At 39.2% G+C, this 112,579-nt stretch overlaps 5 protein-coding genes and 2 pseudogenes across 9 annotated transcripts; 5 read left to right on the plus strand and 2 right to left on the minus strand.

The window, feature by feature from the left end:
- The first annotated feature begins 34,506 nt into the window (after positions 1 to 34,506).
- Positions 34,507 to 36,569, plus strand: LOC130709395 (eIF5-mimic protein 2-like; annotated as a pseudogene).
- LOC103012757 (RNA/RNP complex-1-interacting phosphatase-like) lies at positions 36,052 to 86,235 on the plus strand (the record flags this gene model as incomplete). Its single annotated transcript, XM_057558688.1, has 8 exons — positions 36,052 to 36,091; positions 61,692 to 61,781; positions 73,053 to 73,190; positions 76,303 to 76,363; positions 82,759 to 82,805; positions 83,425 to 83,500; positions 83,729 to 83,911; positions 85,742 to 86,235. Coding segments are annotated over 8 exons (831 nt in total), but the record flags the coding sequence as incomplete, so codon positions are not given.
- LOC130709399 (mitochondrial import inner membrane translocase subunit Tim8 A-like) lies at positions 45,622 to 46,171 on the plus strand. Its single transcript, XM_057558375.1, has one exon. It carries the CDS (start codon positions 45,722 to 45,724, stop codon positions 46,013 to 46,015), a length of 294 nt encoding a protein of 97 aa, XP_057414358.1. The 5' UTR covers positions 45,622 to 45,721; the 3' UTR covers positions 46,016 to 46,171.
- LOC130709396 (protein MIX23-like) lies at positions 52,675 to 59,424 on the minus strand. The gene is made up of 2 exons (XM_057558368.1): positions 59,171 to 59,424; positions 52,675 to 53,379 (listed from the first exon to the last, which is right to left on the minus strand). The coding sequence occupies exons 1-2, from the start codon at positions 59,313 to 59,315 to the stop codon at positions 52,883 to 52,885; spliced, it is 642 nt and encodes a 213-aa protein (XP_057414351.1). The 5' UTR covers positions 59,316 to 59,424; the 3' UTR covers positions 52,675 to 52,882.
- On the plus strand, positions 63,711 to 64,968 carry LOC130709426 (heterogeneous nuclear ribonucleoprotein A3-like). Its single transcript, XM_057558647.1, has one exon. It carries the CDS (start codon positions 63,949 to 63,951, stop codon positions 64,966 to 64,968), a length of 1,020 nt encoding a protein of 339 aa, XP_057414630.1. The 5' UTR covers positions 63,711 to 63,948.
- Positions 79,117 to 79,786, minus strand: LOC130709398 (RING finger protein 11-like; annotated as a pseudogene).
- Positions 86,236 to 94,157: 7,922 nt separating the features above from the next.
- LOC130709397 (EKC/KEOPS complex subunit TPRKB) lies at positions 94,158 to 104,449 on the plus strand. Of its 5 annotated transcripts, none has more exons than XM_057558370.1 (5): positions 94,158 to 94,349; positions 97,198 to 97,354; positions 101,798 to 101,920; positions 103,263 to 103,439; positions 104,334 to 104,449. In XM_057558370.1, exons 2-5 carry the CDS (start codon positions 97,214 to 97,216, stop codon positions 104,418 to 104,420), a joined length of 528 nt encoding a protein of 175 aa, XP_057414353.1. In that variant the 5' UTR covers positions 94,158 to 94,349; positions 97,198 to 97,213; the 3' UTR covers positions 104,421 to 104,449. The 5 variants fall into 5 exon arrangements, with proteins under 5 accessions (XP_057414353.1, XP_057414352.1, XP_057414356.1 ...); XM_057558369.1 differs by lacking the exon at positions 94,158 to 94,349 and adding an exon at positions 94,356 to 94,620; XM_057558373.1 differs by lacking the exon at positions 94,158 to 94,349 and adding an exon at positions 94,356 to 94,620 and having other exon boundaries at positions 101,798 to 101,867; positions 103,261 to 103,439.
- Positions 104,450 to 112,579: the final 8,130 nt, after the last annotated feature.

Raw genomic sequence — 112,579 nt, forward strand, 5'->3', positions numbered from 1 at the left:
CATTACAGGGAAAGTGCATAGGTAAATTGGTAGATGCGCTCCATGGAGTACTATGCAGTGATCAGAAACCTGAATTAGATGTATGTATAGCAATGTGATGAATCTTAAAAATACAAGCTTAGTGAAAATAACAAAAATAATGACATACCTTTTATATAAATTGAAAATACATGACAACACAGAATACATATCTTGTAAGAACTCTTGTAAGCCAAAAGATATTTACATAACAAGGCCAGTTCCGACGGGAGGACAGGAACGAGGATGGGATATGGGAATGAAATTTTAAAAAGAGAGGCCATGAACCTAGGAGTATACTTAACTCAACTCTTGGCAGCTGAAGTTAAAAAAATTTTTTTATGTAATGTCTGAAACATTTATATGATCAGTCTGGCTGATCAGTCTGGCTGAGGTCACTTTTTAATTAATGTCACAAAGAAATTTTTATGGTTTCATAGTAGAAAAGATGTGCTTCTTGTTTTAAAAAAACATGAAAAATTAAAAAAGTATAATCCCATAATCTTAAAATAATCTGCTAATATTTAATTTTGATCCAGTCATATAAATACATGTAAATATTATATCTTGCTTTTTACCTCTTAGCATATAATGAAATTTATCCTTGGGTTCCAAGATACTGCTTTGGACTGTTGTTTCTCTCCATATATGTGTGATTGTGAAGAGTGATACGAAATTAGCCTGTTGTATAAAAATGTAAGAAACACTGGTAAACATTTAATTAAATATTACTAAAGCTCTCATTTTATTCTCTCATGGAGGTCTCTTTGTTTGGTAGGTAGTTTGTGTTGTTCATTTGCCCCACTGCTGAAAACGTGGGCAACTGGAAATAATGAGAGGTCAAAAATACAGAGAAAGTATTCATCTTCAGCTTTTTCTCTGTAAACAAAAACTGATAAATATGGCTTCTTTTGTACTGACAGTAGTAAACTATCCCTTTTCTTTGATCCCAGTATACACCCAGACATTGAGAGAAAAAGATGGGAAAGGGAGGGGGAAAGAAAGAAAAAACAGGGAGAGAGAGAAAGAGCACAGAGACAAACAGCAGGAACATGAGAGAAGGAGAGGAGAAAAGGAGTAACCAGAAGAACAAGAGAGATACACAGCAGAGACAGTGAGACAAGAGACAGCATGGGGTAGGGTGGAGGAGAGCACAAGTGCACAGAATGCGGGTGCACAGAGGCAGAGAGAAAGAACACAGAAGCAGACAGGGTGCAAAGACACTGTAATAAGAGAAAAGCATGAACTATAGAGCCTGGGGACAGCCTGCATAGACACAGCAGAGAGAGGCACAGAAAGAATGAGTCAAAGAAAGAGTAGGTGTAATCAAAGGAAGAAGGGAAGAACAAGCAGGCAGTTGCACTTATTCCCTTATATTCACTCTTAACCCCTCAAATGTACATGTCCTGGGTACACATGTTCAGGGAAAAAAAGCATTAGCATATCTAAGGAAACCTGGGTTAAAGATAAGATAGGCAGTTCAAAAAAGAAGAAATACGGTCGATCAACACACAAAAGAAACTAAAAACTCCATGTGATTAAAGAAACGTGGATCAGGATAGATACCATATTTCTGGCCTATGTGGCAAGTATTAACAGGAATGCTGTTGGCAGGTATTGACCAAAATATTATTGCACATTACTGGTGAACAAATAATTGAATCAACATTTCAGAAGGACAATTTAGTAGTGTGGCTTAAACATTTTTAATGTGCCTACTTGGTAACCCAGAAATTCCACGTTTAGAAATGTTTCTCAAGGAAATTGAAAAATTCAGAAAGATGTAACAAGACTACCCATCGAAGTGCAGATTATGATAAAGAAAATTCCAAAAAAAACTTAAATATCTGTCATTAGGAACTAACTAAATATTATATTTATACAATGGAACCCATAAAGCTATTAACGATGACTACATAAATCTTTATTTACTGCATAGAAAGATGTCTATGATATACTAAGTGCAGAGCTTCAAAACAATATACATAGTATGATTTCATTTTTTTGGACTGTTGTTTCTCTCCGTATATGAACATGATTGTGAAGACTGGTATGAAATTGGCCTGTTTTATAAAAGTGTAAGAAACACTGGTAACATTTAATTAAACATTAATAAAGCTCTCATTTTATGCTCTCATGGAGTTCTTCATTTGATATTTAGCTTCATTAGATTGCAGACCTAATAAAATAGATCCAAGATAGGCAGTAGGTATGTGAATCATAAAATATAAACCTGGAAGCTTATCTGTAATGTTAATCACGACTATTTCAGGATGGTGAGAATTATGGGTGATTTCCAAGGTCTTTATATTTTATATATTATCTAAACTCTTTATATTTAGCTATCTTTTTACTTTTATACTCAAAAGTAATAAAATATCTTTTTTGACAAAAGTATTTAGTAATAAAGAGAAGAGAGAGATGTAAAGTGGTAGAAGCATCAACCACAGGCAAGCCCTCCACTCCCCAGTCTATGATAAGGAGAGACATAAGCATGGTTCTAGCTGAGAGAAAGGAGCCTACAGAAAAGGAAGAAATCGAATATAAAAGAGAGAGAGAAAACAAAACTGAGAAAACAGATCATGGATTTTAGAAAATATGACAGCACAGAGACCTTAATGAACCTTTTCTTTCATAACTGAAAGACACAAACAAAAAACATCAAAAAGTAAAAAACTAGGGCTTCTCTGGTGGCACAGTGGTTGAGAATCCGCCTGCCAAGGCAGGGGACATGGGTTCGAACCCTGGTCAGGGAAGATCCCACATGCTGTGGAGCAACTAAGCCCGTGTGCCACAGCTACTGAGCCTGCGCTCTAGAGCCCACGAGCCACAACTACTGAAGCCCACATGCCTAGAGCCCGTGCTCCACAACAAGAGAAGCCACCACAATGAGAAGCCTGCACACCACAACGAAGAGTAACCCCCACTCGCCACAACCAGAGAAAGCCCGTGCACAAAGACCCAACGCAGCCAAAATAACTAACTACATAAATAAACAAATTTATCAAAAAAGTAAAAAAATATTCAGAATCTAGGGAACAGACTCAAGTCACACAACAAAATCCCAGAGATAATGTCTAAAGAAACAACTGGGAATAAATATAAGGAGCCACCACAAAGCTCTTCCTACACAAAGGACCATACAGCAGAAGGGTAAAAGGTGAGTCAACAATTCAAAATATCCCACTGGTATCTCAGAAAAGGGACTGAGGTAGTAAGTGGCCCAGGAGAAAGATAAATGTCCCAATTGGAGACACGTTCCCTGTGAAAAAATAGCTCCTTAGGTCCTTGCCAGAATGGTTTACTGTATGCCTGCTCTGGCCAGGAAGAAGTCAGAAAAAGGGATGGGAAATAACCTTTTAAGTCTAAATGTCTTAGTTTTCTTACTAAGATTTGCTAGAAAAAAATAAGGCCTCAGCCATATCACTGCCCACACAACAATGCTATGAAAGCAGCTGCCAGGTGACTTCTTTACAGTAGTGTAATAGCAAAACCCCAAGGGCATGTCCTATAGAACAAGATACTTTCCTCACCTCCACACTTGATAAGGTGGCCATCAATTTATGAGTTTCAAAACAATGGCAGAGAAAAATGTCACCTACTGTAGCTGTCCAGAGTCCTAAAATCAATTACTATCTTTCTGCCTTTCCCAAACTCTGAGGGGCAAAAGAAATACAAGCCATACACAATGAGCCTTCAAGTTCATGTCCTAGGAAGGGGACTCAAGCAGTATCTTGTAAATAGGTAATAAGGTCATCAAATGTGATCAAATAAATGGTTGTGATCAAATAAATGGCTTCCACAGAACTGTTTTGAGACAAAGGTCATCTGAAAACAAAAGAGAAGGATTTATGAAAATATTCTATAACATTAAAGTGGAAGAAAGGGGGCTTCCCTGGTGGCGCAGTGGTTAAGAATCCGCCTACCAATGCAGGGGACACGGGTTTGAGCCCTGGTCTGGGAAGGTCCCATATGCCGCGGAGCAAAAATGCCAGGGTGCCACAATTACTGAGCCTGTGCTCTAGAGCCTGCGAGCCACAACTACTGAGCTCACGCGCCACAACTACTGAAGCCTGCGTGCCTAGAGCCCGTGCGCCACAACAAGAGGAGCCACGGCAATGAGAAGCTCCCACACCACAATGAAGAGTAGCCCTCGCTCACCACAACTAGAGAAAGCCTGGGCGCAGCAATGAAGGCCCAATGCAGCCAAAAATAAATAAATAAAATAAATAAATTTATAAAGAAACAAGTGGAAGAAAGGAAGGAAAAAAAGAAGGGAAAGAGAAAGAATTTATTTTGCCAGACGGTTTACCCATTTTAGTCAATAAAGAATTTGTACTCTCACTCTAGAGAAAATTTTAAAAGAACATGGACTTAATGAAATGGATCCAAGATAAGCTAGGACAATACAGGGAGACTAAAAGGTAGTTGACAAATTAACACACTTCATCCAAAAATTAATGAATGTCTGCCATGTGTTGGAAAACCAAGGACAGGTACCAAAGGAAAAAAACTGACAGAAATGAAGGGAGACATAGACAATTCAATAGTAATAGCTGGAGACTGCAATAGTACACTTTCAAAATGGATAGAAAAACTCGACAGACCAATAAGGAAATAGAAGGCTTGAACAACACTATAATCCAACTAGACCTAAAGACATATACATAATACTCCAACCAACAGAAGCAGAATACACATTCTTCTGAGGGCGCATATAATGTTCTCCAGGAGAGACCATGTGCTAGGCCATAAAACAAGTCACAATACATTTACAAATTATACAAAGTATGTTTTCTGACCACAATGGAATGAAACTAGAAATCAATAAGGAAATTTGGGAAATTCAAAAATATAGAGAAATTAAATGGCACACTCTTAACTACCAATGTTCAAAGAAGAAATCACAAGGGCAATTAGAAAATACTTTGAGATGAATGAAAATGAAAGCAAAACATACCAAAACCTTTGGGATGCAGTGAAGACAGAGCTTACAGATATTTGTATCTGTAAATGTCCATATTAAAAGAAGAAAGATTTCGAAACTATAACCTCACCTTCAACCTTAAGAAACCAGAAAAAAGAAGACCAAATAAAACCCAAAGCAGGCAAAATGAAGGAAATTATATAGATTAGAATGAAAATAAATGAATCAGAGAATCAAAAAAAGAGAAAAATCAAAGAAATCAAAAGTTGGTTCTTGGAAAAGGTCAACAAAAATGGACAAATCTTTAGCTAGAATTCACCAAAGGAAAAAAGGGGAAAACTCAAATCATTTACATTAAGAATGAACCCGGGGATGTTACTACCAATCACACAGAAATTAAAAAGGATCATAAGGGAATATTATGAACAATCACATGTCAACAAATTAGGTAACCTAGATGAAATAGACAAATTCCTAGAAAAACAACCTAGCAAAACTGACTCAAGCAAAAATAGAAAACCTGAACAAACCTATAATAAGGACAGAGGCTGAGTCAGTAATCAGAAAACACCCCCCAAAGAAAAGCCCAGGCCCAAACTGGTGAATCCTAAAAAACATTTAAAGTAGAATTAACAACAACCATTCACAAACCCAAAAAACAACATCATCATCAAAACAAAACGAGAAGAAGGATTACTTCCCAATTCTTTCTATAAGGAGATTATTACCCTGATAAAAAAGGCAAAGATACAGTAAAACCACAGACCAATACCCCTTATGAATATAGAAGGAAAATCCTCAACAAAATACTAGCAAACTGAATCCAGCAACACAGAAGAGGGATTATACATTAAAACCAAGAGGAATTTATCCCAGGAAGGCAAAGTTGGTTCAATATATGATTATCAATCAACGTAACACACCATCTTCATAAAGAAAACATAGGATCATTTCATTATACATAGAAAAAACATATGGCAAAACCCAAAACCCTTCCATAATAAAAACACTCAACAAAACAGGAATAGAAGTTCCTCAACCTGATAAAAGGCATTTATAAAAAAAACTCACAGCTAACATCATGCTTAATGACCAGAAAGATTTCTCCTTAAAATCAGGAACAAGACAAGGATACTCATTCTTAACACTTCTATTCAACAGAGTACTGGAGGTTCTAGCAAGGGCAACTAGGCAAGAAAAAGAGATAAATGACATGATATCGCAAAGAAGAAGGAAAACTCTATTTGCAAATGACACAATATTTTATATAGAAAACACTAAGGAACACACAAACACAAATTACTCAAACTTATAACAAGTTCAGCAAAGTTGCAGGAACCAAAATACATACAAAAATCAGTAATATTCCTGTACCACAAGGAAAATTCCCAAAATGAACTTAAGAAACCAATACTAGTTACACTGGTATCAAAAAAAATAAAATACTCAGGGATACTTTTAACAACAGAAGTGCCAAACTACAAAGAAGTGGAACCCACAAACATCGTTGAAGAAATTAAAGATGACCTAAATAAATGGAAAAACACCCCAGTTCATGGATTAGAAGATTTAATATCGTTATGACAGCAGTACTCCCTAAATTTTTCTACAGTTTCAATGCAATCCCTACCCAAGATTCAAGTTGTCTTTTTTTTTTTTCTTTTTGGCAGAAATTGACAAGCTGATCTGAATATTCCTATGACCTAAGAATAGATAAAACAATCTTGAAAAAGAAAAAACAAGTTGGAGGAGTCACACTAATTAGACAGTGTGGTAGTGGCATAAAGAGTGACATATAGATCAATAAAATAGGGTTTATAGTCTAGAATAAACCCTTACATTTATAATCAATCGCTTTTTTTTCATTTTTTAAGTTTATTTTTATTTTTCTGATTTTTTTTTCTTATGATCAATTGATTTTTGCCAAGGGTGCCCAGACAATTCAATGGAAGAAAGAATAGTCTTTGCAACAAATGGTACTAAGACACTGGATATCCACAGGCAAAAGAATAAAACTGTACTACCTCAATGCCACATACGAAAGTTAACTAAAAAATGATCATAGAACTAAAAGTAAGAACTAAATTTATAAAACTTTTAGAAGAAAAAAAAGAGTCAATATTTTGTAACCTTGGGTTAGACAATAGTTTTAGATATGACATGAAAAGCACAAGTGACAAAAGAAGAAACAGACAAATTGTACTTTGTCAAAATTAAAACTTTTGTACCACAAGTAAAATCATCAAGAAAGTGAAAAGGACGGCACAGAATGAAAGAACATGTTTGCAAAACATATCCTAATAAGGGACTTGTATTCAGAATAGACAAAGAAACAGAACTCAGTAATAAAATGACAAATAAGCCAATTTTAAAATGGGCAAAGGATTGGAATAGACATTTCTCTAAAGGTAAACAAATGGCCAATAAGCATATGAAAAGATGCTCAACATCTTAGTCATTAGCGAAATGCAAATTAAAATCATTAAAAAGTGAGATACCTCTTCACACCCATTAAGATAGCTATTATCAAAAGACAGACAACAAGTGTTGATGAGGATGTAGACAAACTGAAATATGATCCAGGTGGGAATATAAAATGGTGCAGCCACTTTGGAAGACACTTTGGCAGTTACTCAGAAGCTTAAACAGAGTCACCATATGATCCAGCAATTCTACTCCTAGATATATACGTAAGAAAATTGAAGGAACATGTCCACACAAAAACCTGTACATTAATGTTTACAGCAGCATTTTTCATAATGGCCAAAAAAGCAGAAACAATCCACATGTCCAACAACTCATGAATAAACATGTTGTATATGTATTTGAAATACTGTTTGTTACTGTTCATAACAAACAACAAGTACTGATTCCTGCTACAAAATGGATGAACCTTGAAAATATTAAGTAAAAGAAGCCAGACACAAAAGGCCACATATTGCATGATTTGCTTATATAAAATGTGCCCAATGGGCAAAACCATAGATACAGAAAGTAGATTAATGGTTGAAGGCTAGGAAATGACTGTGAAGGGGCACAGGGTTTCTTTTTGGTATGACAAAAAGTTCTGGAATTAGTGGTGACAGTTGTATAACCTCCTCTGAATCTACTGAAAACCACGGAATTGTATACTTTACAAGAATGAATTGTAAGGTATGTAAACTTTGTTTTTAAAAAATCAATAGAGATTGACCAACGCTGAGACATAGCCTGGGAAAGTAAGAAAACTTACATTTTAAAAACCCAACAACAATCCAGGATCCAATAGGGAAAAAATATTAGGGTTGCCTCTGGCACAGAAATATTAATTGTATGTGCCCAGAAAGGGGGAGCAAATCTGACTGAGTTTTGAATTAAAGATTATTATTCAAAAGTTTTGTACCCAAACAAGTTGTTATTCTTATACAAAGGTTACAGAATGATAATCTCAAATTTATAAGAACTGAGGAGATGCTCACTCCTGAACAACTGTTGAAAAATCTAGCTAAATAATCAAATTATTTAAATTAATAAACTCACAAACAGTTACACTGAAAAGACTGATGATATTGACCCCCTTTAAAAAACACATAAAATGGTGATTTTGCTTATAACATGGAAGAAAAATGCTATACTTCTTAAAAATAAAGCTAATCAATACAGTAGTAATACTACCATAATGAACTGAGACAACATTCACAAAATTAACGAATATCGTTATGTTGGGGGAAGTGTGTGTAGGTGGAGAGTGGGGAGAAGTAGAGCAAGTGCAACCAGTTTCTTAATTTTTCATATAATGGAGTCAATAGATACTATTTCATATCTGAGTGGTACATTGAGACAGTGGCTTAAGCATATTTGTTAATTACATGGCTGCTAAGTTAGCCAAAAAACAACTCAAAGAAAATCATATAGCAATAAAAAAAATTGAAAACAATAAGAAATCATTAAAAATGATAAGAAACCCTGAAGAACCAAAACAATTTTGAAAGAGAACAACAAAGTTGGAGGATTCACACTTCCTGATTTCAAAACAGTAATACAATAACAGTGTGGTACTGGCATAAAGATATATAGATCAAGGGACTAGAATAGAGAGCCCAGAAATAAACCTTTGTGCCACATGGTCAAATGATCTCTGACCCTTGACAAGGGGCCAAGACCATTCAACAGGAAAAGAGCAGTCTCCTTAACAAATGGTGCTGGGAAAACTGGATATGCACATGCTCTTAAAAAGAATGACATGGGGGAAAAAAAAAAAAAGACTGAAGTTGGAGCCTTATCTGACATCGTATACAAAAATTACCTCAAAATGGATTAAAGACCTAAAACCATAACATTCTTGGAAGAACACACAGGGGAAAAGCTTCATGGCATTGGACTTGGTAATGACTTCTTAGATATGACACCAAAAGCACAGGCAGCAAAAGTAAAACTCGACAATTGGGGCTACATCAATATTAAAAATTTCTGGGCATCAAAGGACACAATCAACAAAGGTGAGAAGGCAACCCACTGATTGGGAGAAAAATTTATAAATCATATATCTGATAAGAGGTTAACACTCAGAATATGTAAAGAACTTCTACAACTCAATGACCAAAAAATAACATGATTCAAGAATGGGCAAAGTACTTGAATAGACATTGCTCCAAAGATGATATACAAATGGCCAAGAAGTATATAAAAAGATGCTCAATATAATCATGAAAGAAATGCAAATCAAAAACATATCACTTGGGCTTCCCTGGTGGCGCAGTGGTTGGGAGTCTGCCTGCCAATGCGGGGGACGTGGGTTTGACCCCTGGTCCGGGAGGATCCCACATGCCGCGGAGCGGCTGGACCCGTGGGCCACAGCTGCTGAGCCTGCGCGTCTGGAGCCTGTGCTCCGCAACGGGAGAGGCTGCGATGGTGAGAGGCCCGCGCACCGCGATGGAGAGTGGCCCCCGATTGCCGTGACTGGAGGATGCCCTCGCACAGAAACGAAGACCCAGCACAGCCATAGATAAAAATAAATAAATAAATAATTTAAAAAAAAATCACTTCATACACACTAGGATGCCACTATAAAAAAAAAACAGAAAATAACAAGTGTTGACAAAGATGTGGAAAAAGTGGAACCATTGTGTGCTGTTGGTGGGACTGTAAAATGGGCAGCTGCTGTGGAAAACAGTAGGGTGGTTCCTCAAATAATTAAAAATAGAACTACCATATAATCCAGCCATTCCACTTCTGGATATGTAACCCCCAAAATTGAAAGTAGGATCTTGAATGGATATTTGTACACTCATGTTCATAGCAGCATTATTCACAATGGTCTAAAGGTGGAAGCAACACAAGTATCTATTAACGGATGGATGAATGAATGAACAAACAAAATGTGGTATATACATACAACGCAGTATCATTCAGTCTTAAAAAAAGACAATCCTGTCAGATAGTACAACACTGATGATCCTTGAGGACATTATGCTAAGTGAAGTAAACTTGTTACTTAAAGACAAATACTGTATTCCAATTACGTGAGGTACCTAGAGTAGTCAAATTCTTAGAATGGTGGTTGCCAGGGGCTTGAGCATAAGGTGGAATGGGGAGTTGCTATTTGAGTCAGTGTAGAAATTCAGTTTTGCAAGATGAAAAGAGTTCTAGAGATGGGTGACGGTGATGTCTGCACAACAATATGAATGTATTTAATACCATTAAACTACACCATGCCCAAAAACAAATTCCAAATGGATTAAAGACTTAAATGTAAGAACTGAAACCACAACCAAAAAAAGAGACAAAACTTCTTGAAGAAAACATAGGCACTAAGCTCTTTGACACTGATCTTAATAATTTTTTTTTGCATATGTCTCCTCAGGCAAGGGAAACAAAACCAAAAATAAACAAATGGGACTACATCAAACTAAAGAGCTTTTCCACAGTGAAGGGAACTATCATCTACTGAATGGGAGAAGATATCTGCAAGCAATCTATCTGATAAGGGGTTAATACCCAGAATATACAAAGAACTCATACAACTCAACATCAAAACCCCAAACAACCTGATTTTTAAAAATGGGCAAAGGATCTGAATAGACATTTTTGCAAAGAAGACATACAGATGGCCAAGAGGCACATGAGAAGATGCTCAACATCATTAATCATCAGGGAAATGAAAATCAAAACCACAATGAGATATCACCTCCCACTTGTCAGAATGGCTATTAGCAAAATACAACAAGTACTGGCAAGGATGAAGAGAAAAGGGAACACTCGTGCACTGTTGGTGGGAATGTAAATTGGTGCAGCCACTATGGAAAACAGTTTGGAGGCTCCTCACAAAATTAAAAACAGAACTATCACATGATCCAACAATTAACATATGGGTATTTTTCTGAAGAAAACAAAAACACTCATTCGAAAAGGTATATACACCTCTATGGTCACTGCAGCATTATTTACAATAGCCAAGATATGGAAGCAACCTAAATGCCCATGGATAAAGAAAATGTGGTGTATATATTTATGAAATGGAATATTGCTCAGCCATAAAAAGAATGAAATCTTGCCATTTGCAACAACATGGATGGACCTAGAGGGTATTATGCTAAGTGAAATCTAAAAACCAAAACAAACAAACATAACAAAACAGAAACAGAGTTATAGATAGAAAACAAACAGGTGGTTGTCAGAGGGGAGGTGGTGAAGGGAGGAAAGAAATAAGTGAGGGAGATTAAGAAGTCCAAACTTCCATTTGTAAAACAAATGAGTCACGGGTATTAAGTGTACAGTGTGGGGAATACAGTCAATAACTATGTAATATCTTTGCATAGTGACATATCGTAACTAGACTTACCGTGGTGTTTGAAATGTATAGAAATATCAAATCACTATTTTGTGCACAGGAACTAACAGAATGTTGTAGATTAATTATACTTCAGAAACAAGATAACAAACTCATAGAAAGAGATCAGATTTGTGGTTAACAGAGGCAATGGGTGGGGGGAGGGAGTGGGAATTGGTTGAGGGCAGTCAAACTTCCAGTTATAAGGTAAACAACTCTTAGGGATGTAATGTACAACATGATAAATAAAACTAACACTACTGTATATTATAGATGAAAGTGGTTAAGAGAGTAAATCCTAAGAGTTCCCATCACAAGGAAAATATTTTTTTCTATGTCTTTAATTTTGTATCTGTATGAGATGATAGATGTTCACTAAACGTACTGTGATAATCATTTCATGATGTATGTAAGTCAAATCATTATGCTGTACTCAAACAAACAGTGCTGTATGTCAATTAAATCAATAAAACTGGAAGAAAAATAAATAAACTAGAATTACAAAGAAAAAATGGTTAAGATGATAAATTTTGTTAGGCATATATTATCACAATTAAAAATAATAAAGAAAAAGAAAGAAAACACGAGAATCAAATACTTAGGAATGAATTTAGACAAGAAGGTATAACACTTGTACATTGGCAACTACAAGACCTTACTGGAAGAAATTAAAGACCTAAATAAATTGAAAAACATCCTGTGTTCATCGGCTGGAAGACAATGTTGTTAAGATGGCAATAACCCCCAAAGCAAGCTACATATTAAAGGCAATTAACATAAAATTCCCAACAACCTTTTCAGCAGAAATGAAAAAAAGCTGATCCTAAAATTCATATGGAGACACAAGGGCCCTGATTGGCCAAAACAGTCTTTCAAAAGAACAAAGTTGGAAGACTCATACTTCTCAATTTCAAAACTTACAACAAAGCTCCAGTAACCAGATCAGTGCAGTAATGGCATACAGATCGGCATATACTTCAGTGGAACAGAACTGAGAGCCTAGAAATAAACCCTCACATCTATGGTCAACTGATTTTTGACAAGGGTGCCAAGACCATTCAATGGAGAAAGAACAGTCTCAACAGCTGAATTTGGGACAATTCCATGTGGAAAGAATGTTTGACCCCTACCTCATACCATATAAATAAATTAACTCAATATACATCCAAGATGCAAATGAAAGAACTAAAAGTATAAAATTCTTGAAAGAAAATATACGGACAAATCTTCATGACTTTGGATTTGGCAATGGTTTCTTAAATATGACACCAAAAGCACAAGCAACAAAAGAAAAAATAGGTACACTGGGGCTTCATTGAAAGTAAACTGCTGTGCTTCAAAACTCAGTAGTAAGTGAGTGAAAACACAACCCAGAGAGTGGAAGCAAATATTTGCAAATTACACATCTGATAAGATTCCACAATCCAGAATATATAAAGAACTCTTACAACTCAAAAACAAAAAGGCCAAGCAACTTAATTAAAAAGTGGGCAGGGACTTCCCTGGTGGCTCAGTGGTTAGGAATCCACCTGACAACGCAGGGTTCAAGCCCTGGTCCAGGAAGATCCCACATGCCACGGAGCAACTAAGCCCAGGCGCCACACTACTGAGCCTGCGCTCTAGAGCCCACGAGCCACAACTACTGAGCCAGCAAGCCACAACTACTGAAGCCCACGCACCTAGGGCCCGTGCTCTGCAACGAGAGACGCCACCGCAATGAGAAGCCCACACGCCACAACGAAGAGTAGCCCCCGCTCGCCACAACTAGAGAAAGCCTATGCACAGCAACGAAGACCAGATGCAGCCAAAAATTAATTAATTAATTAATTAATTAAATTTTAAAAATGGCCAACAAGCACATAAAAAGATACTTAACATCATTAGTCATTATGCAAAGGGAAAGGCAAAACAAACCACAATCAAAATGACAATGAGTGTGAGATACCACTTTGTACCTACTGGGATGGCAAAAAAAAAAAAAAAAGTAAACAAAAGAGTGTTGGTGAATGTGGAGAAATTGGAACCCTTAGAAATTGCTGCTGGGAATGTAAAATGGTGTGGCCACTGTGAAAAACAGTTTGATGGTTCCTAAATAAGCTTAAAATAAAACTACCAAATGACCCAGCATTTTCAACTCTTACGTGCATACCCAAAAGAACTGTATGTAGCTGTTCAAATAAAAACTTGTACACAAATGTTCATATCAGGTCTATTCACAATAGCCAAAAGGTAGAAACAACCTAAATGTTCATGAATGGATGAACACATAAATAAAATGTGTCTAAACATATAATGAAATATTATTCAGCCATAAAAAGCAATGAAGTACTGACAGATGCTGGGACATGGATAAATCTCAGAAAGATTATTCTAGAGTCAAAGAAGCCTGACACAAAGGCCACATATGATATGATGCCAATTAAATGAAATAACCAGAATAGGCAAGGTCACAGAGACAAAAAGTAGATTAGTGATTGACAGGGGCTGGTAGGAAGGGGGAATAGAGAGTAACTGCTTAATGGGTATGAGGTTTCCACTAGGGTGATGAAAAAGCTCTGGAACTAGATAGTGGTGATAGTTGTAAGACACTGTGAATATACTCAGCGCCACTGAACTGCATACTTTAAAATGATAAAACTGTAAACTTTGTTATGTATATGTATTTTAGTACACACACCAAAGAACCCTCTATCTGCATCCTTTTCCCCTACCTCCTCTATGGAACAAAAAGCCTCAATCTGTGTCTGTCCCAATTTTTGGCTTACTTTAAAAAAGAGTCTTATTGTACTATTTATATGTGTAATTACTGTCATTTAATACCTACCAAAAACTCAATTGAGAAATAATATTTATGGTTAAATGTCTGAATGTTTTGTGCCTTCTTTCAGCTAAACTAGTGGTCTCCAAATTGTTTTGATCATGGGGTCCCACTGATAAAATATTTTTGAGTACAAACTACTAAAGTAGGTATTTATTTATAAATTATATATTATTGCTGTACTCATACACTGTAAAACATATACAAAAATATAAATTTTAAAAGGTTCATACTCCAATGAACCATTTTGCAAGTATCCCTATTTGGAGAGCACCTCTCCAAATCAGTTTTATCTTGGGTTAAAGTAATGGTCTGCATTTACTGACCCCTTGAAATCTGCCTTTATGGAATTCCCTAAACTAAGGCCCTATTAGCCTTACATGATTGTTGTTACTGAGAATGTACTGTAAGGACGCCGTTGAGGATTTTGTTACACCACAACGCCTTCTTTATGAGGACAGACGAGAGAAATTTAAGAAGTCTCAGTACCAGAAATATCTGTAATGCTTTTGAAAATTTCGCTTGCTTTTATATTCGAGTTATGTAAGTGATCACAAAATTCTAGCAACAGTAATTGCTAGAAAACATAAAGCAAAATTTGTGGCTCATTTTTAGCAACCACATCCACAAGGTATCAACTTGCCTTCCCGTCACTCTTAATTCTTCATGTATTTAGTTTTCAAATCATGTTGTAGCTCACCCCTCCCTGGCTTCAGTCTAATTTTCCATCATTCCAATTCTTCATTTACTTAAAAAACAATCATATCATATTACTTACATATGTATGTGTCTGTGTGTGTGTGCGCGCGCTTAAAAGCACCTCAAAATTTCTTAAAAGACAGGAAGGAATGAATAAACAAAAACCAACAGGCAAAAAAACCAGGCAATATTGTTCAGAATGGAGGTCATTCTAAACTTGAAGCTCCCCTGTACCAAAGGTATAGACTTTGCAGATTTTGAAGCATTTAGCAGCAAAGCCTTTCATCCAAAGGGTAATTCGTAAAGGAGTGTTGATGAAAAGAATGACGACTCAAACAGCACTGTACTACACTTTCTCACTCTTTTCCAGCTGGTAAGAAATGTTATAGTGAGGAAAGGGCAATTGGCTATTTTTCACCTGTGTGCAAAGCTTAACTAACAAGTCCATGAAAAATGCAGTCACATTGCCAGATGGAATTTGTAGCCATGTACCTGGATGTGTTTCCTTCTGGTGTGCTCTGAAGTAATTTGGGGGTAACCTGTATTCAATGGTTTCTTGTTTTTCTCGCTCCGCTTCTCAAGGTATCTCCTCTGATGGTCGGTGATGCTGCTGTCTAGTTTAATTCGCCTGGGTGACAAACAAACTCTTTCATGGCCAAAAGCATGGATCAGTCAGTCGGGCAGTATCAATGGTGGAAATAGAGCTGCCCCTCTCATGCAGAGTCACTTCCTTATCTGTTTGGGTCAATATATCTGATTCCACAGAAGTGGTGGTGGAAAGGATGTTGGCGGCAGTATCTGTGAGCAGCTCACTCTCCTCTGAGTGTCTAGAATCTGAAGAAGTGTTATTTATATAATGAAAACCTGGCTGTTTTCTCAGAATATATTTATCAAATTTAATCTGTTCAATTGTAATGTGATTGGCCCTCCCAGCTTGATGAGTAGAAAGAACCTTGTTTTTTTTTTAAGATCGCCTGTGTTTTTACGGCATTTCTCCAGGCTTTCATACCGTTTCTTTTTCTGAAGCTTGTTGTTCTGCTGTTGCTGTCTACCACTCCATTCCTTAACATCTTGTTCCCCCTTGCTATCATCCTGTGTCCTTTCTGAGGGCTGGAGAGAATGTGTGATGGGACGCTGAAGAAGTTTAGCCAAACGATCAAGTCGCTCCACCAAGGAAAGTTCCTTCTTGGCACTGAACTCAGGAGGTTTCTGTTGCCTCTGTCGCTCCTGATACCTGTTCCAGAGTTCATTTAAACTCACAGTGTGCTGAGTTGTTAACTCTGGGGTGGCCTTATGATCCCTTTTTAGGTCATTAACTTGTTTGTCATATTTTGGAAAATCTCTAGCCTGACTTTTAGTAGTATGCTGTACTTCTTTGTTTTCCAAGCTTACATTGATACTGAGGCTCTCTATTCTGGTATAATCTGACTTTGTCTTTGCCACATTTTGATAAGAGGAAGGAAGGCAAGTGTGTTCTCTTTGTTTGTCTGGATGATGCTGAAAGGAATCTTTCCAAGAATGCCTCAGGAAAACTCTTCTTCCTAAGGATTCATGGCAAAAATCTTGATCACTTGGTAGGTGCACTGGATGATGAAAGTAAAACTTAGCTGACCTGAAGACAGAATGGGTGGTATTTTCAAATTCTGAATGACATCTGGACTCTGAAAAGGCGAAAAAAAAAAAAAAAAGATTTTGAAGGACTTTCAAAATATTTGCATTCCCTTTAGAAATAGTATTCACATTTAATTCTTTAGATACAAAACGAAGACTGAAGGAAAGAATGGTCTATATAAAGTTTCAGAAAATTCACTGCCTGGACAAAGGATTCATGCCTTGTGCCTAGTGGCCAGATTGGCATGGTAATAGTTTAAGAGACTCCGGATCAAAAGACCCAGATTCTGGGCTGGATTCTGCCACAGACTGGCTGTATGACCTTGAGGAGGGCATTTAGGTTCTTGGGATTGTAACAGCAGCTGCTATGTATTACTGCTTGCTATGTGTGGGCTATTATGATATATGCTCTATATCTGCTTTTTCCCCTCTTATCAAACTGAGAGAGAGGTATTATTAATCTCATTTTCAGCTAAGAAACCTGAGACTTTATTTTTATCATCAGTAATTAAATGGATGGAATTTTTAAAACTCCAACTCTTTATATGTTTTAGAGCCTTGAAAAATTCTTTTTTCTGAACCATCTTCACACCCCCTCCATTTTTTTTATTGTGGTAAAATACACCTAATAAAATTTACCATCTTCCATCTTCACATTTTGACAGTCATTCTATATCAAAATAGGCATTTTAAGATGTAGAACATCTTAACAACTATAAACCATAATTGTAAACGTTAATTCAGTTTCCATACACATTCTTAAGAGTTCTAAGTCATGGAAGAAACAGACATACATATGAAACACAGTATCACTTGTAACTATGGGATCCATTTTACCTTCTCTATAGATTATTGGTAATCAGAATTTTCACTAAATACTCTGGGAATCCCTAAGACAATTTCCCCCAAATATAGTGGGATACATGGAGTCTGCTTTTATATCTAAAGGATAAAAAGACTCCCAAACCTCCCAATGAACAAAAGTCCAGAGCCAGGTGGCTTCACTGCTGAATTCTACCGAACATTTAAGGAAGAATTAATAGGAAAGATTCTCAAACTCTTCCAATAAACAGAACAGGAGAGAACACTTCCAAACTTATTTTATAAGGCCCACATTACCCTGTTATCCAGACGTTACCTAGATACCCAGTGTAGATACACTACAAGAAAATTACAAGCCAATATCCCTGATGAACATAGATGCAAAAAGAAACCAAACAAAACATTAGCACACCAAATTCAATAATATATTAAATGGATTATACACTATGATCAAGTGGGATTTATTCCAGGAATGCAAGGATGGTTCAACATCTTACAAATCAATCAATGTGGTGCATGACACTAACCAAATAAAGGACAAAATTCATATAATCAATAGATGTAGAAAAAGCATTTGAGAAAACTCAAAATCCATTCATGATAAAAACTCTCAACAAAGTAGGTATACAGGAAACATAGCTCAGCGACCATTTCTGACAAGACCATAGCTAACATACTCAATGGTGAAAAATGGAAAGCATTTCCTCTAAGATCAGGAACAAGACAAGGATATCCACCGGCATCACGTTTATTGAACACAGTATTGGAAGTTCTAGCCAGAGCAATTAGGCAAGAAAAAGAAACAAAAGGCACCCAAATCAGAAGAGAAGCAAAATTGTCACTATGTGAAAATGACATGGTTTTAGATATAGAAAACCCTAAAGACGCCACCAAAAAAACTGTTACAACTAAAACATTCAGTAAAGTTGCAGTATACAAAATTATTTAACAGACAAAAATCTGTTGCATTTCTATACATTAATAATAAACTACCAGAAAAAGAAATGAAAACAATCCTGTTCATAATTGCATCAAAAGAATAAAATACCTAGGAATACATTTAACCAAGGAGGTAAAAGACCTGTATACTGAAAACATTGATGAAAAAAGCTGAAAAAGACATGAACAAATGGGAAAATATTCTGTGCTCACAGATTGGAAGAATTCATATTGTTAAAATGTCCATACTACTCAAAACAATCTACAGATTCAATGCAATCCCTATCAAAATTCCAATGGCATTTTTCACAAAAATTGAACAATCCTAAAATTTGTATGTAACCACAAAAGACTCCAAATAGCCAAAGCAATCTTAAAAAAGTAGAAGAAAACTGTAGGCATCACACTTCCTGATTTCAAACTATATTACAAAGCTACAGTAATCAAAATGGTATAGTACTGACATAAAAACAGACATGTAGGTCAATGGAAAAGAATAGAGAGACCAGAAATAAACTCACACATGTAAGGTCAATTACCTTATGACAAAGCAGCCAAGAATATACAATGGGGAAAGGATAGTCTCTTCAATAAATGGTATTGGGAAAACTCGATAGCCCCATGCAAAAGAATGAAACTGAAGCATTATCTTACACCATACACAAAAATTAATTCTAAATGGATTGAAGATTTAAATGTAAGGTCTGAAACCATAAAATTCCTAGAAGAAAACATAGGCAGTAAGAGCTTCGACACTGGTGTTAGCAATAATTTTTTGAATTTGACACCAAAAGCAAAGACAACAAAAGCAAAAGTAAATAGTAGGAGTACATCCAACTGAAAGGCTTCTGCACAGCAAAAGAAACCATCAAACTACTGAATGGAAGAAGATATTTGCAAATGACATATCTGACAAGGGGTTAACATCCAAAATAGACAAAGAATTCAACTCAAATAAAAACAAACAAACAAACAACCCCATTAAAAAATGGGCCCAGGATCTTAATAGACATTTTTGTAAAGAAGACATACGAATGGCTAACAAATACAGGAAAAGATGCTCAGCACCAATAATCATCAGGGAAATGTAAACCAAAACCACAATGAGATATCACCTCACACCTGTTAGAATGGCTATCATCAAAAAGACAAGAAATAACAAGCATTAGTGAGGATATGGAGCTAAAGGTTCCTTTTCCTGTGCACTGTTAGTGAGAATGTAATTGGTGTTGCCACTATGGAAATCAGTATGGAGGTTACCCAAAGAGTTAAAATGCAACTACCATATGATCCAGCAATTCTGCTTCTGGGTCTATACACAAAACAATTGAAAGCTTGGTCTTGGAGAGATATTCGTATATCTGTGCTCACTGCAGCATTATTTAAAATAGCCAAGACATGGAAACCACCTAAGTGTCCACTGATGGATGAATAGATAAGGAAAGTGTGGTATGGGGGGTGGGAGGAATTGGGAGATTGGGACTGACATATATACACTATTGATACTATGTATAAAATAGATAACTGACGAGAACCTACTGTATATAGCACAGGGAATTCTACTCAATGCTCTGTGGTGACCTAAATGGGAAGGAAATCCAAAAAAGAGGGGATATATATATATATATACACGTATAGCTGGTTCACCTTGCTGTACAGTAGAAACTAACACAACACTGTAAAGCAACTATACTCCAATAAAAATTAAAAGAAAACAAACAAAAAAAGAAAATGTGGTATAGAGGAAAGTGGGCAAGATGGCAGAGTAAAAAGACCTTGAGCTCACCTCCTCTCACAAGCACACCAAAATCACAACTATCCGCAGAGCAACCATTAAAAACACACACACACACACACAAAACACTGGAACCCACCAGAAAAGATCTCCTACACCAAAAGACATAAAGAAGGAACCGCAACAAAACCAGTAGTAGGGGGAGACTCACAATATAATCAAATTCCATAACCCCTATGTAGGCAACGAAAACTGGAGAGTAAATATATTACAGAGGTTCTCCCAGGTTGGGGGTCTGGCATTGTTGAGATGAGCCCACAGAGCATTTGGCTTTGAAGGCCAGAAAGGCTTAATTGCAGGAGCCCCACAGGACTGGGGAAAATAGAGATATCACCCTTAAAGGGTGCACATGAAATCTCATATACCCTGGGACACAGGGCCAAAGAAGTAATTTGATAGGAGCCTGGGCCAGACCTACCTGCTGGTCTTGGAGAGTCTCCTGGAGCGGCAGGGGTTGGGGAAGGGTGGCTGCGGCTCACCCTGGGGACATAGACACTGGTGGCAGACATATTGGGGAATACTGTTGGTGGATGACATATTGGCTCATTAGCTCCAAAACCTGTCCCCACCCAACAGCCTGCAGGCAACCGTGCTGGGACGCCTCAGGCCAAAGAACTAACTGGGTCAGGACACAGCTCCACCCATTAGCAGACAGGCTGCCTAAAGACAAAAAAGCTCACAGCTGCCTTTGGACTAGCCCCTAGACATGGCCCAGCCCACCAGAGGGCCAAGACCCAGCACCACCCACCAGTAGACAGGCACAGGACTCTCCCACCAGGAAGCCAGGCCAAGCTTCTAGACCAGTCTCATTCACCAGGATGCAGGCACTCAAAGCAAGAAAACTATGATTCCTCAATGCAGGCCAGAGCCTACCCTGGGACCAGCTGGGCCTTGGACTGGCCCACTAGCAGGCCAAGGAAACCTTCAGGACACTCCAGACCCTGTACCCAACTGTGTCAGGAAGCGACACCACCCCCTCGACAACCTGAAATGAGCTCTGGGATCCCAGGACCCTGCAGCTGGACCCAGGGACCAGCTCTGCCTGCCAGTAGACCAGCACTAACCCCATGACCTGGCTTCAACTACCAGTGGGTAGGCAACAACCCTAGGGACTTCAGGACCCTGACTCCACCCACCAGTGAGCCAGCATTAGCCCCGGGGCCCCTAGCATTCTGCAACCAGCCACGTTGTGACCAGGCCCTGCTAAGCAGCAGCCAGCAGCATCCACACAAGGCAGGACCTGGCAACCAACCAGACTAGGGGCCTACCAGACTGCCCACATAGTTAGCCCACCACAACAGAAGGCCCAAGTAGCCCTCTTAGGGTGAACCCCTAGAGCACACAGCTTGGGTAACAAGAGGGGAGTGCGCTGTTGAAGTGCACAGGACGCCTCCTACAGAGGGCCACTTCTCCAAGGTTGACAGATGTAACTTACCTACTACATACATAAAAATACAAATAGCAACTTATTGACAAAATGAGATGGCAGAGCAATATGTTTCAAATGAAGGAACAAGATAAAATCCCAGAAGAAGAACTAAGTGAAGTGGAAATAGGCAATCTACCCAAGAAATAGTTCAGAGTAATGATCATACAGATGATCAAAGAACTCAGGAGGAGAATGGATGCACAGAATGAGAAGTCATAAGTTTTGAGAAAAGAGTTAGAAAATATAAAGAACAACCAGAGATGAAGAATACAATAACTGAAATGAAAAATACAGTGCAAGGAATCAAAGTAGACTAAAGGATTCAGAAGAATGGATCAGTGAGCTGGAAGACAGAGTAGTGGACATCACTGCCACTGAAGAGAAAAAAGATTTTAAAAGAAATGAGAACGGTTTAAAAGATCTCTGAGACAACATCAAGAGCACTAATATTCGCACTACAGGGGTCCCAGAAGAAGAGAGAAAGAGCTCGGGAAAACACTTGAAAGAAAGAGCTCAGGAAAATATTTGAAGAGATAATAGCTGATAACCTCCCTAACCTGGGAAAGGAAATAGTCATCCAAGTCCAAGAAGCGCAGAAAATCCCATACAGGATAACCCAAAGAGGAGCACACCAAGACACGCTGTAATCAAAATGTCAAAAATTAAAGATACAGAGAATACTAAAAGCAGCAAGGGGAAAGCAACAAACAACATACAAAGGAACTCCCATAAGACTGTCAGCTGACTTTTCAGCAGGCACTCTGCAGGTCGGAAGGGACTGGCATGATATATGTAAAGTGATGAAAGGGAAGAACCTACATCCAAGAATACTCTACTCAGCAAGGCTCTTGTTCAGATTTGACAGAGAAATCAAAAGCTGTATAGACAAGCAAAGGCTAAAAGAATTCAGCACCACTAAACCAGCTTTACAACAAATGTTAAAGGAACTTCTCCAGGTGCAAAAGAAAAGGCCACAACTAGATATAAGAAAACTATGGAACAAAAAAGCTCACCAGTAAACATACAGTAAAGGTAGGAAATCATTCACAAACAAAGCTAGCAGGAAGATTAAAAGACGAAAGTAGTAAAATCATCTGTATCCACGATAAGCAGTTAAGGGATACACAAAACAATTTGATGTAAAACATGACATAAAAAACAGTAATCATGAGGGGAGGAGAGTACACATGGAGGGTAATTGCAAATGCATTTGAAAGTAAGACATCAGCAATTTAGAAGAATCACCATATATATACAGAGACTGCTATACAATAACCTCAAGGTAACCACAAGCCAAAAATCTGTAGCAGATACACACATACACAAAAAAGGAATCTAAACATAACACTGAAGATAGTCATCAAATCACAAGAGAAGAGAAAAAAAGAAGGGGGAAAAAAAGACCTACAGAAACAAATCCAAAACAATTAACAAAATGACAGTACGAACGTACGTATCGATAATTACCTTAAATGTAAACAGACTGAATGCTCCAACCAAAAGACACAAACTGGCTGAATGGATACAAAAACAAGACCCGTGTATTTGCTGCCTACAAGAGACTCACTACAGATCTAGAGACACATACAGACTAAAAGTGAGGGGATGGAAAAGGTAGTCCACACAAATGAAAATCGAAAGAAAGCCAGAGTAGCAATATTTATATTAGATGAAATCAACTTTAAAATAAAAACTGTCACAGGAGACAAAGAAGGACACTACAGAATGATCAAGGGATCAATCCAAGAAGAAGATATAACAACTGTAAATATATATGCACCCAACATAGGAGCACCTGAATACATAAGGCAAAATATTAATAGACATAAAAGGAGAAATCAACAGCAGCACAATAATAGTAAGGACTTTAACACCCGATTTACATCAATGGACAGATCATCCAGAGAGAAAATCAATAGGGAAACACAGGCCTTAAATAACACATTAGACCAAAGGGACTTCACTGATATTTATAGAGCATTCCACCCAAAAGCAGCAGAATACACATTCTTTTCAAGTGCACATGGAACATTCTCCAGGATAGATCACATGTTAGGCCACAAAACAAGCCTTGGTAAATGTAAGAAAACTGAAATCATATCAAGCTTCTTTTCCAACCACAACTCTATGGAACTAGAAATCACCTACAAGAAAAAAAAAAAACTGCAAAAACCACAAACACGTGGAGGCTAAACAATATGCTACTAAACAACCAATGGATCACTGAAGAAATCAAAGAGGAAATCAAAAACTACCTAGAGACAAATGAAAACGAAAGCACGATGATCCAAGACCTATGGCACGCAGACAGAGCAGTTCTAAGAGGGAAGTTTATAGTGATACAGGCTTACCTCAGGAAACAAGAAAAATCTCAAATTAACAACCTAAACTTACATCTAAAGCAAGTAGAGAAAGAAGAATAAATAAAAACCAAAGTTAGTAGAAGGAAAGAAATCATAAATATCAGAGCAGAAATAAATGAAATAGAGACTAGAAAAACAATAGGAAAGATCAATGAAACTAAAAGCTGGCTCTTTGAAAATATAAACAAAATTGATAAACCTTTAGGAAGACTCATCAAGAAAAAAAGGGGGCTTCCCTGGTGGCACTGTGGTTAAGAATCTGCCTGCCATTGCAGGGGACACGGATTCGAGCCCTGGTCCCGGAAGATCCCACATGCCGTGAAGCAACTAAGCCCGTGTGCCACAACTGCTGAGCCTGTGCTCTAGAGCCTGTGAGCCACAACTACTGAGCCCGCGTGCTACAACTACTGAAGCCTGTGCGCCTAGAGCCTGTGCTCCGCAACAAAGAGAAGCCACCGCAATGAGAAGCCCGCACACCGAAACAAAGAGTAGCCCCCGCTCGTTGCAACTAGAGAAAGCCCGCACACAGTAATGAAGACCCAACACAGCCAAAAATAAAGAAATAAAATAAATTTATTTAAAAAAATACCATATGATCATCTCAATAGATGCAGAAAAAGCTTTTGACAAATTTCAACACACATTTATGATAAAAACTCTCTAGAAAGTGGGCACAGAGAGAACATACCTCAACACAATAAAGGCCATATATGACAAACCCACAGCTAACATTATACTCAATGGTGAAAAGCTGAAAGCATTTCCCCTAAGATCAGGAACAAGACAAGGATGTCCACTCTCGCCACTTTTTTTCAACATAGTTTTGAAGGTCCTAGTCACGGCAAGCAGAGGAGAAAAAGAAATAAAACGAATCCAAATTGGAAAAGAAGAAGTAAAACTGTCAGTTTTTACAGACGACATGATACTATAAAATCCTAAAGCTGCTACCAGAAAACTACTAGAGCTCATCAGTGAATTCGCTAAAGTTTCAGGATATGAAATTAATACACAGAAATCTGCTGCATTTCTACATACTAACAACGAAAGCTAAGAAAGACAAATTAAGCAGACAATCCCATTCACCATTTAGAACTAATAAACGAGTTCAGCATCGTTGCAGGATAAAAGTTAAATATTAAAAAAATCAATTGTATTATGATATACTTGCAATTAACAAACTGAAAATGAAATTAAGAAAACCATTCTGGGGGAATTCTCTGGCAGTCCAGTGGTTAGGACTCTGCAATTCCACTGCAAGAGGGCATAAGTTAGATCCCTGGTTGGGGAACTAAGATCCCTCAAGTCAAGCAGCACAGCCAAAAACAAAAAGAAAAGCAAAAGGAAACCATTCTGTTCACAACAGCCTCAAAAAAATTAAAATATTAATGTAAATTTACCATAAGAAGAGAAAAACTTCTACTCTGAAAGCTACAAAAAATGACTGCAAGAAATTAAAGACTAAATAAATATCTAAATCAATAAATATCTATCTAAATCAAACATCCCAAGTCCACGGACTTACTGTTAAGAAAGCAATTCTCACCAAAGTGATCACAGATTCAACACAATCCCTATCAGAATCCTGGCTGATTTCTTAGTAGAAATTTTGCAAGCATATGGAATTGTCAAGGACCCAGAATAGCCAAGACAATCATGAAAAATAAGGTAATGTTGGAGGACTCATACTTCCCAATTTTAACTCACCGAATGGGAGAATATATCAAAATCAAAATTTTGATAAGAATGTGTATCTAGAATACATAGAACTCTTAAAACTCAATAAAAAAGAGAAATAGCCCAAATAAAAACCAGGCCAGGATCTGAATACACATTTCTCCAAGGATAACACACAACTGGCCAATAAGCACACAGAAAGATGTTCAACATCATAATCATGAGGCAAATGCAAATCAAAAGCAAAATGAGATACAAATTCACATCCACTAGAATAGATCCAATGAAAAAGTCAGATAATAAGTGTTGCTGAGTTTGTAGAGAAATTGAAATCCTCATACATTGCTCCTGGGAATGTAAAATGGTGCAGCCACTTTGGCAAACAGTCTGACAACTCCTCAGATGATGAAATATAAAGTTATCCCATGATCTAGGAACTCCATTCCTGGGTACATACCCAAGACAAATGAAAACATACTGCCCATATAAAAACCTGTACATGAAGAGAAAAGCATTTATATTTTATAAATATAAAATCATTATTTTATAAAAGCATTATTCATAGTAGCCAAAAGGTGGAAACAACCAAATGTCCATCAACAAACAGATAAACAGACTGTGATACATACATACGATGAAATATTATTGAGCCATTAGAAGGAATAAAATAATGATACAAGCCCTAACTTGGATGAACCCAAAAACATCATGCTGAGTTAAAAGAAGCCAGTCACAAAAGTCCACACATTAAATGATTCCATTTGTATTAAGGTCTAGAATAGGAAAATTTATAATAGAGACAAAGTAGATCAGTGGTTGACTTAGGGCTTGGGGGGAGGTGGGTGATGAGGAAATAGAGGGGTGATAGCTAAGGGGTATAGGGTTTCTTTCTGAGGTGATAAAAATGTTCTAAAGTCAACTGTGCTGATGGTTGCACATATCTGTGAATAGGGTAAAAATCATTAAATGGTACACTTTAAGTGGGAGAATTATATATGTGCATTACATATTAAAAAAGCTGTTTGAAAAAAAATGTTCTATGAGCATTTGAAAGGTTGTTTTTTAAAAGCATACAAACATTTATACACATCAACCTCATTATTTCCAGATGTTTCTCTAACTCTGCTTTTCTTGTTGTTTTTTTTTTTTTTTTTTTTTTTTTTTTTTTTTAATTTATTTTTATATTTAGTTTTGGCTGTGTTGGGTCTTTGTTTCTGTGCGAGGGCTTTCTCTAGTTGCGGCAAGCAGGGGCCGCTCTTCATCGCGGTGCACGGGCCTCTCACTATTGCGGCCTCTCGTTGCGGAGCACAGGCTCCAGACGCACAGGCTCAGCAGTTGTGGCTCACGGGCCCAGTTGCTCCGCGGCATGTGGGATCCTCCCAGACCAGGGCTCGAACCCGTGTCCCCTGCATTGGCAGGCAGATTCTCAACCACTGCGCCACCAGGGAAGCCCCTTCTTGTTGTTTTTAATTTCATTTCTATGGTCTGTCATGGGCTAAGTATGTGTGTTCAAGCTCTCTAGTGTTCTGTATTATCCATTTCTCCTTGAGGGTCCTCTAGGGCAGCAGTCCCCAACCTTTTTGCCACCAGGGACCAGTGTCAGGGAAGACAATTTTTCCACAGACGGGGGTGGGGGGGTGGGGGGTGGGGGGATGGTTCAGGCGGTAACGTGAGGAATGGGGAGCGATAGGGAGCTGCAGATGAAGTTTCTCTCGCTCGCCCGCCCGCCGCTCACCTCCTCTGTGCGGCCTGGGCTAGAGTATGCTTCTGCAGGTTATATTTCCATCTTTCTTTTCCAAGCTATGTCTCCTAGACTACCCACTGCAGAGTTGCAATGTTGTTTTTTCATCTTACACATTCTTTTTTGTGTGTGATAAACACAGAAGATTAAATTTACCATCTTAACCAATTTTTAAGCATACAGTTCAGCAGTGTTAAGTATGTTCACACTGTTGCACAACAGATCTCTAGAACATCTTCATCTTGCAACACTGAAACTCTATACCCAATAAACATGAACTCCCCCTCCTTTCTCTCCCCAGCCGTTGGCAGCCACTTTTCTACTTTGTTTCTATGAGTTTCACTATTTCAGAGACTTCATGTAGGTGGAATATACAGTGCTTATCTTTTTGTGACTGGCTTATTTCACTCAGCACAAGGTCCTTGTGATTCACCTATGTTATAGCATGTGACAGGATTTTCTTCTTTTAAGGCTGCATAACATTCTATTGTATACATATCACATTCTATTTATCCATTCATCTGCTGATGGACGTATCTTGATTATTGTGAGTAATGCTGCAATGAACATGGGTGTGCAGATATCTCTGAGCTCCTGCTTTGAATTCCTTTGGATATACACCCAGAAGTGGGATTGCTGTATCATATCGTCATTCTATTTTTATTTTTTTAGGAACCTCCATACTGTTTTCCATAATGGCTGTGCCATTTTATATTTCCACCAGCAGTGCACAAGGGATCCAATTTCTCTGCATCCTTGCCAACAATTGTTATTTTCTGTTCTTTTGATACTACCCATCCTAATAGGTGTGCAGTAGTATCTCATTGTGGTTTTGATTTGCATTTCTTTGATGATTAGTGATATTAAGCATCTTTTCATATACTTGTTGGCCATTCATATATACTCCCTGGAGAATTGTCTATTCGAGTCCTTTACCCATTTCTAAATTGGGTTTCTTTGTTGTTGACTTTTAGAAGTTCCATATATAATCTGGATATTGATCACTTATCATGATTTGCAAATATTTTCTCCTATTCCACAGGTTGTCTTTTAACTCTGTTGATTGTGTCCTTTGAAGCAGAGTTTTAAATTCTGATATAGTATAATTTATTTATTTTTGCTTTTGTTGCCTATACTGTTGGTGTCATATCCACGAAATCATTGCCAAATCCAATGTCATGAAGCTTTCCCCCCATGTTTTCTTCTAAGAGTTTTATAATTTTAGCTCTTCTGTTTGGATCTTTGATCCATTTTGAGTTAATTTTGTATATGGTAAAAGGTAATGGTCCAAATTAATTCTTCTGCATGTGGATATCCAGTTTTCCAACACCATTTGTTGAAGAGACTATTCTTTTCCCACTGTGTAGTCTTGGTGGCCTTATGGAAAAAAATCCATCTAATACTTTCTTGATGTTAGCAGCTGCACGAGGACTATTTTCAAAATACAGTATCGCTAGATTAGCTTCTTGACTCCTTTCTTTGCTTATCTGGATACTGTTCTATATTCCTCTAAGACATAAAGTTTGACAGCTAGCTAGTAACGGCTTGTGTCCTATACACTTTTCTTTATGTTATTAGAAAAAGGGGGCCATGGGTAAACATAAATAGATTTGATCTTGGGTCTTTTTTATTGTAATTTTTTAAAAGTTTGTATTGAGATTCTTTCTGTCTTTGTCACAGTCATCTGGAATGCCTTAAGCTTTCCCTCCCCTGTTTCAGTGTTGAGACATGGTACTTCACTTCTAATACTATCAGCCTTGGGTATTTAATTGTAATTTTGTTTCTAAATTGCCAGTGTCTTTTCCCAGAAGTAACAATTATCTTACAAATAAATACATACATCCACACAGACAAAGAAGCACTGAAGTGATATGCATAAGAAAGCAAAAACTAAAAAGATGGAACTCTGTTTAAATTGTGAGACTATAGTCTCATCAGAATTAAGTGGAAACACGTAGACACAGGCGTTTGCGTGTGCATGCTCTCTCTCTCTCACACCCCCTACCCCGCTCCCCATTACCTGCAATATCTATTTGCAAGGATTTCTCCTCTTCGGGCCAGGCTTCCTTAGGAACTGTCCTCTTACTGTGGATCTCCCCTTTCTGTTTAATGGCTTTAGTGTCTGGTAGATTATCAATCTTCGTGTCTTGTAGTTGAGCTGACTGCTCTGAAGCAGCAGCAGCACTGGAACCTAAGAGAGGGAAATAAAGATTCAGACAGGAAGCTGACAAAAATTATTTTAAAATACCTCTCAAGCATCTACTAGTGTGAGAAGAGAGTTACACTGGATAAACAGTGAGATGGATGCAGGACAGGAATAAAGACGCAGACGTAGAGAACAGACGTGAGGACACGGGGAGCGGGAAGGGGAAGCTGGGACGAAGTGAGAGAGTGGCATGGACTCATATACTACCAAATGTAAAATAGATAGTTAGTGGGAAGCAGCCGCATAGCACAGGGAGATCAGCTCAGTGCGGTGTGACCACCTAGAGGGGTGGGATAGGGAGGGTGGGAGGGAGACGCAAGAGGGAGGAGATATGGGGATATATGTATATGTATAGCTGATTCACTTTGTTATAAAGCAGAAACTAACACACCATTGTCAAGCAATTATACTCCAATAAAGATGTTTAAAACAAACCAAAAAACTGAGATGGAAAGAGAAAAGCATTTTGGGCAAAGGTGAATACATATGAAAAAAATGGAATCAGGAAAGCAACGGAACATCTAAGAAACAGTGCAAGTATATAATTTATTAGATTATAGAATTTGTAAGGAAAGGAGAAAAATTAGCCTTTGAAAGGTTCTTTGGGAGCCCATTCTACTGTTCTGAAAGACTAGGCTCAAAAAGTTTAGTTTTCATTCTTTTTCTTTAATAAATGTATTTATTTATTTATTTATTTGGTTGCATTGGGTGCTCGTTGCTGCGTGCGGGCTTTCTGTAGTTGCGGCGAGCAGGGCTACTCTTCATTGTGGGGCGCGGGCTTCTCAGTGCGGTGGCTTCTCTTGTTGCGGAGCACAGGAGGGCTGGAACCCGTGTCCCCTGCATTGGCAGGCGGATTCTTAACCATTGCACCACCAGCGAAGTCCTAGTTTTTATTTTCAAGGGCAATGAAAACTTTCTGATGAGGAGATTAACATGATCAAAACTTTTTCTGAAGCATTCGTTTAAAAACAGCAAAAAAGCGGATAAATTTTCGAATACTATATTGCCCAGAATACAATATAACTTCTGAAAAAGAAGCAATACACAAAAAAAGAGAAGTGGCTAATTATACTCCAAACTATGTTTTTATTTATACTTGTGACAGACTACCAGCTGTCCTCCGAAATCCATTTTCCTTTTCCTCTAAAATAGAACCTGACTTAGCTGGGCATACCATCATAGAGATTATATTTCCCAGCCTCCCTGGCAACATAGGTTGGTGTGACCGTGTGAATAAGTCTGGCCAATAGGATGGAAGGGGAATGGTACATTTAACTTTTGAGAAGTATTTAAAGGAAGAAATACACTTTTTTCTTTTTCCTTTTTTTTCCTTTCTGCTGGCTGGAATACGTGTCTGATAACTACAGCATGAGAATGGAGGCTAAAATGTTGAAGCAACAGGAGAGAAAGAGCTTTGTTCCCTGATACTCTTTTCTGTCTTCTTTAAGCCAATGTCATTTTGTTTTTGTTTTCATCTCTCAGAGCCAAAACTATCCTAAACTAAACACACTTTTACAGGCATTTTTAATCAGCACAGTCCTACCGAAGTAAATTAACTGGGTAGGTTGTTAGGAAGTAAACAAGCTAAATTCCTGAAGAACAAAGGCCTATGTAAAACAATTTTATTAGAGAATTAGTATCTCATGGCAACAAATATTTTTATCAGTAGAGTTTTAAAAAGTCCATTATGTGAATTTCTGGCAATGAGATTAATTTGTGTACAATATTCACAAAGTTCTCCAAAAATATCTCAAAGAGCTTTAAAAATGTTAGTTTTACCTGCCAATGTATACCAAAAGTTGCAGCTAACATCCTATTTCACATATGAAGAAGATGCAGGGTTGAAGAGAGCAAGAATATATAATACTTTTCTATTTATATTCATTTTAGAAGGCCAGAATAGAACAGTAGGCAGATAATTCTACAGTTCCACTACCTGTAGTGTCTTTCTGCAAGGATTCTTTTTCTTCAGATCGAGCAGCCTCGGTCACTGCCCTTTTACTGTAGATCTCCTTTTTCTGGTTTTTGTCTGAGAGGTCCTCATCCCCAGTGATGAGAACTTGAACTTGAGCATCTGGAATAATGATGTCATTTGATCCCAGGGAGAAGGAAAAGATAACACAAGCAAGTAATCCACCCCCTCCACCCCAAACAAAAACAAAAACAAAAACCTCCTTATATATTAGGAAAAAAAGCATCTCTTAGGCTCAACCATGTAAAAGCTGTGACAGTTTCAAGGACTTTATAACATATGACAGTTTTGGGGGGTTTGGAAAGTTTTCCATATTCTTCTGTGTACAATCACTTTAAACAAAATCTGTTCTTTGCTGATTTGATGCAACAGTTAAAAAAAAAAAAATCCAGATCAGGTATCTTTCAAAGTAGTAAAGTACATCTGAACAAGCCTATTCAACATTTTTGTCACTTAGGGGGCAAATTTTGATATTTCGTATAATCCTAGAAAAGCATCTATATCATCTAGATTTTATATATTATACTCATATAACTTTTTAAAATCTCCTGAGGTTAAATTTGTCTAACGCTTTCTATTTTCTTTCTGTTTTTCTTGGTCATACTTGCTAGAGATTTATCTACCTTATTGGTCTTTTAAAATCAGCTCTTTTCTTTTTTATTGTATGAGAAAACTCAAGTGCAAAATACTAATGTTGGTAAATAAATTAAAAATCACCAATACAACAACTAGGATACAGTTATCAAGCAGTTAATATGGTTATGTTTTTTACAATGGATTGACAAGAGATTCACTTCCTATCTCCAAGCATGAATATTTTTCAACAGAGCAGTCAGAAAGGCAATACAGATTACTAAAAACAACATAATGAACACCAATGTGTCTACTATAGAGCTTAAGAAATAAGATAAAACATTACAGATATAATGATATAATGATAATGATACCCTGTGTAAAGCCTCAATGATACCATTCTCTCTTTTCAGTAGCAACCTTAAGCTCAATTTAGAGTTCGTCAATCTCAAAGATGTTCTTGAACTTTTTACTATACAGTGCTGCATGTATTAGTCAACAAGGTACTGGATTGTTTTGCATGTCTTTAAACTTTATATAAAGGGTATAATACTCTGTGTACCTTTAAGTAACTTGCCTTTTACACTCAGTATTACGATTGGGGGACTTACTCTTAGTGACTCTAATGAACTCATTCTCAGTGTTATGTAGAATTCTATGGAATTAATATATCAATTTTCACCTGTTGATACACTTTAGGCTATTTCTAATTTTTTAATATTGAAAAGCATTACAATGAACATTACTATAAAATTTCTTGGTAGGTTGTATGAGTTTCAAATATCTTCTCTCAGTCTGTGTCTTGTCTTTGAATTATTTATGATGTCTTTCGGTGCACAAAATTTTTCATTTTAATAATACCACTTGTTTTCTTTTTCCTTCGTGGTCTGTGCTTTGTGTGTCTTATTTAAGAAATCATTATTTCATGGTCAAAGGATAGTCATCTAAATTCTAAAAGCTTAAAGATTTCCTTTTTACATTTAATATCATTTGGACTACATTTTTGTTTAGTGTGCAGCAGGGATCTATCTGATTTTATTTTTTCTTACATATATAATCAATGGCCCAAACACTATTGAATAGTTTACCCTTTCTTATGTCTTAGGATTCTTATGTCATCTGTGTCATATATTAGTTTCCACATTCATGGGTGTGTTTCTGGGTCAACATGTTGTTCCACTTTTCTTTGTTTATTCCTTTGCAAGTGAGATCTTAAATATATATATTTTATACATATATAAATTATATATAAATTTTATATATGTATACACACACACACACACACACACACACACACACATAAGTCTTTTGATGTCTGGTATGGCAAGTTCCCTTACCTTATTCTTTAAATAGACTTCTTGATTTTCCAACAAATTTTGGAATCAGCCTGTCAAGTTCCATGAAAAATTCTACTGGAATTTTGAGTAGCGATTCATTGAATTTATTTAAGTCTTCCTTAATATATTTCAATGAAGCTTTATCATTTTCTCTACATTAGTTTTGCATGTCCTTTGTGAGATTCATTTCTAAGTACTTATTTTTTGTTGTTTTTAAAAAAGTATCTTAAAAAAAATCTTTTGCATTATGTATCAGAAGACATGTATCAAAAAATGCACAGAGAACTCAGTGAATTGGTAAAAAGTGAACATGTACCCAGGTTTTAAAAAAAAAATCTGCCTAGAACCCTACATTCTCTCCCCTCATTCTTTCAATCTCCCCCAGGCTGAGCATAACACCCCATTTTAAATGCAACAAATGACTTATATTTCTGAACTTTATATAAATGGAATAATACAGCACATAGCCTTTATGTCTTGCTTTCTTCTCTTACATTATATTTGTAAGATTCGTTAAGTGTTAAAACATATATTTGTCTTTTACTCAGTCTCATTTACTGGTTACTATTCAACAGTGGCAATATGCTACAATTCACTCATACTACTGGAAAAATAATGGCATAGTACATATAAAAATAATGGCCTCTGGGTAATTGCCAGTTTGGAGCTATTACGAAAACTGCTGTAAAGAATATTCATGTGGCGGAGGAGACACCACCGCAGTTGCCGCCACCTCCGGGATTTCTGGCTCTTTTCTCTTCGCCTTAAATTCGGGTGTCTTTTATGAATAATCAAAAGCAGTAAAGGCAACGCTATCAGGCCAGCGTTTTAAAACCAGAAAAAGAGATGCAAAAGAGAGGTTTGACTCTACTCAGTTTTAAGACTGCATTATTCAAGGCTTAACTGAAACTGGTACTGATTTGGAAGCAGTAGCAAAGTTTCTTGATGCTTCTGGAGCAAAACTTGATTACAGCCGATATGCAGAAACACTCTTTGACATTCTGGTGGCCGGTGGAATGCTGGCCCCAGGCGGTACACTGGCAGATGACATGATGCGTACAGATGTCTGTGTGTTCGCAGCACAAGAAGACCTCGAGACCATGTAAGCATTTGCTCAGGTTTTTAACAAGTTAATCAGGTGCTACAAATACCTGGAGAAAGGTTTTGAAGATGAGGTTAAAAAGCTGCTGCTGTTCTTAAAGGGTTTTTCAGAGTCGGAGAGGAACAACCTGGCTATGTTGACCGGTGTCCTTCTGGCTACTGGAACACTTAATGCATCCACTCTTAATAGCCTTTATAATGAGAATTTGGTTAAAGGGGTTTCAGCAGCTTTGGTTGTAAAGCTCTTTAAATCATGGATAAATGAAAAAGATATCAATGCAGTAGCTCCAAGTCTTTGGAAAGTGAGCATGGATAACAGACTGATGGAACTTTTTCCTGCCAATAAACAAAGCATTGAACACTTCACAAAGTATTTTACCGAGGCAGGCTTGAAAGAGCTTTCAGAGTATGTTTGGAATCAGCAAACCACAGGAGCTCGTAAGGAACTCCAGAAAGAACTTCAAGAACAGATGTCTCGTGGTGATCCATTTAAGGATAAAATTTTGTATGTCAAGGAGGAGATGAAAAAAAAACAACATCCCAGAACCAGTTGTCATCGGAATAGTATGGTCCAGTGTAATGAGCACCGTGGAATGGAACAAAAAAGAGGAGCTTGTAGCAGAGCAAGCCATCAAGCGCTTGAAGCAATACAGCCCTCTCCTTGCTGCCTTTACAACTCAAGGTCAGTCTGAGCTGACTCCGTTACTGAAGATTCAGGAGTATTGCTATGACGACATTCGTTTCATGAAAGCCTTCCAGAAAATAGTGCTGCTCTTTTATAAAGCTGAAGTTCTGAGTGAAGAACCCATTCTGAAATGGTATAAAGATGCACATGCTGCCAAGGGGAAAAGTGTTATCCTTGAGCAAATGAAAAAGTTTGGAGAGTGGCTCAAAAATGCTGAAGAAGAATCTGAGTCTGAAGCTGAAGAGGGTGACTGAATTTGAAACTACACCCTCAGTAAAGCAAACAGGAGTTGTAGATAAAATGTCATGTCTCATGTGTCCTGGTTCTTACATCTTCCTACCTCCCTATATCAAGCATGATATAAGGGCTTTCATGGCAAAGTTTATTTTAACTGTTCCTATGGTTACTGGAAATGTTGGATTTAGTTTCTAAAGCCATGTTTTAGAACTAGTCTATCTGGGAGAATCCTTCTTTGTCTCTTCCAGCTTCTAGTGACCCCTAGTGCTCCCTGGCTTTGGACAGCATAACTCCAATCTCTGCTCCTGTCTTCACATGGCCTCCTCTCCTCTTTTTGTAAGTACACTAATCATTGGATTTAAGGCCCACCCTACATCCAGGATGATATAACCTAGAGATCTTTAACTAATGACATCTGCAAAGACCCTATTTCCAAATAACATCACATTCTGAAGTTTCCTGGGGACAGGAATTTTGGGGCAATTACTACTTAACCCATAAAACAGATTTTTGTTTCGTTTTGTTATTCCATGTTTTTATTGTTGAGTCCTAATTTAGCTACACTGTAGTCAAAGAAGCTGTTCTTTTTGAACATCAGTTCTTCAAAACCAACAGCTTCATCAATTTTTCTAAGTGTTCCGTGTGTTCTTTAAAAAATGAAAAGTTCTCTGTAGTAAGTCAAACTTTTAAAGTCCATTTTTAAATCTTGTCTACTTTAATTTTCTTTCCTGGTCTCTCAGTTTCTGATAGGTATGTATTGTTGGGTTTACCTATATTTTCCTGTCATTTTTCCTGCATACAAGTTTGAGTAAAAGAAAATAAACTCAAATTTTATCTTATTGGTATATTTGAGCCTTTTGTTCTTACAAGGTAAACTCATAATATATATTAATATTTTTTGGTCTGGAATTTTATTTTGTCAATATTAACATTGCCCATTAGCTTTATTTTAGTTGGTATTTGCCAAATATATCATTTTCCATCTCTTCCATGTTTTGGGAGGTAAGGGAAAATAAACTATAAGCTAATCAAAATAACATGTACAAATGGTTTTGAAAGTCAAATAGTTCCAGTAAACTTATAACAGAAATCAACAGTTTTCAAACACCACCAGTTTATTTAGCCATTTCTTCTAGTATCACTCTCCTTGTTTCCAAATAACATGCTTTATATTGCTGTATCCTTTTTAGTTCCAGAAATTATTTTTTGATTTCCTTCTAGGATCATATGGATTTACCTTTTATAGAACTTTCCTGTCACACCCATATTCCCTCAATCTATCTTCTGAAAAGTTTTAGTCCTATATTAATGTTCATTGTTTATATATTATGTAAATAGTAGTCACGATGATGAAATCAATATTCAGTGATTGTGTTTTGTTTGTATTATTCACAGTTAAACCAACTAGTATACTGTAATCACATTTGTTTTCTTTTACAAAGTTTTGCTTTTACTGAGGAGTTAATAATTGCCTATTTCTGCATTTGCTATGTTTCTATATACCAATCCCTACATCATCCTCATAAATGTAAATAGAATTGAAAATCTCTTCTAAATACAGTCAACTACATAAGGTATTCTATCAACTTGACCTTTTTCTTGCAGTCCTCAATCTGATCTTGTTCTAGAGCTTCTGTACCAACACTGCAATGGCAATTCCTTTCCCCTCTCTCTTATGTTGTCCCCATTTCCTCCATCCCATGTTTTCCTTTAACAAATATTAAATCTACTCCTTCGTTTTATTTAGTGAAATAATTTTCCCTCAGAATTTCAAGGCATTACTCCTTTGGTTTCTAGTTCCATGTATTATTTTTGAAAAGCTTAACGTCAGTCTAATTTGCATTTCTTTATATGGTACCTGTTTTCTTTCTGGAAGCTTTCAGAATCTCTTTCCTTGCCAGTGTTTCGAAATTTCAAGGTCATGTGCCTTGGTGTGGATTTTATGTACATGACAGTTCCTATTAACATGGAAATTCATATCCTTCAGTTTTGGAATTTATTCCTATACTAGTCCTTTGAGTCCTTTTTTTCTATCTTCTCTATTATCTCTATGGAACACCTGTTTTTTGATGTTGACCCTTTGGGGCCAATCTTGAATTTTTTTTCTTTTCCCTTCTTTTTATGTTCTGTTTCCTAACAGATTTTCTCAGTTTTATATTCCAATCCTTCTACTGAGATTTTTACTTCTGATATATTTACTGGGCTCACTTAGCTATTATACAAAAGTCACTATTCAATTTTCCCCAGCAGGTATCTTCCCCCTATTCTCCTTAATCCTTTAAAGTGAGAGGCTCTGAGGCTGGGCTTCTCCAACGGTGAAATAGGAGGACTTTTCCTTAGGATGCAGTCTGGAAATAGACCAACAATAATAGTAGCAGTAGACCCCCATAACAAGTGGGAGGTTAGAAGGGTCCCTCAGTTAACAAAGCCCAACTTTATTTCACACACATCATCCTTACCAAATGCAAACTAGAGGTGAGTTATATTTGGTAAGTTCATTGTGCAGACTTCTGACGGAGTTCCCTTAGCGTATCACTTTGTTCCCTGCCAATGTTTCCGTATCCACCTTCTTCTCAATTGTCTGACAGTGGGATCACAGGGTTATCTATATGTACCGAATTGCCACTAGTATATAGCTAGTATATGAGAGTTTTCATTTATGAACTCCATTTTGCAAAAATATTTGCCTTTCTATTTACTTGGCAGCCTCCATGTTAACTGGCAGATGTGCTTCTTTTATCATCTTATTTCAAAAGACTTCAAAATGCTTTTCAGTGCAACAAAAAGTTATCTGGAAGAATAAATGTGTGCACTTTAGCAAGCAGCCTTTCATTCGGTTTCCTCATAAAAGCATTAACAACATCACATGAAGTCATTAACACTATGCCAAAACTGGAACATAGAGCCAGCCTATGTTTGAATACTGCCCCGGGATCAGTAGGTCCTATTTGCCTAATAGCTATGCGCAGGAATAAAAAAACTGTAAATGCAACAAAGCAACACATGCAAGTATACATGTAGAATTTTCAGTGGCTCCGGGAATTTTCATTTAATAAATACTACTGTGCATCAATTAAAGAAGCACAATGTCAGGGATGCAAAGGAAAAAAAATCATGCAGATTCCTAAAGATTAAAAGCTTTTATAAAACAGCAGGGCCTATATCTAGGGGCAAGGATGAAAACTCAAATACCCACAGTCACCAGACTGACAAGGTAGATGTATGAAGTGGATTGAGTCTGAGACTCGTGGGGACTGAAGCAAACAGGAGAATGTATGTCCTCTCTGCAGAGGACAACCATGCCTCAGGGTCAACGATAACTGCCATGGAGGAATACAAGTTGAGTGCAACTACATATTCTGACTTCTCAAGGGAAGCCCAAAATCTTATTTTTAGATGTTGGCAGCAAAAGTTTTAAAAAGTTAAACACCATGTGAACCATACACTTTCCTGCAGAATCCAGCCTATGAGATATTAGTTTGTACCATCTGACAGATAAATTCACAAGGCATTTTAATCCAGATTTTCTATGAATTTTAGTCGTTAAAACATACTTAAATGGATATTATTTCATTTCAAAAGTTGCAATATATTTCCCATAGTGAAAATAAAGTCTACAGTTTTCAAAAATCTAAAGCATTTAAAAAGATTTTTTATTTTCCTTCTTGTACATATCCAATAAAACAGCTAGGAGAAAAGTTTGCATTAACAAAGCAGAAAAAAAAAGAAAGCCTGGACAACACTCTCATTTAAGATGAACAGGAAAAAAAAAAGGCCACAGAATACACAAAGCCAATCCAGTCACCTGCATTATCTTTCTGAAAGGGTTTTTTTCCCCATTGACAAGGATGCCTTAGTTACCACCCTCTTACTGTAGATCCCCTCTTTATGTTTAATGTTAACAGTGTCTGCCAGCTCATCATCCCTTGTGCCTAGCACCTGAGCCGGGAAGTCTGGAGCAATGGCATCATTGGATCCTACAGAAAAATGGAAAAGTAGTACAGTTAACACAAGTACAGATTGAAGAGAGACAAAAATTGTACCTCTTAAACCACTTCTATAAAAAAGGCACTACCATGGGAGTGTTACAGGGTAATCAGAAGGAGACATGAGTCAAACTGAAGCTGTCAGAAATGTACAATATTGCAACAATATACTGGAGAAGCAAATGACATAAGAGGAGACATATAAATTAGAAGGGAGACAATTTCTGGCTCAGGAACGTTTTCAGAGGAGGAGAAAATAGTTTGTACCTTGGAAAGTAAGTAGGCTTTTTGAAATATGGGGAGGAAGAAACAAAGGCATTTTAGGTAGAGGTTACAGCGTTAGCAAAGACCAGGAAGCAGGAAAACAGATTAAGCAAAAAAATCCGATACTTTTGCGGTCAGACTGTATTATGGACTACATTAAAGAGAGTGGTGGGAGATATTAAAAAGGAATTGTTTGGGACAAAATTCAGCAGGGCATGGAATCCCAAGCTACAGGGGTAAAGAGTGTAAATTTTACTGTACATGAAATGCAACATCATTCAGGATTTTTTAATAAAGGGAACTGCAATCAGTTACATTGTAGGAAGCTTAATCTGACAATAATACAAAAGACAAAACATTGTAAGGAAAATTTTATGTGATAAAGTAATACAAGATTTGAAAGTAACTTTATTTTCTTTAAAATATATTTCAATATTCTGAAATCCACTAATATAGGAACTGATAAGAGAAGTTTATCCATGTCACATATAAAAGGCAAAAGAACATCTCTGGACGTACAGGAGTTTATAGTAACTATAGAATTATCTTCTACAACAATGCTTTTCTTTCTTAACTGATACTCCATACTTCATGCATTTTCTAAGCACCTAAAAAGTGTATGGCAATAAAAGCTGGGTAAGTATCAGTTCATTTGTACAGTATAAGTATAAATAAGTCATGAGTTCTATTTCAGGACAGATTGCAAAGATCCTATTAAGCCTTCTGGGTCATATGTACACTGAGCTTTTCTTTGCTTCCGTGGCATCACGTTCTTTTATTTGCTCCCTACCTCTTTGGTAAATCCTTAGTGTCCTTTCTTCTACCAAATCTCTCAATGCTGGAGTTCCTCAAGGTTTCAGAACTGGGTTCTCTTCTCTTCCTGGATGAACTCATTGATCATCAATGTATGGAACACTATATGTGGATGACCAACAAATAGATATCTCTAGCTGGAACCTGTTTTCTGAGCTTCAGATTCTAGCATTCAGGACACAGCTAGCCTCTAAAGCATTTGGAGGAAAAATTAGAAAACGATGTCCCTTCCTCATAAAAAAAATTTTGTTTTATATATTATGATACAACACAAACAACTATACGTGAGGGTCTCTTCACCACCTCCCTTTATCCTCCAAGAGAGGTGATTATGTCAGGTTCAGAGTTAGGCAAGGAAGAATAATTAAGTTCCTGAGAGCAGTGCATGGATGTACAAGAGAATCAACCTCCTTGGAGCTGAGAGGCAGTTGAAAGAGAGTGTAGCCACACATATGTGTCTATGCCATTGAATGTATGTGTACTTATTTTCCTGCATCTGTGCACAGCTGCAGAACGTGTGCAGATTTACGTTTCGGGCAGGAAGAGAGTTAACGTTATTGCTCCAGAACGCTAACAGGAGATTTGGAATCTTCACACCTGGGTGTTTTCATAAAAAGTGGCATATGTTTATGACATGAACAGAGCCACCTTCTAGACAGTGCCCTTGCATAAAACTTAACTGTAAACTGACTTTGTTTACATTCAACTGCAGCTTTAACATCTCCACATGGATGTGGAACAGAAATCTCATTTTTAACATGTCCAAAGCAGATATTTTGACCATCTTCTCCAAATCTGCTTCTTCCTCAGGTTTCTCCATCTCAGTAAATGGCACCTTTATTTACCCAGTTGCTTATTCTAGAAAACTAGACATTGTTTTTTTGTCACCTCCTTCTCCCTCACTCTCCATATTCTATTACCAAGTCCAGGAAGAACTATTTCCTAAAAGTAAGTTGATGTGTCCACTTCTCTCCATCTCTGTCATCATCACTCTAATCCTAGGTGCTACCATCTCTGACACTAATTACTGCAACAGCCTTCAGCTAACTGGTATCCTCACTTCCACTTCTTGACCCTCCCTTCCTTCACCTGGGCTCCCTGCCTTTCCATCCACAAGCTATTCTCCATATAGCAGCCTGAAAAAAATGTACAAATGTAAATCAAACCACAGCTGCCTACTAGAAGAAAGTTCAAGTGCCTTAATATGGCTTACACAACCCTGGATGATCTTGAACCTATCTATCTTTAACCACATCTAGCCACAGCTCTGCTCTACCCACACTGCCTTCTTCTCACTTGGCAAATGCATCCAACTTTCCTGTTTCTGGAGCTCCTCCCATTCTGTTCCCTTCCGCCAGCACACTCTCACTCCCCACTCTCTGCCTGCCTAACTTACCTATATCCTCTAGATCTCAGCTCAGAAGTTTCTTCTTTGGAAAGGCCTTCATGGGCTCCTAAAGCTAAACTGGATCCTTTTACTCTCTTAAAACTCTTCTTTATTTTCCTAACTCGTCATTTGTAATTATGTGCTTATTTGTATCTATTTGTTAATATGTGTCTCCCCACTTGAGCATGATCATAGGGGGCATGTTTATTTTATTTTGCACAGCCGTATAACTGTAGCACCTAGCATAGTATCTGCCAGAAACACGGTAAGAACTTTAATACTTTTTTCGTTGAAGAAAAAATGCACATACGCTGAAAGTTTCTGTGACCTTAAAAAAAAAATAACCAGGTCATTGCAGAAAGTTCAGAAAAGTAAGCAGAAAACAAACCAAAAAACTCGAGCATACTGTGGTTATAGATCCTTCTAAATGAATATATAGTGGGATCAAAATGTATATAGTTTCAATATCTTTTTTTCCCACCCAAATAGAGATATATTTTGTTTAAATGGAATTTAAAGTCAGCATAAAAAGTGAAAAAACATGCAGGGTCAAAATCATCCTTGAAGGTTGAAATTGATATTCTGCCTGCTCAATAAATCCATCAGAGTCCACTTTTTCCCCCTGGCTTGTAACAGATCACTGTGCCTGCATCTAAGCACCTGATGAAGCACCTGACTTGTGTTTAGAGACCACATTGTACTTAAAACACTTAAACTCTAGAATCATACTCAGGGAAGCAAGTTAAAAGATGCTTAAACTATAAAAGTCAAATGAGGACACTGAACTTCGAGAACTGAGGTTTCCCACCTCTCATTTCAAACTCTCTCATGCTAATATGCTGATAAGAGTGTGGAGGGTACAACACACTTGTACTCTTAAGGTTCATTCTCCTCTTCTCTTTTTGTTAAATACATGTAATTGAACTTGTTTAAATGCATGTATGACACAATGCCAACGTACGCCAAAATTACTTATCATAGTTAAAGACATTTCATCGTAATCTATTCATCTGACTTATTTATGCTATCTTAAAGTTTCTTGTTTCCTGTTTGTTTGTTTGTGGTTTTTTTTTTTGGCTGCGTTGGGTCTTCGTTGCTATGTGTGGGCTTTCTCTAGTTGCGGCAAGCCGCGGCTACTCTTCCTTGTGGTGCGCGGGCTTCTCATTGCAGTGGCTTCTCTTGTTGCGGAGCATGGGCTCTAGGCTCGCGGGCTTCAGTAGTCGTGGCATGCGGGCTCAGTAGTTGTGGTGCATGGCCTTAGCTGCTCCACGGCATGTGGGATCTTCCTGGACCAGGGCTTGAACCCGTGTCCCCTGCGACGGCAGGCAGATTCTTAACCACTGCGCCACCACGGAAGCCCCTCTTGTTTCCTGTTCTTGTTCTATGTTACTTTGCTTATTTTATATACTCAACAATAATTTGGAAGACAGATATCTAGTTTTAAAATTCTTTTCGAGTTTTAGTTTTTGGTAGCTTTTTTTCCATTGTGGTAAAATATACATAAAATCTACCATTTCAAACATTTTTAAGTATACAAGTTAAGGCATTAAGTATATTCACATTGTTGGGCAACCATCACACCATCCATCTCCAGAATTAACTCATTTTCCCAAATGGAAACTCTGTACCTATTAAACAATAACTCCCTTTTCCTCCTCCTCCAACCCTTTTGTGACTGGCTTGTATTACTTAGCACAATGCCTTCAAAGTCCATCCACAGTGTAGCATGTGTCAGAAATTCACTCCTTTTTAAGGCTGAATAATATTCTATTGTATGTATGTATCACATTGTATTGATCCATTCATCAGGTGGTAGACATCTGGATTGTTCTCACCCTTTGGCTATTGTTAATAATGCTGCTATGAACCTGGGTGTTCAAAATCTGTTCAAATCCCTGCTTTCGATTCTTTTGGGTATAGACTTAGAAGAAGAATTGCTAGATCATATAGTAATTCTATGTTTCATTTTTTGAGGAACCACTACACTGTTTTCCACGGTGGCTATACCGTTTTACATTCCCATCAGCAATACACAAGAGTTCCAATTTCACCATATCCCTGCCAACCCTTGCTCTTTTTTATTTCATAAAAGCCATCTTAATGGGTATGAAGTGGTATCTCTTTGTAGTTTTTATTTACATTTCCTTCATGACTAATGATGTAAAACATCTTTTCACGTTCTTTTTGGCCATCTGTATCTTTCCTGGAGAAATGTCTCTTCAGATTCTGTACTCATTTAAAAACTAGATTGCTTTTTGCTGTTGTTGAACTGTAAGAGTTCTTCATATATTATGGATAGTCATCTCTCATCAGATATATGAATTGCAAATGTTTTTCCCAATTCTGTGTGCAACCTTTTTACTATGTTGATGGTGTTCTTTTTTTTGGTGCACACAAGTTTTAAATTTTAATCAAGTCAAATTTATTTTTTATGAAAACTTCTTTAACCTATCTGATCACCAAGTCATGAATAAAATGACACCTCTTTAGTCAAAAAGACAAAAAACACAATGGTTTTTTCTTTTCATGCCTTTCATTCCAAAATTAACTTTTGGCATTTTTTTTCCCACCTTGTAACTAAATTTGCTATTTAGATGAGTGTTGTGTCAAACTGACTTCAAAGTTCACCACTGATCACTTTCAGCATTGCTTCATTTCTCTGTAATGAATTCTTCATTTTGATTCATCTCTTCAGCTGGGTGAGTCTTCAAGTGAATTTTTCAAGAAGGTACAGAGGTTGAATATACTTTCTAGCTGCTGTGTACTTGTGAAAATGTCTTTTCATTGTCATAGTGCTTAATGAAAATGCACTGGGTCCATAAATCCTTGAAGTATATAATTTTCCCAATAAATACAGATTTGGTTCCATTATTTTTACATTTAGTATTTTAAATAAGCCTGATATCAGACTAAATTTTCTTCTCTTAACTTTTTTTTTTAATTGTATATTTATGGGATTTTCTTCTATTTATTTTAACTCAAAAATCTTTTTCTGATATGTGTCTCAGTCTCTGATTTTTCCCTGGATTTTTATGGCAACTTTCAATCTGCATACAGTGTTCCCCTTTTCAGGAGGAGGATGTTTTATTCAATTAAGTGTTTGAATATTACTTTCTTCCTCAGCTACAGATATAATTCTTGGTTTGGTTTACTTAGCTATGTTTCTTATGTCTCTCATCATCTTTCACAGCATTTTCATTTTCTTCTTCTTTTTCCTCTGTAATTTTGCAGACTCTCAGATTTGTCCTCATCACTAATTTAACTTCCTTCATGTTAATTCCACCCTTTCTTGCCTGCAAAATGTATTTTAAATCTGTTACCAAATCTTTACAGTTTTAGGCAGTCTTTTCCTTCATATGTTCATTCCTGCCCACCCCCCCGCCCCCCCACACACACACTTTTTTTTCTAAATTGAGACAAAACATGAAATTCACCAATTAAGGGTTCCGCCGCGGAGACACGTGAAGGTCGGTGAGTTGGTGCGGAGTTTGTCTCGGCACGCGTGGCCGCGCTGGGATGGCGTCCTCCTCGTCTTCCTCCGCAGCGGGTTTGGGCTCGGTCGACCCGCAGCTGCAGCATTTCATCGAGGTAGAGACTCAGAAGCAGCGCTTCCAGCAGCTGGTGCACCAGATGACGGAACTTTGTTGGGAAAAGTGCATGGACAAGCCTGGGCCAAAGTTGGACAGTCGGGCTGAGGCCTGTTTTGTGAACTGCGTTGAGCGCTTCATTGATACAAGCCAATTCATCTTGAATCGACTGGAACAGACCCAGAAATCCAAGCCAGTCTTCTCAGAAAGCCTTTCTGACTGACCTGAGTATTACCTCTCTGGAAAAGGAAGGTAGTTCAAGAAATGAAGAGCAGTTGATGGGATGGTTGAAGAAAAGGCTGTGGGGGGATCGGCTCCCACCTTTGTCACTCTTGGGACATCCTGTCATCTGAGAATGAACAAAGACCAATTTTTGTGTGTGGGGGTGGTTTGAGAGTCAAATGTGTTTGGGGTTGTGTTTTTTAATGCTAATCTTGAGAAAACAATTGACAGATGAATGGAAAACTCTACTAGGTGTATGTTGCTGTATGTGGGACGATGCTTTCCTCATAGTCCCATTAACTGCTTCCTATAATTTTAATAGTGGAACTGCTCTATAATTTGATATGTGGGACCACATAGGTAATAATCTGTTATTTGTGTGGCTTCCTTTCAGATTTCTGGAGAGATCGATATACATCTTTGTGTCTCTCAGAAAGGGCAGCAGTGGGGGAAAGAGTAATTTGGTACTTGACTGTAGGCCTCCTTATCTAGTGTTTGATTATCAGTGCTGGAGAAAAAATGTATGGAGTATTCATACAGGACATTTCACCTTTCTAGATTATCTCCCTCCCTTATACTGTGATTCACTTAAATATCTATATATAAAGTACAGTCTTGAGCTACAGGTAGCCTGAGAGTCCAGAGGCCTTTAGTTAAAGGAATCTAGCCAGCGAACATAATTCTCATACTAAACTGCCACAAGGAAGAAGTTAACTTACCCTGTATGTCAGGGTCCAAAAAAATTTAAAGATGTGCCTAAATGAAAAAATAAGTTATAAAGATTTAGGCCAGTCAAAAACTAACAGCAGTTTCAGGTAGAGGTGCATGCCTAATGTAAACCAGCATAGTTTCCATTTACTGCGTTCTTTTCATCACTGAAATAAAAACTTCTACAAGATTCAAAAAAAAAAAATTCACCGATTAAAGTAAGTGTACAATTCACTAGTTCTTAGTATTTTCACAACCAATATTGCTATCTAATTCCAGAACATTTTTGTCACGCCCCCACGAAGAAATCTTGTATATGTTAGCTGTTACTCCCTATTTTCCCCTCCCCAACATCCCCTGGCATCCGCTTATCTACTTTCTGTCTATATGGATTTGCTCATCCTGGACATTTCATATACATGGAATTATACAATATATGACCTTTTGCTATTGGCTTGAAATATTTCTCCCTTTAATAGTGTCAGTTTTTCGGACTTCCCTGGTGGTACAGTGGTTAAGAATCTGCCTGCCAATGCAGGGGACACGGGCTCGAGCCCTGCTCTGGGAAGATCCCACATGCCGCGGAGCAACTAAGGCCGTGCGCCAAAACTACTGAGCCTGCGCTCTAGAGCCCAAGAGCCACAACTACTGAAGCCCATGCACTTAGAGCCCGTGCTCCTCAACAAGAGAAGCCACCGCAACGAGAAGCCCGCGCACCACAACAAAGAGTAGCCCCTGCTCGCCACAGCTAGAGAAAACCCGCGCACGGCAACGAAGACCCAACACAGCCAAAAATAAAAATACAAATAAATAAATAAATAAATAAATTTATTTATTTCAAAAAATAGTGTCAGGTTTTTTTCATTTTAATTCTGTTAGTTTTTCTTTATGTATTTGGGACTTGCTTATACGGCATTTGTCTTTTAAGTCATATAGGAGAAAAACTGAATTACAAACAAAAATACATTTATACTGTCTTTTGTATTTACTTATGTAGTTACCTTTAGTACTTTTTTCATGTGGATTTAAGTTACTGTCTGGTGTTCACCATTCCATCTTGAAAAAAATCTCTTTAGTATTTTCTGTGGGTCAGTTTGCTAGCAGTGGAGTCTTTCAACTGTTGTTTATCTGAGAATGTCTTCATCTCTCCTTCATTTCTGAAGGGTAGTTTTGCTAGGTACAGAATACTTGGTAGGCAGGTTTTTTTCCTCAGCTCTTTGCATATGTCATTGCAATGCCTTCTGGCCTCTATGGTTTCTGATGAAAAATCAGCAATTAGTCTTATTGAAGATTCTTTGTACATGATAACTCCGCTCTTGCTGCTTTAACACTGTCTTTGTCATTTGATGGTTTATGATGTATGTAGATGTGGCTCTCTTTGACTGTATCATGCTTGGACTTCCTTGAGCTTTTGGGATGTGCAGATGAACAGCAGTCATCAAATTTGTGAAATTTTAGGCCATTATTTCTCCAAATACTTCTTCAGTCTCTTTTTCTGTCTCTTCATCTGGAACTCCCATTATGTGTCTAATAGGATGCTTGAAGGTGTCCCATAGGACTCTGAGATTCTGTTAATTTCTCTTCATTCTTTTTTCTTTCTGTTTCTCACACTGGATAATCTCAATTGGCCTATCTTCAAGTTCACTGACTCATACTTCTGCCTGTTCAAATCTGATACTGAGCTTTCTCCAGTCAATTTTTTATTTTAGTTATTGTACTTTTCAACTACAGATCTTCTATTTGGTTCTTTTTTGTAATTTCTCTTTATTGATATTCTCTATTTGGTAAGACACTGTTCTTATACTTCCTTAGACATGGTTTCATTTAGTTCTTTGAACATATTTTAAATAGCTATTTTAACATCTTCATTTAGTAAGTCCAATGTCTGAGATTCCTCACAGACAGTTTCTAAACTTTTGTATGGTCCTTTTTTTTTTTTTTTTTACTTTGAATTTCCATATCTTGTAACTTTTTGTTGAAAACTGGACATCTTAAAAAATATAATGTGACAACCCTGGAAATCAGAGTCTACTACCTCCCTAGGGTTTCCTGCTGTTGCTTTACGCTGTTTTTTTTTTAAGTAACTTTTCTGAACAAATTCTGTAACGTCTACTGAAGCTGCCACTCAACTAGCTTAGTGGTCAGCTAATGCCTAGATGGAGATATCCTTAAACATCTAGAAACAATAAATCTCCCAGTCTTTGCCGAGGGACTACGTGCACATAGCCATCAACGCTGAGGGCAGGGAGTTATCAGTTCTGCCTTAGCCTTCCCTTTCTTCTTGCCCAGAGTCTCAAGGGCAGCCAAAGGTAAAGGGTAGGCCCCTCTCAGATCTTTCCTGAGCATGCACTCAGGCCTGTGCACACTTGTGGTCTTCTAGAGTCCTAGGAATATATCAATGCTTTTCAAAATATCTATGGACATCTCACCCTCAGTGTTTCCATTAAAGCTTTTCGTTAGTCTATTGTTTGTCTCAAGTGTTATCCACTGCCTCATGCATTGTGACATTAAAACAGTTGCTTGGGGACTTCCCTGGTGGTCTAGGGGGTAAGACTCCGAGCTCCCAATGCAGGGGCCCCGGGATCGATCCCTGGTCAGGGAACTAGGTCCTGCAACTAAGGAGTCCGCATGCCGCAACGAAGATCCTGAGTGGTGCAACTAAGACCCGGCGCAGCCAAAATAAATAAATTAAATAAATAAATATTTAAGAAACTAAAATAAAACACTTGCCTGTAAGTGTTTTTTGACAAACACCTCACACATAGACACAGAGGCTCATACGCACTGGATAGCTCTGAGTAAGGTCAAATAAAGATAAGCCTTTTGAGTGGAGTCTTCCAGAGAGCCATCAGACAGGTCAAATACTGACAATTCTTTGGGAATGAAATTGTGAAAGAGGTCCAGCTCTGTTCTGCTCCCTCCAGTCCTGGGAATGCAGGCTGATATTTTTCGAGGTTATCAATCACTGAGCTGAGTGTGGCAATGAGAATAGGGCAAGGTAAAATGCCACAAGCTTACTATTCTTATCAAGGTTCAGCCATTTTTCTTGAATAAATGCTTACTACAAAAGCTACAAGCCTTTGGTTAATTTCCAGAGTTTTGGAAAAGTTTTCCATAAAGTTTTGCCAAAATTCTGTTGCTTCTATCACAGGACAAAATGTTGGAGGTCTTTACTCCACCATTTTTTTCTGCTATTAACTCCTCACTTTGTTTTAAAAATCCCAGCCAGTTCTCTCCCCATGGCTTTTTGCTCCTATTGACAGTACTAGTACATAAAGTATTTAAATGTCTTTAAATGAATATCAAAATAACATCTATATTATATATTGGTATGAGGTATAAAATGGCTTACAAAAAAAATGACATAGTACCTATCTTCACAGAACTTACTGTCAGATATAAATGAAATCCTGTTACTCCTTCAGAGTGTTACTTGACCTAATGAGTAAATCTCTAACATCTATCATACCTATCTTCACAGAACTTACTGTCAGATATAAATGAAATCCTGTTACTACTTAAGAGTGTTACTTGACCTAATGAGTAAATCTCTAACATCTATCTCTTTCTTTGCGAGGTTACCTTTGCCTTGTTTTTTTGTTTTTCTTTTGTTTTTAATTTATTTATTTTTATTTTTGCCTGTGTAGGGTCTTCGGTGCTGTGCACGGGCTTTCTCTAGTTGCAGCGAGCGGGGGCTACTCTTCGTTGCAGTGCGCGGACTTCCCATTGCAGTGGCTTCTCTTGTTGCAGAGCACAGGCTCTAGGCGTGCGGGCTTCAGTAGTCGTGGCTCGCAGGCTCTAAAGCGCAGGCTCAGTAGTTGTGGCGCACAGGCTTAGTTGCTCTGTGGCATGTGGGATCTTCCCGGACCAGGGCTGGAACCCGTGTCCTCTGCATTGGCAGGCGGATTCTTAACCACTGTGCCACCAGGGAAGTCCCTTTGTTTTTGTTTTTCAAAGAATTTTATGAGTGCAATTGTTGACTCATTCTCAACTGAGGAGAAATTATTTGGTCCAAATATCTGCAATGGTTTATGACTTGCCCTTGGCCCCAAACTCTAGTTGGCTCTTTCTAGTATCTATAGAATCACAGCACACTAATAGACACTATCTATCAGAACAATTCCTAGGCTTTCAGCTAGATCAGCTCTACTGGTCTAAGAAACTATTATTTTCTACTGTCAACTCCCTCACTCTCAGAATAGATGCAGAACATGATAAATGACAACCTCAAGTACATATAGCCAACAGATCTCTTCTTGTCTAATTGATGCATTCAGTACTTTATTTATACAGACAGTATTTCTCAGGATACAGTGTACCATCCCTGAGTCATTTCCTCTTCCCACTACTGTCCAATTTTTCTCAAAGTTAATGTCTCCAAAAGGAAGAGTTAGGACGTAAATGAATAGAAGTACACAGGAGGCCTCAAAAAATACTGGAACACCTGATTACACTTCTATTGGTACGTTCTGTCTTCTGAACTAGGGGGCTGAAAGTGAGACTGAGATAAAAGATTTTCCTACCTACAGTCACTTAAGTAAGCTTGTTTTATGTCTCGTAGCCACTAAGTGAGTTTTTAAAATCATAGCCATGCAGGTAGTGAAAATTTCTTCCAGTTCCTGGTTATAGGCTTCATAATCAATCCTAACATATGAGCATTTTGTGGTTCTTTTTTTCAGTGGCATCACAGTGGGAAATCAGGAGCAATTATATCAGGGGCTTTAGCTCAGTTTCCATTAGATACTAGTTGGGTCCTCTTAAAATTAACAGAAAATCTGCGTAAGACCAGGGACAACTACTTTCTTTTTAATTTCTACACCTATAAAGATGTCTATCGACAAATCATGAACAATTTATATCTAAACTGAACCAAGTCAACTCCTGTGGACCAATCAATATGTTATCCCAACAATCAAAACCCCGCACCATACCAACTCCGTATCCTTATAATTTTCCACAGAAAATATTTATTCAGTTCCTCCACAGGATGCTATTCATTTTCTAAATCTGCAGTTCTATTGTGGTGATCTCACAGGGATGTTGTGGGATACTTTAAAACTCTAGAGAAACAGTGATATGTAATATCTGGTGTACAGGACAAAAACTAATAGCTAAAGATAGTTTAAAGTTTCAACATTAGATACTGCTACATTCCTTTCAATGCTGCTGTCTGTATCTCTGCAGAGTTGGATTTTTGACAGTTTCTGTAACAAAAGCAATAAATGAGGGTGGTTGTGTCCAATCTCATCTCAAGGCTTGAGAAACTGTGCCCTAATAGCCACACATATCTTGTTAGCAAGTAATTATGCATATTTCCGAACAAAGTAAAATGTTTTCTTTCAAACACAAAACCAAAAATACTTTTGCTTATTAAGCTGTAAGATCAAAACGGTAAGTATTTTTATACCCTAATAACATAATAGCTTAGTATCTGAAAAAATACTTCATGTATTTATATGCTGCTGATGATTTATATCCCCACGATGATGAGAAAAGAAATCACCCAAACACTAAGGTGACTGTGAACAGAGAAAACTTGGAAACCTTTGTCCTAGATGGAGTCCACTAACCCAAACAAGTAACTGTTCATACAATTTTCTTCAAATATTTATCAAATGTTTGAGTGTACACAATACATCTGACCAAATAACTCACCTATCTGAACCAGAGACTGTGTCATGAAAATCTCCATGTTTCACTTAAAGATGAAATAGCACTGAGCTTTCATATGTCATCCAGAATTAAACAGCCAATCCACAAATAAAATTTCAAAAAATAAAATTTTGAATAATTTCTGCATAATACCTGAGTGTGAGCTCTCAATGGTGGTGTCTGACTTGGAATCCAGAGATGAAGGAATTTGTCTTAATTGGGGAACATAGTACATCTTTTTTTTTTTTTTTTTTTTTCAGAAAATTATTTTAATAGTTACAAAATATCTTTTTTTTTTTTTTTTACAGAATCAGTATAAAATAGCAGTTGATTTCTCCATAATTATCAGAATTATTTATACTTGAGGTCTTGGGTAAGTGGGGCTGAAATCAACAAAAGGTCTTGGACTGTTGGCTCAGAAATCTTCCTGGGAAGCCCACCATGTTGATGTCTCTCATGCTTAACTCCTATGAGATGACCCGGTCCTTTTTTAAAAAAAAGTATCTTTTTATTCATTCTTTGGAGGCTTGAAGTGAATTCGGCAGCGTTCATTAAACACCTTCCAGCTCCTGTCATTTACCACTTCTTCAACATTCAGTTCTGACTGCATCCATTTCAACTTTGTCTGTTCTTTTCTAAGTTGCTTTAATAACGTTAAATTGTCCAAATTCTTTTCTCTCTCCTCTCGGAGCTGTTTTACTACTGATGAGGTCTGAGCTATACAGTTTTTTATGACTCGGTCCCTACTGGCATGAGCCGCCATCAAAGACTCATAAAGTTGTTTACAGGTTTGGCTGGCATCAATTTTCCCTGCAAAGGAAGCTGTTGGAACCGTAGTGTTTAATTCATGTACTATTCTGTCATCAATCGTCCTCATCACCTTGAGTAATTCCTGGAACTCGGCGAACTCCTCACAGCTCACACCGCCACTGGGCGCCGCCATATTGGGCCCATAGTACATCTTTGTACTACCAGAAGGCTTATATGGCAACAGTAAAGGCTGGCCTAAGGACATAAAGATCAGGATACTTAATAAGAAAACATTGATTAATTAACTGAACAAATATTAAGTACCTTTAATGTGCCAAGCAGTGGTCAAGATTCTTGGAATGTATCAGTAAACTAGCACTCTAGAAGAGGGAGATAGACAGTAAACAATTAGCGTACTGAATAAGTAAATCATCTAGTATTTTTATAAATTATTAGTGACATAAAAAATTAGAAAATCCTGGGACTTCCCTGGTGGTGCAGTGGGTTAAGAATCTGCCTGCCAATGCAGGGGACAGGGCTTCGATACCTGGTCTGGGAAGATCTCACATGCTGTGGAGCAACTAAGCCTGTGCACCACAACTACTGAGCCTGCGTGCCACAAGTACCAAAGCCCGCCTGCCCTAGAGCCCGAGCGCCACAACTACTGAGCCCATGTGCCGCAACTACTGAAGCCCACGTGCTCTAGGGCCCTTGTGCTGCGAGTACTGAGCCCTCGTGCTGCAACTCCTGAAACCTGTGCGCCTAGAGCCCGCGCTCTGCAACAGGAGAAGCCACCACAATAAGAAACCCATGCACCACAACGAAGAGTAGCCCCTACTCACCACAGCTAGGGAAAGCCCGTATGCAGCAACAAAGACCCAAAACAGCCACTCCCCCCCAAAAAATTAGAAAATGCTGAGGAAGATTAGAAGTATTTGGGAAATTGCAGCAGGATGCAGTTTAAATAGAGTGGTAAGGGTAGGATTCATTGAGAAGACGATTTCTTAGCAATCTAGTCCATAGTTAGATGGCTCTAACTAAGAAACACTTTATCTTATATTGAACCCAAACCTGGTCGTTGTTAACCCCTACTACTGATCTTTGAAGGTTCTCCCTCCAGAGTCATAGAAAGTAAATCTAATTCTCTTCTATGTGGCAGATTTTCAAAATAAGTTTTCCATTATAAAAGTATAAATTCTCAATATTAAAAAAATACACAGAAATAAAAAAGACAAAGTCTTACCACTCAAAGATAACTATTATTAATATTTTAATGTATTTCTACAGGTCTTTCCTCTGTATTTCTTATTTGTTTACATAGTTGTATATAGTATGTATAATGTGGAATTCAGTTTTTCTACTTTACATTGATAATAAAATATTCATTTTATTTCCTATCTTCACATTTTTTATCATTCTACTACACATTAAGTGTATTTAACCCTTCTCATAATGTTAAAAATTTAGGCTGGATTAAATTTTCAATAATAAAGAATTCTGTAATAAAGACTTCTTGTTTATAGCATACCCATTCTCCCCTGCTGCCCCATTTCACATAAGTTTTCTGATTTCAGAGTGAAAAATTATGTCATTTATAAAGTTTCTTTTTTTAAAATACTAACTGCTAAAATTCTTTCTAAAATGTCTGTGACATGGTAGTAATTTGATTATTATAGAAGATGAAATCTTTTTCTTCTTCTTCTTTTTTTGCTTCATTGGGTCTTCATTGCTGCACACGGGCTTTCTCTAGTTGCGGTGTGGGGGGCTACTCTTCGTTGTGGTGCGCGAGCTTCTCACTCTTCTCACTGCAGTGGCTTCTCTTGCTGTGGAGCACAGGCTCTAGGCACGCAGGCTTCAGTAGTTGTGGAGCATGGGCTCAGTAGTTGTGGCTTGCGGGCTCTAGAGCACAGGCTCAGTAGTTGTGGAGCACGGGCTTAGTTGCTCTGTGGCATGTGGGATCTTCCCGGACCAGGGCTCGAACCCGTGTCCCCTGCACTGGCAGGTGGATTCTTAACCACTGCGCCACCAGGGAAGTCCCTGAAATCTTTTTCTATACACTTGTTTTTCTTTCATGATGTGGTAGAAACTCTCTCTCTGTAACAGCATTTTGATATTTAGCTGGGTACATACTGCTCATCTGTACACTGTATTTCCCAATCTCCCTTGCAGACATGTATGGACATATGACTAAGTCTGGGCCCATAGGTCAAGGCTGAGAATAATGTCTGCAACTTCCAGGCATCCCATTAAAACACTCCACTGGCTGCTGCTAAAATTTATCCTCCCCATCACTCTTCTTTTCCAGTATTTTCTTATTATTCTTCCTGAAAAAATTTAAGATCAATTAAACAAGTTCAAAAGAACAATTCCATTAGAATTTTGAGTAGAATTACATTAGAGTTTAAATTCATTTGGGAATAAATGACATCTTTAAATATTCAATTTTCCCATTCAGAAATATCCCATCCCTCCTTTTAGTCTACTGTCCTTTTCTATGCCTACACAAAGGATTAGTACTGCCATCACATGAGTCCTATAAAATTCTTGTTTAGGTTACTCCTCAGTATTCATGGGGTTGTACTGCTCATTCAAATAGAATTTGGTAGATAGCTACCACTTCTCCTGATTAAACACAACAGCTTCTTCAGTTTATCCTTATGGACCATGGTCTTCTCTTGCATCCTGTAATCACCTCTAGATGGACTCCTAGTTGCCCATGTCTAGTTTATAAAAATCAAAATACTCTAGACAGAGTCTGATAGTCCCAGAGTCGAATGAGATCTCCTTCATTCTGGACGCAATAACAACTTTTATATTACTTAGAATTGTGTTACCATCCTTGACCACTCCATCATTCTGATGATTTGACATGGAATCCATATTACTAGTACCCTGCTTCCAACCAAGGAATTGACTTCATAGGGAAGGAAATGAGACAAAAGGCTGACGCCTAAAGGGAGTCACTGTTCTCCTCACAAGCCTGATCACCCACAGCTATGGTAAACTCAAAAACAAAAGAGCGAGTGAACAATTTACTGATAACTGTCATGGCACAAGCTGGGAGGCATCACTTTCTGAGGCTGGAATGCTAGCTTGCCGAATACGGCATGTGCTCAGAACCACATATGGCACTTGCCTATCCCACAGGCAGAATGCATGTATTTAGGAACAAAGGCAGAAGCCTTTAAAATCTTTTGCTTTCTCTCTCTGTGACTCTGCTTTGTTTGATGGAAGATCTTAGAAATAAGGGAGGGGCACTTCTACCGGGAGACAGGAGCCATCTAGTCATTTTACATTCTTTATGTCACTGAAACAATGCAGGGAATAGGATGCCATAGTGTTGACTAAAACTACAATTGACCTTAACTATCAGGGAGAAATAAGGTTACCTTAAAAGAAGAAAGTCAGTAGGAGTATGGCTTACACCTAGGGGACCACGTTACCAAGCCTGGTCATAGAAATTAACCAAAAAATGACCTTAAACCTATGCAGGGCTAGCAAAGCCTTAGACTACTTAGGAATACTTGTACCAACCTATCAGGCAAAACCCCAGCCAATGAGAACCTGGCTGAATTCAAGGAGAATGAAGAAATGTATAGAGGCTGGAAGAATTTAAATAACAGGAAAAATAGGCTGTAGCCTCTACTTCTCTTTGGACGTTGCTGTAGTCATTATTGTTAGAATATTGACTTAGTAGTTTTCTTCCTCCACCAGTGTATATAAAGCTTGGTGGTGATGGTTAAATTTACCATTTAGTTCAAAGTTTGCAGAAAATGGACAACAACAATTGGGCAGAATGACAATGGACCCAGAGCAAGAATGGCTACCATGTGGAGATGGAGAATTCAGAGGCAAGATAAGTGGCTTTTTGAAATTCTCAACAACTTTATGTTTGGATGCAGAAGTCTTAAAGTTACTTTGGACTGCCTATCTCTGGGGGAAGAAGTGACTATTCAGCAAATAATGGTTGTTCCTGGGAGAGACAGAAAGGACTGCAGAAGGGTAAAGAAGAAAGTCCAACCATAAAATTTATTTCTTCAAAAAACTTGCAGATGGAACTAAATATAAACATATAGCATATTACTCTTAATTTGTTAATTCAGAGCAGTGGACACATAGTCATAAATTCAACATGCTCTTCTGTATACTTTTAAAATATTTTTAAAATTTTACTTCTGAATCCACAGAGTTAAAAATATTTTATTATTAAACCAAATAATATTTCTCTTTTAAAGGAGTCCTTTCTACCAAGTACCTGTATGTAAAGGTAAGACCATGAACTGTGGGCTCTATATAGACTGATCCATTTGATGTCAGAAGAGGTAAAAAATACACTTCCACAGTTGGATTTCCTCTCCTGTGCTCTGCCACCAACATGAAAACAGCATAGCCCAGAGTAGCCTGGGTTTCAGTACAAGGCATGTGGAACAGACCCAAACGGTTTTTGCATCCTGATGCCAAACTCCAACTGACTCATAAGACCATGAGTGAGGCAAGCAAATGTCTGTTGTTATAAAGCACTGAGATTTTCGAGGTTCTTATACAGTATCACGGTGGCAATAGGTAACTGACACATTAAAGGCATTCTGTGTGATATTGATTAGACTATACATTTGGGGGGCATAATTTTATTTCACAATAAAAATGTATAAGAGATATAACCATCTCGGGCTGCCCTGATAGCGCAGTGGTTAAGAATCCGCCTGCCAATGCAGGGGACACGGGTGCCAGCCCTGGTCCGGGAAGATCCCACATGCCGCGGAGCAACTAAGCCCGTGTGCCACAACTACTGAGCCTGTGCTCTAGAGCCCGCCAGCCACAACTACTGAGCGCATGCACCACAACTACCGAAGCCCACGTGCCTAGAGCCCGTGCTCCACCACAAGAGAAGCCACCGCAATGAGAAGCCTGTGCACCGCAATGAAGAGTAGCCCCTGCTCGCCGCAAGTAGAGAAAGGCTGCACGCAGTGATGAAGACCCAACACAGCCAAAAATAAAATAAATAAAAGTAAAAAAAAGAAAAAGAAAAGAAATATAACCATTTCAACATATAAATGTATTTATTCAAATTAAATTCAGTGCAATTTAAATGTGGAACTAAGCAATTTTCTTTATACGTTTAGGCATATTCCATTTATACCTACAGACAGATAAACTTTTTGCACAAGTAGGAAAACTTAAAATATATTTTGAATAGATTTGTACAAACTGTTGAATACTTTAAAATTAGTAATTGAAAGTTCCTACCCTCATTTGGAGGTAGAATGGGAACTTAACTTTCGAGTTACTGGTCTGAAAAAGAAAATAACTTGCTATAATTTTGAATGTTATATAGTATAAGCACTATAAAAATATCACTGTCATGATAGCATAGGAACACTCTAAATGTAGACCTTATGGTAGAAATTGCTAGCTGTTCACCAAAACTCATTTCTTCTTCATCCTGGAAAGCACAGCTAAACTATTCCTAGTCAGTGGAAAGTGATGTGGGCCACACCTAGGCCTAGCCCATAAAAGCCTCCCAACATGTGCTCCTCCATGCTTTTCATCCCTGCCAGTTGACTATGATGATGAATCCAAGGTTCCATGTTTTAAAGAAAGCAGAGTCACAGTCAACCTGGGTCCCTGCTCAACGTTTCTTGAGCAAGAAATAGACTGGTATTGTGTTTGCTATCTGTTCACTGTATCATGCAAAACAATAGTAAAAGAAACAATGCCAAATAATTATCTACCTCCCTAAAATTGAACCTCTATAGTTTTTATGTTTTCATGAACTACTTGCATTCTTATGACAAGTATCATGAGTTGAAAATACGTCAGCCACAAGTAGCATGAGTTTCACATAGGTTGTTAACTTCACTAGAAATTGAAGTAAAAACATAATAAATTATATTCTCTTCATAGCTATGTAAATAAAAGATGTTTTAATCATGTACAACCTAATGCTTTAAATTAAAATTAGGTTTTCTAACTAGAAAGACCCAATCAAGAAATTTCTTAGTTAATGACCCACAAAAGTTGGTAATGTGACCTAAAATTCTCTTACCATCTGTGCCATGAAGAACAGTAATCTGTTGGACTGAAGATGATGAAGCAAACTTGACAGGAACTTTGCCCGACTTCTGTGTACTGAGCTCTGGAATATCATGTCCACGATCTTCAGCATTAACAAAAATCTCAGATGAAAACATGGTTTTTCCTGGACTCTCTGTTGTTATCTGAGTGACTGCATCAGATGATAATTTTCCAGAGATGGGAGAAAACGGGGTCTTAATCTCCTTTGGTGATCTGAACAAAAAAGAGAAAGCACACAGCAGGTCATATCCTTGGCTTCTCGAATACTGTAATTTCTTTCCAAATGTGGCTTCAATATTTTTTGGAGACACATCCAACTCAAATGGTTAAGTTATTTCTGCAGTACCCTTTGCTTTTTTACATACTTATTACAGGGTGATCATGCATGAGTTAACTTTTACTTATTTTAAAATCTACTTTTATTTTGGATTTAGAATGCTATTATATAAGGAAAGGGTACTTTTCAGTTGAAGTGGAAAGATATCCATTACAAAATAATTACTGGAAGTCCACTATAAATTAGGGGACTATGCTAAACGCATAGAGTGTACAAAAATAAAAAAGAAACAGAGCCTTTCCTCAAAAAGTTTATATGTCAGTGGGGGAACCAGAGGTTTTGAAGGTTGTAATTATGTATATAGATTATAAAGAATCCATATTAAAACATAATGGAGTAAATAAATGAGTGTATAAATAAATAAATAATAGGAGAGAGGGAGAAGACAAATCTTGTCAACAGAAGAATTCCATATGTAGGTAACCTCCCCCCCGCCACCCCCCACCCCCGGCATCCATCTCCTCCCCAAGGAGGTGGAGGTGAAGCTTAATCTTCCCCTTAAGTCCAGTCCTGGGCTGGCCTTAATGATTGAATTCCAAAGAGAGTATAAAATGGGAGAAAAAGTAACTTTACAGTGGAGAAACCAAGCAAACACCATGTTATGCAAGTGATGATGTTTCACATCACCAGTGATGTCACGGAGACACTCCATACTCTCTGTTATGATGTGATGAGACGGTTACTTCGCTTCTGTGGTATTCTTTGTCAAAACCCATAACTCCAGTGGAATCATGAGAAAAACATCAGCCAAACCCAGACTGAGAACAATTCTACAAAATATCAGACAAATATTCCTCAAGACTGTCAAAATCATGAAAAACAAGGAAGGAATGAGGAACTGTCATAGACCAGAGAAGACTAAGGAGACATGACAACTAACTAAGTGGAATGTGATATACTGGATTGGGTCCTAGAACAGAAAAAGGTCATTAACAGGAAAACTGGTGAAATCCAAAAAAAGTCTTAAGTTTAGTTAATAGTAATGTATAAATGTTGGCTTTTTAATTTTGAAAAATATACTATGGTAGTATAAGATGTTAGCAATAGGAAAAACTGGGAGAGAGGTAAAGGGAACTCTGTTTGTATCTTTTCTGCAGATTTGAAATTATTTGAAAATAAAAAAGGTCATTTTAAAAAAATGGAGTAATACTGTATTGTATTATATCACAGAAGAAGAAGACCTTTTAAAAGGTCTTTTAAATCTCTACCCTCTATATACTATTCACTAATTAAAAGGACAATTATGAGAAAAGAAAATAGGCTCATCTCCCTTATGTATACAGAAGCAAAAATCATACACAAAATGTTAGACAATCAAATGTAGAGTGTGTGAGTGAGTGAATGTGTGTGTGTGTGTGTGAATTCCTACCAAGTTGTTTTACTCCAGAAATGCAAGGGGAGTTAACATTCAGATATCAATAAATGTCATGCACCACATCAGTAAAATAAAGGAGAAAATGTATATGATCATATCAGTATAGTCAGATAAAGCATTTGATAAAATTCAATAATTATGTATGATTAAAAACTCATAGCAAAGGGAAACTACAAAAAACTTGAGAGCCACCATCCTATTTATAGTGAAATGTGGAGAATGTCCACTGTAAGATTAGGAACAAAATAAGAATGCCAACTCTTACCTTTTCTATTCAACCTGTTAGTAAAAGTATTAAATGGCATTAGCAGTAAGGCAGGAAAAAGAAATCAGAAATATAAGGCTAAGAAAGGAAGAAATAATACTGTCACTTTCCATATTTGATATAATTAAGGATACAGAAAATCCAAAACCATCTACAGATAACTTATTAGAATATCAGTTAGTTTTTAGAAGAGTTGCCAGATAAGAGACCAAACATTAAAAAATTCCACTAACATTTTTCTGTGTCTGAAAAGTTATAAAATTAAAAACTAAAAAATATGCCATCTACATTATCATCAAAACATCATATACCTAATAATAAGTGTAATAAAAAATGTAAGAACCCTGAACAGAAAACTATTAATATATCATAGAGAGAAATTAAAGGTGATCTAAATAGGATTTCTACTTTGAGGCAGGATGTATAGGCATACCTCACTTTATTGCACTTCACTTTATTGTACCTTGCAGATAATGCCTTTTTTTTTTTTTTTTTTTTTTTTTTACAAATTGAAGGTTTGTGGCAACCCTGTGTCAAGCAGCTCTACTGGTGGTGCCATTTTTCCAACAGCATTTGCTCACTTCGTGTCTCTAGGTCACGTTTTGGTAAGTCTCACAATATTTCAAACTTTTTCACTCTTATACTTGTTACATGATCTGTGATCAGTGATCTTTTTTTTTTTTTTTTTTTTTGGCTGTGTTGGGTCTTCGCCTCTGTGCGAGGGCTTTCTCCAGTTGCGGCGAGTGGGGGGCCACTCTTCATCGCGGTGCGCGGGCCTCTCACTGTCGCGGCCTCTCCCGTTGCAGAGCACAGGCTCCAGACGCGCAGGCTCAGTAGTTGTGGCTCACGAGCTTAGTTGCTCCGCGGCATGTGGGATCTTCCCAGACCAGGGCTCGAACCCGTGTGCCCTGCATTGGCAGGCAGATTCTTAACCACTGCGCCACCAGGGAAGCCCCGATCAGTGATCTTTGATGTTACTATTGCAAAAAGATTACAGCCTGCTGAAGGCTCAGATGATGGGTAGCATTCTTAAAGTCTACTTTCAAATTAAGATATGTACTTTTTTTAGACATAATGCTATTGCACACTTAATAGACTACAGTATAGCATAAACATAACTTTTACATGCACTGGGAAACCAAACAACTCGTGTGACTTGCTTTCTTAGGATATTCTCCTTATTGTGGTGTCTGGGACCAAAGCCATATCTCCATAATAATATGCCTGCACTAGGTAGGCACAGGCCATCACTCCTGCTGCAACAAGCAAACAAACTTGAATAAAAGATCATCGAGCTAAGGAAGCAATCAAGAAACAATATCAACTAATATGCTAGAGAGGGACATTTAGAGATTTGGAGCAGGGGTTTGGTGTAGGGAGACATACTCCACTGGAAAAGAGAAATCACCATACCTTTTGATGAACTCATTTGCTGGCATGATGGAGTGAAATCTAGCAGAGTGTCAAGCCGATTTCCCCCACAGGACATTTCCTTAGTGTCAGGGTGGTATAGGATGATGGGGGACTGAGCCAAGAAAGCAGAGTGAAATTTCCTGCACAGTCATGGCACTAACAAACCAAATCCCGCTAGATAAAGGGGCCTGTGACAATCATTAGGTCTCCTCTTCAAGACATTTGCCAGTTTTTGAACCTATATAAAGCAGGAAGCTAAATACCTAATGCCTGAGGGAGAGAACTTTCCAAAGTGAGGAATTAGAGACCTACCAGACTCACAGTAAAAACCCAGAAGTGCCATCCCCAAGAAGGGGGCTGAGTCAGAAAAAGTGAAATCATCTGCAATGTTTCAGTGTTTATGAGACAAATTTTCATCGAGGAAGTGTAACGGCAACAAATACATAGCTGGTCTCTCCTTACATTTGCCATACTCTGAAGCTGTGAGAACTGAGAGCCTAAAGAGCTGAATTCAAACATCTGAAAGACTGAAGTCAATAACTGACTGTATTTATTGAAGAATCAAAGACCTGTCAGGCTCACAGCAAAAATCCAGGGAGGCCACAAATTAGGAAAAATCATAGGTAGGATGAGACAACTAAAGCTCCAACCCAGTTCTGACCTAGTAAAATTCCTGAAATGACTGAAATGACCAGCCACTCTGATTAACAGAGAAAGGGGTAAATCTTCTCTGGTGCAAAGTAATAGCATCTTCAGTCTCTATGAAGTTTTTATTCACCATGTCCAGCACACAATCAAAAATTATGAAATTCCTGAAGCAGGAAAAAGTGACTAAAAATTAAGACAAAAAAAAAAAACACAAGAAAAATTGATTTAGAGGGAATTCAGATTCTGGAGTTAGCACAGAACTTTAAAATGACTATATTGAGAGTAAAAGATGGGGATTAATAGATTAAAATATGGAGACTCTCAACAGAAAATTGGAATCAATTTTAAAAAATCAAATACAGATAAATGAAAAATAAGAAAACTGATCCCCAGCAGACCTTAGGGAATACTAGAAGAAATTTTTTTAGGCTGAAGTAAAATGGCCCAACATAGAACAGAGCTGGGCTCTCGGTCCCATATTGAACTCGAGTTGGAAGAGGCGAGTCTGGTCTCAAAACGGAGGTAAAACCGCCGCCCGGTCGCCCCCAGCCCGACTCCGGCCGCCGCCGCCGCCGGGGGGAGGAGGGCCATGATCCAAAGGAACCAGAACAGTTGAGAAAACTGTTTATTGGTGGTCTGAGCTTTGAAACTACAGACGATAGCTTAAGAGAACATTTTGAGAAATGGGGCACACTTACAGATTGTGTGGTGATGAGAGACCCCCAAACAAAACGTTCCAGGGGCTTTGGTTTTGTGACTTACTCTTGGGTTGAAGAGGTGGATGCAGCAATGTGTGCTCGACCACACAAGGTTGATGGGCGTGTAGTGGAACCAAAGAGAGCTGTTTCTAGAGAGGATTCTGTAAAGCCTGGTGCCCATCTAACAGTGAAGAAAATTTTTGTTGGTGGTATTAAAGAAGATACAGAAGAATGTAATTCGAGAGACTACTTTGAAAAGTATGGCAAGATTGAAACCATAGAAGTTATGGAAGACAGGCAGAGTGGAAAAAAGAGAGGATTTGCTTTTGTAACTTTTGATGATCGTGATACAGTTGATAAAATTGTTGTTCAGAAATACCACGCTATTAATGGGCATCATTGTGAAGTGAAAAAGGCCCTTTCTAAACAAGAAATGCAATCTGCTGGATCACAGAGAGGTCGTGGAGGTGGATCTGGCAACTTTATGGGTCGTGGAGGAAACTTTGGAGGTGGTGGAGGTAACTTTGGCCGTGGTGGAAACTTTGGTGGAAGAGGAGGCTATGGTGGTGGAGGTGGTGGCAGCAGAGGTAGTTATGCAGGAGGTGATGGTGGATATAACGGATTTGGAGGCGACGGTGGTAACTATGGCGGTGGTCCTGGTTACAGTAGTAGAGGAGGCTATGGTGGTGGTGGACCAGGATATGGAAACCAAGATGGTGGATATGGTGGCGGTGGTGGAGGATATGATGGTTACAATGAAGGAGGAAATTTTGGAGGTAACTATGGTGGTGGTGGTGGGAGCTATAATGATTTTGGAAATTATAGTGGACAACAGCAATCAAATTATGGACCCATGAAGGGGGGCAGTTTTGGTGGAAGAAGCTCGGGAAGTCCCTATGGTGGTGGTTATGGATCTGGTGGTGGAAGTGGTGGCTATGGTAGCAGAAGGTTCTCAAAACTCAGAAGAAAAGGGCTACAGTTCTTAGCAGGAGAGAGAGCGAGGAGGTGTCAGGAAAGCTGCAGGTTACTTTGAGACAGTCGTCCCAAATGCATTAGAGGAACTGTTAAAATCTGCCACAGAAGGAGCGATGATCCATAGTCAGAAAAGTTACTGCAGCTTAAACAGGAAACCCTTCTTGTTCAGGACTGTCCTAGCCACAGTTTGCAAAAAGTGCAGCTATTGATTAATGCAATGGAGTGTCAATTAGATGTACATTCCTGAGGTCTTTTATCTGTTGTAGCTTTGTCTTTTTCTTTTTCTTTTCATTACATCAGGTCTATTGCCCTGTAAATTGTGGTAGTGGTACCAGGAATAAAAAATTAAGGAATTTTTAACTTTTCAATATTTGTGTAGTGCAGTTTTTCTACATTTTAGTACAGAAACTTTAACAAAATGCAGTTTTGAAGGTGTTTCCTTGTGAGTTAACAAGTAAAGAAGATCATTGTTAATTAATATTTTGTATGAATTTTGCTAAAGTTAACTGTAAAGAAACACCTGCTGACTTGCAGTTTAAGGGGATCTATTCTCCCCATTTCCAAACCATGAAATGAATGGGCTCTGACATGTGGAGAGAATAGATATTTGTATGTTTGCAATGTGTGTTTTAGATAATAGAATTGGGTATTTAAATTAGCATATTTGTGAATTTAATAGCATTAAGATTTACTTCAAATGGAAAAATCTCAAAATTAAAAAAAAAAAAAAAGAACAGAGCTGGGAGCTCGATTGGCGCTGCCTGCGGGGGAGGAGCGCCGCCGCCGCCGCGAGCTGGGAGCTCGATTGGCGCTGCCTGCGGGGGAGGAGCGCCGCCGCCGCCGCCGCCGCCGCGAGCTGGGAGCTCGATTGCCGCTGCCTGCGGGGGTGGGGCGCCGGCTCCGCCGCCGCGAGCTGGGAGCTGGATTGACGCTGCTTGCGGGGGAGGAGCAGCGCTGCCGCCGCCGCCGCCGCCGCGAGCTGGGAGCTCGATTGGCGCTGCCTGCGGGGGAGGAGCGCCGCCGCCGCCGCAAGCTGGGAGCTCGATTGGCGCTGCCTGCGGGGGAGGAGCGCCGCCGCCGACGCCGCGAGCTGGGAGCTGGATTGGCGCTGCCTGCGGGGGAGGAGCGCCGCCGCCGCCGCCGCCGTCGCAGTCGTCGTGAGTGAGGAAGCGCGTCGGTCACGCCTGCTGAGGGCCCTCGCCGACCCCTGGGCTTACCCGCCGCCCCGCCAGCTCCGCTCGTTTCCCTTCCCCCTGCGGCCCGGCGCGGGGCAGGCCTGCCGGGGCCATGAGGACGAGGTGGTCTGCATTGCCAAGAAGATGGACAAGATGGTGCAGAAGAAGAACGCGGTGAGCGCGGCGGGCGGCGCGGGCCGGAGGGAGGCCGGGCGGCGGGCGGGGGCCAGTCGGCCGGCGGGGGCCAGTCGGCCTGAGGGGGCTCCCGGCCAGCGGTGAGCGCGGCGGGTGCCGCGTGACGGCGGCGAGGCCCGCGCTCTGGGGAGGGGTTCCTGGGGAGGGGGGAGCTTCGTGTCCCGCGGCCGCGTCCCGGGCAGGGGTACTGGGGGGCGTCCTGTCCCGCGGCCGCGTCCCGGGGAGGGGGTCCTGGGGGGGTCCCGGGGAGGGCGTCCGGTCCCGCGGCCACTGGCGCTGCGAGCCGCCCTGGGCGCCCGAGGCCCCTCGTGATTAGCGCAGCCCGGTAAACTCCATCGAGGCGTCCTCCTCATTATTTTAAACGTGACGGTGGTAAAGCCTCGCTGGTTTAGCTGAAGAGTGCAGAGAGCCCTCCCTGTTTGAAATAATTCGTTGTCTTTCCCGGGCTCATTGGCCAGCAGCGAGAAAACAACATCAAACAGAGGTTTGTGATCAGTTTTAGACATGAAAGTGTTCAAGCAAAACGTGAATTTCCTGGATCTTATTTTTGAGGAAGGCTGAACATTCCCTTGATTGTCTCAACTTCCTTGCATGTTTGCTTAGCAATTAAAAAAGGTGAACTACACCAGTGTACTTGGCAAGTTGCTAAACTTTTTGGAAAAAGTGGATCTTGTTAGGCCGCGGAGTGCGGGGAGCTGTGTTTAAGGCACTGCCGCCGACGAGGCTGTGCTGCCGCCTGGATTTGGACACATGTCGTTGCTGGTCCTCTCAGTGGTTTACGGTTGATACCGGTGGCGTTTTCTGTTAGTGATAACGTGCGCACGTGAACGTGTTCTCTTGTGGTTTGTATGAGGTGCTCCAGTTTCTGCATTTCTGTCCACCTGTGTGGGCCACTCTCAGTTCGTTGCTTCCGAATCGTCTATATTTTCAGCTAAACTTCTGAAATTGTAAGTCCAACGAATGTGAAGGAGAGAAGGGCTGCTCTGATTTGCACAGCACTTTGGAGTTACAAAGCGTTTGGGGACTCACTGTGTTGCATTCATTTTACAGAATAAGAAACTGAGTCAGACCAAGCAGTTCACCTCCTTAAATGAAGTGTGCGTTGTGGCTTAAGCCAGGACGCGAGTTTTCTGCTGGGCAGCATGCAGAAGTAGTGTTAAACACCGAATTCTTAAGACTTCAGACTTGGTGTGCGCCTCTTTTCCTTTAACAGGTGCATTGCCCGGCGTGTGATTTCATACCCTGTTAATCTGTCTTTGGAATTTTGGCTTTTTAAAGGATTTCCTGTTTGTTTTCTGTTCCAGACGTTGCCTGTGCCATTTATGTTTTCTGTTGATACAGGCCTTTCATTCCTGACTGCAAGTGATGAGTTCTGTATATTTGATTGGCTGAACGTTTCTGTTATTCTGTTGAAACTGGCAAGTTTTTTTTCTTTGCCTAGAGAACCCTAGACTCCCCTAGTAGAAGCTGGCTCCTAGAGAAAAAGGCCGTTTCTTGGGTAATTTTTTTCTCGAACTCAGGCTATAAAATGTGTACCTTTTAATCATCTAGTGCACTAGGTGTTTTTGTTTGTTTCTTTTCCTTGAAATAGACGTTTCCTAGAAATGAGGAATTCCTTAGTGAGCAAGTATGGAGAAGACCAGTTTGTATTTATCTGCAGTTCTCAAATTATAAACACATAATGCGTCAGCAGGAGAATGAGGATAAGCTCCACAGATAATCCTCAAGTCTCATTTTTCTTTTCAAATCTTATATTTCTAGTAGTACAGAACTTTACCAATATAAAAACTTGCCCTCCCCCCCCCCCCAAAAAAGAACAGAACTGCAGGAAAGAACAAAGAGCACTTAAAGTGTGTGTGTGTGTTTAATATATACATGTACGTATACCCAGGTACATACACCTTTATATTTATATGTTAGTTTTGTAAATAAATGACAATAATAATGTCTTGTGGAGATGTAGAACAGAAGTATACAACAAAAGCACAAACAGCAGGAGGGGGCAAATGGAGTTAAACTGTTAAACCTCCATGGGATGGTTCCATGGAGGAGGCAGAGAGGGGGATGGGATCCTCGAAGAGCTGCTGAAGACCTTGCATTTTTTGCAGATCTCTTTAGAATGCTACTTGCATATTGTGCTCTCACTGAATGCACCTGGCTGAGCTATGGCACATTAGCACGGTAAACATTTGTCAGATTTGCCCTAGTCAGAAAATTTCTATACCTGCCATCCTGCTTGGCACTTAAAATAATTTTTTTTTTTTTAAGCTCTCTATGATATAGGGATGATGGGTGAAGAAGGTAGGCTGCAGGGTAATATGTAGTATGTATGATCCCATTTTGATACAGTAAACAGAAAGTATTAAATGCATGCCTGTTTGTATGAGCAGTGAGTTTGCATGGTTATCTCAAGAGGGAGGGAATGGGACGGGTAGAGAAAGAGATTGACCACAGACTATTGTTTTACTTGTTACAAGAGGCATGTGTTGCCTTCATTTCTGATTAAACTTTTTGTTTACAGATTATTGTAGGTTTACATGCAGTTGTAAGAAATAATAGTGAGATAGCTCCTGTGTGTCCTTTACCCAGTTTTCCCCAATGGTAACATCTTACAGAACCATAGTATACTGTCACAACCTGGGTATTGCCATTGACACAGTCAAGATATAGAACATTTCCATCCCACAGGATCTCTCCTGATGCCATTTTATAGACACTGCTGCTCCCTCACTCCCCACCAAATCATAATGATCTGATAGTGCAGTGGATAAAGTTGCAATAAAGTTTTTATGCAGATGATGAAGGGAAAATACCCCCTGGGGAAGATGGCCCATCTCCCACTCCCCTGGCCCTATCTGTCCCTGGCAACCTGTCATTTCAAGAATGTTATGTGGGACTTCCCTGGTGGCGCAGCGGTTAAGAATCTGCCTGCCATTGCAGGGGACATGGGTTCGATCCCTTGTCCGGGAAGATCCCACATGCCGCGGAGCAACTAAGCCCATGTGCCACAACGACTGAGCCTGCGCTCTAGAGCCCGGGAGCCACAACTACTGAGCCCACGTGCCACAAGTACTGAAGCCCGCGTGCCTAGAGCCCGTGCTCTGCAACAAGAGAAGCCACCGCAGCGAGAAGCCCGCGCACTGCAACAAAGAGTAGCCCCCGCTCGCCGCAACTAGAGAAAGCCCACACGCAGCAACGAAGACCCAACGCAGCCAAAAATAAAATAAATTAACTAATTAATTAAAAAAAAAGAATGTTATGTGAATAAAATAGCGTGTAACCTTTTTTTTTTTTCTTAATTAAAAAAAAATTTTTTTTGGCTGCGCTGTCGGTTATGCGATCTTAGTTCCCCGACCAAGGAGTGAACCCAGCCCAGGTAGTGAAAGTGCTGAGTGCTAAACACTGGACCGTCAGGGAATTCCCAGTATGTAACCTTTTGGATTGGCCTTTTTCAATCAATGTAATTCCCTGGAGAGTCATCCAAATTGCATGAATCAATAGTGCTCCTTTTTTAAGAAAAAAAAAAAAATTATTATTTATTTATTTATTTGGCTGTGCGGGTCTTTAGTTGTAGCATGTGGGATCTAGTTCCCTGACCAGGGATGGAACCTGGGCCCCCTGCATTGAGAGTGCAGAGTCTTAACCGCTGGAACACCAGAGAGGTCCCAGTGCCGCTTTCTTTTTAATTGCTGAGTAGTATTCCATGGTTTGGCTATACTTCAGTTTGTTTAATCACTTGCCCATTGAAGAACATCTGAGTTTTTTCCCATTTCTTGACTATTACTGATAGAGATGCTGTGGACATTTGTGTACCTTTTTTTGTGCAAACATGCGTTCTCTGGGATAAATGCCGTATGGTATGTGTTGCTTTTTTTTGTTTTTTTTGGCTACGCTGTGCCACATGTGGGATCTTGGTTCCCCAATCAGGGATCGAGCCCGTGCCCCCTGCATTGGGAGCTTGGAGTCTCAACCACTGGACTGCCAGGGAAATTCCTGTATTGGTCCCCCCGCCCCACTTCATTGATTGATTGATTGATTGGTTGATTGGCTGTATTGGGTCTTAGTTGCGGCACGCAGGACGTTCGTTAAGGCATGTGGGATCTTTTTTGTCGTTGCGGCGCACGGGCTCTTCGTTGCAGCATGAGAGCTTCTCTCTAGTTGTGGCGTGCGGGTTTTCTCTCTCTAGTTGTGGCACGTGGGCTCTGTAGGTGTGGCGTGCAGGCTCCAGAGCGCGTGGGCTCTGTAGTTTGCTGCACGTGGGCTACCTCATTGAGGTGTGCGAGCTCAGTAGTTTGGCGCGAGGGCTTAGTTGCCCCGCGGCATGTGGGATCTTAGTTCCCCGACCGGGAATCGAACCCGCGTCCCCTGCATTGCAGGACGGATTCTTTACCACTGAACCGCCAGGGAAGTCCCTGTATTGCTTTTTTAAATTTAAAAAAAAAAAAAAAAGGAAAAGCAATTAGAGGTAAAACAACTAATTATATGATTGCCTTTCAAAGTACATATTCAAACCCTACATTCTTGGTGTACATAAGTTATTTATGTTGATTTCTGGTGTTTAGCTCTAGCAACAAGACAATAATAATAACGCTGTAGTTTTCCTTGTTGTTTTCAACTGATGATCTGTGCATTTATTACAAATAATAATTAACACTCACAAGCTACCAGGAGGCAAGTAATGGTTAGCGCTGGTGTGGTTAACTCCTTTATAGATAGGGAGGTTGAGGCATGGGTATTGTGGAATTTGCCATGTTGAGGCATGGGTATTGTGGAATTTGCCTAAGGTTATAGCACTGTGTTCTGACTCAGATTCATTCAGATTTATTCCTTCTCTTTCTGTCTCCTGAATTAACGCTTTGTAATTTTGACCTAGGTGTGAGGACACGAAAAGGGTTTTTTTCTGTATCTGAGGTTTAGTGCTTGTTTTATAGAAGCAATATAGTATAGTGGTTAGAGTATGCACTTTAGCATCTGATTTTCTTTTTCTTCTTAAGTCTTTAATGAATTTGTTACAATATTGCTTCTGTTTTATGTTTTGCACATGCTGGAAAGGTAATAGGCTTTGGCCCCTGGGCCTGGGCTTCGTCTCTTGTGCCGTCTCCTGTCCCTGTTGCCCCCGTGCGCTGGCCCGTCCGCGCTTTGCCAGGGGGTATTGGTCGTCTCGCGGCTCAGTTCACAGTAGCTGAAAGGGGCAATGTGTGATGTTCTGATTTCTGCCCATCGTTTTCAAAGGGAGGCTCTGGCCATTGCTCCTCGGGTAAAATGCAGAGGGAGTGCTTTTTAAGATGGGACTCTCAGTGTTGGGGACACTCCTTAATTACCAAAACGGAATCCCCTTCAGTTCCTCCAGCAGTGTTGTTTTGGCACAGAAAATGTGAGTAATAGGAACTGGAACTAAGTTGGAGAGAAAAAACGCACCGGTCCCGCCGAATTTTCCATCGACACAGTTGATTTGTGTTGTCTCTAGGAATTCTAAAGGGCGTCCCGTTGCTTCCTAACCGGTGTCATTTGGGAGATCTACCTCTGTACGTTCAAAGGATTAACTTTGAGACTTTGCTCATGTGTGCAGTAAACCCTTGAATTCCCTAAGACCTTCCTTTCCTCCATCTCATACCCCATTAAGCCCGCTTCAGTTTATCTCCTGAATTTCTTTGGAATCTGTCAGCTCTTCCTCAACATCCTAATACTGAACTTCCCTGTCTGTTGCAATTAGGTTCTAACTAGTGTCCATATATCTTGCTTCCTTCCAATCCATTCTTCACACAAGAAACCTTCAAAGCAAGTTGGAACGTTGCTCATAAACATCGCTCACAAACATTGTTTTGAGAATAGAAAACACAGTGTTGGCCTTTAAGACTCTGCGTGGTCTAGAATCCTCTCTGCTTCTCTAGCCCCATCTTGTGCCACTTGTGCCCTCACTTTCTATGCTTCAGATACACTGAATTAACCTTAGTTCTCACTCATCTGACAGAAGTCAGTTCAGATATTATTTTTCACTGTGATTCCTAGCATTAAGGAATTTGATTATCAGGTTTTGTATGAGGACTAAAACTAAACTGGGAAGTGGAAGAATTGAGTTTCAACTGTTTCAGTCAACACGCATGTATTAATGATACCTAAGTATTGAACACCGGGCTAGGTTTCATGAGGGAAACAGAAGTTCTGGCCATCTCTGGTTTTGGATATCCCTTATTTGTTGAGACCTTTGCATTGTTTGGTTGCCTTTTATCTGTTTTCCAGATGGGAAAACAGGAACAAGGGAAGTATAGGTTATTACTAGGTGGGGTTGAACAAGTGGAGCAGCAAACTGCAAAGCAGAAAGAAGAGGGACTTACTCTAGAGGGATATGATTTCCATTTTCAAGGCGCCTGCATCCTGTGCAGGGAGACAGCCTAACCTAAAATGTGCCTAACAAAAACTATATTGACTTCTTACTAAAAATCTCCAGTTCATATAACCAAGGGGTTTATAACTTCTCCTTTAAAAGTGATATTCCTGGGACTTCCCTGGTGGTCCAGTGGTGAAGACTCTGCGCTTCCAATGCAGCAGGCGTGGGTTCAATCCCTGGTTGGGGAGCTAAGATCCCACATGCTGCGCAGCCAAAGAAATATTTTTCAAAAGTGATATTCCTGTATTATTGAATTTAGTGGTTTAGATTTTGTTTTAAGGTTAAGAAGATTTCAGTTTATTTACCAGGAACAAAGAAAACATAATGTAAAAATAGTTTCCCAGAAACGATTTCCATCATTCTCTTCTTCCCTTTCTCCCGCAGACTGGTGTTTCATCTTGACAAGCTCTCTGTCATTGCATAGGAAAGCTGTCTGGCTTGGAGGTTGCAATCCCAGGGAATTTTTCATCACCAGGGAAGTCTCCATCACTACAGAGGGATCAAGGGAGAAGTCAGTCCCTGGTAAGTGAGATGCTCCCCCTAAAGACCAACACAGCAGTCGTGTACCTTTCAAGGGGTTCAGGGGCAAGCTGGGCAAGGCATTTCTACTAACTCTTCTTAAGGACCCTGGAGAGTGCCGTATGCTACGAGGTAAGCGGTGACTGTGGTAATTCTTACTGGTGATCATTTCATGTCACTGATTCTCGGCTTTCTTTGTATTTCATAGGACTGTTATAAGTCCAATACAAAATGAGTCTTATTTTTAAAAAACTGAAATGTTTTACAAAGCCTAGCATTCTCATATAGAGTCCTTTCAATTCTCCCCACTTTCTTTCCCGAGAGGCTAAGAACACTTCACACCATGAACTAGGAGAGGGGGTAGAGCCCTTTCTGATGAAATATATCAACAAAGACAGAGTCTTAGCCTGCTTGCTCTCTGGACAGGATCTCGGACCACAAGGTCTTAAATCCTGGTATAAATTAAGGAAGTGAGGACAGTTCAACTGGCACTCTCATAACAAGAGTTCTGAAACACCTTCCAGAGAGACTATAGCAGTAGATGAGGGAAGGGAGTGCTACAGTGTGGTAGTACAGGGGGAATGATCGGCTACAGCAGTGAAAAATGTGGTACCTATTGGTGTGCTCTCGGGGTTCTTGTACATGTAGCATAGATGACCTTTACAGTGTCCCTCCCACCTTCCCACCTGCATTAGGTGTTCTTTTTTTTTTTTTTTAAGCAATCACTTTTGTTATTTACTTATTTATTTATTTATTTATGGCTGTGTTGGGTCTTCGTTTCTGTGCGAGGGCTTTCTCTAGTTGCAGCAAGTGGGGGCCACTCTTCATCGCGGTGCGTGGGCCTCTCATTATCGCGGCCTGTCTTGTTGCAGAGCACAGGCTCCAGAAGCGCAGGCTCAGTAATTGTGGCTCACGGGCCCAGTTGCTCCACGGCATGTGGGATCTTCCCAGACCAGGGCTCGAACCCGTGTCCCCTGCATTAGCTGGCAGATTCTCAACCACTGTGCCACCAGGGAAACCCTTTTTTTTAAAATTTAATTTATGTTTATTTATTTATTGTTTGAACTTATTTATTTTACGTATTTATTTTTTTTGGCTGCACTGGGTCTTCATTGCTGTGCACGGGCTTTCTCTAGTTGGCGGCTAGCGGGGGCTATTCTTGGTTGCGGTGTGCGGGCTTCTCCTCGCGGTGGCTTCTCTTGTTGCGGAGCATGCACTCTAGGTGCGTGGGCTTCGGTAATTGCAGCTCACGGGCTCTAGAATGCAGGCTCAGTAGTTGTGGCACATGGGCTTAGTTTCTCCACGGCATGTGGGATCTTCCCAGACCAGGGCTCGAACCCGAGTCCCCCTCATTGGCAGGCGGATTCTTAACTACGGCGCCACCAGGGCAGCCCTAGGTGTTCTTATATAGAGTCTAAAAACAGAGAGCACTGAGCGAAGGTAGTGGTTATTAAAGGCTCAGGATCTAAATTCTACCTGTCTCTACACCACTTCCCAGCTGTCGATTTGACCCCATTTTTGAATGCCGACCTCATTCTTCAACTTTCTCTGCCGTTTGTATACTCACCTTGAAAAGTTGTTTCTGTGATGCGTTGAGCAGACACAGGGTGGCAGATTGCAGAGGTGGAAGCTGGTGGTCGGATATCTGTGGGCTGAATCTCCTTTAGTCCCATTCCCATTTCTGGTTGCACAGAGGCCCTACTTCCTGTGTATGACGCAGAGCCATAGGATTGCGGGCAGGAGCCAAGTTCTCCATACAGTCAAGACCCCAGTGTGCCTTGGTTATAGTAATATACCTGGCTTCCTTCCTGGTAGGGAAGTGACAGGCGGCTATGCCCCTGATTTGGAATCTGAGATGGTGTTCCCTGAGCAAGGCTGGCAGAAAGTGATGGATATAGAGGGACCATGTTATTGGCGTCTGAAGTTTTATCATACTGGGCTGCCATAAACATGGAGGAAGCAGCTGTGTGCCGGTCAGTGAGTGCCAGAGTAAAGTCTCCGAGTGAAGAAGAATTCTTTTCAGTGCTTCCTGTGATGTCCCACTCAAGAACACCTGGATAGGAAGGAGCTGAAGTGGCGATCTGGCTGTGTTCAGTAACTCCAGATAACATAGTCGTGCTAGAATGTTGGTAAAGGTAGGCACTACCCATGAGTGTCTGGAAAGAGGTACCAGTAGCCGATGCCGAACTGACGGCAGGGGCAGAGACTCTGGAGAAGTTGCAGACGCTTCGTGTTAGGGAAGTTGCATTGCTACAACAGATTTTTAAGCAATAGAGCAATCCAACCAAGTTTATATTTTAGAGAGAGAACATCTTCCATGTGGAGGATCAGTCGAAATAGAAGAGATTGTTAGAATTGTAGGGCGGTAGTAATCCAGGCAGGAGATGACGAATGCCAGACACCACCTAGTCGCAGACATAGCTTTTGCAGAGATCAGCTACGTGTTGTTGTTTTTTATTTACTCTCTCATATAATTTTTTTTAAGTCCTGGACCACAAAATACTGTGGCATAGTTCGAAAAATCTGAGACTCGATTCTAGTCTTTTTTCTGTTTGCCTGCTGTGCAGCTTGGACTTACGTCTCAAGCCTTACTTTTTCATTGTGAAATAAGAACGGTGCTACTTAACCCGAGAACTCCACAGGCACATAGACCCGTGGCATGTGAGGAGCAGTGAATGAGAGAAGGAATGGAAGTGCTTTGGGGTACCCAAGAGCCCTTCAGAAACCGTTTGTTCTTTTTAATATTGAGCATTAAAAGTGAAGGCATTCCATTTGTTTCACTCAAAAACAAATTCTGTTCTTCTGATAGCCTGTTTTTTTTTTTCCACTCCCTTTTTCTATAGTCAGATCAGTTCCTGATGGGCATTCTCCAGTCCACACTATTGCATCTGATTGGAGGCTATGCAAAATTTCCCAGAGACTATGAATTTTGACTGTATAGTAGTTAATTCTTTATTGTATGTTCCTGCAAAAACACTCTTTTCTTCAGAGTTTTTCCTTTTCAGGATAGTGGTAGTGTTGTGGTAACTAATAAAGGCTACTCTTCAGAAAATTGTATAACTTGTTTTTAGTGTCTCTACTTCGCTTACTTAATTCCATATTCCCTCTTTTCTAGACAGACTTCTTGGTGTCCACTGTACCCATGGTTTCAACAGGACTGGCTACCTCATGTGCAGGTGAGTTGCCAACCCCAAGAGGCAGAGCATGTGTAAATTGTTCTGTTTACAATAGTAATGTAAGCTAATGTAAGCTGAATGCAAAAAATGCAGTCAGAGAAGTGTATGAAGTGGAAGGCAATTTTGCCCCGTACTCAGATGTTACCACCAGTAATAATTTAGCACATATTTTTTCAGACGTAAAAAATGCAGATATAAGCATATACAATGGTCCCTTGGTATCTGCAGGGGGATTGGTTTTAGGACTCCCCATGGATCTGAAAATCCTCGGATGCTCAAGTCCCGTATGTAAAATGGTGTAGTACAGTCGGGCTTCCATATCTGCAGGTTATGGAACCGTTGAATATACAGAACTGACTGTACATGTGATTTAATGGTATAGTGTTTTAGACATTCTGGTTTATAATTTAATATATGGAGGACATCTTCCTCTGACAACATTTGGAGACCTCATTCTTATTTATTTATTATTCTTTTTTTTCTTCCAACTTTGCTTTATGTAGTTGGATATAAATAAATGAACACAAACTTAAGCAAGATACATGTAACAATTTAATAGAACCTGATACTCTAATTCTTTCAGTGTTTCTCAGACTCATCATGGGGCTCTTAAGAAAAGTAACCAACATGGATACTACTACAGTTGAATGTCAAATCTTTAAGTGCTTATGACATACTAAATTCTTGTATAATGCACTTATGAAGAACCCTTCAAGATACTTGTGTTTTGTATGTAGCAAAAAGTGCTAAGAGTCAAATATTCAACTCAATATAAAATAATAAGAAGCACTTCTGATTTGTTAGGTTGAGATTGCTTCTCCTTTTACTAATGAATGATTTTTTTAGCTGTAATATCACTGATCTGAACAAATATGTCACCTTGGAGTACATAAGGAAAAATAAACACATGCTAAATGGGTAAAACATTACAACTACATCTTTACTAGACCATCTCTACTAACACTTCAGAAGCTTAGAGATTCAGAGTGTTCTTACGTTAATTGCAAGAAAAATAGAAAGAGAGAAATTCCTTCTTTTTTGAGATCACAGCTGTGAAGTCGTGATTATACAAATTCTTCATTTGTGTGCAAAACATGAAACACATTTAATTCTCCCTGCTTAGAATTGTCAGTCAACTAGCAGGACTTTCCTTCCAAGAAACAGAGACTGAGATGTGTTTTATATAACTTCAATAACCTCAGCACTACAATAAGAAGACATGCAGTATCCTTTTGCTGTGCTTCAAGACAACAGGGAAGGAGGTCACAGGAAAGAAGAAATCAAAATTGTTACAACTGAGAAACTTTTCTCAGTTTAACCATGGTGCCACTTTCATTTTTACATAAGCATGGTGGCATAATTCAAGCTCGATACATCAGAATTCTTAATATTTAAAATTTACCTTGACTTTTAATTATCACCATGTTAACAACCAAAATAATTTGATGAAACTCATAAGAAAGGGTAATGTTAAACCCCACTTTACTAGAGTTAGTTTCTGGACACGTTAGCTCATTTTTTTTATAGAAGAGGGACAGTGAATCTCAGTTTGCTTACAAGCTAGGAGATCACTTTGAATTCTGCATTTGTTAACTGCAAACAGATATAGCACTTGTAACAGGTTATAACTGGTTTTCAGCTGGTTTTCAAGCACAGAGCCAGCCCCAACAGTAATAGTACACTATTTTAAAAGACCTAAGGCAATGAATTCCATTTCCAGTGGAAAGAAAGAATCGTATGGTCTTGGACAAACAATTCTGATGGTTTACTTAACAGTCACTTAGTAGTTCTTCCTTGCTCATAGAACTTTATGACTTTTTTGAGGAGTGAAGCATTCAGCTTGAGTGGATAAATCCTTGTTAGGCTAAGACAATCATTATCATATCCCTCTTTGCCATGAATTGACTTATGAATGGTCATATCAATCTGTTTTGGCAAATGAGTAATTAGGGGAAGGCTGTTGTTGTGCTTATGAGAATGATATTTTTCTCTGAGAAAAGATAAATAGGCACTAGGAAAATGACCATTTGGGCTCTTTTTCTGCTTCCTCCTTGTTTTGTGAGAATATGATACTTGGTTTTACAGCAGCCATCTTGTGCCCCTGAGATGATCATATGCCAATAATGACAAATGGCAGATTAGAAAGAACCAGCAAAGACAGAAAACATCAATAGTAACAACAATCACAGCAAAAGAACAATGGGACCTTAACTTGTGGAGTTCCTATAAAGTAAAAAATAAATGCTCTATGTTTATTCTAAAAAATAAAGAATTATGCAAACCAGCTTAAAACTCCTTTTTTTGTGCCAGTGTTATAAAATGTAGCTTTTAGTAAAACCTTGACCCAAATGCCAGCAACTTCAGAAAAGAATTTGGGTAGGGGGAAGAAGAAAGTTATCTCACTTAGGAAAAACAACCACTATCTTCATCCTAATCTTCGACACACAATTTAAACATATATAGCTGCTGTAACACTTTACACAGTTCCTATGTAGTAGAGCACTAATAAGATCTAAATACAATTATATTTTTAAACACTGGGTGAAGGCTTTACATAAAAATACCATCCTACTTTTCCCCCTAAATTTCTAAAATATCACGTGCTTTTCCCCAACATCTTCAGCCGTTCAGGAATCTTTAGGAAACTTTCATGCATGATCTTAATTCCTAATCCCTGGCTCTTGGGCTCAATGACAGAAGATCAAAACCACCAAAAATGATGGTTCACTTGAAGTCAGGTGAGAGACACTGGCTCAGTTAGTCTCGTAGGACAAAAGCAGTGCTGCATCAACTGTCTCCATGCAGGAGGGGCACGTGAAGGATCTCATCAGCCAGTCATCTGTACAGCCCAGGTGATCTGCATACACAGCAGAAATCAAATTGGGTTGTCATAAACAAAGTCCATCATACAGATCACACACTCCCGGATCTTTTTTTTTAATATTTGTTTTATTTTATTTATTCATTTATTTGGTTGTGCCGGGTCTTAGTTGCAGTCAGTGGGCTCCTTCATTGTGGCATGCAAACTCTTAGTTGCGGCATGCGTGTGGGATCTAGTTCCCTGACCAGGGAACGAACCCGGGCCCCCTGCATTGGGAGTGCGGAGTCTTTAGCCACTGCACCACCAGGGAAGTCCGCCGGATCCTTTTTTCTGATCCATTTCTTCCAGGGTCATAAACTCCTTCAGGCTGATGCTGTATGAGGCCTGTTCTTTGAGCTATCCTGATTTGTTCCTCTCAGCTGAGTTGCTAGGCGAGTCTGACTAGGTGTTGGATGAGAGACCAAAACTGGAACTTGATCCAGATATGGCAGCAGCAGCTCCTGATCCAGCTCCGTCCCCTTGCCAAAGCTAGCCTAGTCGGACTGAGACTTGTGAGGCAGGGAGATGTCATCCGAAGTGGGGGACTTAAGGCAGTTCCCCATCTTCTGGGGCTTGAGTGTGTGATCTGTGTGCTGCTTTGACAGTCTCCCAACCTCATTCTTTTTTTAAAAAAAATTAATTAATTTTTATTTATTTTTGAATTTTTAAAATTTATTTTTTATACAGCAGGTTCTTATTAGTTATCTATTTTATACATATTAGTGTATATATGTCAATCCCAATCTCCCAATTCATCTCACGACCACTGACCCCCGCCCTGCCCCGCTTTCCCCCCTTGGTGTCCATACGTTTGTTCTCTACATCTGTGTCTCTATTTCTGCCTTGCAAACCGGTTCTTCTGTACCGTATTTCTAGGCTCCACATATATGCATTAATATACAATATTTGTTTTTCTTTCTGACTTACTTCACTCTGTATGACAGTCTCTAGGTCCATCCACATCTGTACAAATGACCCAATATCGTTCTTTTTTATTGCTGAGTAATATTCCATTGTATATACGTACCACATCTTCTTTGTCCGTTCATCTGTCGATGGGCATTTAGGTTGCTTCCATGACCTAGCTATTGTGAATAGTGCTGCAATGAACATTGGGGTGCATATGTCTTTTTGAATTACGGTTTTCTCTGGGTATATGGCCAGTAGTGGGATTGCTGGGTCATATGGTAATTCTAGTTTTAGTTTTTAAGGAACCTGCATACTGTTCTCCATAGTGGCTGTATCAGTTTACATTCCCACCAGCAGTGCAAGAGGGTTCCCTTTCCTCACACCCTCTCCAGCATTTGTTGTTTGTAGATTTTCTGATGATGCCCATTCTAAGAGGTGTGAGGTGATACCTCATTGTAGTTTTGATTTGCATTTCTTTAATAATTAGTGATGTTGAGTAGCTTTTCATGTGCTTGTTGGCCATCTGTATGTCTTCTTTGGAGAAATGTCTATTTAGGTCTTTTGCCCTTTTTTTTTTAATTTACCTTTTTTTTTTTAATTATTAGCGCCTTTATTTATTTATTTATTTATTTATTTATTTATTTTTGGGGCTGTGTTGGGTCTTCGTTTCTGTGCGAGGGCTTCCTCTAGCTGCGGCAAGCAGGGCCATTCCTCATCGTGGTGCACGGGCCTCTCACTATCGTGGCCTCTCTTGTTGCGGAGCACAGGCTCCAGACGTGCAGGCTCAGTAGTTGTGGCTTATGGGCCTAGTCGCTCCGTGGCATGTGGGATCTTCCCAGACCAGGGCTCGAACCCGTGTCCCCTGCATTAGCAGGCAGATTCTCAACCACTGCGCCACCAGGGAAGCCCTTTTGCCTATTTTTTGATTGGGTTGTTTGTTTTTTTTAATAGTCAGCTGCATGACCTATTTATATATTTTGGAGATTAATCCTTTGTCTGTTGATTCGTTTGCAAATATTTTCTCCCATTCTGAGGGTTGTCTTTTCGTCTTGCTTATAGTTTCCTTTGCTGTGCAAAAGAATTTAAGTTTCATTAGGTCCCTTTTTTTTTTTTTTAAGGCTGCATTGTTCCTTTGCTTACTGATGAACATATAAAAGTCAGAAGTTTTTGATATTATAAAACGTCAAAGTAATGAACATTCCTGTGTGAACATCTTTGAATATATATGCTTTGTCTTAGTTAACTTCACTCAGAATGGGACTTCTGCATCAAAGAGTTTATGCCCTTATGCTTTTTGTGGATGTTGCTACACTGTACCAATGTATGGTTGTTCATGCAGGAAATACTTATTGAGCATCTGTTATGTTTAAGCACTGTGCTGGGTGCTAGCAAAAAGACTTGTGAAATTTTGTGAGTAAAGAGACTTGACCTGCCCTTTGTGAATTCTAGCAGTCCAGAGAGGGAATAGATATTCAAGAATCATACTCTGCATATAGAATTACAACTCTGACAAGTGCCAAGGAGAGGGACATGGTACCATGAGAGCATATTTTAGGGAGGATTTGATCTCATCATGGAGATTAGAGAAGGTTTATTTAGGGATGTTTCAGCTGATATCTGAAGGATGAGTAGGTATTAACCAGATAGGGACATTGGGGAGAGATTTCTGAGCATAAGGAATAGCAAAAGACCCTGTAAGAGGAAAGCATATGCTGTGTTGGAGGAACTGGCCAGGAAGGTGGGGCCGTTGGGGGAGCATGTCATTATAATGGAGCTGCAAGTGTGGGTAGGAGCTCGATCGTGCAGCCTTCTGTTTAAGGTTTCAGACTTGAAGAGTAATAGAAAACCATTGAACTTTTTTTGTTGAAGGTGAGTGTGTGGAACATACCCAGTTGCATTTTCAACCTATCGTTTTGCTACCGAGTGGAGAATACACTGCAGGGAGAAAGAGTGGAAGCGAGGAAACAAGTTAGGAGACTTGTGTAGAAATTGGGCATAATGGTGGCTTGGACCAGGGTATGGTGGTCATTTTGGTGGAAAGATGTGGACAGATTCTAGAGGTATGTAGGCAGTATCATTGTCAGCACTGGTGGTAGGTTGAGGATGAGGGTGAGGGAGAAATAGCTGTCAGTGATGGTGATTCCTAAGTTTCTGGCTCCTATGGTTGGTTAGATAGGGTTTTTTAGATATGATGTTAATATTTGTCCTAATTTGTCTTTTGTTATTTGTTGGTTCTTGATGAATACTCTGTCATATTAAGTCTCCTGTTTTTAGTGTACAAAGCATTTTGACCGAAACTGACCGTTGTATGTTATCAGATAACTTTTTAACATCTGCCAGTTTGGTCCTGTATTTTATTCTCTTTCATTTATTAATTAAATTGTTGTATTAATGTAAATAATTATATTAATAGATTTTCTAAAGTTGCGTTATCCTTGCATCGTTGGAATAAAGCCTTTTTGTAGTCATGGTATATATCATTCTTTAACAATTATTGATTAGATGTGCTGATATTTTCTTAGGATTTTTATATCTGTATTTGTAAAGCGAAATTGGACCTTTTTTGCAAAAACTTGATTTTCTTTTCTTTTTATTTACAAATGACTCAAATTTTGTTGTTTTGTAGATATTTGATTGATGTAGAAGGCATGTGGCCAGATGATGCAATTGAATGTAAGTATAAGAGTTGTCACTACTTTTCCCTTTTCATAAAATTTGAAGGTAGAAGTGTAGGGGAATTTCTCAAATTTTGGAAAAAGAGAAAAGTTTGTAATTCATTTGTTCTGACGTAAGATAACCTTTTACCAAAAGTTTATAAAGGTATGTATCTGGAAATAGCGAGATATAACAGCCTGAATAATTAGTCAGTGGATTTCAGCGTTTTTTTTTTTCTTTTTTAAATTTATTTAATTAATTAAGTTATTTTTGGCTGCGTTGGGTCTTCGTTGCTGTGCGGGCTTTCTCTCGTTGCGGCGAGCGGGGGGCTACTCTTTGTTGCGGTATGCGGGCCTCTCATTGCGGTGGCTTCTCGTTGCGGAGCACGGGCTCTAGGCATGCAGGCTTCAGTAGTTGTGGCACGTGGGCTTCAGTAGTTGTGGCGCATGGGCTTAGTTGCTCTGTGGCATGTGGGATCTTCCCGGACCAGGGCTCGAACCCCTGTCCCCTGCATTGGCAGGCGGATTGTTAACCACTGCGCCACCAGGGAAGTCCCTGGATTTCAGCTTTGATCTGCTTTCTCTGGGAAAGATTTACTTTCTGTACAGTTATTTCTAACAGTTCATCCGCTCCTCAGTATTCAATAGGAGCCGTGGACATTGCTTAGAAAGACAAAACTACATTGAAGACCTTCGGAATGGTCCCATCAGAAAGTAAGTTGCATTTTATATGTGATATTTGTGGTTAGGAAGATCTATTTTTATATCATTTAAGTTGCACATATCCCTTCTTCATGTAGCTTGTTTACTTGCTCGAGGAAACCTAAACAGATAGGAATGGGGGGAGGATGGAATTGTTATTTTCACGGGCCAAAATATAGTCACTAAATTGGCTACTGAATTTGCAGACCAGTAATATTTTGTGGAAACATTCTGTTTGAGGAATCGGGATTCCAGTGTATCCAGAACAAGTGGTTTTGAAGACTTAGTGCATATGATGGAAACAGTTCACACAGCTAATAAGTCTGTTAACCAAGGACCTAAGTATAACCTACATCCAACCCCAGGTTACCCAACATCTCGGCGTTTCCATACCCAGACCCAAGATTTTCAGCAATCAGAAAGGTATCTCTGCTTTCTCTTTTTCTAGAATTGAAATAGAAATTAATATTATATATTAGTGCAAACACATTATAATGTGAAGAATTGGTGTTTTCTTGCTGATCAGTGTCAACCAGGAGGTATTGTTTGTTCCATATTTTGCATTTAGGGCTGGAAAATCAAGTATAGGAGGGGGAATAGGTGATTTTTCAGAGGCAGTTGGTAAGAGGACTTAGGAATTTTCATTGATTCTTAAACTTAGTTTAAGCCAATAATTTGATGTGAGTGTCAGAAAGGATCTTACATTCTTAGGCTGCATTAATAGTAGTATAGTTTTCAGAATAAAGAAGGTTGCTTTATTTAAAGGGTAAATACAAATTATAGGGAAAATGGTAAAATTCCAGTAGAGAAACTTGCAAAGGTGTTGAACACATAAATCACAAACATACTTTTACTCGGGAAACAGGAAAAACCTCAGTACAATTAAAACAACAACAGTTTTTGCTATTTTGCTATTTAGCAAGTTTTTGACAAGGTAGTCCAGTGTATTGATTGTCAGGCTGGACCTGGGTTTACATCCTGGCTCTGCTGTTCACCCTGTATGTGATGTTGAGTAAGATCTCTAAATTTCTATTTTCTTATCAGTTAGATGGAAATTTTAACAATATTATAAATAAAATTTTAATAACATATACCTTGGGATTGTTGTCGATTATTACATGAGTTAATAAAGTACTTTAGCACATTGTAAACTTTCAGTTTTCAAAAAGATGTTTTGGCATTTTTAGCAGATGTAAACATTTCAAAAAGGTGTTGCTTGTGTTGCCAGGGGCACTGAAAAATGGTATAGCCCTTTTGAAACATAACTGTAATAGCCATAAAAATGTTCATACCTGGTAATTCCACCATGAGGTTACAGAAGTACTTAAAAATATGGAAAAATGTACATGCATTTAATCATTCAGCACATTTCTCAAACTCCCTACTATGTATCAGACTCTGGACTAGGTGCTTAGGATACAGTTGTATATGTTCTGGGATGTTAATCCCAGCATTATTTACAGTAGTGGAAAAATTGGTAGCAGCTTGCATTTCTAACAATGAAGAATAGCTAAGTAAATTATTATATCCATACTATGATATTTTATAAAGCCATTGAAAGTGATAGCTTACTTATGATAAGTGAAAATAATAGGTTATGATTCAGCAGTCAAAAAAAGATGCTGGGGGGAAAAAGACCAAAAGTAAATATTAACCAGTTTACTTAGATTAAGTGGGATTGAGGGGTTTTTGGGGGTGTTTACTTTTCTCAGATTTCCAAATTTTCTTTTGTATGATTATATTAGATTTACTGATGTTGCTTTTGAAACAATTTAATTTTCCAAATTTGCTGCATGTGCCATGGTTAGAATTTCTACATTTGATAATTAATTCATGTATGTATTTACTTATAAAGTGAAAGTAGGTTCCTGGTTTTCAAAAATAAATAGCTTATTCTGTTTCATGTCAACCCTGCCACACTTGGAGAGAATGTATCTGATTAGAATAGTACGGGCATTTATCTCTATAGGGAAAGATGGAAAGGCTTCTGGGAACCTACAGTGTGCCAAGGCATTGTGGTGGGTAATTGAAGTATATCATCTTAATTTACCTTCAAAACAATCCATGAAGATGGAAGGTATTATTAGCTCTATTTTATAAAGAACTACGAAATCCAAAGATTAAGCAATTTTATCTGCTAAAATCACACAGGTAGAAAACAGTAGAACCAGAGTATCTATGTATAATTTTATAAAGCTTATTATATATATTTATTAAAACTAATAATGGTGTATTACTTTTGTTTTGTTTAAGAAAATTTTCACAGAATCAGAACATTTACCAGAGAGGCCATATTCCTCCTCCTGGTCCCCACGGAGAGGACTGTTTACAAAGGAGGTACTCTTGGAATGTAAAGCCAAATGCCAGTCAAGCAGCGCAGAACAGAAGGTTGTATCCTGGCAGTTACTACAGACTACCCTATCCTACCTATTATAGATGGACCAAGTGACACAAGCCTACCCTAGAAATCTATCTGGAGACACAACAGGACTGAAGACAGCCAGAGTGACTTTTTATAACATCAGGTCAAATGAGGTTTATAATCTATCTTAGTGCTCTCTTATGTGTTCGAGCTTAAGGAAAAATTATATTGATATTTAGCTCCACTGATAAATTTGCAATATTTACAACAGTGAAGGAAATAATCTGTCATTCCAGTCTTAATTTTTTTTAAAGGAGGATGATATTTTAGAACTGATTAAAAAGTAATAAAGAACATCCCTTGTAAATTATTTTTAAAAATTCTATCTTCCTTTTCTGGTGTATTTCCTTCTGACTAGACTTGTAATGTTTGTGTGTGTGTGCAGAAAATTTTTAGTGTTTTTGTCATGTTCTGTTATTACCCAGTCATCAGGGTATCTTCCCCCCCCCCCCCAAAATGTTCAAGATTTCTATTAAAATCTACCTAGGAGATAATCTCTTTAGAACCTAATCACTATTTGTAACTAGTTGTAGTATTTTTGTGATTAGACATTTCTTTCTTTCTTTTGGCAGTCTATTGTTGGATTTGACCAACTTCCTTTCACTGAATTGTCAGATACGCCATCTAACACTAGATAAACTGTTAGGGACTGATTGTCAATTGAGCAGGAGAGACCAATTGATAAACGTAAATGCTAAATGCTGGGTAATTTACCTGACAGGGTAATTGTTATCAACTGGGTGGAGCTACTCAGAAAACTTGAAAACTCTTATAGACTATAAATGTTGCTTGATGGACAGAATAGGGTGCGACATTTAAAGCCTGGAATATCTGGGGAGACTTGCGTGGCTCCTTGTGTTGTTGCTTCCTTGTTGAACGTAACCTGCTGTAGTCTTTCTCCACTTGCCTCTCACAGTGGAATGGTGCCTTGACCTTGACTTTTTCTAAGTTGCCCCTTCTGCTAGTTTACCTCTGGAACACACAGCTGGATCATGTGGGAGGTGTTAATTATTTTTAGTTGCAGAGGAAGCCAGAAACCTTTGTTTGCTCAAGAAAGGGTCTAACTGTCATGACATCATAAGCCTTGGTAAATATTTGATGAATACTTGGGCAAATTGGCCTCATTTTTTAAGCCTCTGATTTTGAAGCGTTGTATCATGGAAAGTCTGATACTGCATATGATAGTTGTTTTCTCTGTTCTGTGTTATAAATGAACATCATGTGGAACCTGACCCTAAGGAAGTGCTCTAACTCAGCTACTCCCTGGTCTGTGTCTGATGAGCTCAGTCAGGTTGCTACCTTTCATCTAGGTGGTGGCTCAAAGTTTTTTCCTGCCCGCCACATTTAACAGAGATACAAGAGTTCTTCTTGCCAGAAGGCTGCACTGTGGAATTGTTCCTTCGCATACATCGTGAACTCTCCCTTGGAAAGATACTGGCAGCAAGACAACTGGTGAGGCAAAAAAAGAACCACCCAGGGACAGGCATGGGAGTCCAGCTAATCTAATAGTTTTAAGGAGTTCCTTGGCAAGCAGTTTCTGAGGAGGACATTGCCACCAGAAGTGTCATCTTAAGCACTGCCACCTTTGAAAACCTTCTTTGATCGTGTTGTCCTCTCTGTCCCCATCCCATTTCATTTATCAACAGCTTATTGAAAACCAGTCTCCTTTTGCTATCTCGTGTCTCATTTATTCTTCAAAATACTGTGTTTCCGGCTTCTGCTCACATCACACCACTGAAAGTCCTCTGGCTAAAGGGACGAGCAACCTTTTTTAAAGGTCTTTAGTGGTCTGTTTAAGCTTTTACATTTTTTATTTTTATTAAAAAAACACAGGTAAGTGTTGGGTTGGCCAAAAAGTTCGTTTGGGTTTTTCTGCAGGATGTTACGGAAAACCCAAATGAACTTTTTGGCCAACCCAATAGTTTAAAATTCAGATAGTTCTACCGAGATATCCATGAAAAAGAGTAGTCTTCCCATCAGCACCCCTGCCCTATCCCCTGATTGTCACTCCCCAAGGGTAATCACTTTAAGTATTTTTGCATTATTTTCTACCCAAAGGCAACCACTTAAAGTATTTTAGCATTATTTTCTAATATTTGCCTCCATATTTAAATACTAGGCTTATATTACCACATCTTGATTTTTCAGTTTCTGATACTATCTATTGACTTCCTGCTGTGGAAGATGAGAATTTAGCTCTTTCACATCATCTGTCCACATACACACTTCTGTTCCCCTCATCTTTTCAGGATAGTTATTTCCCAACTTTTGGTTAAATCAGTATTCTAAGTTTATGTTATTTGCTAGGTAAGTATCATTCACCTCTGAACCATCATGTACGAGTATGTCTCCATTCTTACACCATTTTGTCCCCTTCATTTTTGTTTGTGTCTTTTCCTATGAACCTATCACTAATTCATCCTCCAAATCTCTAACACCACTGTACCATTTCTCAGTGTGGATAGGGTAAACACATCAGATTCTTTTTTGTTTGAAATCTTTCCTGGATTGATTGGACTTGTTCTTGACCTGTTCTAGGTTGGGCACTGTTTTTAGTTTGCCAGGGCTGCGATAAAAAAGTACCACAGACTGGGTGGCTTAAACAACAGGTGTTTATTTTCTCACAGTACTGGAGGCCAGAAGTCCAAGATCAAGGTGTTGGCAGGGCTGGTTTCTTCTGAGGCCCCTCTCCTTGACTTGTAAATGGCCATCTTCTCCCTTGGTCTTCACATGGTCTTCCCTCTGTGTCTACGTCCAGATTTCCTTTTCTTATAAGGATACCAGTCATATTAGATTAGTGCCCACCCTAATGACCTCATTTAAACTTACCTCTTTAAAGACGCCATCTCCAAGTACAGTCACATTCTGAAGTCCAGGTGGTTAGGACAACTTCAACATACGACTTTTGCGGGAGCACAGCTCAACACATGACAGGCACGTTGGTTGTTCTCTACACCTGGGGCATAGCTCTTGCCCTGAGATTTCTCTTTGCCTTCACCCTGGTCCTTTCTTGTGCCCCTCTTCTGTTTCCTGGATCCACAGCTGCTGCATTCATGGTTTACTTCCCTGTTTGGTGGAGCATATCCTTCCATGGTTTCCCAAGGATTAATGGGATGTAAATTTTTTGAGGCTTTTGCATGTCTGAAATGGGTTTATTTTATTCTTCCACTGCATTGATAGTTTGATAGACTGTACAATTGTAGGTAAGCACTTTAAAATGCATTTATTCATTGTTTTCCATAGTTCATTGTTGCTGTTTGAAGCCTTGTGCTATTCTGATTCCAGAACTTTTATTTGTGACCTGTAATGTTTCTTTCTGCAAGCTTTAGGATCTTTGTTTCAGGTGTCCTGAAAGTTCATGATATGACTTAGTGTGGGTATTTTTTAAATTCATAATGCTAGATACTAAGTGAGGTCTTCCAGTCTGGCAGGCTATATGCATCAGTTCTGGGAAATTTTCTTTTCACTTTATCTTCTCTATTTTCTTTTTGGGGAACTTCTATTAGTTGACTATTGGATTTTCTGAAATGTACCTCTAAGTTAATTATATTTTTTCTTTTATTTTCCATTTTTAATCTTTCCTTTCTTCTTTTTTTTAAATCACAAGAATTTTCTCAGCTTTATTTCCACCCTTCTGTTGATTGTTTAGGTTTTCTGCTACATATTATTTACATATTTTTTCTGCTATATGTTTTTTTAAAAAATAAATTTATTTTTGGCTGCATTGGGTCTTTGTTGCTGCACGCGGGCTTTCTCTAGTTGCGGGGAGCGGGGGCTCCTCTTCGTTGCGGTGCACGGGCTTCTCATTGTGGTGGCTTCTTTTGTTGCCGAGCACGGGCTCTAGGGCGCGCGGGCTTCAGTAGTTGTGGTGCACGGGCTTAGTTGCTCCGCAGCATGTGGGATCTTCCCGGACCAGAGCTCGAACCCGTGTCTCCTGCACTGGCAGGCGGATTCTTAACCACAGCGCCACCAGGGAAGCCCCCTGCTATATGTTTTTAATCTCCAAGAGCTACTAGCTCTTCTTTTCTGAATGGTTTTTTTCCCAGGCACTTCATTCTTTTATTTTTTTAAATGAATGCATTATCTTTTCTTTCTCTAAAGTTATCAATTTTTAAGTTTCTTCCATTCCCTGTGTCAGCTGTTTTTGTTTTTTGTTTTTTCCTGTTTGTTGATGCCTTTCTCTCCTGTTAGATGTGATCTTGAAATATCTGGTGATCTTTGCCTGTCATTTAGTACTTAAGATTGAGGCACTCAGAGCTGATGGAAGTGTATGGTAGACTTATAATAAGGTGGTCAGTCACCTTGACTTTTTTGTTTAGCTTCCCCTTGCTGCACACGATTAGGTTTTATTTTTCTCCATTCTAAGAGTTAATATCTTTGAAATTTTTATTGCTCTCTCTCTCTGTCTACCATTCATCATCCCTCCCACTCTCTTGTGAGTTCTTAATCTTTAGGAGTCTTATCTTCTTGGTAGGGTTTGAGTAAAGAGTAGAGATATAGGCATGAGTTCAATCTAGCCAGTGTAATGAGACTTTGCCAATTAAATTGGTTTTGGGTTTAACCTCAGTCTGGTAAGCTTGATTTTTATGCATCATGTCCCAAGAGTGTAGGCCATTCAGTGCCCTAAGACATGATTTGGACCCACAAAATCAACTACAAACACTCCTGCTATGGAGGTAGGCCCTATCTAGATCCTGCCTGAACCACCTTTCTAATGTAATTCTAACAACTGCCCCAGAATTATGTCCTAAAACAAGCTCATTAATGTTACTCCCCTCTTGGAAATCTTTAATGGCTTACGGCCTTCAGAATCCATTTCCAACTCCTTGTCAGGGCCCTGTGTGATCTGACTCCCAGCTGACTTTTCAAAGCCTCTGCTGTGTTCCACTCCATTCTTCAGTGTGCCAGCCGTTTCTTGACCACAACATTATACATGTTTATGCCACGGTATCTTTGTCTTTCAGGTTGTTCCCTTGGCTATAATGGCTCTCCTATAGCCTCTGTGAACAAATCATTCTTGAAGCCCCCTCTCCTCAGTAAAGCCTTCTCTCCCAACCCTACCCCCCTACTGAATTACTCCTTTTTCTACAAGGTACCTTGTATCACTATTTAGCATTTATTTCATTTATATCTCCTGTTATGTGAAACATAGGTTCTAAGAATGGTCTCAGATTCCCTCAACCTCCTCCTCCTCCCTGAAGGTGCCATCTGCCACCTGGACCACACTCCCCTGTTTTGCCTTTGCCAGCAAACCTAATTAGCACTCTCTAAGCTGACTAGAGCCCAAGTTAAACTCTGGGCCTCCATACCAAGCCCTCTCCATTCTCAGCCATCCCTCCATGTTAGAGTTGGAGGAAATGCTACATATCAGGCCACAACTCGCAATGAGAAGCACACACACTGCAACAAAAAGTCGCACCTGCTCGCCACAACTAGAGAAAGCCTGTGTGCAGCAATGAAGACCCAATGCATCTAAAAATAAATAAAATTTTAAAATAATAAAATTCATAAATTATTTGTTAATAATTCTGGCAGTCATAGCTGTTAATTTTTCAACCACACATATGAGACCAAGAAGTACCAGAGCTCTTCCACTGACATGACATTGAGATCCTACAAATATTTATACCTTTTAGGAATACAGAGACGTCAAGTAACAGTTTATCAAGAAGTACAGGTTTCGGGGCTTCCCTGGTGGCGCAGTGGTTGAGAGTCTGCCTGCCAATGCAGGGGACACGGGTTCGAGCCCTGGTCTGGGAGGATCCCACATGCCGCGGAGCAGCTAGGCCCGTGAGCCACAATTACTGAGCCTGCGCGTCTGGAGCCTGTGCTCCACAACAAGAGAGGTCGCGATAGTGAGAGGCCCGCGCACCGCGATGAAGAGTGGCCCCCCCCCTTGCCGCAACTGGAGAAAGCCCTCGCACAGAAACGAAGACCCAACGCAGCCAAAAATTAAAAAATAAATAAATAAAAAGAAGCACAGGTTTCATTTGAGGGGTTATTTTCACATGACACAGGAATGGTTTCAGTTGCTCACATTCTTACCAGCACTTATATTGTCAGTTTTTTCATTTCTTTGAGCTGTTCTAATACAGATGTAGTGTTGTCTCATGATTTTTAAAACAGCTTTAGAGATATAATTGACATGATACACTGTACAACTGTTAAAGTGAACAGGTTGATAAATTTGACATGTATACATCCATGAGACCATGACCACAATTAAGATAGAACACATCTATTGATATTACCCCAAAGTTTCCTAGTGCCCCTTTGTAATTCCCCTTTTCCACCCCAGGCCCCCTACCCAAGCCACTGGTGGTTTGCTTTGTCACTATAAATTAGTTTTATATAAATGGAGTCATACAGTATACACTTTTTATGTCTGGCTTTTTTCTTTCAGCATGACTATTTTGAGATTTATCCATGTTATTTTATGTAGCAATAGTTGATTTCCTTTTTTACTGCCAAGTTGTATTCCATTGTATGGATATACAGTTTGTCCATTCACTTGATGAACATTTGGGTTGTTCCCAGTTTTTGGTGGTCACAGACAAGTCACTGAACTGGGACAACTTTTTTTTTCTCTGTCTATTTTTTAATTGACTTTACTGAGGCATAATTTTATAAAATGTACTCTTTAAAAGTACATAATTTGATGAATTTTGACATTCATACTCCCTTTTAACTAACACCACATCAAGATATAGAACGTTGGCTTCACTGCAGAGGTTCCCTTGGGGGTCCTTTTCAGTCAGTGTCTCCCACTTGCCCATTCCTAACAACCACTAATTTGCTTTCAGTCACTCTAGAATAAATTTGCAATTCCTATAGTTTTATAGAAATGGAATCATACAGTAACATAATTTGTTTCTTGCTTTTTTGCTGAGCGTGTTTTTAGATTCATCCATGTTGCAAGTATGTTCATTCCTTTTATTATGGGATAGTATTTCATGACATCAATTTACCACAATTTGTTTATCCATTGATGTGTTGTTGGGCATTGGGTTGTTTCCAGTTTGGGGCTATTATGAGTCAAGTTGCTATGAACATTCACGTTCAAGCCTTTGTGTGGACACGTTTTCACTTCTGGGTAAATGCCAAGGAGTGAAACTGCTGGGTATGGTAAGAATACATTTAATTTTTTAAGAAACTGCCAAACTCTTTTCCAAAGTGGTTATACTATTTTATACTCAGACTAGCAACGTGGGAGGGTTCCAGTTCTGCATGTCTGACAACACTTGGTATTTAAAAATGGTAAGGTCTTTTAAATTTTAGTCATCTTACGGGTATGTAGTAGTACCTCATTATGTTTTTAATTTGTATTTCCCTGATGACTAATGATGTTGAGCATTTTTTTCAAGTTTTTATTGGCCTTTCATTTATCTTTTGTGAAGTGTGTTCAAAAATGTCTCCTATTCTTAATTAGGTTGTCTCATAATTTTTGAGTTGGAGTTCTTTACATAATCTGGATCTTCTGTCAGAACAATTTTTTTTTTCATATATATTCCCACTGTGCTCAAGCCACAAGGTTCTTTGCTCTTTCTTAAATAGGCTAAGGCCATATCTGTCTCAGCCTTTGAACACCCTTTGTTGCCTGGAATGCTGCTCTTCAAATACACACAGAACTTGCTTCCAGACCTCCTCCAGTCACTGTTCAAATGGCCCTTTTTGGAGAGATCTTTCTTAACCATCCTATTTAAAATAGTAATACCCACGGCCTGACATTACCCCGTTTCCTCTGGTTTTTTCTCCATAGCATATATCCACCCTATTTGTTATTTACCTGTCTTTTTGTTTAAAGAAAAGTATTGACCAACATGAGCCCCAAGCATAAAAAACAGGGAAAATAATTCTCTACAGCCTGTTCAGCGGATTACCTCCTCTTTTGGAGGCTGATACACTTAAGGATGAAAAGTCAAATTTGTGAGCCTGCTGGATGAAGAGGTTGATTCCATTAACGTACTGTCATCTCTCTCTGAAGTACCTCAGGTAGGTCGCCGACTGCGTTCGGCTCCAGGAGATCCTTCCCCAGTGAGCGTACCCAGAACAAGAAGCAAACTGAATCCCGCCTGCCTCGAAAAAGAACTGTTAAATCTCGAGCAGCGGAGACGTACGTAGAGCTCATTGGAGCCAATACTTTTCTTTGCACGGGAAGAAACTGAGGACGTCTCGTCCAAGGCCAAGGTGCTTAAGGACCGGGAGAAGACCCACACCCATCCCTCAGCTTCCGGCCCCGCCCGAGGAGTCTCCCCTCCTCCCTCGCCGGAAGTGGCGGACGGAGCCCCGGATCTCCTTCGCGTCCGCTGATGCGATTCAAGCCGGGGAAGAAGGGTGTGCCGGGAGGGCGGAGACGGGGCGCAGCTGAGGTTGATCTTCCGGAAGTTCAGGGCTTTGTTTCCGTGGGGAAGATCTTACGAGAAGAACAGGGGGGCGACGGTGAGTCCTCGCCGAGCAAGAGCTGGAAGGGCGGGAACGGAAGACGCAGTCCCGGCACCCATTTTCTAGACAACGGATGTGATTCTCGGCGTCCTCGTTTATCGAGCGCTTCCTGAGGCCCGGCCCTGGGATGCAGCCCGGCAATGATCGGCTTAGTCTCTCCCTGATGTATCAGCTGACGATACATCATCCTGATAAGGCCGCGACTCACCAAAGTTGTGACAGAGGAGCTCCTGGAATAGGGAGCTAGTCCTGGGTTCTGGGCGCGCTGGTAAATGGACTCTTACCGGCGAGTTGAAGGGAGGGAGGATTGCATCAGGGGAACTGCCTGTCCTAGAGGGCGCGCGGGGGCGGGAGCTTGGTGACCTGAAGCTGAGAAGTCAAGTGCGGTGGTGGCGGAATGAGCGCGATCAGGGGAGGGGTGAGCTAGGAAGCCGAAGAGGGAGGAAGGGCCCAGATCATAGAGTTTGGAATGCCCGTGGGTGGAGGTTGGATGATAGGAGGGCAGGAATTGTGAGGCGACCACTTCTAGGAGGTCACAGATGTAGATGAGAGATGGTGGCCTACGGTGGTGGCAGTGGGTATAGGAGAGAATTGGAGCTGTCAAGATGATATTTAAAAATTGACAAGACTTTTGGATTAGATATGGGATTTGAGTGAGAGGTTAGTATCCAACGATGATTCGAAGTTTCTGACCTGAGTGAATTATATAAAACAAAACAAACCATTTTGACGTTTGCTAGGGGGCCTTTTTCCCCTAGTGTAAAAACAAAAACCACAAAAAATTTTTTCCTCTCTGGTTATATGTACTCGTTGTATTTTGTGTGCACACTGCAGAAAATTCAGAACGTACAAAAATATTTTTTATAGAAAACAATAAAAATTACCTGCAATTCTACTATCCAAGATGGCCGTATTTTTGTGTGCTTCCTTCATGTTTTTGCTTTCTGAGTGCATCTTTTTGTATAGTTGGGTATACATTCTGTCTGTATCTATTCTTTTTCCATTGGACGTTATCATGATAATAAAGGTTTAACTGCTGTGTGCTACCACATTATTCACAAATTTTATTCTTTCCTGATTGTAACAGAAAAGATCAGATGCAATTCCAGCAAGTCAAGGCTAACTTTTTTTTTAAACCCCACATTTGTTTATTTATTTATTTTTGGCTGTGTTGGGTCTTCGTTTCTGTGTGAGGGCTTTCTCCAGTTGTGGCAAGCGGGGGCCACTCTTCATCGCGGTGCGCGGGCCTCTCACTATCGCGACCTCTCTTGTTGTGGAGCACAGGCTCCAGACGCGCAGGCTCAGTAGTTGTGGCTCACGGGCCTAGTTGCTCCGCGGAATGTGGGATCTTCCCAGACCAGGGCTCGAACCCGTGTCCCCTGCATTAGCAGGCAGATTCTCAACCACTGCGCCACCAGGGAAGCCCAAGGATAACTTTTTGTTGTATTTTTCTTTCAATATTTTTTATTTTTGTGTACCTTTTAAAAACCCCACAATCTATGTTACATTTTGTGTTTTGTTTTCCAATCAGATGTGAAGTACTTAATGTTATTTATTGCTATATTTACACATCCTTAACTACTCTTCAAGACTAGTTTTTAGTGGTTGTTTAGTAAAAACCAATCCCCTGTTACTAGTTAGGTAGGTTTTCAACTTTTTACTCTTAGGATGATGAGAAGGACATCTTATTACATAAATCCTCAGATTGCCAATTTATTCCTTAAGAAAAATGCTAGCAATGGAACCTCCTAGGTAAAAGGATAAAATGAACCTATAAAATTGCCTCACCCAAATATCTCATTGGGACTTTAATTGAAATTGTTTTAAAGATCAGATTTTTGCAGTGCTTAGTTTTTCCATTTCAAAGATAGATTATGTCTTTCCAGTTATTTGTCTTTTATGTCCTTTTCTTGTTAAATTTATGTCTATAAAGGGTCAGTATTATTATTTAAGAATTGTACCCTCTTGGCTAAATTCCCATGTGTGAAATGAATATCTTTGAGTTGTGTCATACTTTCTTCTATAAGATTATTTTCTTTATATTTGTGTCTAGGTTCTGCTAAAATATAAATAAATGGTGAGATCAGAAAGCTAAAAAGACCAAGTTAGAGTGAGGTTTCCTTAATGCTATAAGTAACCTGTGGTCTAAAAAATTTTTGGTTTTATGCTCCTAGTTGGCTGTTGGGAAGCTGCCCTTCTTGCATGCATCAGAGCCTGCCTTATCTGCACCAGGGGGCAGATAATCATGCTGGTTGTTTCCAGAAAGAAAAGAATGGCAGAGTATGAGAAAGCTGAGATAAAGGACATGGGTGAGATGCATTGAGAACTCAGTGTATAGCACTATAATTTGAAGAGTAACTACAAAAAGGGAAATCAGCAAACAAACTCAGATTACAACCATATGAGCATGGGGCAAAGAGAAAATCTTTGAAGACCACTACTGTGCTAGTTAAACATCATATATTTGTAATAGTTAAACCTGTACTCAAAATATAAGCTGTTTGAAATTGACTTTACCAATCTTAAAATTTGACCACAAGTGTCATATATATGCAGATCTGATATAAAACCCAAACCTAAAAAAAAAAAAAAAAAAAAGCCAGGGGGCCAGGTGTCAACCTTGATCCTTCCCCAGGAATGGCAAAGGAAGCTAGAAACAGCTCGAGCAGGGTTAGGAAGACAGTGTCTCATGAGAATGCCAAATGTTTTGGGGTGGATTTTTCTAGTTTAACAGTTCTACATCTTATTATTAAAGTTACTTTAATATATTTAATTGTTAGTAAGGATATTTGTTTGTTAGTGACTTACAGTTGTTAACTTTTGGTCTTTTGGTCTTGTGCAATAGAATCCTGCTTATCGAAATGCAGTTGACACATCAGCTGGACCTATTTCCCGAATACAGGGTGACCCTTCTGTTATTTAAAGATGTAAAAAATGCTGGAGACTTGAGAAAAAAGGCCATGGAAGGTGCCATTGATGGCTCATTAATAAATCCTACAGTGGTAAGTACTCATGGGAATGAGTGAACTATATGGGGACTTTAAGAATATGATGATTTTTCATGACGTTATAGGTGGGCCTAAAATTGTTATCTTCAGGTAAAAAGTTCTTGTCCAAGCTGTAGAGTGGAATCAGATTTGGCCAGCCTTGAATTTAACAGTGAATAGAAGCTGAAGTGCCAGGGCCTGCCCTTGGAGATGTGAAAGGTCGTCTAGCTCTGATGTGATGGCAGATGCCTGGATCTCCATCTTCTCTTCTGAACTAGAAAATCTCTCTAAAGGAGGCATTGCATAGTGGTAGAATCAGCAGGACTTAAATCCCAGATATGCCATTTATTATGACTTTGAGCAAGTGGTAGCCAACCTTTATATAGTGCTTATTTGGTTCCTGGCATTGTTCTAAGTTCTTTACATATACTGATAACTCACGTAATCTTCACAACAACCCTGTGAAGTAGGTATGGTGATTATCTGCTTCTACAGATAAAACACTAAGGAATTCACCCAGGTTCCCTCGGTGGTAAGTGACAGAACTGGAATTCCAGCTCATTCTTTGCCTTGGTTTCCTCATCTATTGCATGTGAATAATGATGCAGATATCATAGGGTAGTTTTGAGAAGTATAGAAAATGAAGGTAAATGTTTTTTTGTTTTTTTTTTTAACATCTTTGTTGGAGTATAATTGCTTTACAATGGTGTGTTAGTTTCTGCTTTATAACAAAGTGAATCAGTTATACATATACATATGTTCCCATATCTCTTCCCTCTTGCATCTCCCTCCCTCCCGCCCTCCCTATCCCACACTCTAGGTGGTCACAAAGCACAGAGCTGATCTCCCTGTGCTATGTGGTTGCTTCCCACTAGCTATCTATTTTACGTTTGGTAGTGTATATATGTCCATGCCACTCTCTCTCTTTGTCACATCTTACCCTTCCCCCTCCCCATATCCTCAAGTCCATTCTCTAGTAGGTCTGTGTCTTTATTCCCGTCTTGCCACTAGGTTCTTCATGACCTTTTTTTTTCTCTCTCCTTAGATTCCATATATATGTGTTAGCATACTGTATTTGTTTTTCTCTTTCTGACTTACTTCACTCTGTATGACAGTCTTTAACTCCATCCACCTCACTACAAATACCTCCATTTCGTTTCTTTTTATGGCTGAGTGATATTCCATTGTATATATGTGCCACATCTTCTTTATCCATTCATCCGATGATGGACACTTAGGTTGCTTCCATGTCCTGGCTATTGTAAATAGAGCTGCAATGAACATTTTGGTACATGACTCTTTTTGAATTATGGTTTTCTCAGGGTATATGCCCAGTAGTGGGATTGCTGGGTCGTATGGTAGTTCTATTTTTAGTTTTTTAAGGAACCTCCATACTGTTCTCCATAGTGGCTGTATCAATTTACATTCCCACCAACAGTGCAAGAGTGTTCCCTTTTCTCCACACGCTCTCCAGCATTTATTGTTTCTAGATTTTTTGATGATGGCCATTCTGACCAGTGTGAGATGATATCTCATTGTAGTTTTTTTTTTTTTTTTAATTATTATTTATTTATTTATTTATTTATTTTTTTGGCTGTGTTGGGTCTTAGTTTCTGTGTGAGGGCTTTCTCCAGTTGCGGCAAGGGGGGGCCACTCTTCATCGCAGTGTGCGGGCCTCTCACTATCGCGGCCTCTCTTGTTGCGGAGCACAGGCTCCAGACGCGCAGGCTCAGTAGTTATGGCTCACAGGCCTAGTTGCTCCGCGGTATGTGGGATCTTCCCAGACCAGGGCTCGAACCCATGTCCCCTGCATGGGCAGGCAGATTCTCAACCACTGCGCCACCAGGGAAGCCCCTCATTGTAGTTTTGATTGGCATTTCTCTAGTGATTAATGATGTTGAGCATTCTTTCATGGGTTTGTTGGCAATCTGTATATCTTCTTTGGAGAAATGTCTATTTAGGTCTTCTGCCCATTTTTGGATTGGGTTCTTTGTTTTTTGGTTATTGAGCTGCATGAGCTGCTTGTAAATTTTGGAGATTAATCCTTTGTCAGTTGCTTCATTTGCAAATATTTTCTCCCATTCTGAGGGTTGTCTTTTGGTCTTGTTTATGGTTTCCTTTGCTTTTAAGTTTCATTAGGTCCCATTTGTTTATTTGTGTTTTTATTTCCATTTCTCTAGGAGTTGGATCAAAAAGGATCTTGCTGTGATTTATGTCGTAGAGTGTTCTGCTTATGTTTTCCTCTAAGAGTTTGATAGTGTCTGGCCTTACATTTAGGTCTTTAATCCATTTGGAGTTTATTTTTGTGTATGGTGTTAGGGAGTGTTCTAATTTCATACTTTTACATGTAGCTGTCCGGTTTTCCCAGCACCACTTATTGAAGAGACTGTCTTTTCTCCACTGTATATGCTTGCCTCCTTTATCAAAGATAACGTGACCATATGTGCGTGGGTTTATCTCTGAGCTTTCTATCCTGTTCCATTGATCTATATTTCTGTTTTTGTGCCAGTACCAAACTGTCTTGATTACTGTAGCTTTTTAGTATAGTCTGAAGTCAGGGAACCTGATTCCTCCAGCTCCATTTTTCGTTCTCAAGATTGCTTTGGCTATTCGGGGTCTTTTGTGTTTCCATACAAATTGTGAAATTCTTTGTTCTAGTTCTGTGAAAAATGCCAGTGGTAGTTTGATAGGGATTGCATTGAATCTGTAGATTGCTTTGGGTAGTAGAGTCATTTTCACAATGTTGATTCTTCCAATCCAAGAACATGGTATATCTCTCCATCTATTTGTATCATCTTTAATTTCTTTCATCAGTGTCTTATAATTTTCTGCATACAGGTCTTTTGTCTCTTTAGGTAGGTTTATTCCTAGATATTTTATTCTTTTTGTTGCAATGGTAAACGGGAGTGTTTTCTTAATTTCACTTTCAGATTTTTCATCATTAGTGTATAGGAATGCAAGAGATTTCTGTGCATTAATTTTGTATCCTGCTACTTTACCAAATTCATTGATTAGCTCTAGTAGTTTTCTGGTAGCATCTTTAGGATCCTCTATGTATAGTATCATGTCCTCTGCAAACAGTGACAGTTTTACTTCTTCTTTTCCGATTTGGGTTCCTTTTATTTCTTTTTCTTCTCTGATTGCTGTGGCTAAAACTTCCAAAACTATGTTGAATAATAGTGGTGAGAGTGGACAGCCTTGTCTTGTTCCTGATCTTAGTGGAAATGGTTTCAGTTTTTCACCATTGAGGACAATGTTGGCTGTGGGTTTGTCATATATGGCCTTTATTATGTTGAGGAGAGTTCCCTCTATGCCTACCTTCTGCAGGGCTTTTATCATAAATGGGTGTTGAATTTTGTCGAAAGCTTTCTCTGCATCTATTGAGATGATCATATGGTTTTTCTCCTTCAATTTGTTAATATGGTGTATCACGTTTATTGATTTGCATATATTGAAGAATCCTTGCATTCCTGGAATAAACCCACTTGGTCATGGTATATGATCCTTTTAATGTGCTGTTGGATTCTATTTGCTAGTATTTTGTTGAGGATTTTTGCATCTATGTTCATCAGTGATATTGGCCTGTAGTTTTCTTTCTTTGTGACATCTTTGTCTGGTTTTGGTATCAGGGTGATGGTGGCCTCGTAGAATGAGTTGGGAAGTGTTCCTCCCTCTGCAATATTTTGGAAGCGTTTGAGAAGGATAGGTGTTAGCTCTTCTCTAAATGTTTGGTAGAATTCGCCTGTGAAGCCATCTGGTCCTGGGCTTTTGTTTGTTGGAAGATTTTTAATCACAGTTTCAATTTCAGTGCTTGTGATTGGTCTGTTCATATTTTCTATTTCTTCCTCGTTCAGTCTCAGCAGGTTGTGCATTTCTAAGAATTTGTCCATTTCTTCCAGGTTGTCCATTTTATTCGCATAGAGTTGCTTATAGTAATCTCTCATGATTGTATTTCTGCAGTGTCAGTGGTTACTTCTCCGTTTTCATTTCTAATTCTATTGATTTGAGTGTTCTCCCTTTTTTTCTTGATGAGTCTGGCTACTGGTTTATCAATTTTGTTTATCTTCTCAAAGAACCAGCTTTTAGTTTTATTGATCTTTGCTATTGTTTCCTTCATTTCTTTTTCATTTATTTCTGATCTGATCTTTATGATTTCTTTCCTTCTGATATCTTTGGGGTTTGGTAAAATGTTGAGAATATGGCCTTTCCCATAATAATAGCCCTCAATAAGTGTTGCTTCAAAACTTTTTATTATTTATCTAGGTTGCTTGCAGCTGTAAAATTCTGTGATTTTCTAAACACCATAAGCCCTTGAGATTTTGAAAATTTTGAAAATGTAGTCCATAGGAATTGTGATGAAGTAAAACAGCCTGACACTGGAGTTACCATGATATAGGGCATATGTCTTCAGAGTACTCCAGATTCTCTGTGTGTAATTCTTTTTGTTCTCTTTGGTAGATTGTTGATCCATTTCAGGTACTTGTGGCAGCAAACAAAGCAGTTCACCTCTACAAACTGGGAAAAATGAAGACAAGAACTCTATCTACTGAAATTATTTTCAATCTTTCCCCAAATAACAATGTAATTAATATGGAATTTACTTACTTTATATCTTTTGACCTTGTCATGGTAGCCTTTGTACTCAGTGTTGGGTTGGAGCCTGTTGTTAGTAACAAACGAAAATAATAGTGAAGAAAGAATGCTGGACAGAGAGTTGAGGGTTAGCATTGCCTCTTACTAGACAAATAAGCTTTGGAGTCACTTCACATATGAGTAAACTAAAGTTTAGCTAAATTAAGTGAGGATAGTTTTATTTGTCCTTCCTGACCATATAGAGTCAGGAAGATCACTCTAAATTATATTTAAATCTAATGATAAAAATTAGGCATGGATATTTGTGTGTTATCATGTGTATCTTTCGTTCTCCCCATGAACTCTTTGAGGATAGAACCCATGTCTTTTCCATACACCAGAAGCCTGCCTGGGACCTAGAACAGCTCTTTAACACATGCTCACACACCCAGTGCATAGGAAGAGTTTGTGGTTTGAGATATTGATAGTAATCAAAGTTATTGAGTTAAAAGCATTCTACCTGGGGCACATTTGAAAAAAAAATGTAATTTTGCTGACGAAGTTTTAGTATTACTACTACTATTAACAACACAATCAAGTGCTGACATCAAGAGAAAAGTTAGGAAACCCATGGCATAGTTTAAAATACAGATGTTTGAAAAGTTTATAAAATGTGTGGTAATAGAATTCCCCAGTACCTGGGGGAAAATTACTGGGTAACTATTGTTTCTTTGAGATCACTGAAATAACTCAGGAGATTGTACAATTCATAAACATCTGTCCCCTACCCTGTTCCAGCTGTAGGGGCAGAAGAAACAAATATGTTTCTGAGGAAGGCAGATGAACAAGACAAAGTCCAAATGCTCTAAGATAATTGATATAATGGGAATAATAATGCAAATCTGTGGGAACAAAGAAGCAATTCATTCTGTAAGGAGGAAAGTGCAAGGGGAGTGACATTTGAACTGGACCTTGAAAGATGAGGGCACTCCAGGCAGAGGGCAAAGTGTGAGCCCAGGCAAAAAAGTATGAAATGACGGGAGCCCCAAACAGTCCCGACTGGCTAGAGGGCAGGAGTGCACGGCTAGAGGGTCACTTAGGTCCAGTGGGAGTGGGTGTTTGTGCACCGTGCCAAGTCCAGGCTTGAATCTATGGGAATGAGGCGCAGCTTTGAGCAGGGAGGACTCAAGAGGCAGAGCTGGTAGATATTAGGAAGGGATTGTTGGAAAACTGTAGACAGAGAAAACCATTAGGATATGAAAAATAAGAATCTGACCAGGGAAGAGCACAAATGGGGAGAGATTTCAGATGTTGAAACTACTGGTTTTATTGTCTTTTTATTCCCCCTTAGATTTCAGAGGCCTTGAAAAAATTTGGTATCTCGGCAAATGACACTTCAGTTCTGATTGCTTATATTGAAGAGGGAGAAAAACAAATAAATCAAGAATACCTAATATCTCAGGTAGAAGGTCATCAAGTTTCTCTCAAAAATCTCCCTGAAATAACAAATATTACAGAAGTCAAAAAGGTTTGTAAGCCTGTATTTTTAGAAAGAGCATAATAGATGTGGAATAATACTGTTTGCTTATTGTACACCAATGCTTCTATATATTTTTTTAACTTTTGAGAAAGGTTAATGTAATTAAAAGTTACTTGAAAAATAATTATAGATGCAAAGAATTGGAAATGCAGGTTTATGTAACATATAATTAAAAACTTAGTTGATGCATTCTTTTTTTATATATATAAATTTATTTATTTGTGGCTACGTTGGGTCTTTGTTGCTGCACACGGGCTTTCTCCAGTTGCGGCAAGCGGGGGCTACTCTTCGTTGCAGTGCGCAGGCTTCTCATTGCGGTGGCTTCTCTTGTTGCCAAGCACGGGCTCTAGGCACGCGGGCTTCAGTAGTTGTGGCACACGGGCTCAGTAGTTGTGGCTCTTGGGCTCTAGAGCACAGGCTTCAGTAGTTGTGGTGCACGGGCTTATTTGCTCAGCGGCATGTGGGATCTTCCCGGACCAGGACTCAAACCCGTGTCTCCTGCATTGGCAGGTGGATTCTTAACCACTGTGCCACCAGGGAAGCCTGATGCATTCTTTTTAAAAGAATAGATAATTTTAAATATCTATATCTTACGTAGTACATTTGAAATGTAAAATGTAGTATGAAGTTAATGTCTATATGTATGCTTTTAAAATTGGTACAAATGTATTTCTATGTTTAGAGAGTTATCACCATAACTGCAATTGAAACTTTTGATGTAAGTGATGAATTGTCATCTACTTTCCATATTTTAATCACATTGTGATTTTACACCATTATCCCAATAATTGAGTAATAAATAAATTCACATATACATGCTCGTGTAATGAAAGTAGTACATGAATATGTCAGCATGTCATAATCTGTCTTTTATTTTTACAGATATATAAACTATCATCACAAGAAGAAAGTATTGGGACATTATTGGATGGTATCATTTGTAGAATGTCAACAAAAGATGTTTTGTGAATGACAGAAATATTAAAAGTTTTCAGCAAGTATAAAAAAATTCATTATTTTTTCCGGATTATAAAATCTATTATGTTTGTTGTAGAAAATTTTAAAACACAGAATGGTAACAAAGAAAAAAAAAACACAACCATTCCTGATCCTATCTCTTAATATTTTAAAAGATAACCATGGTTACTGTTATTTATTATCTTCTAGTCTTCTGTTTCTGTTCAAATATATTTTATTTTTATGTAAGTGGAATAATTGCTAACATTTATTGGGTGTCTACAATGTACTGAGTTCTTGTCTTCATGACTTTATATCCCTCAGCTCATATTCCTGCACTCACTTCTGGCTACTCCAGCATTGCTGTTCCAAGCCTCCTGGTTCCAAGTTTTTACATGCAAGAATTCATTTAATTATCACAGCATCATATGAGGCAGATACTGTTAATACTCCCATTTTACACAAAGGCAACTAAAAGGTTGTAGAAGTAATAAATAACTTGCCCAAGGTTTTACAGCTAAAAGTCATGTTTTATAAATGCTTTGGGTTTTTTTTTTTTCTATTTTGTCTTAAAATATGATTGTGTCAGTCAAGATAGAGTAGGTTAGGGGTCAGCAAACTTTTCTGTTAAGGACGAGGTAGTACGTATTTGCGGTTCTACAGGCCATATGGTGTCTGTTGCACCTACTCAGCTCTTGCTGTTGTAGTGCTGAAGCATCCACAGACAGTATATAAATGATACACACAGGGGGCTTCCCTGGTGGCACAGTGGTTGAGAATCTGCCTGCCAATGCAGGGGACACAGGTTCGAGCCCTGGTCTGGGAAGATCCCACATGCCGCGGAGCAGCTGGGCCCGTGAGCCACAATTACTGAGCCTGCACGTCTGGAGCCTGTTCCGCAACAAGAGAGGCCGTGATAGGGCTTCCCTGGTGGCGCAGTGGTTGAGAACCTGCCTGCTAATGCAGGAGACACAGGTTCGGGCCCTGGCCTGGGAAGATCCCACGTGCCGCGGAGCGGCTGGGCCCGTGAGCCACAGTTGCTGAGCCTGCGCGTCTGGAGCCTGTGCTCCGCAGCGGGAGAGGCTGCGATGGTGAGAGGCCTGCGCAGCGCGATGAAGAGTGGCCCCCGCTTGCCACAACTAGAGGAAGCCCTCGCACAGAAACGAAGACCCAACACAGCCAAAAATAAATAAATAAATTAATTAATTAATTAATTAAAAAAAAAAAAGTAACTGAAGTGAAAAACCAATTGAGGACACAAAACAAGGCAAAAATAATATTAAAAAAAAAAAAGAGAGGCCGCGATAGTGAGAGGCCTGCGCATCGCGATGAAGGGTGGCCCCCGCTTGCCACAACTAGAGAAAGCGCTCACACAGAAACAAAGACCCAACACAGCCATAAATAAATAAATAAATAAAAATTAAAAAAAAAAAAGATACAACTGTATCCCAGTAAAACTTTATTTACAAAAATAAGTGATGGGCAAGATTTGACCAGAGGGCAGTAGTTTCTGGACTCCTAGGTTAGATTAGGCTGTAATTTAGGGTCCCTAAAGCTCATTGGTTTCATACGACAAAAGTTTGTGTCTTGCTCACTCCACATAGCCACTGTGAATCAGTAGGAAGACTCATTGCAGTGACTCAGGAATCCAGTCAGCCGAAGGCTCTATGTCAGCATGCGCTCTGTGGGTCACTGCACAGCTGGAAGTCATGCTGTGAGTTACATGGTGGCTCTTAAAGCTCCCATGTGGAAGTGACAGATATCGTTTATCTCATGTTTCACTGTCCAGTCACATGGCCATGCCAACATCAAAAGGGGTGGGGGAGTGCGATCCTGCACCATGATAGAGAATGGAGAGGTAGAAATCCTTAGGGGACAAACATATATTTCCATTGTGGTCATAAATAATAAGGTACCAAAGCACATCATTAGCATTTCTTGCATGTGCTGTGCTAAGCTCTTTATATGCACTGCCTCATATAGTCCTCTCTACAATCCCAAGAGATTTTACCACCTTCAAGGAAGCAAATTTAGTCTCTGAGCTCTATTTCAAAAAGTTTCAAACCTACAGAACAATTGAAAATAATACAATGAACATCCATGTGACTTTCATGTGATTTCTCTATTTGTTAACATTTTGCTACATTTGCTTGCTTTTCTGAAATATTTGAAAGTAAATTGCAGACCTCATGACACTTCACCCTACATTGTGTTTAGTTGTCATGTCTCTTAGTCTCCTTTAATCTAGAACAATCTTTTTTTTTAAGATTTTTTTTTGATGTGGACCATTTTTTATAAATATTTATTCATAAGTATTTTTATTTTTTAAAATATTTATTTATTTAATTTGGTTGTGCCAGGTCTTAGTTGCAGCAGGTGGCTCCTTAGTTGTGGCACGCAGGCTTCTTAGTTGCAGCATGCCTGTGGGATCTAGTTCCCTGACCAGGGATTGAACCTGGGCCCCCCGCATTGGGAGCGCAGAGTCTTAACCACTGTGCCACCAGGGAAGTCCTGATGTGGACCATTTTTAAGGTCTTTATTGAATTTGTTACAATATTGCTTGTGTTTTATGTTTTGGTTTTTTGGCCACAAGGCATGTGGGATCTTAGCTCCCCAACCAGGGATCAGATCTGCACCCCTTGCATTGGAAGGCAAAGTCTTAACCACTGGACCACCAGGGAAGTCCCATAGAACAATCTTTCTTTCTTTCTTTTTTAAGTGATGTTGACATTCTTTGACGAGTACCCTAGATGTGTTTCAGAATTTCAGAATGAGTTTGTTCATGATTCAAGTCAGTTTTAAAATTTTGGGGAATGATAGTAGATAGATTTTGTGTCCTTCCAGTTGTATGTTGTTGGGAAGCACATCATGTCCGTTGGCCTCATCATTGGTGATACAGTTTGGTCACTTCATTAAGGTGGTCCCCAACCCCTGCCAGACCTCTCCATTATGAAGGCATCTTTTCCCCTGAACCTTAGGGAGTCAAAGCTGCCCTAAAGCTCAAAGTGCTTGTGGTCAAAATTAAAACTCAGATCTATCTGAGTGACCCCTGATTCTATGCTTCTAATGACTCCACACTGCTTCTTCCCTTGCCATCACTCTCAAACATGTTTTTATCAATGTGAAACATCACATATGTAATTCTATTTTTATACAATAACATTGCTTTCAATTTTTCACTTTGCTTTTGCAAATAAATCTCTGTACACGTCTCTTTCTTTAGGATAGCTTCCCTGAAGTGGAGTTATTAGGGAAGAGGATATGAATTTTTTAATACCAGAAAGGTGCCATTGTGCACTTGTAATTGGCACAAGTGTGCCAGTCTCAGCAGACTCGCCAACAATGCCTTTTAACTTTTCAACGTTTTCACCATTTTGAGTTGTCAGACTACTGGTGAAGTTGAACTGTTTATTAGTTTGTTATGAAGAGTGTTTTGAAAGGGTTTATTTCTGTAACTATTTATAATGTTTTCAACTCTTTGTGAGCCTCTGGGTGAAGAAGAAAAAAGAAAAAGTAATGCCATTTCCTGGGAAAGAAGTTAACGTAAGCACCACAAGCTTTTTCTCTAAAAAAATTGATCCAATTTAGGAACAATGTTCTTTGTTCCTAAATTAACCAGGTTGCTTCAGAGCCTAAAGGCTCCCCAGCAAAAGCTCCCCAGTAATTATAGGGACTTTGGTGCTGGCAGAGAAGGGGTGCAGTTTGGTAGGACACCCTTATCTGGCTCCTTACTCAAGGGTTACATATTAAAGTAAAAAGCCAGCTGTCTCTGGGATAAGGTGAGGGAAGGGGGCTCTGTTACCCAGGCAATCATTGTTAATCCCCCTCTCCCCAGTCTTGGGAACAACTAAGGCTGTAACTACAGTGAAATGGTCTTTAATCCCCTATTCCCCTCCCCACCACACACTCAGAAGAACTACAAGAACTGCTCCTAAGCCTCGTACCTTCTTTTTAGAAGGAGCCTCATGGCTCACAGGCTATTTCAGGCCTCCTGCTGCCATTCTCATTCTGCTTTTCCCCTTGATGACCTTTCCACTTGTCTGCAAACTACAGTAGTCAATTCCTCTGCTCTGGAACCTGTGCTGGGGTTGCAGCTGCTTCCCTGCTCCTGGCTTTGTTTTGCTGACTGACATGCCATCTGTACTCCATGTTGCAATACTGAGTAAAGCACAACTCTCTAGGTTGATTGGGTGCAATGAGCAAAGTTTGTATTCATCAGATTTGCCTGTTCTTGTTTTCATAATCCTCTGTGCCAGTAGTCTCCCATTGTTCCCTCCAGGTCACCCTTCATCTTTCTCCACTCTTCTCTCTGCCCTGGAGGCTGACTTACCATGTACCCAGCAAGAGGTCCTCCCTTCCCCTTGGCTTCTACTTGGGTTTGGCCAGTGTGTGTGAAGGGGGGAGGCTAGCAGGAGAATGAGGCCAGGGTGTTTATTCTCCTGGCCCCTCCCTGCAAGGACCCCTAGGCTGGCTTTGGCCCTGAACCTCTCAGGGCGGTCTGTGCTACTCAACTCCTGGGTCAGACTCCTGTCACCTCTCCCTCCGCCTCCCTTCAGGCCTCTGAGCAATAACACGCCTGGTTCCCCTCTACCCGTCCACACCTTCATAATTAGGCCCTTTGGTGATCTATATCTGTAAAATCAGATTAGGAGTTATCCTAATTTGAGTGCTGATACCATCTCCCTTTTGCTAAATTTGTTAAAAGGTTAAGTTAGGTTAGATTAGAACCATTTCTGTAGAGCTGAATCATTGTTCTAGGATTTCTGAACATCCTGCCAAGGACCTATTAGTCCACTTTCTCTCCCCTTGAAATAATTTGCTATTATTTCCTCTCATTCATCTCTTTTAAGTGATGAGTTCTCAGTGGGAGACCAGGGCATTGACCTGAGGCTAGGTTACTGGGAGCCCCGATGAGAGATCAGGGGAGATGGTGTTCTTTCCAGGACATTTTCCTTCTCTTTCTGAGGCTTCTGCAACTCTATGGGTCTTGATTGTCTACCTTCCATTTCATTGGCCCATTTCTGGACTGAGCTGGTCTATTAGGCAAGTGTTCCTCATAAATGCAAGCATGGGATTTCATTGACATGCTGCTCTCAAATCCCACAACTCTGGGAATAACAGTGATTCCAAAAATATAATTACCTATTATAATCAGGCTCCTATAGGCAATAGAAAAATAAAATAATTTATCCAGTTACTTGTAACTGTTTAATTAACTGTAATAAGTTAACAGTTACTTGCTAAGCAACTAATAAATTAACAGTGATATAAGTGCTTAATGAGAAGTACAAAGGCTTCAAAGAGGGAGCAGATACAAGATCCATCTGGTTGAGAGGGGTCAGAAGTCTTGATGGAGAAGGTAGCACTAAACTGGATCTTGAAGAAAGAACAGAGCCTTAGTCACATATTGGAATTTGGTCAAGTATGGTCTGACCGCTGGTGATAGGGGCATAATGAGGCTTGGAGGCGAATCTTGCATCCCAGCAAACAGAGCTGGTTCTCCTGGAATACAGTGCTTTACACTACTTAATAATTCACTTGTCAGACAGCTGCCTGTTGGGGTCAGCACGTGGTACTGAAAAAGCAAAATGTTCAGGCCTTCAAGTCAGAGCTGCCGAGGCTTGGGTCCCACCCTGCCATGTTCTATGGGGTTGTGGGTAGGATATCTCAGGCTTGTGGGCTTCGGTTTCCCTTTTGTAAAATGGAAACAATATCAACCTTAGCTCTTAGGTTGCTGCCAATATCAAAGAGTACAGCATAGGAAAAGTGCTTTCTCACAATGCCAGGCATCTAATATCTCAGTGAATAACAGCTGTCTCTCCTTCCCTGTACGTACCTGCATAGTGCTGAGGCAGATAGTAAAACGAAATAAGACTCACTGCTGGTGGGAACGTAAAACTCTGGACAACAGTTTGGCAGTTCCTCAAAATGTTAAAATAGAGTTACCCTATGACCCGGCAAGTCCACTCCTAGGTATATACCAAAGGAATTGAAAACAGGTGTTGAAACAACCACTTGTACAGAATGTTCATAGCAGCACTATTCACAATAGCCGAAAGGTGGAAACAGTTCAAGTGTCCATCAATGGATGACTGGATGAACAAATGTGGTCTATCCATACCATGCAACATTATTCAGCCATGAAAAGCAATGAAGTACTGATACATGCTAGGACATTGGTGAACTTTGAGAACAAAAGTGAAAGAGGCTGAACGTAAAAATTCACATATTGCATGTTTCCATTTAAATGAAGCATCAAGAATAGGTAAATCCATAGAGACAGAAAGCAGGTTAGTTGTTGCCAGGGGCTCGGGAGCGGTGGAAATAGGGAGTGACTACCTACTGACTAACAGGTCTCCTTTTGGGGTAAAGAAAATGCTTTGGAACTAGATAGAGGTGGTAGTTACACAACATTGTGAATGTACTAAATGCCACTGAATTGTACACATTTAAATGGTTAATTAAAAAAAATAGAATAAAATAACACACCTGCCTTACCTTTAGGAGTTCACAATCTTAGCTGGGTCTCTTTAGACTCTTAAGAGTTGGCTGAGGGAACTTCCCTGGTGGTCCAGTGGTTAAGAATCCACCTTCCAATGCAGGGGACATGGGCTCAATCCCTGGTCAGGGAACTAAGATCCCACATGCCGTGGGGCAAATAAGTCTGTGCCACAACTACTGAGCCTGTGCAGCACAGCTGGAGAGAAGCTGGTGTGCTGCAACAAAAGATCCCACATGCTGCAACTAAGACCCAATGCAGCCAAAAATAAATAAATATTAAAAAAAAAAAAGAGTTGGCTGAGGCACATTTGCAGCAACATGGATGGACCTAGAGATTTTCATGCTAAGTGAAGTCAGAAAGAGAAAGACAAACACCGTATGATATCACTTATATGTGGAATCTAAAATATGACACAAATGAACTCATCTACAAAACAGAAACAGACCCACAGACATAGAGAACAGACTTGTGGTTGCTAAGGGGGAGGGGGAGTGGGGGAGGGATGGATTGGGAGTTTGGGATGGGCAGATGCAAACTATTATATATAGGATGGATAAACAACAAGGTCCTAATGTATAGCACAGGGAACTATATACAATATTCTGTGATAAAACATAATGGAAAAAACTCTGGAAAAGAATGTACATATATGTATAACTGAATCACTTTGCTGCACAGCAGAAATGAACACATTGTAAATCAACTATAGTTCGATAAAATAAATAATAATAAAAAAAAAGAAGTTGGCTGAGGCAGAGACAAGTAGATTCCTAAGCCTCAGTTTCTTTTTTTTTTTTTTTCTTAACATCTTTATTGGAGTATAATTGCTTTACAATGGTGTGTTAGTTTCTGCTTTATAACAAAGTGAATCAGTTATACATATACATACGTTCCCATATCTCTTCCCTCTTGCATCTCCCTCCCTCCCGCCCTCCCCATCCCACCCCTCTAGGTGGTCACAAAGCACAGAGCTGATCTCCCTGTGCTATGCGGCTGCTTCCCACTAGCTATCTATTTTACATTTGGTAGTGTATATATGTCCATGACACTCTCTCACCCTGTCACATCTCACCCCTCCTCCTCCCCATATCCTCAGGTCCATTCTCTAGTAGGTCTGTGTCTTTATTCCCGTCTTGCCACTAGGTTCTTCATGACCTTTTCTTTTTTTCCTTAGATTCCATATATATGTGTTAGCATACTGTATTTGTTTTTCTCTTTCTGACTTACTTCATTCTGTATGATAGACTCTAACTCCATCCACCTCATTACAAATACCTCCATTTCATTTCTTTTTATGGCTGAGTAATATTCTATTGTATATATGTGCCACATCTTCTTTATCCATTCATCCGATGATAGACACTTAGGTTGCTTCCATGTCCTGGCTATTGTAAATAGAGCTGCAATGAACATTTTGGTACATGAGTCTTTTTGAATTATGGTTTTCTCAGGGTATATGCCTAGTAGTGGGATTGCTGGGTCATATGGTAGTTCTATTTTTAGTTTTTTAAGGAACCTCCATACTGTTCTCCATAGTGGCTGTATCAATTTATATTCCCACCAACAGTGCAAGAGTGTTCCCTTTTCTCCACACCCTCTCCAGCATTTATTGTTTCTAGATTTTTTGATGATGGCCATTCTGACCGGTGTGAGATGATACCTCATTGTA

This window comes from Balaenoptera acutorostrata, chromosome 12 (genome assembly GCF_949987535.1).
Source record: "Balaenoptera acutorostrata chromosome 12, mBalAcu1.1, whole genome shotgun sequence".
Taxonomy (NCBI): Eukaryota; Metazoa; Chordata; class Mammalia; order Artiodactyla; family Balaenopteridae; genus Balaenoptera; species Balaenoptera acutorostrata.

Coding starts and splice junctions, on each gene's coding strand:
- LOC130709399 (XM_057558375.1), top strand. CDS start 45,722: ATGGCGTCCTCCTCGTCTTCCTCCGCAGCGGGTTTGGGCTCGGTCGAC.
- LOC130709396 (XM_057558368.1), bottom strand. CDS start 59,315: ATGTTTTCATCTGAGATTTTTGTTAATGCTGAAGATCGTGGACATGAT. Junction 53,380..59,170: donor TGTTCTTCATGGCACAGATG/GTAAGAGAATTT, acceptor TTATGTCCTTAG/GCCAGCCTTTACTGTTGCCA.
- LOC130709426 (XM_057558647.1), top strand. CDS start 63,949: ATGAGAGACCCCCAAACAAAACGTTCCAGGGGCTTTGGTTTTGTGACT.
- LOC130709397 (XM_057558370.1), top strand. CDS start 97,214: ATGCAGTTGACACATCAGCTGGACCTATTTCCCGAATACAGGGTGACC. Junction 101,921..103,262: donor ATCTTTCCCCAAATAACAAT/GTAATTAATATG, acceptor ATTCCCCCTTAG/ATTTCAGAGGCCTTGAAAAA. Junction 103,440..104,333: donor ATATTACAGAAGTCAAAAAG/GTTTGTAAGCCT, acceptor TTATTTTTACAG/ATATATAAACTATCATCACA.